Source organism: Rhinopithecus roxellana, chromosome 14, assembly GCF_007565055.1.
Source record: "Rhinopithecus roxellana isolate Shanxi Qingling chromosome 14, ASM756505v1, whole genome shotgun sequence".
In the NCBI taxonomy this organism is placed as follows: domain Eukaryota; kingdom Metazoa; phylum Chordata; class Mammalia; order Primates; family Cercopithecidae; genus Rhinopithecus; species Rhinopithecus roxellana.
Genome location: NC_044562.1, coordinates 119871508 through 120015686, shown reverse-complemented (window position 1 = coordinate 120015686; position 144179 = coordinate 119871508). Strand labels below are relative to the sequence as shown.

Sequence of the window (144179 nt, the reverse complement as noted above, 5' to 3'; positions counted from 1 at the left end):
CTGATAGCATACTGTTTTGAATACTGTAGCTTTTGTTCAAAACAGCATACTGTTTTGAATACTAGTAAGTTTTCAAATTGGGAAGTATGTGTCCTCCAACATTGTTCTGTTTTATCAAGAATGCCTTGAATATTCAGGGTCTGCTAAAATTCTATATGTATTTTAGGATGAATATTTATATTTTTGCAGAAAATAACCATGGGATTTTGACAAAAATATATTGAATCTTTAGATCAATTTGCAGAGTATTGTCATTTTAACAACATTACATTTTCCAATTCATGAACACATGTATGGATAAATAAATGTAAATACTTTGTCTTTACATTTATTAGAACTTCAATTTCTTTCACGAATGTTGTGTAGTTTAGTATATAGCCTTTCTCATCTGTGTTTTACTCCTAAGCATTTTACTCTTTTTTGATGATATGTAAGTGGAATTTCTTTTTGGATTGTTCATTGCTAGTGTTTAGAAATACTACTATTTGTGTGTTCATTTTGTATCCTACAACATTGCTGAATTCATTATTTAGTGCTAACAGTTTTTGTGGATTCCTTAGGGTTTTCTATATATAAGGTCATATGATCTGTGAACAGAGATAACTTCTTTTCCAATTTGGGTATATTCAGGCACAGTGGCTCATGCTTGTAGCCCCAGCACTTTGGGAGGCTGAGGTGGGAGCCCAGGAGTTTGAGACCAGCCTGAGCAATATGGCAAAATCCTATCTCAATAAAAAATACAAAAATTAGCCAGGTGTGGTGGCACATGCTTGTAGTCTTAGCTACTCAGGAGGCTGAGGTGGGAGAATCACCTGAGCCCAGGAGGCTGAGGCCACGGTGGGCTGTGATCATGTCACTGCACCCTAGCCTGGGTGACAGAGTGAGACCTGTCTCACACACAAAAAAAGTTGGGTGTCTTTTATTTCTCTTTCTTGCCTAATTTCTCCAGCCACAACTTTTAGTACTATGTTGAATAGAGGTGGCAAAAGTGGGCATCATTGTCTTTTACGTGATCTTAGGGGGAAAGATTTTAGTCTTACACCACTGAGTATGATGTGGATTTTTCACATACAATCTTTATCATGCAGGGAATATTCCCTTCTATTCCTAGTTTATTGAGTGTTTTTATCATGAAAGGGTATTGAATTTAATCAATTTTTAAAAATCAACTGAGATAATCTTTTATTTATTATTATTATTATTATTATTATTTTTTTTTTTTTTTTTTTTTTTTTTTTTTTTTTTGTGAGACGGAGTCTGGCTCTGTCACCCAGGCTGGAGTGCGGTGGCCGGATCTCAGCTCACTGCAAGCTCCGCCTCCCAGGTTCACGCCATTCTCCTGCCTCCGCCTCCCAAGTAGCTGGGACTACAGGCGCCCGCCTCGTCGCCCAGCTAGTTTTTTGTATTCTTTAGTAGAGACGGGGTTTCACCGTATTAACCAGGATGGTCTCAATCTCCTGACCTTGTGATCCGCCCGTCTCGGCCTCCCAAAGTGCTGGGATTACAGGCTTGAGCCACCGCGCCCGGCCTATTTATTATTATTATTTTTTAGATGAAGTCTCACTCTCTCACGCAGGCTGGAGTGCAGTGGCACGGTCTTGGCTCACTGCAACCTCCACCTCCCAGGTTCAAGCGATTCTCCTGCCTCAGCCTCCTGAGTAGCTGGGATTACAGGTGTCCGCCACCACACCTGGCTAATTTTTGTATTTTTACTAGAGGCGGGGTTTCGCCATGTTGGTCAAGCTGGTCTTGAATTCTGGACCTCAAGTGATCCACCAACCTCAGCCTCCCAAAGTGCTGGGATTACAGGCATGAGACACTGCACCTGGCTGAATCTAGTATTTTTCCTTCATTCTATTAATATGGCGTGGTATTTTTTCTATGTTGAACTACCCTTGTTCTGGGGATCAATTCCACTTGTTCATGGTGTATAATCAATTTAATATACTGCTGGATTTGGTTCGGTAGTATTTTGTTGAGAATTTTTGCTTCTTCATAAGGAAGGTTAGCCTCCAGTTTTCTTATAAGATCTTTGTACCCTAAAAGATACAAAGCTTTGGTATCAGAGTAATGCTGGCCTCATAGAATGAGTTCAGAAGTGTTGTTCCTTCTTGGATTTTCTGGATGAGTTTGAGAAACAGTGGTACATTAATCTCTAAATATTCAGTAGAGTTCACCAGTAAAGCTATCAGGTCCTGGGATTTTCTTTATTGGGAGTTTTTTGATTATTGTTTCAATCTCCTTACTTGTTATGGGTGTAGTCAGATTTTCTAGTCCTTTTTGTCCCAGTTTTGTTAGTTTGTATGTTTACAGACATTTGTTCTTGGCTGGGTCCAGTGGCTGACGCCTATAATTCCAGCACTTTGGGAGGCAGAGACCAGCGGATCACTTGAGGTTAGGAGTTTGAAACCAGCCTGGCCAACATAGCTAAATCCCATCTCTACCAAAAATACAAAACAAAAAACAAAAGGCCGGGCGCGGTGGCTCAAGCCTGTAATCCCAGCACTTTGGGAGGCCGAGACGGGCGGATCACGAGGTCAGGAGATCGAGACCATCCTGGCTAATACAGTGAAACCCTGTCTCTACTTAAAAATACAAAAAACTAGCCGGGCGACGAGGTGGGCGCCTGTAGTCCCAGCTACTTGGGAGGCTGAGGCAGGAGAATGGCGTAAACCCGGGAGGCAGAGCTTGCAGTGAGCTGAGATCCGGCCACTGCACTCCAGCCTGGGTGGCAGAGCAAGACTCCGTCTCAAAAAAAAAAAAAAAAAAAAAAAAAAAACCTAGCCTGGCATGGTGGCACGTGCCTGTAGTCCCAGCTACTTGGGAGGCCGAGGTGGGAGGATTGCTTGAACCTGGGAGGCAGAGGTTGCAGTGACAAAGGATCATGCCATTGGCACTCCAGCCTGGGCAACAGGTGCTATCTGGGGAGAAGCTTTCAGGAGAGCAGTCTTTTGAAGCTTCTTAATTTCATTCTTGATCACTCTGTTCCTCATTTTATTTGCCTTCATGACTAAAATGATCAGCATCTATCATTTTGGCTTCCCCTTCTCTGGCTTCACTCTTCTTGGCCCATTGTGTGGCTGTCCATTTTGTATTGGTGGTTGCCTTCTGCCAGGCTTGTTGGCCATGCCTCTGGAGCAGGCACTGTGTGGGAACTTGAGGATAAAGTCAGTGAGCTGCATGCATTTGAACAGCATGGCCTGTCTCCTTACCTGAGTGCAAGCTCCACCAACCAAAGCCCTGTTCTCATCAACAACATCTATCATCGCAACCAGCTTTTCGGCACGAGGTCCAGAGAGGTAAGCCACTTGGCCAACCTCCACACAGTGCCTGGACACCACGTTGGTGGCGCCCAATGAGACGCTAAATCTTCTGATAGAAGGGTAAGGAGCTGCCACCACTGCCAAGAGGGCCAAACCTGAAGCAGGTGCCTGTGCCGCTTCCTCAGGGTACACCAGACCAGCCAGCATTTACAGATCCAATTTTTTTTTGGAGGAGGTCACCACTGCCCACCCTGGTACCAGTCAGATGTTCCAAGAGTGCAGGCAGCCATCCCTACAGCTGAGGTGGCACTGAGGAAGGGGGATGGTGGTGGGTCACATACGCCACTAACTCACCAATCAGCAGTCTCTTCCTCCAGGAAGTGCTTCCCTGGTGGTTTTAAGTGTTTGAACAGGGTCCAGAGCACCAGAATAGTTGCTTCCAGTTGATCTTGCCAGATCAATGGGTGACTCAGTGCCGTGACCACCCGCTAGATCTCTTTCACCCTATCTACTTTCATTTGACGTGCAATTCTGGTAAATTTTTTTTTTTTTTTTTTTTTTTTTTTTTTTTTTTTTTTTTTTGAGACGGAGTCTCGCTCTGTCGCCCAGGCTGGAGTGCAGTGGCCGGATCTCAGCTCACTGCAAGCTCCGCCTCCCGGGTTTACGCCATTCTCCTGCCTCAGCCTCCCGAGTAGCTGGGACTACAGGCGCCGCCACCTCGCCCGGCTAGGTTTTTGTATTTTTTAGTAGAGACAGGGTTTCACCGTGTTAGCCAGGATGGTCTCAATCTCCTGACCTTGTGATCCGCCCGTCTCGGCCTCCCAAAGTGCTGGGATTACAGGCTTGAGCCACTGCGCCCAGCCAATTCTGGTAAATTGCTTTTTAAAGTCCAATGTGAAAATCTTAGCCTCTTATTTAGAGTGTTTAAGAAAATTAACTTGTAATTACTGATGTTTTTTAGTTTTGAGTTTGATGGCTACTATTTAGTCACTTGTCTCCTCTGTACTGATTCTTCTGTCCTTCCATTCCTGTCTTCAATTGGGTTGATCACGTTTTATGTTTCAGGGGAATTTTTTAATTAAAATAACTTTTTTTTTTTTCATTTTTAACTTTTTTTGTAGAGATGGAGTCTCCTATGTTGCCCAGGGTGGTCTCTAACTCCCGGGCTTAAGTGATTCTCCCACCTCGGCCTCTGAAAGTGCTAGAATTACAGACGAGAGCCAGTGCATCCAGCCTTAAATTTTCTCTTTCTTTTTTTTTTTTTTTTTTGAGACAGAGTCTCGCTGGAGTGCAGTGGTATGATCTTGGCTCACTGTAACCTGTGCCTCCCGGGTTCAAGTGATTCTCCTGCCTCAGCCTCCCAAGTAGCTGGGATTACAGGCACCCGTCATCACATCCGGCTAGCTTTTGTATTTTTAGTAGAGACAGGGGGCGGGGATTCACCATGTTGGCCAGGCTGGTCCCGAACTCCTGACCTCAGGTGATCTGCCCACCTTGGCCTTCCAAAGTGCTGGGATTACAGGCATGTGCCACTGCGTCCGCCAGCCCTAATTTTTAAAAAGTTTTCAGCATTCCATTGTACCTCTTCTTTTGCTTTTTGGCTGTAACACTTTGCGTTTTTTTGATGGCTGTGCTAGAGAAAGTGATATGCTGCCTTAGCTTTCCAGTTTCTCCTGCCCTGTCCTCATAAGAAATCACAGTAGATTTAAGAACCTTACAACTTTCAGCCTTTGTGTGATTGTCATATATTTTACTCTACGTGCTATACACCCCACAATATACCAATGTTATTTCTGTTTTAAGCAATCAATGGTCTTGTAAAGAACTCAAGTCAAGAAAATAATAGTGTATTTACCCACATATTTACTATTCCCAGTGCTTCTCCTTCCTCCCTGGGGGTTTGAATTTATATTTGGCATCATTTCCCCTTTTTCTTTTTTGAGATGAAGTCTCACTCTTGTCGCCCAGGCTGGAGTGCAGTGGTGCAATCTCAGCTCACTGCAACCTCTGCCTCCCAGGTTCAAGTGATTCTCCTGCCTCAGCCTCCCGAGTAGCTGAGACTACAGGTGCCCATCACCATGGCTGGCTTTTTTTTTTTTTTTTTTTTTTTGTATTTTTAGTAGAGACGGGGTTTCACCGTGTTAGCCAGGATTGTCTCCATCTCTTGACCTCGTGATCCGCCCGCCTCAGCCTCCCAAAGTGCTGGGATTACAGGCATGAGCCACTGTGCTCGGCCCCTGTTTTTTGTTTTTTTCCAGCACAGGAAGATAATACGTATTATATTTTAATTAGAAACACAGCAGATAGCAAGTTCACAAGGTATGAATTTTTCTTTTCTTAAATCAGGCTTCAACCACAATAAAAAATGTCTGCATATATATATTTTGGTCACTATTATACTCTTCAAGGGCACAAAAGCCAGCAGCATAAAGAAACATGAATGACCAAGAATTTCTGATGTGCCAAAAACAAAGATCACTGCATTCAACTCATTTATTTTGTTAATATTATTCTTTTATTTATTTATTTAGAGACTGAGTCTTGCTCTGTTGCCCAGGCTGGAGTGCAGTGGTGCAATCTCAGTTCATTGCAATCTCCACCTCCTGGGTTCAAGCGATTCTCCTGCCTCAGCCTCCTGAGTAGGTGGGACTACAGGCATGTGCCACCACGCCTGACTAATTTTTTGTATTTTTTAGTAGAGATGGGGTTTCACTGTGTTAGCCAGGATGGTCTCAATCTCCTGACCTTGTGATTCACCCACCTCAGCCTCCCAAAGTACTGGGATTACAGGTGTGAGCCACTGCGCCCAGTCAATTGTATACTTTTTTTTTTTTGAGACGGAGTCTCGCTGTGTCGTCCAGGCTGGAGTGCAGTGGCTGGATCTCAGCTCACTGCAAGCTCCGTCTCCCGGGTTCCCGCCATTCTCCTGCCTCAGCCTCCTGAGTAGCTGGGACTACAGGCGCCACCACCTCGCCCAGCTAGTTTTTTGTATTTTTTAGTAGAGACGGGGTTTCACTGTGTTAGCCAGGATGGTCTTGATCTCCTGACCTCGTGATCCGCCCGTCTCGGCCTCCCAAAGTGCTGGGATTACAGGCTTGAGCCACCACGCCCGGCCAATTGTATACTTTTAATCTACACTCTATTCCACTCAATTTGAACCCCACGTAAGTCTTTAAAATTATTTACAGATGGCTGTAACTAAAACAATGACAAAATTTACTACTTGTATACATAAGACTGATAATAAAGCCTTTAACTAAGAGTTGCATATTTTGTATGCACTTTTAACTTGCTAGAAGCAACTCTTAAAATTACATCCATAATTCTGTCAGAAAGCACTAAGTGCTTTTCATTTTGCTTTTTTTGTTTGTTTGTTTTTGTTTTTGAGACAGAGTCTTGCTCTGTTGCCCCAGCTGGAGTGCAGTGGCGAGATCTCAGCTCACTGCTAGCTCCGCCTCCCAGGTTCACGCCATTTTCCTGCCTCAGCCTCCCAAGTAGCCGGGACTGCAGGCGCCCACCACTATACCCCGCTAATTTTTTTGTATTTTTCAGTACAGACGGGGTTTCACCGTGTTAGCCAGTATGGTCTGGATTTCCTGACCTCGTGATCCACCTGTCTCAGCCTCCCAAAGTGCTGGGATTACAGCATGTTGCTTACAAATTGCATGCTTGAGGGCGGAGCAAGATGGCCGAATAGGAACAGCTCCAGTCTCCAACTCCCAGCGCGAGCGACACAGAAGACCGGTGATTTCTGCATTTTCAACTGAGGTACTGGGGTCATCTCACTAGGGAGTGCCGGACAATCGGTGCTGGTCAGCTGCTGCAGCCTGACCAGCGAGAGCTGAAGCAGGGCGAGGCATCACCTCACCTGGAAGCGCAAGGGGGAAGGGGATCCGTTTTCCTAGCCAGGGGAACTGAGACACACAACACCTGGAAAATCGGGTGACTCCCACCCCAATACTGCGCTGTAAGCATACAGGCACACCAGGAGAATATATCCCACGCCTGGCCGGGAGGGTCCCACACCCACGGAGCCTCCCTCACTGCTAACACAGCAGTCTGCCGCGATCTATTCGCAAGGCAGCAGCGAGGCTGGGGGAGGGGCGCCCGCCATTGCTGAGACTTAAGTAGGTAAACAAAGCTGCTGGGAAGCTCGAACTGGGTGGAGCTCACGGCAGCTCAAGGAAGCCTGCCTGTCTCTGTCTCCACCTCTGGGGACAGCGCACAGCTGAAGACCAACAGGGGAAGTAGCGGGAGCCGGTGCAGACGCGAACGACTCTGTCTGACAGCTTTGGGGAGAGCCGTGGATCTCCCAACGCGGAGGTTGAGATCTGAGAACGGACAGACTGCCTGCTCAGGTGTGTCCCTGACCCCTGAGTAGCCTAGCTGGGAGAAATCCCCCACTAGGGGCAGTCTGACACCCCACACCTCACAGGGTGGAGTACACCCCTGAGAGGAAACTTCCAAAGGAAGAATCAGACAGGTACACTCGCTGTTCAGCAATATTCTATCTTCGGCAACCTCTGCTGCTGATACCCAGGCAAACAGGGTCTGGAGTAGACCTCAAGCAATCTCCAACAGACCAACAGACAGTCCTTCTGACTGTCAGAAGGAAAACTATCAAACAGGAAGGACACCTATACCAAAACCCCATCAGTACGTCACCACCATCAAAGACCAGAGACAGATAAAACCACAAAGATGGGGAAGAAGCAGGGCAGAAAAGCTGGAAATTCAAAAAATAAGAGCGCATCTCCCCCTGCAAAGGAGCGCAGCCCATCGCCAGCAACGGATCAAAGCTGGTCAGAGAATGACTTGGACGAGAGGAGAGAAGAAGGCTTCAGTCCATCAAACTTATCAGAGCTAAAGGAGGAATTACGTACCCAGCGCAAAGAAACTAAAAATCTTGAAAAAAGAGTGGAAGAATTGACAGCTAGACTAATTAATGCAGAGAAGATCATAAACGAAATGACAGAGATGAAAACCATGACACGAGAAATACGTGACAAATGCACAAGCTTCAGTAACCGACTCGATCAACTGGAAGAAAGAGTATCAGCGATTGAGGATCAAATGAATGAAATGAAGCGAGAAGAGAAACCAAAAGAAAAAAGAAGAAAAAGAAATGAGCAAAGCCTGCAAGAAGTATGGGATTACGTAAAAAGACCAAATCTACGTCTGATTGGGGTGCCTGAAAGTGAGGGGGAAAATGGAACCAAGTTGGAAAACACTCTTCAGGATATCATCCAGGAGAACTTCCCCAACCTAGTAGGGCAGGCCAACATTCAAATTCAGGAAATACAGAGAACGCCACAAAGATACTCCTCCAGAAGAGCAACTCCAAGACACATAATTGCCAGATTCACCAAAGTTGAAATGAAGGAAAAAATCTTAAGGGCAGCCAGAGAGAAAGGTCGGGTTACCCACAAAGGGAAGCCCATCAGACTAACAGCAGATCTCTCGGCAGAAACTCTACAAGCCAGAAGAGAGTGGGGGCCAATATTCAACAATCTTAAAGAAAAGAATTTTAAACCCAGAATTTCATATCCAGCCAAATTAAGTTTCATAAGTGAAGGAGAAATAAAATCCTTTACAGATAAGCAAATGCTTAGAGATTTTGTCACCACCAGGCCTGCCTTACAAGAGACCCTGAAGGAAGCCCTAAACATGGAAAGGAACAACCGGTACCAGCCATCGCAAAAACATGCCAAAATGTAAAGACCATCGAGGCTAGGAAGAAACTGCATCAACTAACGAGCAAAATAACCAGTTAATATCATAATGGCAGGATCAAGTTCACACATAACAATATTAACCTTAAATGTTAATGGACAAAATGCTCCAATTAAAAGACACAGACTGGCAAACTGGATAAAGAGTCAAGACCCATCAGTCTGCTGTATTCAGGAGACCCATCTCACATGCAGAGACATACATAGGCTCAAAATAAAGGGATGGAGGAAGATCTACCAAGCAAATGGAGAACAAAAAAAAGCAGGGGTTGCAATCCTTGTCTCTGATAAAACAGACTTTAAACCATCAAAGATCAAAAGAGACAAAGAAGGCCATTACATAATGGTAAAGGGATCAATCCAACAGGAAGAGCTAACTCTCCTGAATATATATGCACCCAATACAGGAGCACCCAGATTCATAAAGCAAGTCCTTAGAGACTTACAAAGAGACTTAGACTCCCATACAATAATAATGGGAGACTTCAATACTCCACTGTCAACATTAGACAGATCAACGAGACAGAAAGTTAACAAGGATATCCAGGAATTGAACTCATCTCTGCACCAAGCGGACCTAATAGACATCTATAGAACTCTCCACCCCAAATCAACAGAATATACATTCTTCTCAGCACCACATCGCACTTATTCCAAAATTGACCACATAATTGGAAGTAAAGCACTCCTCAGCAAATGTAAAAGAACAGAAATTATAACAAACTGTCTCTCAGACCACAGTGCAATCAAACTAGAACTCAGGACTAAGAAACTCAATCAAAACCACTCAACTACATGGAAACTGAACAACCTGCTCCTGAATGACTACTGGGTACATAACGAAATGAAAACGGAAATAAAGATGTTCTTTGAAACCAATGAGAACAAAGATACAACATACCAGAATCTCTGGGACACATTTAAAGCACTGTGTAGAGGGAAATTTATAGCACTAAATGCCCACAAGAGAAAGCAGGAAAGATCTAAAATGGACACTCTAACATCACAATTAAAAGAACTAGAGAGGCAAGAGCAAACACATTCAAAAGCTAGCAGAAGGCAAGAAATAACTAAGATAAGAGCCGAACTGAAGGAGATAGAGACACTAAAAACCCTCCAAAAAATCAATGAATCCAGGAGTTGGTTTTTTGAAAAGATCAACAAAATTGACAGACCGCTAGCAAGGCTAATAAAGAAGAAAAGAGAGAGGAATCAAATAGATGCAATAAAAAATGATAAAGGGGATATCACCACTGACCCCACAGAAATACAAACTACCATCAGAGAATACTATAAACGCCTCTACGCAAATCAACTAGAAAATCTAGAAGAAATGGATAATTTCCTGGACACTTACACTCTCCCAAGGCTAAACCAGGAAGAAGTTGAATCCCTGAATAGACCAATAGCAGGCTCTGAAATTGAGGCAACAATTAATAGCCTACCCACCAAAAAAAGTCCAGGACCAGATGGATTCACAGCTGAATTCTACCAGAGGTACAAGGAGGAGCTGGTACCATTCCTTCTGAAACTATTCCAATCAATAGAAAAAGAGGGAATCCTGCCTAACTCATTTTATGAGGCCAACATCATCCTGATACCAAAGCCTGGCAGAGACACAACAAAAAAAGAGAATTTTAGACCAATATCCCTGATGAACATTGATGCAAAAATCCTCAATAAAATACTGGCAAACCGGATTCAGCAGCACATCAAAAAGCTTATCCACCATGATCAAGTGGGCTTCATCCCTGGGATGCAAGGCTGGTTCAACATTCGCAAATCAATAAACGTAATCCAGCATATAAACAGAACCAAAGACAAGAACCACATGATTGTCTCAATAGATGCAGAAAAGGCTTTTGACAAAATTCAACAGCCCTTCATGCTAAAAACGCTCAAGAAATTCGGTATTGATGGAACGTACCTCAAAATAATAAGAGCTATTTATGACAAACCCACAGCTAATATCATACTGAATGGGCAAAAACTGGAAAAATTCCCTTTGAAAACTGGCACAAGACAGGGATGCCCTCTCTCACCACTCCTATTCAACATAGTGTTGGAAGTTCTGGCTAGGGCAATCAGGCAAGAGAAAGAAATCAAGGGTATCCAGTTAGGAAAAGAAGAAGTCAAATTGTCCCTGTTTGCAGATGACATGATTGTATATTTAGAAAACCCCATCGTCTCAGCCCAAAATCTCCTTAAGCTGATAAGCAACTTCAGCAAAGTCTCAGGATACAAAATTAATGTGCAAAAATCACAAGCATTCTTATACACCAGTAACAGACAAGCAGAGAGCCAAATCAGGAATGAACTTCCATTCACAATTGCTTCAAAGAGAATAAAATACCTAGGAATCCAGCTTACAAGGGATGTCAAGGACCTCTTCAAGGAGAACTACAAACCACTGCTCAGTGAAATAAAAGAGGACACAAACAAATGGAAGAACATACCATGCTCATGGATAGGAAGAATCAATATCGTGAAAATGGCCATACTCCCCAAGGTTATTTATAGATTCAATGCCATCCCCATCAAGCTACCAATGAGTTTCTTCACAGAATTGGAAAAAACTGCTTTAAAGTTCATATGGAACCAAAAAAGAGCCCGCATTGCCAAGACAATCCTAAGTCAAAAGGACAAAGCTGGCGTCACGCTACCTGACTTCAAACTATACTACAAGGCTACAGTAACCAAAACAGCATGGTACTGGTACCAAAACAGAGATATAGACCAATGGAACAGAACAGAGTCCTCAGAAATAATACCGCACATCTACAGCCATCTGATCTTTGACAAACCTGAGAGAAACAAGAAATGGGGAAAGGATTCCCTGTTTAATAAATGGTGCTGGGAAAATTGGCTAGCCATAAGTAGAAAGCTGAAACTGGATCCTTTCCTTACCCCTTATACGAAGATTAATTCAAGATGGATTAGAGACTTAAATGTTAGACCTAATACCATAAAAACCCTAGAAGAAAATCTAGGTAGTACCATTCAGGACATAGGCATGGGCAAGGACTTCATGTCTAAAACACCAAAAGCAACGGCAGCAAAAGCAAAAATTGACAAATGGGATCTAATTAAACTAAAGAGCTTTTGCACAGCAAAAGAAACTACCATCAGAGTGAACAGGCAACCTACAGAATGGGAGAAAATTTTTGCAACCTACTCATCTGACAAAGGGCTAATATCCAGAATCTACAAAGAACTCAAACAAATATATGAGAAAAAAACAAACAACCCCATCAAAAAGTGGGGAAAGGATATGAACAGACATTTCTCAAAAGAAGATATTCATACAGCCAACAGACACATGAAAAAATGCTCATCATCACTCGCCATCAGAGAAATGCAAATCAAAACCACAATGAGATACCATCTCACACCAGTTAGAATGGCAATCATTAAGAAGTCAGGAAACAACAGGTGTTGGAGAGGATGTGGAGAAATAGGAACACTTTTACACTGTTGGTGGGATTGTAAACTAGTTCAACCATTATGGAAAACAGTATGGCAATTCCTCAAGGATCTAGAACTAGATGTACCATATGACCCAGCCATCCCACTACTGGGTATATACCCAAAGGATTATAAATTATTCTACTACAAAGACACATGTACACGTATGTTTATTGCGGCACTATTCACAATAGCAAAGACTTGGAATCAACCCAAATGTCCATCTGTGACAGACTGGATTAAGAAAATGTGGCACATATACACCATGGAATACTATGCAGCCATAAAAAAGGATGAGTTTGCGTCCTTTGTAGGGACATGGATGCAGCTGGAAACCATCATTCTCAGCAAACTATCACAAGAAGAGAAAACCAAACACTGCATGTTCTCACTCATAGGTGGGAACTGAACAATGAGATCACTTGGACTCGGGAAGGGGAACATCACACACTGGGGCCTATCATGGGGAGGGGGGAGGGGGGAGGAGGGAGGGATTGCATTGGGGAGTTATACATGATATAAATGATGAATTGATGGGTGCTGACGAGTTGATGGGTGCAGCACACCAACATGGCATAAGTATACATATGTAACAAACCTGCACGTTATGCACATGTACCCTAGAACTTAAAGTATAATAAAAAAAAAAAAAAAAAAAAAAAAAAAAACAAATTGCATGCTTGTCATCTAGCACACTAATACATAACTATTACTCTATTTTTTGAAAGGATACACTAATTCTTAAGTTAATGGCTTTAGCCCAACATTTTTAGTCAGTTAAAGAACAATAGCAATGGCAAAAACGTTGACAATACAGTTCATGGTCTGGTTCTCCCATCTTATGGTACAGGTTCCATCAGATGTGGTATTCCAAAAACCGGAGCTGGCTGCTGGAAAGCCAGGTGTGCTCTTCTAGACCACTGCACAGGTCACAATATATTTATAAGCTTTTCCCAACTTAACCAGATGTGTTAAGGATTGTTCCACTATGCTTGGTTGATATTGTTGTGATTATAATCTTCACCAGCTGAAACGCCATCGACACACTCTTCGACAACATTGTGGGCTTCCTTAGCATTGAAGCCAACCTCAGGGTAGGGAGAACGGGTCAGGCGGGGTGGAACCCAGGCCCACTGGAGAGGACCAGGGCTTGGAGGACACTGAACCCCAACTCTTGGGACCACCCCCGCTGGGAGCCTTTCATTTTATTTTTTTTAGCACTTTTTTGTAGTACTTGCCTCCTACAATGAACTCTGTCAGCATTCAGCTACTCTAAAATGTTTTTATTTCAACTTTTTTTTTTTTTTGAGACGGAGTCTCCCTCGGTCACCCAGGCTGCAGTGCAATGGCATGATCTTGGCTCATTGCAACCTCTGCCTCCCGGGTTCAAGCGATTCTCCTGCCTCAGCCTCCAGAGTAGCTGAGATTACAGGTTCCTGCCACCACACCCGGCTAATTTTTGTACTTTTGGTAGAGACGGGGTTTCACAATGTTGGCCAGGCTGGTCTCAAACTCCTGACCTCAGGTGATCCATCCACCTTGGCCTCCCAAAGTGCCGGGATTACAGATGTGAGCCACCGCGCCGGGCCCCGAGTTCATTTTTGAGGAATATTTTCCCTGCATGTAGGACGTTAGCTCTTCTTTCAGCCTTCTATGATGTTGCTCCCCCGTTCCTGATGGAAAGTCAGCTGTCATTTTCACTGTTGTTCCCCTACACATCAGGTGGTTTTTTTTCCCCCGGCTACTGCTTTTTCATGATTTTATCTTTAGTTTTCAGCATTTGACTATGATGCACCTAGGTGTGGTCTTCTTTACATTCATCCTGCTTTTAAGGGGAGGGACTGGTGATTCCGATGAGGCCAGATGCAGATCAAGAGAGAAACGGTAAATTTGACATGTCGCACTCAGTTCCCCGGGGAGAAACAGCCCTCCACGCAGGGCCGCTCAGGGGAAGCAACCAGTGGTTATGGGGCACAGGGACCAGGGGAATGTGGGCAAGACCCCTGATAGTGGTTTCCCAGGAAGAGCAGGCAAGGCAGGGGCAGCAGACTGAGACTGACTGGGATAATCTCAGCAGGCGCTGGGCCACAGGGACTGTTGCAGGTTGCCTGGTACCGCCCTGGGGTGTCAGGGTGCTGGCATGGAGCTTGAGCTGAAGAAGGGAGGTAGTTCAGGGCATAAACTTGATTGGCTGCTCTAGAGGACTGACTGGCCTCTAGCCAAGACCTCAAAGCTAGGGCCTCAGAACTGGGTCAAAATCACATTTTTAAAAAACAGCATTTTGGCCACTATTTCTCCGTATTTTTTTTTTCTGCCACATTTTCTCTCCTCTCCTGGGATTTAGTTACGCATCTGTTATACTGTCTCACAGTTTATTGAGTCTCTGCTCACTTATTCTTTTTTCAATCTCTTTTCCTCTTTTTCAATTTAGATACTTTCTATTAACCTGCCTTCAAGTTCACTGACTTTTCTTCTGCAAATGGGGAAATGAGGAGATGCTGATCAAAGAGCACAAACTCTCAGTTTAAAGGTAAGTTCTGCGGGGACTGGGCGTGGTGGTTCGTGCCTGTAATCCTAGCACTCTGGGAGGTCAAGGTGGGCAGATTGCCTGAGGTCAGGAGTTTCAGATCAGCCTGACCAACATGGTGAATCTCTACTAAAAATACAAAAATTAGCCAGGTGCAGTGGCAGGTGCCTGTAATCCCAGCTACTTGGAAGGCTGAGGCAGGAGAATTGCTTGAACCCAGGAAGCAGAGGTTGCAGTGAGGCCAGATTGCAATATTGCACTTAAGCCTGAGCAATAGGCCAGGCGTGGGGGCTCACGCCTCTAACCCTAGCACTTTGGGAGACTGAGGTGGGCAGATCACGAGGTCAGCAGTTTGAGACCAGCCTGAACAACATGGTGAAACCCCGTCTCTACTAAAAACACAAAAATTAGCCGGGCATGGTGGCGCACGCCCATAATCCCAGCTACTCAGCAGGCTGAGGCAGGAGAATTGCTTGAATCTGGGAGGCAGAGGTTGCAGTGAGCCAAGATCACACCACTGCACTCCAGCCTGGGCAACAGAGCGAGACTCCATCTCAAAAAAAAAAAAAAGAAAAGAAAAATATCAGTTCTGGGGAATCTAATGTGCAGCACAGGTGAGGATGGGGTCCTAACTCAGTGGTGATAATCACACAATGCACATGTGTAGCAAATCATCACACTGTACATCTTGAATATACACAATCTTTGTCAATATATATATACACATATACACACACACACAAACTCAGGACATATCAAAAGTAAAGACAATAAAAAAAGCATCCACTTATGTCTAAGAAAAATGTTTATAATTATTTTAACATTTTTATTGAATGGTTTCAACACCTTGATTTATGGGTGGTTTGATTTTGTTGTTTTTTTGAGACAGGGTCTCCCTCTGTCACCCAGGCTAGAGTGCAATGACAGCTCACTGCAGCCTCAACCTCCCAGGCTCAAATGATCTTCCCACCTCAGCCTTCTGAGTAGCTAGGACTACAGGCACACACCACCATGCCTGCCTAATTTTTTGTATTTTTTGTAGAGATGGGGGTTTCACCATGTTGCCCAGGCTGGTCTCGAACTCCTGGGCTCCAGTGATCCATCCACCTCGGCTTCCCAAAGTCCTGGGGTCACAGATGTGTGCCACCGCACCCAGCCTGATTTCTTTTCTTGATTACATGTCATATATTACCACTTCCTCTCATGCCTACTGACGTAGTTATACACTGGACATTCTGAATAATATACTGTCAGGCCTCCAAGCCAAGCCAAGCCATCGCATCCCCTGTGACTTGCACGTATACGCCCAGATGGCCCGAAGTAACTGAAGAATCACAAAAGAAGTGAAAACGGCCGGTCCTTGCCTTAAGCGATATTCTCTTGTGAAATTCCTTTTCCTGGCTCTTCCTGGCTCAAAAAGCTCCCCCACTGAGCACCTTGTGACCCCCACTCCTGCCCGCCAGAGAACAACCCCCCTTTGACGGTAATTTTCCTTTACCTCCCCAAATCCTATAAAACAGTCCCACCCTTATCTCCCTTCGCTCTCTTTTCGGACTCAGCCCGCCTGCACCAGGTGAATAAACAGCCATGTTGCTCACACAAAGCCTGTTTGGTGGTCTCTTCACACGGACGCGCATGACATATACTATGGAGACTCCAGATTCAGTTTTTTTTCCACAAAACTGTTTTGGTTTAGTAGAGTTCTGTTAAGCCTTCATTTTAGGCTTTATGAAGGTAGGTCTATTTTAGTTTTGCTCTCAGTCCTAGACCCTAGATTTGAGTTCTGTGATGTGGCCCTAATCCTAAGGTCTACAACCTGGGTTTTCAATGGAAAGTCTGAAATAGTTACCAAATTCCTCTAATTTGATGAAACATGAATTCTAAACTTCTTCTCCCCAGCACATCTTCTGAAATCTCTGCTCAGCTTTTCCAGCCTTCCAAGTGTTGCTTTCCGTTTGGAATTCTACCCTGTTTACGTACAATACAGGAACCCGCCAAGAACTTGACGAGACTATACAAGGCAAAGTTGGGGGCTTCTGCAGTTTCCTCCTTTCTGGGATGTGCAGCTGTTAAGAATGTTCTGAAGTGACTTGGCTCCTGGGCCTAGTGAGACTGCCACCTTCTGCTTCATTCCCTGTGAACCACATGAGGAACAGCGCCTTAGATGTGGCTCTGACCCAATGTGCTTCCCTTCTTCTGATGGCTGGTCCCCTCCCTCTTGCCTGTATCTCGGCAGGCTCCAGTGCATTTCAATAGTGTGTGTAATGATCAGGCGTAGGCTGGTCTGATACAAGCTGCTGTGTCCTTCCTGGAAGTCAGACTGTAATCAGATGTTTAAATGTTAAAATAAACTCCAACTTCCTTTTCTTTATCTCGATGATAGATATGCTAGTGCTTTCACTTTGTGAAAATCTATCAAGGTGTACGTTTATGTACTTTTCAACATGTGCTACAGACCTCAATACAAAGTTTACTACAAGAAAAAACCCATTTCATGCCAGCATCCAGTTTAAACCCCTCAGGGGCCTTCTTGTGCCCCCAGGATCAAACCCATTCCCCTATCCTGGCCGTGAGCAGGCTTCCACGCAACTCCCTCGATGACACTAGCTCAAGCTCCTCCTCTCTGCCCACCCCTCGCCCACAGGGATTGCCCTACTTAGTCCTCAGGCTAACCTAAGCACCACCTCCTTGTAGCAGGTTTTCCTGACCAGCAAGTCCCTGCTCCTGCACCTTAGGGCCCTCTCTTGTGCCCTCACAGGCACGAGGCGCCCCTCCCCACCCTCCCCATCATCACACAGAGATTACATCCTCAGTGCATATCCACCCTGGAGTAGGAGCTCAGAGAACTGGCAAAACGCAAAGTCCATGCCACCCGCCTAAGGAACTCTGCGGGCCCAGGGGTCTCATGACACCTTCTTGCCTTGAGGTTCCCCCTCCCAACCCACCTGTTATGCCTGCCTGCCGAGTTCTGCCTGGGGCAGCTCCCAGAGGTTGAGGACCTGGAGGAGACCTGGGTGCTATCCTCAGAATCCAAAGAACTGGCTGCCACCCGAAGCCAGCCCCAGCAGCAGACAAGACTCAGGTAAAGCCCTCGTTCGTCCACCGGGTTTGCAGCTTCCGCTAGATGAACGGGCCAGACTCTGCAGTCTATCAATCTGCCCTCCCTAAACACAAAAGCCGGATGACTGCGCAGGATTAGAGAAGAGAGGAAAAGTTTATTGTGTTGAGCAGACCTTATTTTCATTTACAGTACCACGGAGTTCATTCTCAGTTCCCTTCAAGTGCAGAGATTCTGCAGCCATTTAAAAGCCCAATGCTGTTCCCAAGCAAGGGGCAGCACCTGATAACAATGTTGCATTTAATGGAGCAGGATTACAGTAAATTTGGATATTCATAAAGAAGAAAGTACATAGTTTCCTTAAAAATTCTAACGGTTTCCCACCTTTATTTTGTTATTACCATGAATAACTGGTCGGCTGGAAAACATGGTACTTGATAATCTTTTGGTGTCAACCTTAGGTGAATGTGTTTTGCTTTTTGTTGTTGTTGTTAGGAGTTGTTATGCCCATTTCTCTGGAAATCTCAAAGGTGACAAGTAAGGCAAGGCGTACAGTACACTCCTGTCCCACTGCAACCTTCCACGGCCGGCCTCTGCACTGCTGAGTATCTGGGAAAGACTCAGGAGAGGACCATTTGCTTGCAAATCCTCGAACCCCTGGCCTCGGGTGATCCGCCCGCCTAGGCCTCCCAAGGTGCTAGGATTACAGGCGTGAGCCACCATGCCCGGCGCTTGCGAATACTGACCATGGAGTTTAACCTTCATGGGCTCCTTCTAGGAAGCAGGTGGCTGCTTGCCGCACGCAGACTTTGTAGTTTGTTTTTATAAATTGTCACTGATCAATGACAGCCTGAGGAAAGGGACCCTCTACTCAATTCATAGACTTCCTGCTACTACTGCCTCTCAGAAGTGTCATTTCTGTATACAGAGAAATGAAAGACCGAAGACTGAATGAGAAATCTGTATCCTCCAGGCATTTCAGGTATATACCCTGAACTATCAATAACCACTGAACTTCATGATGTCTCATTTGCTTGAATTCAATCAGGTAATCACCAAAATCCTGATTAAGATCTTTCCCTCACTACCTCAAGGCAGAGAAAACATGAATTTAAAAAAGTTATCTTACCAAACTACACACGACAAGCTATATTTGATTAACTGCAATCATCCCACAAAAATGTGCGCATAAAATCAAGTACTTAAAAAACTAATTATTAAAATTACACAACAATGGGCCAGGCGCAGTGGCTCACGCCTGTAATCCCAGCACTTTGGGAGGTCAATGCGGGTGGATCACTTGAGGTCAGGAGTTTGAGACCACCCTGGTCAACACGGCAACACCTTGTCTCTATTGAAAATACAAAAATTAAACAGGCAGGTGGCAGGCACCTGTAACCCCAGCTACTCAGGAGGCTGAGTCAGGAGAATCGCTTGATCCCGGGAGGCAGAGGCTGCAGTGAGTTGAGATCATGCCACTGCACTCCAGCTTGGGCAATAGAGCGAGACTCCATCTCAAAAAAAAAAAAAAAAGGCAAAAATTAGCCAGGCGTGGTGGCGCACACCTGTAATCCCAGCTACACTTGGGAGGTTGAGGCAGAAGGATCACTTGAACCCAGGAGGCAGAGGATGCAGTGAGCCGAGATCACACCATTGTACTCCAGCCTGGGCAACAGGAGCAAATCTCTGTCTCGGGGGAAAAAAAAAACACACTCAACAATGGAATACAAATATTTAAATAACTGCACATAATATACCCTCCATTTTTGTTACCAAGAGAAAGCTTCCATCAGGTGGCTTTACCAATACACCTCCACTCCCACGGAGCGCAGTACCACAGCACTAATATTCTGTTCCGAAAAAGAGACTAGAATGCCCTTGTAACTCTTTTTCTTTTTTCCCTTGTAACTCTTGAGTTATTTCTTTTAATCATTCAGGCCAAATTGGGTACGGCAATTTTAGAAAAGGATCGCTTTCAAGTATCTGAATATACTTCCGGAGGGTGGGGGAGGAAGCGAGTCATTTTACACTTGTCACTATCAGGGTGGGGTCTGACTGTCCAGGTCACGGGGTCACTAGAGTAGGTTTCCTGGCTAAAGGAAACTCTGGGAATTCTTTCCTCTCTACCACGTGGGCCAGTATCTTCCCCCCGTCCCTAGCTCTTGGCCCTCTACTCAGGGACTTGGTCCCCACAATCAGATGAAAACTCATTCAGGCAGAGCCTTGACAAGGTTCAGAACACGAGGGCTTGGCCGGACATAGTGGCTCACGCCTGTAATCCCAGCACTTTGGGAGGCCAAGGTGGGCAGATCACCTGAGGTCAGGAGTTCGAGATCAGCCTGGCCAACCAACATGGTAAAACCCGTCTCTACTAAAAATACAAAAATTAACCGGGCATGGTGGCAGGCGCCTGTAATCCCAGCTACTCGGGAGGCTGAGGCTGGAGAATTGTTTGAACTTGGGAGGCAGAGGTTGCAGTGAGCCAAGATCGCACCACTGCACCCCAGTCTGGGTGACAGAATGAGACTCTTTCAAAAAAACAAACAAACAAACAAAACCCATGAGGGCTTAAGGACAGCAGAGCAAATCAAACTCCATTTATGGAAACTGTTGTGTTTTTTTTTTTTTAATTTAATTTTTTTTTTTTACACGGAGTCTCGCTCTATCACCAGGCTGGAGCACACTGGCGCGATCTTGGCTCACTGCAACCTCTGCCTCCTGGGTTCAAGTGATTCTCCTGCCTCAGCCTCCCAAATAGCTAGGACTACAGGCATGCGCCACCATGCCCAGCTAATTTTTGTATTTTTAGTAGAGACAGGGTTTCACCATGTTAGCCAGGATGGTCTCAATCTCTTGACCTCGCAATCTGCCCGCCTCAGCTTCCCAAAGTGCTGGGATTACAAGTTTAAGCCACCGTGCCTGGCCGGAATCTGTTTCTTAACATACATCATGCATGTAATCTGTGCTCTCCCAAGAGGCATTCACCCAAGTAGACAGGCAAGCATCTATGTGTTCAATTTGAAATGCAACTATGACAGATGTACAACTTTATCGCTCTTACAGAAACTAACATGCCATCCATTACTCCATGTGGGAAACATTCAGTAAACTTCTAAAACCAAACACAGGACTCTGGCATATCCCCACACCCCGAGCAGCAGTCTGTGACAGGCTTTGATCTCAATCTAATGCCACTGTTCACAGAACATAAAAACAGGCTCATGGTGCTGCATGTCACTCTGACATATCACAGTATTTCATATTACTCTGTCACTTATTCAGAAACAAAAGTCTCCACTATGGCATGATTGAGAGAGAAAATAATTCATTATATATAAATAATAGCTAAGAACAACATACTGTGAACAGTTTCCAGACTTTGAACATTCAACACAATCAATTCTTACTTCTCGGGAAAAAAATCTCTTACCTATCTTTTCCGTTACAGTATGCCTTCTTGGAGACAATATTTTAGTGGTAACATCATTTTCTGGGGCATTCAGTTAATTTTGGAAGATGATTATGCCACATGAACCAAAAAAGAAACTGGCAGGAGGAGGAGGGTCCTGGACCATTCTGGAAGTAAGCTGGGTCTTGCATTATTCGGAGTCAACTATTCAGCTGACTTTTGTCAGGGTGGTGACAGAGAGGAGGCAATGAGTGACACCAGGACATACACAGCACACAGAGAACATGGTCTACTCTTTGTCTTCCTTGCGTAGAATAAACACAAGAGGCTTGGTAGAAAGACACAGGAAAAGGTGCCATGGGGGCCAGCATCTGGAAAACATATACCTCAGCGATTTGAGTCTTTCCCGTTCAACCTCCTGGACGATAAACCGGGAAAAGGCACCCTTCTGCCCACAGTTGTGGACAGCAGCAGTCACCTCTCTGAATGCTTCATTCAATGTGAAGATGCAGCTTGAACAAAAGTATTTTTTTGTTTGTTTTCGGAGTCTTGCTCTGTCACCCAGACTGGAGTGCAGTGGTGCGATCTCAGCTCACTGCAACCTCTGCCTCCCAGGTTCAAGCGATTCTCCTGTCTCTGCCTCCTGAGTAGCTAGGAATACAGGCATGAGCCAGCACACCCGGCTAATTTTTGTATTTTTAGTAGAGATGGGGTTTCACCATATTGGCCAGGCTGGTCTTGAACTCCTGACCTCGTGATCCACCCGCCTCGGCCTCCCAAAGTGCTGGGATTACAGGCATGAGCCACCGCGCCCGGACAAACAAAAGTTTTTTAATCTCACTGATTCCATCTCTCAGCTGCTCTGACCAGAGGGGCAGGGCGGGAAAAGTCATGCCACAGACTCTGCCCACAGCAGCCATTCTGAGGTGCCTTTTCAGTCCCTTATCCTCTTTCGAGCTCTCCTCTCCTTAATTTTTTTTTGTTTTGTTTTCATTGTACCCATTAATCCCCTCCTCAATTTTTTATTGAATTATAAAAGTAAAGTCAAAAGGCCCTTCGGGATGACTGGGAGGCTTCCTAGGCTAACTTTTGTATTTGAAAATGGAAAAAATAAATTACTTGATATTTGTGATAAAACTTAAGATTTTAAAAAAAGTCTGCACATCAATATATTACCAGGCTTAGAAGGGTGAGGGCACAGCTATCCATCTGCACCCTCTCCTATTTTTTAAAAACAGGCAAAATAGGCCGGGCGCGGTGGCTCAAGCCTGTAATCCCAGCACTTTGGGAGGCCGAGACGGGCGGATCATGAGGTCAGGAGATTGAGACCATCCTGGCTAACACGGTGAAACCCCGTCTCTACTAAAAAATACAAAAAAAAAAAAAACTAGCCGGGCGACCTGGCGGGCGCCTGTAGTCCCAGCTACTCGGAGGCTGAGGCAGGAGAATGGCATAAACCTGGGATGCGGAGCTTGCAGTGAGCTGAGAACCGGCCACTGCACTCCAGCCCGGGCAACAGAGCGAGACTCCGTCTCAAAAAAAAAAAAAAACAGGCAAAATATGCAAGAAAAGGCTGGTGCACATTGGAAGACAGAGCGTGCCTGTCTATGCCAGTACTGCTGTGCCCTGCAGCCTGGCAGATGGAGTCAGATGCCGGGGCCTCACGCCCACTCAGGCCAATAACATACCCAAGACTCGACAGCGCATTCACCAGCACAGGCTGCCCCAAGGGGTAACACGGGCTGTGGAAGTGAAGACACACAAAGCAGGGACTAAAGGCAAATGGGGCTTCATGACGCAGAGACATGAAGACAGAACTGCTATGGGCGCCAAAGGTAACCTGCAGTGCTCAAATAAAAGGAAAATAGGACAGAAAGCCACACGTTCCACAAGCAGAATCATTCCTGGTCTTAGAACTGAGGGCATTTGTAGAGGAAAGTCCAAGGCAATGTCCCCTGGGTCTGAGAGAAAATCCTGCGCAGGACAGGGCAGACAATGCGATGCTCGTCTTGAGGGAGCCTGACCCTGATCCTGACGGGCTGGATACAAGGGAGGTTGAGCATGGCTGTATCCAGTAAGGAAACTGGTAACAGTTTCTTTCCACTAGAAAGTGGAAAGAAAAAGCAAAGACTTTCACAGATATAAAATGTGTTTTCCAAACAATTTCCTAGAAAGTTCTCTGTGGTTGGGTGGGGAATAAGTGTAACATTTTCATTTCAAATGAGCCATGGCGCTACTAATGGATTAAAAAAGAGGATGGCCAGTTCTAGTCTTCCTTCCCTTCCCATAACCCCCGGAACGTTCCTACTCCTGATATTTTCCCTACCCTCACTGCAACCCACCGCCATCCCGGCCCAAAATTAATTTGCCCAGCCACTGCACCAAACCAGCCTTGACACACAGTTGTCGGTTGGATTTCAGTTAAACAATGCACCTAATGCGTGGGAAGAGAAAGTGGGGAGGGCACAAGGAGCATGTTGGCATAAACCTGGAGATGTGTGGACCTTGGACAGAGCTTCTGCCGGCCAGACCCTGGGGAGGATGGGCATCTGCAGTGCAGCGCAGGCTGCAGGTAAACTGAGGTAAGGAAGAACATGGCGGCTTTAGCTGGCCCTGGTTGCTGAGACACCGCAGCATGTGTGTGCTCTCGGGTGTGGGCACCAAAAAACCCATTTTCTTCCAGTTGCTGCTGCCATTCCACCCTCTGGCTAGAAGAATGCTCTTTACAGAGTCCAGAAGATCAGCCACTTGGTCTTCCTCTGAGGTACAATTCCAATACAGCTTCAATCCCAAAGATCCAGCGGCCACCAGAGTGCAGAAGTCAGAATCAAATGCTCAGAATCAAAAGGTGCGGCCCAGCCAGTACATCAGCAGTTGTATAGACAGATCAGAAAAAACTAATATTTAGTATAAAAACTGTTTTTCAAAGGGGGTAATTTCCTGTCCTTCTCCAGAGATCATAATTCTTCGCGTTTCTGAGGACCTAAGGAAAAAGAGAACCACAGAAAAGAAAACAGATGATCTTCAAATTACAAACACCACTGAGTGGGCATTTTTCATCGCCGGAACCTATTCTTTGTACCTCCACCTCCATCTTATCTCACTTATTACATCTTTGGGATTTGTGTTTTTGTACTGTATTTTGAAAGCAAAAACTAAATTAAGGATTTTTTAAAAATGGAAACTATCTGTAAACCCCACTCCAACTGAATTGTTTTTACAAATACAATATTTACTTTCAGTAAATATGCATGCATTTTTTTAGCTGGGATTTTTCTTTTATCATTTAATACCATCTAAACATTTTCTGTGTATCAGTGTAGCTCATTCTTGGATGTTTAAACTGTTTTTAATGCTTTTGGTTTATAAGTAATAGTAAAATAAATTTTTTTCATGTATACAACTTGATTATTTCTTTAAGATATATTCTCAAGAGAGTAATTACTGAGGGTATATAACGCTTTGAAGGCTTCTAATGGCAGGTGTACTGCTTTTCAACAAGGGCGATTTGAATGCACAAAGCTTCATCAAGGTAGATCCATAACAGTTTCGTCACCATCTCCCAAACAAATGGCATTATCACTATCTCTGTTTTCTTCCACGTCGCAGATACTAGTGACAGAGCGCTTTAATTTGATTAGTTTCCACAAATTCATTTATTATTTGTGCTTCCTCTTACTTGAACAGTGTGTCCACATTCTTTGCCCATTTATCTATGGAAATTCTCAGGGTTTTACTGATGAATCTGAATTAATTATTGTTATGGTTCCTATATAACCTTCCAGCTGTGATATTTAATATCACAGTACAGTCTGAGGGATATACAGGCAAATCACTCAAGATCCATGTTCTGGATTTTTTTATTGTGAGACAGGGTCTTGCTCGGTCACAGGTTCTCTGCTATGTAGGCTGGAGTGCAGTCGCTCACTGCAACCCTGACCTCGCAGGCTCAAGCAATCTTCCCACCTCAGCCTCCTGAGAGACTAGGATTATAGGCATGAGCCACTGCGCCCAGCACTTTTTTAGAATTCGTCTAAAGCAGAATAAATCTTAAAAATCCAGAGCCCATCTACATATCAAAACACCACTATGGACTTCACAAATATGTACAATTATTATGTGACAATTTAAAAGTAAATACGTTTAAAATTTTTCTTAAATCTAGAGCCCAGCTTATTAATATTGTAAAAGTCACTTTCGTATTCTAATGATTTTTTCAAGTAGCTATTATTCAAGACACACACAACAGGGAAAACATTAAAGACTTAACGCTAAACTAAATATAAGCATTCCATCTCCATCCCAACACGCTTGTTTTAAAGAATACTTTTTCGGCCAGGCGCAGTAGCTCACGTCTGTAATCCCAGCACTTTGGGAGGCTGAGGCGGGTGGATCACTTGAGTCAGGAGTTCAAGACCAGCCTGGGTAACATGATGAAACCCTGTCTCTACTAAAAATACAAAAAATAAAAAATAAATAAAAAGTTAGCTGGGCATGGTGGTGCATGCCTATAATTCCAGCTACTTGGGAGGCTGAGGCATGAGAAGTGCGTGAACCTGGGAGGTGGAGGTCGCAGTGAGCCAAGATCATGCCACTGCACTCCAGCCTGGGCAACAGAGTGAGACTCTGTCTTTAAAAAAAAGAATAGTTTTTTCAAATACATATTTGTCTTGATCTAAATTTATTCATTCACTAGTACACTGACAGATTTAAAGAAAAAAACAAGGAATCTGACAAGAACTCCGCAAAAGGTTTGGTTTATGTATCACAAAACTCATGAACTTAAATAACTATAATCATAATTAAAATTCCTTTCTCCTCCTTTTCATTTTTTTCAGAAAAATGAAAAAAAAAAAGATAGCAATTGCATTAATAAATACTGTTTAGAAGACCAACATAAAAGGAAAATGAAAAATATACACTGGTCGATGTCAGAATGGAAGAATTAATAGATTTTTCTCTTCCTTTTATCCATTATTCTATTGTCTTTACAACAAACAAATCATAAATGGAAAGAAGTACTGTCCTAAAGCCAACGGTCTGTGTTTACCTTCTCGGCTGGGTTCTTCTGTCTTCTCTTTGTACAGCGTTCCCGTTTCCTTCTCCTTCTGAAAGCGGAGCTGGAGCTGTTTGATCTCTTGGTCGTAGTCCTGCCACTCTGGGACAATTCGCACGGCTGCTTCCAGTTTGGGCTCTTTGGTCATTGGATTATTACACTGTGAAAACCAAAAGAACACACTTCAGCTGAGTTGAAGAAAGGCCAATCACAGAGAATTCAAAGGTTCTTGGGTTACAAGTCCTAACTAGACAAAAAAACAATAGTTAAGGAACCAAATGATACACTACCAGAAGCAATATGGTAGTGCGCTATGTAAAGCTGTATTTACATCTGCAAAGAATGTGTGAGTGGCTACTGAAAGGCAGAAAAAGTAAAAGTCCATTTGGAAAAATTACAAGGCGCAGAGATCAACTGGAAGCCAAGGAGCGGCTTGGCAGATTGAGAGCTGTGGGAACGGTCCCATTAAGTGCTCAGGGCTTTGGTTGCCTAACGTAAGCGGGGAAATAAAACCACTGAAGTATTCTATAAGGTAAGAATATTCTGTAAGAATAGCCCTGAAAAACCAAGTACTTATACTTACTATACAACAAACTATACTTATTCTATAAGATAAGAATGTTTATAAGAATATTCTTGGCCGGGCGCGATGGCTCACGCCTATAATCCCAGCACTTTGGGAGGCCGAGACGGGCGGATCACGAGGTCAGGAGATCGAGACCATCCTGACTAACGCAGAGAAACCCCGTCTCTACTAAAAAATACAAAAAACTAGCCAGGCGAGGTGCCGGGCGCTTGTAGTCCCAGCTACCCGGGAGGCTGAGGCAGGAGAATGGCGGGAACCTGGGAGGCGGAGCTTGCAGTGAGCTGAGATCCGGCCACTGCACTCCAGCCTGGGCGACAGAGCGAGACTCCATCTCAAAAAAAAAAAAAAAAAAAAAGAATATTCTCTAAGATAATTATAGCCCTGACAAACTATACAATTACAGAGAAAGTCTAAATAAGAATCTAGGAAATTCTGAAATTTAAGAATCTAGATAAAAATCATTAATCGTGATTCGCTCATACATCCACTGGATGAACATGCAGAAGCACTGCACACAGCTTACCAAATCAATGGTTTTTGCCCTTTTCTTAGAGGCGTCATCACACCACGTTTCACACCAAAGCCATTCTTGAGGGAGGGATTTAATTGGCACCTGATGAATCATGTTATTGGGCAGATCCTGTTTGGTTAAAAATAAAAATAAAACACATGTATCTAAAGTTCTGGTGGTACTTATTTATTTATTTATTTATTTATTTATTTATTTATTTATTTATTGAGAGATGGGGTCTCACTCTGTTCCCCAGGTTGGAGTGCAGTAGTACGATCTCAGCTCACTGCAACCTCTACCTCCCAGATTCAAGAGATTTTTGTTTCTCAGCCTCCTGAGTAGCTGGGATTACATAGGCCCGCCACCACACCTGGCCAATTTTTGTATTTTTACTAGAGACGGGGTTTTGCCATGCGGCCCAGGTTGCTCTCAAACTGCTGAGCTTAGGCGATCCGCCCACCTTAGCCTCACAAAGTTCTGAGATTATAGGCGTGAGCCACTGTGCCCAGCTAGCTCATGGGGAGCTTAAATGCACAGAACATCAGTGATGTGTACACCTGCTCGTTATGGATCACATGCCAATCACAAATGTTTAAAATGGAAAAGGTCCTTACCAATGCCTTAGAGAAATTATTCAAAACTACAAATTTTAGAGGATCCATAAAACATCTGCCCATAATAAGCAACTGAAAAGCTCTAGCTTAAAACTTACAAATAGCCTGCACCTAACCCTCCCTTCATTAGGGCAATCCTAAGAAAAATACTCCTACTGACTTCTGAACATCAACTAAATAGAGTGATGGTTCACAAATTTTACAGGCTTCTGTCAAGGAAGTTCTGAATCTACCTTGTCTATTGAGACTTGCTCCCAAATAGATGACATATTTTCTAGCCAATTCTATTCTAACCTTTTTCTGAGGAGGCCTTCTGACTTTGCCACAATAAAATGTTCCATTGTCCTAAGACTTACATGGAACAAGGAAATGTACAGAAATGATTGACTGCGATATTTGTAAAGAATGTTCCACGATGGTACAAAAATAAATAGATACTTCTCTATGAAACCCTGTCAACAAACTAAAATTTAAAAATACCTGCTGAAGTGGGTAGATCGCTTGAGCCCAGGAGTCCCAAGACTGGCCAGGGCAACATGGCAAAACCTCATCTCTACAAAAACTTAGCCAGGCCTGGTGGTGCAAGCCTGTCGTCCCAGCTACTCAGGAGGCTGAGGTGGGAGGATCGCCTTTGCCTGGGAGTTCGAGGCTGCAGTGAGCCATGATCGCATCACTGCACTCCAGCCTGGGTGACAGAGTGAGACCTTGTCTTAAAAAAAAAGAAAGCTGGATTAAGGTATCAAATACTCTTCTTGATTTATCTTAATTTCACTTAAAGTCTTACACACTGTTGACCCTGTGGCACTGCTATAGAAAGCCGAATCAAGAACACGGTGTGAGTTCCGACCCTGTACTCTGCTTGAAAAAGAGCAGAGCTCTACTTTCAGCACTGGTGGACTTAGGTAAATGAGACCAGCTCACCTCCTGAGGAAAACTAGAATAGCTGAATGAATTACAAAAAGCACACACCTTCTGAAGGCACCAGAGAACTACAAGACAGTAATTACTGGTCCGGGGGAGAATAATGGCCAGAAAAGATAACTCTGGAATCAGGTTTTTCCCCCAGGATCTATGCTGCTTGGTGAGGCTTTCTGAGGCTTTCGACAGCTACTCAGGCCTGAGGTAACAAAGATTTGTATGTAAGATCCGTGGTGGTTGAGGGGAGTTCTAGCGAAACCCTTCGCTTTGGATTGGCATAGCAAAAGAACATACACTCGGATTTAGAGTGAGCCAGAAAAGGCCCGAGAAGAACGCAGTTCAAATTCCAATCATCAGAATCTTTAAAACGGATGAAAATACTCCTGGATAGCCAGTGCCAAGTTTCTGACAAAAAATACGACAAAAATAAACAAACAGGCTGGGCGTAGTGGCTTACGTCTGTAATCCCAGCACTTTGGGAGGCCGAGACGGGTGAATCACCTGAGGTCAGGAGTTCAAGACCAGCCTGGCCAACATGGTGAAACCCTGTCTCAACTAAAAATATAAAAAAATTAGCGGGGCGTGGTGGTGGGCACCTGTAATCCCAGCTACTTTGGGAGGCTGAGGTTGCAGTGAGCCGAGACTGTGCCACTGCACTCCAGCCTGGGCAACGGGAACAAAGCTCCATCTCAAAAAAAAAAAAAAAAAAAAAAAAAAAAAAAAAAAAAAAGGGAGAGAGAAACAAAAACTGTTGGGTGATACCATTTTTGAACTCAAATTATTCCCCAAAATAATTCTGCAAAAACAACGCCTGACACACTACAGAAGACAAACAGATATGTGATAGACAGTATGAACAAAAGAATAACAGAAATAATACAACAGAATCAGATCCACAGTAGCTCCATAAATTAGAAGATACCAGGTATCACACAAATTTTAAAGTAAGTAGAGCTGGGCACTGTGGCTTATGCCTGTAATCCCAGCACTTTGGGAGGCTGAAGCGGGTGGATCACAAGGTCAGGAGATTGAGACCAGCCTGGCCAACATGGTGAAACCCCGTCTCTACTAAAAATACAAAAATTAGCCAGGCGTGGTGGTACGCGCCTGTAATCCTAGTTACTCAGGAGGCTGAGGCAGGAGAATCGCTTGAACTCGGGAGGTGGAGGCTGCAGTGAGTGCCACCCAGAGCATGCCACTGCACTCTAGCCTGGGACAGAGTGAGATTCTGTCTCAAAAAAAAAAAAAAAAAAAATCTTTTACTATTCCACGGTGATAGAAGAGAAGAAAACGAACAAATTAAACTCGTGTTTACAGATACATGCTTCCACAGTAAATCTATAAAGAAAAGCAAATGATTACCATAAAAGTCGTGATGCTAGACACTTTTGTTAGGGAGGAAGGGTGGCTTCTGGGATGCTGATAATGCTCTAGTTCTTGAACTAGGTTGTGGTATCTGGGTATTTGCGTCACAATAATTCCTAGATGTTTGTGAATATGTGTGCATGTTTTTTGTATACTTTTCTTTATGGATGTTACATACCACGACAAAGGTTTAAAAAAATTTAAGTAGACTTAAGCAAAACAAAATGCTTAAAATATGTCAAATATGTATCCAAAACCCTTAAACTACAATCTCACCTCTGAAAAATGCTTAACATGAACAAACAGTAATTTAGCTAGCCTTGAAACACATCATGGTTTCTGACATAGAAAAAGGGGAAGTTGTGATACTATACTGTGATTCTCTACTACGAATCCTGAGCTATTTAGTTCCTACAGCAGAAAAACAAACTGACCCGAGCTGGTAGAAAAACAAATCTATGAGATTAGTTTGAGTACAAAATGCAAAGATATGCTAATGGTTCAGAAAGGCAGCATTCTCCTTCCATCTCTCTCCCCAGCCAGCATCAGATCTATGACACTTTTCATGCTGATACGTCTTCTCTTGAGGGCAGATAAAAATCTCTCTCTCAAACACACACGCACACACACACCATGAAGAAACCAGACACCATCTTGAGAGGAGAGAATTGAAGACACAAATTTCATTTTCTGATACAACTCTGTATACCCGCCACTCACAGTTAACCATAAAAAATGGACACTTACTTGATCAAGATTTGAAAGGCTGTTAGGGTCCTGACTCAGACCTTGGTACTGTCCCCTGAGTCTGTCACCAGCAGCTATTTTCCTAAACTTCTTCAGATCCACAACATATAGTGCACTGAACAAAGAAGACCCGCTTGTTACAACCAACCATGGATTACGACAGGAAAACTAAACCCAATGAGTAATGGAACAGGCCACTAGCCAAATATTCTGGCTTTTCTTTGAAAAGGTATGCTGCAGCCCTACAGTGGAGTTAAAGTGTGCTACTTTAAGATCTCTAAGAAAGTCACTGCAAAATCTATACTGTGCCATGCTTTTGTTACTGTTCCGTATTTGCCATCCAAAAGAAATAATCTCAGACAAAAGATTTCTAGCAAATGCGGCAGTAATAAAAGCCATAGTAACTGGTAACTATTATTCAATGATATCCTGATGATGTCTTCAACGTTACATAGGGGAAAAAAATCCCAGAGTGTTACAGTCCTTACAGTTCTTTTGGACCAGGACTGTAAAGAATGAAGCCGCCATCACTACACCCCAGCAGTGATGCATGAGCCGCTTTCTACAGGCTCCTCTTCCCTGCACAATCACACTTCAAATCACACTTCTCGCAGAGAAGAAAATGGAGTGCTCATTAGAAATGTAAAAACGCACACACCGTTCAACCTAAAAGGTCTACTTCTAGGAATTTATCCCACAAACATATCTGAGATATGAAAAATAATTTATTTAGATTATTCACTGCAACATTGTAGGTCACAGGAAAAAACTATAAATAACACTCATGCACTGGAATAATATGCAGCTATGAAAAGGAATCAGGTCTCTTTCTATTCACTGAGAAGATGTATATGACATTAAGTTAAAAAAAAAAGCCAAGTTACAAAATGTATAAATAGGTAGCATATTTTGTGTGAAAAAAGAATACACATTCACAGCTGTTTCTGTAAGAAATATGAAAATGTGGAAAGACAGACAGTCAAAAGTTGGGAGGTTATCTGTTGTGAGAACAGGAACTGAGTAGGAAAGAGAGAGACAGGATTAGGAAGTTTTTTTTACACTGTGTATTTTATTTTATTTTATTTTTATTTTTTTGAGATGGAGTCTCTCTCCGTCACCCAGGCTAGAGTACAGTGGCATGATCTCAGCTCACTGCAACCTCCGCCTCCTGGGTTCAAGCAATTCTCCTGCCTTAGCCTCCCGAGTAGCTGGAATTACAGGCACCCATCACCACGCCCAGCTAATTTTTGTATTTTTAGTGGAGACGGGGTTTTGCCCTGTTGGCTAGGCTGGTCTTGAACTCCTGACCTCAGGTGACCTGCCTGCCTAGACATCCCAAAGTGCTGGGATTATAGGCATGAGCCACTGCGCCCAGCCACTGTGTATTTTTTATAATTTTTATTTTCCAACCATACCAATGTATTTATTATCTATTCACAATTTTAACCACACAAAATCAATTTTACGAAAACCCCATCATAGTGTTAGGAGTGCTTCTTTTCAGTACCTGATATGATACTTTCGCCCAGCTAAATGACTGGCCCAGTACCCTGACTTCCAGAACCTGTAGCCATCCATTTCTCTTCGGCTGTCACAGAAGGGAGTGTAACCATAAGGAGCACCATCCAAACTGAAATCTCTCAACTCTTTCAGATCTGTTCGGACAATCTGGAGGATATCGAAAGTCATTCATTAAGCAACCATGCAGACAGCTCTAATGCCGTTTCCTTAAGATTGAGTGGCTCGCTTACGGCAGCATGGAAGGCTGCTCAGTGGTTAGTGGCACAGGCACTACTGGTAGATGTACTTTGATTCCTCCACTTGTTAGTAGGTTGACTCACTAACATGTAAGACACTTAGCAAGGTGTGCGGGAGTAGGAATAAAACAAATTTCAATTGCTTAGGCTTTCTGTGCCTCAGTTTCTTCATCTATAAAATGGAGATAATGACAGTATCTATGTCACGGGGTTGTTGGGAGGATTATGTAAGTTAACACATGGATGGACAGATGTAGAATAATGCCTTGCCCATCTTGAGTACTCAACAAGGATTAAATGCGGCTATGTTAGAATCAGGAAGGCACACTTCAGGCTGAGCCAGTGGAAGAGAATTCCAAAGAGGTGAGTGAAGTCTCCGTCCCAGTGACTTTCACACACATTACATCCTTCCACTCAGGTGGCTGACTCAGGTTTCCACCCGCTTGGGCTGAGGTGGAAGGCTGTGGGCAGAAATATATTTATGCTGTTTGAGTTTGTATGCTCTAAAATCACATGTTCCCTTTCATTAAGTCAAACCCTGACAGCTGGAAGAATATCTGGAGGTTCCCTATTGCCAAAGCCATGCATCCACTTAAGCTTCATCTATTACCCGTGACAATAACTCCTACCTTTTGGGCAGATAATTAGAGATGATGGCAAGCACTGCTAAACGTTAATTTTCTAATTTTTAGTTTTCATGTTAAATGAATTAAGTCAGATACAAAATTGCACACATGATGTTATCACAATGATGTTAAAAAGAGAAAAAGATGTAAATAAGCTAAATGTTTAAAAAGTGATCACATCTGTGTGATACATATTTCCATATTTTCTTTTTTTTTTTTTGAGACGGAGTCTCGCTCTGTCGCCCAGGCTGGAGTGCAGTGGCTGGATCTCAGCTCACTGCAAGCTCCGCCTCCCGGGTTCACGCCATTCTCCTGCCTCAGCCTCCCGAGTAGCTGGGACTACAGGCGCCCGCCACCTCGCCCGGCTAGTTTTTTCTATTTTTTAGTAGAGACGGGGTTTCACCATGTTCGCCAGGATGGTCTCGATCTCCTGACCTCGTGATCCGCCCGTCTCGGCCTCCCAAAGTGCTGGGATTACAGGCTTGAGCCACCGCGCCCGGCCATATTTCCATATTTTCTAAATGTAAAATAAGCATGTCCTTTTCCATAATTGGAAAAAAATAGCATTTAAAAACAAGCAATTTGTTGCTTTAATACAAATTGTCAAAACTTGGCCTTTAAGGGCCTACCTGATCAGCATCCACAAACAGGAACTTGTCAACAACTAGTGGGAAAAGTACATCCAGGAAGAGGATCTTGTAACCCCAGATGATACGCTGTTTTTCAGTCTGTTGATGAAGCCACCGGGGCCATTTGTACTGAACAAGCTCGTACTGAAAATTGTATTCATTTGCCATGTAAGGTATAAACTCCTGTTTTTAGACATGGGAACAACAAATAATCATTTCTTCTGATTAAGAAAACTGCTTTCATAATGTAAGCCAACCACCATGATATGAGACAAATAAAACACATTTACCAAAACAGTGGTCTTACAAAGACTGGCCCTGACCCACTCATGACTATAGAGAAGAACAGATATAAACCTTTGTGAAATCCCCATTTCTTTATGACTTCTGGTCACCACATGAAATGAGAGAATGTTCAAGAGAAGGATTTTAGATGTACATCCCTCTGTGTGTGTTTTTACCGCACATGAACTTTAAGTCCATTTGTCTGAACTTGATTTCAGTAAGGCATTTACTGAGCTTGATGACAAGCCTTCCTCAAGGCCAGATCTAACCTGGGGAATAACACTGCAAAGCCAGAACTCTGGACAAATATGTTGCCCTTTATGAATAAGTCTTTCAGATTCTAAGTACAAGCACCTTTAGGGGGCCAGCAGGAAAGTGCTTATCAAGGAGAATGGTTATTGAATATATTAAAAGTCATTTAGTAAATTCTACAGGAAAAAAAAGGATGTAAATAAATCAACTTAGATGACAAATACTGGTTGATATAAATAATGCAGAAAGCATTCCAAGGACGTGTTTTGTTTTGCACAGAGGAAGCATTACTTCCATACATCATCTGGGAGTGGTTCATGCTAACACCAGTCACGCTCCTCAATGTAAACCACTGCTATGCTTTCTAACTGAAAGCAAGCATGCAGGCTTCAGAGGAAGGAAACGTCATCTCATAAGACACTGCTCCTAATAACAACAAAACATTCTCCTACTATATTATCCAAGTTTTTAAACACAATTTAACTGTTTCCCTCAAACAGACCAATCTGGAAGAATAACCAAAATGGCAATACGCAACCAAATTAGGGTATCTTAGTAAATGGAAAATTTGCTAAAGTATACAGATAAAACAAAAGTCATGAAAAATATACAGTAAATATCTCCTTAATAAGAATGTTTTCCCTTCCTCTGTGAAACAAACCTTAAATGTGGGGGACAAGTAATTCTTCAAGAACCAGAATTTCACGGGAGTCTTGGTATTCTTCAGCACGGATAGCATCATTATGCTGCCAAACAAAAGCAGTAAATTAATAATAGTTTTCCCATGGGATTTAACCTCCACATGATGTAGAGTCAATCACGAGACACCTAAATGCTCTTTATGGCAGAGCTAAGTAATGGCTCAATCAGGCAGAGGGAGACGCTCAGTGATGGAAAATGAAAAATTGTACTTACTCCAGCTTATGAAGTTATCACTGAAAAGAAGGGGCATTCCTCACCTACAAAACTACACTTAACTGACAGAGGCAAATGTTTTAATTCTGTTACACCTCTAAATAAACTGCTTCATGAACTGATATATTAGTTATGGTCCAGATGAACCCTGGAGATGGGGGTAACTGACATCACTCTCCAAAACCGCTGTCACACGACAGCAGCATCTGGAGCTGAGGGAAGAAGGTGTAACCACAGCGCCTCCTGCAGTCTACACAGAGGTCCTGCTTCAGAGAGGAAGGCTACCAGCTCCCGCCTCCTTACTCAGAAAACAAAATCACATTTATGAACCGAGGAATTTAATCAAATTCAGTTGTTATTAGTGTCACTATTTTAGGTAGGCTATTATTTCTTGGAAATAAGAGGGCTAAAAATAAGAAAAATGACATTTTGATTTTCTATACTAGATGTGTAGTGAAAAATTGAGTGAATAGAGCTCTGGCAATGAGAAAAGTGACTCTCAGGTCTTCCTGACACTGTAACAAGGCACTCCCGAGTGCCTCTGGTCACCACTACATCAGTCAGCCCTGGCCTGTGGCCTCTTCTGGCTCTAGCTGTGTGACCTTAGACAAGTCCCTTCACACTTGAGGCCTCAACCTGTTTGCATATGAAATAGAAGTGTTCATATGTAAGAACTAAGGTCTCTCCTGGCTCTAAAATCCTGTGAATCTTCAGACGGCAGCGAAGTACCATGGTTCTGTTCTCATTCTATTCTCTATGTCAACCTCCTAATCTCTGGGTTAAGCAATGTTTGGCAGGCAGTAAACAGCACAGTCTATGAAGGTGTACAGTGATGTTAAAAGGCTACAGCCTTGTAATATCCAGAGGTACTCACTACAGAGCTCAACTTCACAGAGATGAAGGGATCGAAACAAATCCAATTATAAATGGCAAGCCAGTCACAATGCTCAGAGTGCTTCAAAAACACAGAAGTATAATGAGCAGAATCCCATAAAACCTTTCCTCTCTAAAAAAGAACACTGACAAATTCATTCATATATAATGAAATCATCAACAAGACTGACCGAAGAAATCTTTCGTAGAGATGACCAGATGCCACGGAGAAAATATTAATTATGTCATCTTTCTCTTGCTTCACTTCCTCAGTCTTCTGTCCTCCTGTAAAGCCCCTATAACAATAAGAGTAAAACAAGACCACTTGAAATACTGGTAGAGACACACAGCCTCTTAAAGTAAGAGGAAAGAGATGGCGCTTCCCATCCTTCCCTAGCAGGTGAGCTGCAGCAGGAGTGGTTATGAAGCTTCCCTCACATCCTGGAGAGAGCACGAGACTGACAAAACCAACCTATGGGAAAACAAAAAGAATGTTCACTCCCTGACAGTGTTGCTTTAGGAAGAGACTGAACACAGGCTGCACCAGAATGCAACGTACACAACGGGAAGTAAACTGAGCAGAGAGCGGTCAAATTTCCAAAGAGCAGGCACAGGTAATGAGAGTCACAAAGTATGGAGCAGAAGTAACTTCCCCATTAGGAGACAAGAACCTCTTTTGGATTAATCAAGTGAAAATACTCATCTATGCCAAATATAAGTGTGAGATGTAGCTGCACGAAGTAGAATGTGAAAGGCCCAGACGGGATCCCAAGATGCAAAAAGGAGGGATGGACGGTGCTTATATCTCAGTTTTTCCTTAAAAACATAACTCTTTATAATGTCAATTTACCATTTGAAGGAATCCCAAAATCCAGATTCATTCTCATTCGTTCCATCACTCAGCAAGTCTTCGTTCACCATATCTGCCTTCTTCTGAACCTGCAATCAAACATGATAAACCTTACTCCCAGTATGTCTCATAGGCATAAAATGCCTCTCACTGGATGTACACTGTGAGCCTGTCATCAATAGGGAATTACCAATCAATTCTCTCACAAACAGGCACAACCCCACCCAGAGTCTAGAAGGATTCAACAGAAGTATCTCCATCAGGACATTCACATCATAGCCTTATGTGAGGAGACAGCAACCACTTTTAATTAGACGAACCCCATTTTCAGCTTGCAACATAGGCAAAGAGCCGCAACTCAACTGTGCAGTGAAATCAGAAGCACGATTCAATGAGCCAACAGCTAGTTCCAGGGAAGAGTGTGGCTGCGGGGGCTCTAGCTGTTGGGCGGGAGGTATTTCATGTTATGACCAGTTTTCAGGATTCACTAGCACAAACAGCGGTTTCTTCTTGGCAGCACAGTGACCATTTTTCTGCTCGACTATGCATGGCCTATTCTAGGTTTCACTGTGTGTAATGATCATTTATTCCAGAATACACTGTACTTGAATTTAAGGTACTAAAAGCTTCAACATTCAGAGAACAGAAAGTAGAAGTCAAAAGAAATTAAATAGGACTATCATTTTATTATTGAAAATTTTCATTGCCATTTCTCCCAATATTCTGAGAAGAGAATCATCAACAATACTATGAATTGTGGCTACACAAACAACATAGCATCTATGAGAATATTTTATAGAAAATGGGACATGTTCTGCACACTGAGATTACCCAAAAGGTACAATCTTCCAGTTGAGGAAAGCCACAAACTCACACTTACCAAGACATTTTACCTTAAAGCAGTATCCCTATAATTGCCATAGCAAATTCCAGAGAGACTCTTGGGCTGGTTCCAAGATACATATTTTTACATGACAGCTGTCCAGTAACAGAATGTCACTACTTTTACCAAACTCACCTTCACTTTAATAATTTTGCTTTTGAAGTTGTTGAGGACGATAACCACATCATCAGCATCAGGCGGAGAATCGGTGCCATCATGGCTTTGCGAGAAAAAAAAGATCAATATCACAAGGTACAATTCTCAAAAGGCAGCAAATGCTCTCAGAGCATCTGAGTCCATCATCCTTCTCATAAAGGAGTTTTCCAGATCCAACTATCTTCTTGCTCCTTAAGCTCCCTCAAGCTGCACAGAAGCACGTGTTGAAATCTCTCTTTATATAAGGTGCATGCCCAAACCTCCTTCGTGAGTCCTCTTTCAAATTACCCATCACTCAGTGAGAGGAACCGATGTGTGGTAACCACATGGTGAGTACTAAACAACCGCCTGTGTTCAGAAGCTCTGAGCCAAGCACAGTGTCTTTGGTAAAGAAGTGCAGGGGGAACAGGACCCCTGAACCATTACTGGAACCACACTGCTTCCGCTCTTTTTTTTTTTTTTTTTTTTTTTTTGAGACAGAGTGTTGCTCTATCACCCTGGAGTGCAAGTGGAGCAACTTCAGCTCAATGCAACCTCCACCTCCCGGGTTCAAGTGATTGTCCTGCTTCAGCCTTCAGGTAGCTGAGTTTACAGGCGCCCACCACCACATCTGGCTAATTTTTGTATTCTAGTAGAGACAGAGTTTCACCATATTGGCTAGGCTGGTCTCAAACTCCTGACCTCAAGTGATCCACCCTCCTTGGCCTCCCAAAGTGTTGGGATTACAGGCATGAGCCATCACGCCCAGCCACTACTCTTTAACTGGAACAGTGTTGTAAAGAAAATCTGCTTGCTATTTCTGCCTGGAGGCAACAATCAGTCAACAACAGGCCCTGTACTCAACTCAGTGTCTATATGCTATAAGAACAACTCTATTTGCAGGCAGACAGGAGCAGAGGAAAAAAATTAAATTTATATTTTCCCTATTAATCAACGGCAATGCCTAAAATTTCCAGTCACCAAATTTCAAGGTGCAGAAAGTGATCATTACAACATGAACTCACTGCATTTGCTGTCAGCTAGCAGAGAGTAGGCTTCTCAGACAAAGGAAGATTCTGCTGGGGGAGCCCTGAACAGCTAGGAAGAGGGGGCACCACGCTCCTGGGAAGGGGAGGGCTGGCAAGGGCCACGGCATCCAAAAGGGAAGGAGTTTGGAAGTGCATCCAAAATTTTGTAAAACCTTATCTGAAGAAAATGTTATTTGGAAAAAAAACCTTCTACTGTTTACAATGGTATTAGTATAACACAGAATTCTTCTCTTTCCTAGGTAAGAACCAGGCACTAATCCACTGTTTCATGTGTGTCACTATGGAGCTAATTAAGGCAAGTATATACTACAGCGTGCTTCAAATGTGCCCTAATGAAAATCATCACCTAAACAAACTGGCAGGAAGTCTTTTCACACAGCTTAAAACTAATTTAAATTGTGTTAAGCAGAATTTGTATCAAACTTTTTTAAAGGCAACATAATTATTTTTAAACTAATAAATATGTGCAGTACACCTTAAGGTAAAAGCTGGCCACAGAGGGAATGCTCTTACTATACCACCAGACCAAGGAAGACCACACTAACAGCACAAAGTTTCCATGTACTGTGCATTTGCAAATCACTCAGGGTCAACACATACACTCCCTGGGCAGAAAAGTTTGGCTGTTCTTTCTTTCTTTTCTCCTTTCTTCAAGTTTCTCATCTGCCTATCTATGAGCTGCATCACAGCGACAGAATGATTAGATTCTGGGACATTGTTAGCACAAAGGAATAATTAAAGAATAAAGCCTGACTATACTCATTAGCATCTATACCTCTTATTATCTAATTCTACTCTAACAATTCTTCTATATTTAATTTCCTGGGAAAACCACTGTTTCATCCCACATACAACTGCAAATTAAATTCAGGTTGCCTGACTGCCAGGGTAGTATTCATTTAGAGCTAATGCTCATTTCTAAATGTTCTGGGAAAATGTACCTGCATCACTTACTCCTACCTGTAAATTCTATAAATATCTTCAGAGCGTCCCTTCCTAAGTCTGAGGATCCAAGCTCCTGGGTTGGCTTTCAGCTGAAAGTAGCCCTAGGACAAGAAGAAAAGTCCAATGTTAGCTCTCTTCAAAACACCAACATGCTATTTCTGAGGAACAGTTACTTCTATCTCTGAAATATCAATCAACTATAATGTGAATAACACAGTAAACAAACCAATGCAACTCTTAAAAAACCAAAACTACACATTAAAAACTCTAGCACAGGCCAGGTGCAGTGGCTCACGCCTGTAATGCCAGCACTTCAGGAGGCCACGGCAGGTGGATCACTTGAGGTCAGCAGTTCGAGACCAGCCTGGCTAACATGGTGAAACCCCATCTCTACTAAAAAAGTACAAAAATTAGCCGGGCGTGGTGGTGGGTGCCTATAATCCCAGCTACTCAGGAGGCTGGGGCAGGAGAATCACTTGAACCTGGGAGGCAGGGGTTGCAGTGCGCCGAGATCACACCACGGAACTCCAGCCTAGGCAGGAGTCTCAAAAACAACAACAAAAATCTAGTACAATAAAGGCCAGTCACACCAAGAAATCGTCTGCTCTTTAGCTGTGTTTCAGGGAAGAATCAACGTGTGATGCATGAATTTAAATGTCGCACTTCCAAAGAAAAGAAAAAGGCTGTCAGCTCATGAGCTATTTTCAGGAGCCAATTCAGTTATAGTATTCCAGCATGGTTTTTCTTTTGACATGTAATTCCAACCTACAAATTTAGCTGAACTAATGATTTCTATATTGACCAAATTCATTAATTTTGATCTCACTCTACGGTTAAGAATGCTAACTGCTCCATCATAAATTACAGGGCCCAAATTAACGTAACTACAATATCACCATCTGATGAATAGATTATTTACCAGATTGGCCATAACAATGGTGTCCACGATGACCGGGTTGGCTGAAGTTCCTAAGGTAAACTGCAGTCCCCGTGGGGGCTGGCCTGTGGTGATGTCGTAGCAATGACCTTCCAGTAACAGGTACTCCAGCTCATACTCAGCAGCCACTATACTGTCCACCTGCAAGCCAAAATCCAATCACTTGAATGCACTCAGAGACAACATGAATAAATCTGAAATGCATTATGCAAAGTAAAGGAAGCAGACAAAAAGGACTTATATAATATATGATCATATTTTAAGAAATTCAAGAAAAGACAAAACTATAATGACAGAAAGCAGATCAGTTGTTGCCTGAAACCAGGCGAGAGGAGGCTAATGTCTCCAAAGGGGTATAAAAGAACTTTTGGGGTAACGGAAATGTTCTGCATCTTGGCTATGGTGGTAGTTAATGACTGTATACAATGATAAAAACTGAGTTGGAAAGAGAAAGGAGGAAAAAAATAAGGAAGTTACTCTAAAAATATGAATGAGGATAAGACACTAAACATTGAAAAAAATTAAAGACCTACATGCAAAGACATCCTATAGTCATGTATCAGTAGAAAAACTTGCACGCAACATGCATAGCAGCGTTATTGACAACAGCCAAAAAGTAAAAACAACCCAAACGTCCATTCGTGAAAGGATAAATAAAATGTGATACGTCCATAAATGAAATATTATCTAGCAAGTTAAAAAGAATGAAGCATCGATACATACTACAACATGGATGAATCTTGAAAACAATCTGTTACGTGAGGGCAGCCAGCTACAGAAGACCACATTTGATTCTATTTAGACAAAATGTCGGAAGAGGCAAATCCATAGAGACAGAAAGTAGACTAGCAGTTGCCAGGGGCTGGGGAAATGGAGAGTGACTGCTAATGAGTATGGGGCCTTTGCTGGGGATGCTAAAAACATTTTAAAATTACATAGTGGTGATGGCTGCACAACTCTGTGAAGATACTAAAACCTCTCAACTGTACACGTTAATGAGGACAATTTTATGGTATATGAGTTCCATGTGAATAAAGCTGTTGTTTTAAAAAATATACCTGAACACTGATGTCTCAGAGGCCCACCTAGACTAGGATTCAATCTGCTGTATTACACATGATTAGGTATTTGGAAGCAATGATAGTCTTACCTCTTCTAAATAAATATTATCAAGATCATATGGTGTTCTGACAGATTCTACCATCCAGCTCTCAGGTGTGTTCAAATTCAGAGTGAACAGTGGAGACTGAGGCATATCCAAAAATTTTGCTATTGGACCCTTAGCAAAATTACTGTCTGAAGTGAAAGAAATCTCTGGTTCTAAGACATAACGGTAAAAGCTGAAATTGAAAAGGAAAGTGTTAGATATTTTTCTATGTGACAACGGTACTTGAGCGTACAAGCCCTTACACAGGTAAACAACTGGTTAAAACAAATTAGATTTGGAGGAGTACCCTTCCAGATTGGGAAAAGTGTTTCCAAAACCATCTTTGACCTAATGATGCCTCCTGTGGTTGCTACAGATGCAAGAAAAGGCAAACAAGGACAGCACTGAGGAGGAGGCCACTCTTTCACACAGATGGCTGTCAGGGTCACAATTAGGTCCTGGGCATTTTCCTCCCTTCAGGGAGGATTCATTTTTCTCTTTAAAACCAATTCCTAAAAGCTGATTGGACTCTCAGGCTAGTCCTGAAAACACTAATAATTTACACGTTTCCCCTATACAAGAATAATGGTGGAAGCTGGGAACCCTTTGGTTACTTGCAAATGCTATTTCAATCCACCTAGAAGCTAACCTATAAAACACAGCACACTGGCAAGTTAGAAATTTCCCACAGCCACAACATTAACTGCTTTTTGTATCACTTTTTTCATAAATGACCATTCCAAAACTCATGACAACATATAGCTAAGCAAGCTTCCTCTAACAAGCATATTCCAACTTGAAATGAATACTCTTCTTCTTTTTTTTTTGAGACAGAGTCTCGCTCTGTCGCCCAGGCTGGAGTGCAGTGGCGCAATTTCGGCTCACTGCAACCTCCGCCTCCTGGGTTCATGCCATTCTCCTGGCTCAGCCTCCCGAGTAACCGGGACTACAGGTGCCCGCCACCACGCTCGGCTAATTTTTTGTATTTTTAGTAGACACAGGGTTTCACCGTGTTAGCCAGGATGGTCTTGATCTCCTGACCTCATGATCCGCCCATCTTGGCCTCCCAAAGTGCTGGGATCACAGGCGTGAGGCACTGCGCCCGGCCAATATTCTTCTTTTAAGATGAAAAGCACAAATGGGGCCAGGCGTGATGGCTCATACTTGTAAACCCAGCACTTTGGGAAGTGAGGCAGATGGATCACCTGAGGTCAAGAGTTCGAGACCAGCCTGCTCAACATGGTGAAACCCTGTCTCTACTAACAATACAAAAATTAGCTGGCCGTTGTAGTGTGCACCTGTAATCCCAGCTAGTAAGGAGGCTGAAGCAGGAGAATCGCTTGAACCCGGGAGGCAGAGGCTGCAGTGAGCCAAGATCATGCCACTGCACTCCAGTCTGGGTGACAGAGCGAGACTTCATCTCAGGAAAAATAAACAAAACAAAACAAAGAAAAGGCACAAATGCAAGCAGCCTGGATTAATGCCACCTAAATGCTACAAACACACTATGTTCCTAGAACTTCTGATTACAGTGAAATCTGGCAAAACTGAACATTTAGTAAATGACCATTTCAAACATGATGTCCACCTATAAATCCATCTGATCCTCCAACATGCAATATCAGACCTTGTATTCAGTACCATTCTTCAACTGTTTTCTTACATAGCATGTTTTACCTTTTTAAAGGCATGTCGGAAAGTTTGGATTGGCAGTTCATAAATACTCTCAGATTCATGTTTATCAGCTGAGCCAAAACCTAGAAGGAAAACCAGATGACAAAATACTTAGGATTTGTTTCTTCAGAAATTTATTATTTGACACATATTAATATCTTAAGAAAAGATATAAAGATAACAGCCATAGAGTCTGTACTGGAGAAACTTCTGGAAAACACAACTCTACTGCACAATCTACATCACACATACATAGGACGTAGCCAAAAATAATGGGAAGTAGGCTGCTGCAGCTCACTGCTCCTCACACAAAGGCAGTTCCTGCGGGGAAGCAGCAGGCAGATCATGGAAAAACTACAGGTCTCAGAGTCACCACTGACATGACAAACGATGAAAAAACAGAGATACCAATACTCACAAAAAAGGTTAGGGATTTATTCGGCAACGAATGTTGGACTGACTGTTTCTTTGTCAAAGCTCTTTTAAATGTCCTAAAATTGTAACACACTATACATGTCTAAAACACATGCCAAAATAAAGAATCCATGGTAGTTATAAAAAAGGAAAAATGAAAAAGCATATTTATTTTACCTCTCTGCCATTATAAATTAAAATACAGCACAACTTAATTCCAGGATGTTTTACTCTAAATGAGGATGTTAATCACTTTTTTAAATTACATGAGGCAGCCACCCACACTTGCACCAACGTTCCAGGGCTGTGAAGCTGTTTCAGAGCCACTGTCAATCTTTGTGAAGACTGCTCGCCCTAGAACCCCATCGAGCATTGTCCAGTGCCTGCTGAAGATAACTCAAGGAAAACGAAGCTCTCTGTGAATTTCAGAGCACATGACAACTTCAAAAAAAGGTGATGGGCACTGCCTGCACAGCGTTCCTACCAAGAGCAAGGGAGCAAGTCTCTGTGCTTCTCTGGTGACAGGGTCAACGACAGCCACGACATCAAAGTACGTCTCCCCTTCCTTCGGCCTCAGTTTAATTGCACTGAAAGATCAAAAGGATAAAACATTAACCTGGAGGACACAGGAAACAAAAGCTTTTTTTGTACAATACAACCTTCAACCTTCTTAGCATTTCAAAGAACTTTAGGTCTAGAAAGACTAGACTATGATAATGGCCAACTATATGATTCTGTCTATCCCAAAGATTGCAAAACCTTAATAATGGATCTGAAATGGATGGAAAGGTCCATGGAAAGAGAGGAAAAACAGCTTGAAATTTTATTTAACCAAAAACTGAGAAAAGCTACTGAAGTTAGCTGTGATAGTCATTAAACATTATGCCAATTTTTACTTCTTGGCAAGAAGAGTACGAAGAGAAAAGGAATAAATCAATTTTTAAAAAATAATAAAAGAGCATTCCAGAAAACCTGCAAAGCAAAGAAAAAGGAAAAATATAATCACAAAATATTCACTGTCTCAGCCCACTTAGCTGCATCTCTATGTAAGCCTTTCTAGATGCCTGTATAAACATTAGTTGTAGATACAGATTAGCAATTTCAAAACAGTTTCCTTCCATCTCCCACTACTGTAGCATAAAGATTTCCACATGCTATTACACAACAAGCACCCTGAATGAGAAATAATATGCTATTTACCAAACAAAGCTGTCAGAGTTTACTCCAGCTTTTCTTTACTGCTGGACATACAGATGGCTTCCAACCTGTAAACAATTTGTACGACCAACTTTCTCCACATTTGGAAATTTCTTTAGAGTCAAGGAAGTGCTAGACGTGAGGTGATGGAGTCAAAGGATACAAATACTTTTGTGGCTAATAAGTACCGTCAAGCACATTTCCTGAAGAACTAAACAAATTTACAAGGCCAAAAAATAAATTTCACCATATCCTTTGTCAGCATTAAGTTATAGATATTTTGTCTGTTCTTTTCCTTATTTACTTTTTGAGAGACAAGGTCTCACTCTGTGGCCCAGGCTAGAGTGCAGTGGTGTGATCATGGTTCACTGAAGCCTCTAACGTCTGGGTTCAAATGATCCTCTCAACTTAGTCTCCTAAGTAGCTAGGACTACAGGCACATGCCACCATGCCGGGCTAATTTATAATTTTTTGTAGAGATGGGAGTCTCACTATATTGACCAGACTAGTCTCAAACTCCTGGCCTCAAGTGATCCTCCTGCCTTGGCTTCTCAAAGCGCTGACATAAGCCACCACACCTGGTCCTTGTCTTTTTGTTTTGTTTTGTTTTTAAAGACAGAGTCTCACTCATTCAGCCAGGCTGGGAGTACAGTGGCATGACCTCAGTTCACTGCAACCTCCACCTCCCAGGCTCAAGCAATTCACGTGCCCCAGCCACCAAAGCAGCTGGGATTACAGGCACATGCCACCATGCCCAGCTAATTTGCGTATTGTTAATAGACACGGTGTTTTGCCATGTTTGCCAGGCTGGTCTAGAACTCCTGGCCTCAAGTGATCTGCCTGCCTTGGCCTCCCAAAGCACTAGGATTACAGGCGTGAGTCATCATGCCCAGCCCCCTTGTCTGCTCTTAACTGAACGGTAACTTCCTGTTGCATGGACTCCCTGTGAAGTCACACTGACTTTGGTGACTTAAAAGGAGCAGGGACCTCTAATGAACATTTAAAAGGACTCAACTTGAAAGGATTGAAAATTATACCCCATTTTTGAAAACCGTTAACCGTTTAAACCATTATAGTTTGTTTGCTCTGAACAATACTATAATGTGGCTACCATACTAACCACTACTTTTATTTTTTTACCAAACAACATTTACCTAAGTGGAATGAATACAAAAGAATACCACAAAAAAGCATAACCAAGAAAACTGGAAACAATTTACATGCTGATGAAGGTTATTTCACATCTTAACTACTTTGGAAATAACCATCAGAAGAGCTTCGTGACCGTGTTGAGGTAGGTGCTTTCAATCTCTGGTATTATTAACAATTTCAGATTAAATCCACTGCCGGTGATTATTCTCCCAATACAACAAAACTTCTGTTACTCTAACACAACTGTTCTCACCGTGTGGCTCCAGAGCAGCGGCATCAGCTTCCCCTGGGCATTGGTGAGCAGCAAGACAGGATCCAACCCAGATTTACTGAATCAGAAACTCTGGGGACGGGTCCAGCAATCTGCATTTTAACAAGCTCTCTAAGTAAAAGCCACATTTTGAGAGCCACTGCCCTAATATAATTTGCACCTCTCTGCTATTCTAGAATTCTAGAAGGAAAAGCTCATTAGAAAATAGCATTCTACAAAGGCTCACAAGGGAACCAGAGCGTCTCAAACAGGACTCTACACAAGAGGGTAACCTCAAGTCATGCCGGCCCACACCAGGTTTGGGGTAGAGTTTCACACATGTTCACATTCTGAGCCAGCAGTGTTCTAGGTGATCAGCAACAGGCACACCAGAAACGGAACCTGTGAGCTCCTTTACTCACCCCACATCTCTAGAACAAGAAAAAGGGACTAGAAAAAAAGCAAGGAAAGAGGAGTATTTGTGTGGAAATGGAAACAATATGAACAACATCATGTTTAAGTGTATTCACTATATTGGTCAAAGACCAGAATAAAACTAAAAGTGACAAAGACAGGAACGAGATTTGGAGATTACACACATTTGCCTAGGGTGCGTAGAGTCAGTGTCGAAGAACACTGTGCTCACTAGCATTAATGCACATGGGAATCCCCCAGGAGCAACCTGTTAAAACGCAGAGACGCTCATTCCTCAGGACTGGTGTGGGTCCAAAGCCTGTATTTCCAACAGGCTCCCAGACAATGTCTTGCTGCTGCTCCATGGACCACACTTTGAGGGCGAGAATATACATAACTGATGGTTCAGATCTTTCTACTTCTAGCATAAATGAGAAACTTCTGAGTTAAATGTAATAAACATTAATTTAAGTGACACAACCCCCAATAAGAGGAATTTCTCTAATAGTAATTATAATTTGTCTCATAATAGAATTTACAATTAAGGTATTTTAATTATACAAAACATGGAGACCCATGGAGAAGATTTCTATAAAGGGAAGAGGTCTTGGCTCAGGACTCGCTACCTCTGACAAGAAGGGTAAACAAGACGGCAGGTTGATAAGGAAAGGTTTCCTCCCGCTGGTGACTAATGAGTCACTACCTGAGAGTTCACAAAATCTTGAGAAAATGGGTGCAATATGGGTGCTAATGGCCAAATTCCACAAGGATTATCCAGGAGCCACAAGAATCTTCACCCACTGCTGACATAAAAAATTAGGACACACAACTACTGCAAACAGAGGGTCTCCATTCCAGCCTACAATCATCAAATGATCTGACCACACAAACCTCATCCCCACAAGGACTGGTCACAAGAAAACACAGGTCCACTAAACCAAAGTCCAATCCATGCCAGACTAATCAGGTCAGAATCACAGACGAGTAGGACACAGGCCTCTGTAGCTAAAGCCTCCCTGGGGATTCCAAGGCACAATCAGTGTACATGTATATACCTGCCAGCTACGGCAAAGGCTACAATACATTGCTGTGCAGGGCCCTCTCCTAGAAACAATTAAATCTAATCATGAAGAAGCAACTCAGACTGTGAGACATTCCATAAGACAACTGTCCTGGACTCTTAAAAAAGGTCATCGTAAAAGACAAAGGACTAGAAAAAAAAATGGCAGAGAACTCTTCCAGATTAAAGGAGACCAAAGAGACACAACTCTGTAATATGTAATCTGGACCAAAACAAATACAAAAAAACAGTTGTAGACGGTCATTACAAAGATACTGGAGACATGTGAATAGAAATTGTTTTTTAATATTACTATATCAAAGTTGCACTGTGGAGAAGTCCTAGCACTCAGGGTACACATGCGGAAAACATCAGACATGTTATGTCAGGATGTCTGCAATGTATTTCCAAATGGCACAGGAAAAAGTATGACCATGTGTGTATGCAAACATATAAATAAACTAACGCAGTCACTGTAAGTACTACACAAACACACACATGCAGACACACACACACACCAGGCACACGTGCAGATGACGGAGATAAAGCAAATGGGACACACTAACAACTGGTGAATCTAACTGAAGGACATTTGGATGCTCATTATATTAGTCTTTCAACTATTTCTAGGTTTAAAACTTTTCAAAACAAAAAAGTGAAGAACAAAAAGGCAAACTCCCTCATTATGCTAAAGCTTATTCAAAACAAAAGTGTCCAGCCAAGCACCTTGGCTCACGCCTATAATCCCAGCACCTTGGGAGGCTGAGGCAGGTGAATCACTTGAGCCTAGGAGTTTGAGACCAGCCTGGGCACCACAGTGAGATCCCATCTCTATAAAAACTACAAAAATTAGACAGGCATGGTGGCAAACACCTGTGGTCCATTCTACACAGGAGGTTGAGGTAGGAAGATCACTTGAGCACAGAAGGCGGAGGGTACAGTCAGCTGAGATCACGCTACTGCATCCTAGCGCAGAAGACAGAATGAAACCCTATTTTTTACTAAAAAAAAGTTTTCAATAAAAGATGAACGAGACAAGTACTTTAATAATCTGTTTATTTTACTATTATTATTATTTTGAGATGGAGTCTTGCTCTGTCTCCCAGGCACGATCTCTGCTCACTGCAACCTCCACCTCCTGGGTTCAAGCGATTCTCTTGTCTCAGTCTCCCGTGTAGCTGGGATTACAGGCACCTGCCACCATGACTGGCTAATTTTTGTATTTTTGTAGAGATGGGGTTTCACCGTGTTGGCCAGGCTGGTCTCAAACTCCTGACCTCAGGTGATGTGCCGGCCTCAGTCTCCCAAAGTGCTGGGATTACAGGCGTGAGCCTCCACGCCCAGCCAATGTTTATTTTTTTGTGAGACAGGGTCTCACTCTGTTGTTCAGGCTGGAAGAGCAGTGATGCGATCATGGCTTACTGCAGCCTCTACCTCCAGAGTAGCTGGGACAACATGCTCATGCCACCACACCCAGTTAATGTTTTAAAGTTTTTTTGTAGAGACAGGTCTCCCTTTGTTCGCTGGTCTCGAGCTTCTGGGCTCAAGCAATCCTCTCATGTTAGCCTCTCAAAGTGCTAGAATTACAAGCATGAGCTAACCTGACCTGCCTTTGTTTATTCTTGAATTTAAGAAAAGTACAACTGCTCTGTTTAATAAATGCAGTCTGTTTTCTACTACAAGGGTGCACTAAGAGTTATTTCAGATTTAGTTAGAAATAAATGTCAGTTTTCATGCAACTGAGATTTGCATATGAATTTTATCTATGAACACAAATATATGTATTATAAACTGCACACCAAACAAATGTTCGATTCCTATAAGAACTTACATATAAATCTTATATGGTAAAATGAAGGAGCTGAGGTAAAGGCAAATGTAAGAGTTTAATATTCAAGAACATGCACAAATTCAACATTAATTCTATACCTGTGTCTGTCTTCAAAAAACTGGTACTCGATTCTTGCATCTCCTTTGGGTTGTGCTGACAGGAGAGCATCCACCTTCATTACCAAGTCACTTGCCCTGAAAGAAGGGGTCAGAGAAATCTTAGCATCTTTTTAACTGAAAGTTTTCCAATTATTGCCAAACATATCATCAGCCCAAATACTGAATGCTAACAAGATGGTTTGAACCAGGTATAAAGTCTGTACTGACAGGACTAAGAAAGAGTGATTAGTTGTATAACCTTGGAGAAGTTACTCATTTTCCCACACGTGAAACGGAGACAGCACCCACTCTGCATGACTCCAGTAAAACTGCATAAAACTCTGTAATGCACCTAGCTGAGGCCCTGGCCTATTACAGGCTGTCAATATTATTTACATTCTCCCTTGTCCTTTTAAAACTATTACTTTTTATGACTATTAGAGTAATAGTTCACTGGAAAATAAACACAAAGGCAAAAACTGAAATTACACATAATATCAAGAAATAAGCTCCGATATTTTGGCTTATAATTCTATAGTTTTAAAAACATATAAACAAATTATACTCTAACCGACAGCCTGCTTTTTCACTTAAAATATATTACAAAAATCCTTTCCTTGGTTAATAAATACAGTGGGATTTCAATATTTTTGCTTGTTTGTTTTAGTCAGGGTCTCACTCTAGTTGCCCAGGGCTCAATCTCAGCGTCCTCGAGCTTCCAGGCTCAGGTGATTCTCCCACCTCAGCCTCCCGAGTGGCTGGGACTACAGGCGTGCACCACCAGGCCCAGCTAATTTTAATGTATTTTTAGTACAGACAGGGTTTTGTCATGTTTCCCAGGCTGGTCTTGAACTCCTGGGATCATGCAATCTGCCTGCCTCGACCCAAAGTGCTGGGATTACAGGCGTGAGCCACCGTGCCCAGCCTATTTCAATATATTTATGACTGCATAATGTTATATTTATGGACACAAAATAATCTAAATATTCAACCAACCAACTATTGAACAGCTATGTTATTTCTAATTTCACTATTATAATTAACACTGCAGTAAACCACTATTGTCCCTGCCCCTTCTAAAATTGATTTCCAACTGAAAAAGATCTTGAACTAAACCTGAAAAAAAAAAAAACTCCAACTTGCTGAACCAAAGACTAAATCCTGAATAAGAATTTTAAAAGAGCACTTGTGAAATGTATTTGAACTATAATTAAGCCCATACATTTTCTTTGAACCGAGCAAATACATCAAATTAACTATTTTGGTTCAACTTCTCAATATAGATGCCAAATATATATCATACAGGCCATTCTCTTCCTGTGATGGGTCAACATGGTTACAAAACATGTCAAGGGGCACTTGGTTACGTGGACTGGGGTGAGCAGGCCAACAAGAAACTCCCTGAAGGCTGATGAAGTACAATGATCAAAGTGTACACAGCTAAGCTTCAGGGCAGCCTTGGGGATGCAGGTTGGGTCATGAATGAAAGCTGTGGCTGTCACAGGGAAGGGGGCCACTCCAAGGTGGAGCAGCTCTGGCACTAATGAAAACCCGATGCAGACAAGGTAATTTGGGGAAGCCTAAGAGTTTTAGCATTCGTCTTTTGGCCCCATGACTACCTGATTTCCCTAAATTCACCCAGGAAAGATAGAGAGCCATCTCTCGTTGGCAAAAGGCAAGTCTTCTAGGCACAGTCTGGCAATTATATCACCCAAAAAGACTCCAAGGAGCTCCCTGCAATGGTCCAACAGCACGCCACACCAAGCCTATGCCTGTGACATGGCTGCTTCGAGTCACGAGTACCTCCTGGCCTACATCAAGGGAAGCGTTTCACAGGTCGGGACAAAGGGCATCACTCAGGAGTCACTGAGGTAAGAGGGATCTTCCTTATTTGTAGCCCCAGTACTGGCCAAAATGAGAAAAGATTTCTTCCCAGGTCATACAAGACATGGCAACAGCTGACTCTGATAGCTATCCAAGTCAACACTTCTCTAAAACATGCTCTTGAACTCTGTAGTATGAGGATGTAAGAAAAAAACTCAGCAGCACTGTTTGTTTTTTTTTTTTTTTTTTGAGACAGAGTCTCACTCTGTACCCAGGCTGGAGTGCAGTGGTGCAATCTCGGCTTCACTGCAACCTCCCGAGCAGAACTTTTAAATTTTATATCCTCCAACTATGCATCAAAGAACACATCTCCACAGAACGGGAGAAAATGTTTACAAATCATGTATGTGGTAAGAAAGTGACATCCAGAACGTATAAAGAACCGCTACATTTCAACAACGAAAAACAATGCAATTAAAAATGGGCAAAGGACTTGAATAGACATTTTCCCAAAGATATATAAATGGCCAATCTGCACATGACAAGATGCTCAACATCACCAATCATTAGGGAAATGTGAATCAAACCACAAGGAGACAGCACTTCATAACCACGAGGATGGCTATTATAAAAAGCAAACAAACAAACCCCTCCCCACACCAGAAAATTACAAGTGTTGTGAGGATGTGGAGAAACCGGAACCCTTGAGCATTGTCAATGGGAATGTAAAATGGTACAGCCACTGTGGGAAAGGTATTGTGGTTCCTCAAAAAATTAAACATAGAAATAGATCTTCCGACTACCCAGTTATTTGATATTTAACACAGAAACAACGTATGTATAACAATGGACTCCAGGGTTCATCCAAACAATTTATTTTCTTCCATTAAGAGAAATAACACACTAAAATAATCAGCTTATAATAATACTGAAAGAATTAAAATTAAAAAACCAAAAACAACCAATTCATCACACCTTTGAAGATATGAGAGAAACAACTCAATATTCTGCACTGGTAAATAAAAGAAAGATTTAAACTGCCTTTCCTTTCCTGAACACAATAAAACTGAAGGGTAACCAAATAGACAATGAGGAAAAGTATGACTTTACATAAGTATTCCAGGTAATAAATAAACTAGCCTCTTTACTTCTGCATATATTTGAAATTTTCCACAACCCAAAATCATAAAAATAAAAACAAAGAGAACTAATTCAGTTCTTTAAAGAGTACCCTACAAAATAAATTATCTCATTTCAACAGAAGCATACATTAAAACTGGAATTGAAGAGTACCGTCAGATTTTAAAACTGGAAATAAAACACCTTGGGATATGTAGTATGAGTAACAACATACAATCCTAACTGATCAATGAGGAAAGTCCAATTATATAACCCCTGTAATTCCTCCTATGGCAAAACTTACACATCTTCTTCTACCCGAAGCTGTTGAATATGAGATTTTATTTTCTGTCCTGAGGTTTTTAAGATGATATTTTCGAGGAGGTGGAAATCGTCTTGATTAAAGAGCTCACTATCCTCCAGTGGCCCAATGATCTGTGAAGGAGAGAAGAGCAGGCGCTCAGAGCTGGAAGACTGCCTGCACTCAGCAAGCTGGTAAGGAACCCTGTGGCGTCCTCAGGCTATCTCATACACCAGATCACCCTAAAGACCTGAGACAGGTACATGTCTAGATAAAATCAGTGAAATAATAGAAAGTGAAGCCTAAAACAAATACTTGTAGTTATTTACTTATCAATTCCTCAAGGACACAGTGTAAACCTGTGTGCATCACAGTATGTTACAGTAAGCAAACTCCAAAGTAAAATAAAATTGTAACGTAGTTTTCATTAATTCTCCCTGCATAAAAACAACAAAGGCTACTTTATGTGTCAAAGGCCGTACTGACTGACTTTCTGAGAGCCACCACACTCTCACCGCCTCACACAATCACAGGACACAAATCGACAGCAGGAAGGCTCTATCATACGGGGATATTTGTCTGTGTCAAAAAGCACAGCTCCTTGGAAATAGGAGGCAGAAACATCAACGGCACTTCATAAACCCCAATCACCTTTGAAAAAAGAGTGGCTCTGTTTGAAGAGTTTACTAGCTTCAGAGGAGAATGCTGCAAAGACTGTTCACGGATCTAATGTGAAGTCAAGCTTGACAAATCCTCACCCTTCCATTGCTGATCACTGCCCTCTGTCCTTTCTTCAGCTTCAGAACATCCCTGCAGTACACGGCATGAGACAAAATGAAATCCATTTTGGAAGACTCAAAGACCTCTTTAAAAAGACTGAAATCCATTCCCTAGGAAAGTAATCATTATTAAGGAAAAATAGTCGTTATTAAGCAAATCATATAAACAAATAAACACAGTGAATAAACCATAAAATTTTCTTTCCCTGGGTAGTGATAACTAATTTTCATAATTAAGATGTGTCAATTCTCCAGTCTCCCTGCCATCTCCCTACTACTTAGAGTAACTGCTATTTCCTTATCTTTTCCTGTGATTTGTTCGACTGGCAGACTATTCATCATTCCTTCACTCTGCATTTTCAAATCTTGCTAATTTCTAGTGACAGCCTCTTTTCCTAACTGAAACATCAAATAGTGTATACTCATCATTCTGTAAAAAATTTAAAAACTACAAAACTGTGTCAAAAAATAAGTAACAAAATATAAATGAATAAACACAGGCTTATTCTGGAAACACACCAAGAACATATAAGCCTTGAACCCATAACTGGCTCATAAGTTGCTCTATAAATAAGCCATATTGTCTCCCTTAAAAACTGTGCGTAACAAATGGCCCCATACTTAAAACTCACAAAAACTCAAATCACGCACCGCACAAAAGCTAGGCAAGGTTAAAAGTAATAAAGGGAATGTGACGGAATTATTTCTTGGAAATATTCTTCCAAATTAAAAAAGAATTCCCTGAGACTCAGGACTAAAATGACAAATCACGATCATGAATAGACCACGGAAGCTGTAGTGGGTGAGCTTCCGTGGCAGACAGAATGGGGCAGCCTCATGAGAGGCTCGGAGCCTTACCCCAACAGAGAACTCTGCAATGTCAGCTCCTGCAGCCAGGGCCTCTGCAGCCCCCTCCTTGGCCATTTTGGTGATGAAGTTCTTAGCAGCGTTGGAAGTCTGAGTTTGGAGAGCTGCCCAGATCGCTCTGGAGATCTGAGTGTTCTCGTAGCTTATCTCTTTGGCAGGATTATTGATCATGCTTATTCTAACATTGTTACTGGATTTCTGTTCACAAAATGGGAAATGGGAGTCATATTGTAGATATTTTTGAACTTAAAAAGCAGCATTAACATCGGTCATGTTCAATAAGTAGCAAATAATATCTCTCTTAAAAGTCTCAGGCCGGGCGCAGTGGCTCATGCCTGTAATCCCAGCACTTTGAGAGGCCGAAGCAGGCGGATCACGAGGTCAGGAGTTCAAGACCAGCCTGGCCAATAGAGTGAAACCCCGTCTCTACTAAAAATATAAAAAATTAGCTGGGCGTGGTGGCAGGAGCCTGTAATTCCAGCTACTCGGGAGGCTGTGGCAAGAGAATCGCTTGAACCCGGGACGTGGAGGTTGCAGTGAGCTGAGATCGCGCCACTGCACTCCAGCCTGGGTGACAAAGCAAGACTCCATCTCAAAAAAAAAAAAAAAAAAAAAAAAACAGTCTCGCCCAGGCACAGTGGCTCATGCCTGTAATCCCAGCACTTTGGGAGGCCGAGGCAGGCAGATCACGAGGTCAGGAGATCAAGACCATCCTGGCTAACACGGTGAAACCCTGTCTCCACTAAAAAAAAATACAAAAATATTAGCCAGGCGTGGTGGTGGACGCCTGTACTCCCAGCTACTCAGGAGGCTGAGGCAGGAGAATGGCATGAACCTGGGAGGTGGAGCTTGCAGTGAGCCGAGATCACGCCACCGCATTCCAGCCTGGGCGAGAGCGAGACTCCATCTCAAAAGAAAAAAAAAAAAAGAAAGAAAGTCTCAAGTAGTTCTCTGCATTCAGAATAAAATTAAAATGCCATCATCAAGCACTCAAAACCTTACATGAAGTGGCCCCCAGACCACCTTTCCAACTTCATTTCTTACCACCCCTATAAATATAGCATAAATTACAGACCCTCAGAGTCCCATCTCTACCCAACACATTTTATATTCTTCTACCACACATGTTGTATTCTTCTAACATACTTGTGTTAGAAGTGTTTTCAGTGCTCTGCTCAAATCCTTCTTCATTCACATGGCCTTCCCACATTTTGGCTTTGTGTGTCCTGGGACACACAAAGCCAAAAAACGGCTTGTACCAATAATATAATAGAAATTTACATTTGGATGTACCAAAAGACATACAAGAATATTCGTCGCAGCAGTCTTAGAATAGCACCAAGCTAAAAACCCAGCTGTCCTTCAAGTAACTTCAACAAACAAAACTTTGTGGTACAGCCATACGATATAATACTACAGAATGAAAAAGGATTATATACACCTACCTGTAACAACATGAATAAATCTCACAAAAGATTGGGCAAAGAAGACAAACACAAATGAAACTGCGTAAGATTCCATTTTACTAAACTAAACGATAGGCAAACCTATTCGCTAACATGAGAAAAGGGAAAGAGGGGTAGTGTCTGGGCACAAGTGTGGGAGGGCTTTCAGGAATTTGAGAATTCTCTATTTTTTGACCTGAGTGGTGGTCACAAGAGTGTGTTCTCTTTGTGACACTGTGTATCCTATGATTTGAGCACTTCTTGTGAATCTACATTTTACTTCAATTAAAATAGTTATTAAAAAATGCAACTCTCCTTCCCCATTCTCCTACCTTACCACCATGTGAAGATTTACACATTTGTGTTAGAGTGCCTTTCACATATAACTATTGCCCTTTGCTAGAACTGCCCTGATCTAACTTCGAATTGACCACAGCATTTGGTTCACTCCTTGATCAATAAAGGCACTGGGCACATGAGTGAAACTGAAACCACCTGGCTAGTTCCTTATTTCAGTAAGCCTTCCCAGGTACGGGGTGGAAAGGGGACCATGAGGAGGGTTGGGAGGTATGGATGGAGATGCAAACTGAAACAGCTCAGGAAAAATAATTTTGCCATCTCATCCTCTAAGTGACACTCTCCAGAACAATCAGCTGCTTCCCAACCACCTGCCATCGCCACTCACTCAAGCCCAGCTACTCACGGCAGCGTATCTTTTCAGAACATCTATGTGTGTATCCCTCAATGCATCTGGATCTACTTCTACTAAACACACACACTACCATTCCTGTGTGCTACTACCCCACGTCCAGACCTCTGTCGTGGTGAGGACCCCATCTCCCCGATACAGTAGACAACACAACTGTTGGAGCAACTCTGCGCCAAGAACACGAACAGGCATGTGATAAAACTTGTCTATGACGAGGATTTCACTATTTATTTTTTTCTCTGTAAGAATCTACCCCGTTCAACAAAGCCTGGATACTGTAGTCTTAGATCTCTTTTCTTGAGAGCTGGCAGAGCTCTATAGATACAATGCTCTGTTCCCTCGAGCATTAAGAAAGCAGGACTCCCAACTCCCACTGAACAATCCGAGCCGCACAGTGACGCCCATGAGGACAACTACAGCCACAAACAAAAACATAAAATGAAGTCACAGATACTTGCCTGATGTTTGATGGCATCATACAGTAACTGCCGTCCAGAAGGGCTATCAAAATCCCCAACAATCCAAAAGGTGACTGGCCGGATAAAAGAATCATCTGTAGAAAAACAAAAACAGCTAATTGAGTTGGAGGAGAAAAGCACATTCTGTGTTTCAACATTCTGAAAATGAAATTGACCAAATAATTTGTGAGAATCATGCAAAAAGAAGAAAATGACAAGCTTAATAAAGATAGAAGAAAAAGTGGTAAACCTTTACTATAATGAAAGCAGGGAATCTTCCCACAGAGTTTAGTTACAGACTAGGAACATGCACTGATTAATTCTACTGTGGTCTGGGCATCTGTTAGCATGTAAAATGAAAAACAGCCTTTGAACATGTGGGTAACATATTGTCATTTTTAATCATATTAATTTGTTATTTTCTGAAAATAATTCTTCACACATGTTTATACAGACTGTATCTACATTGGCCAGGTGCAGTGACTCATGCCTGTAATCCTAGTACTTCGGGAGGCCGAGGCGGGTGGATCACTTGAGGTCAGGAGTTCAAAACCAGCCTGGCCAACATGGTGAAACCCCGTCCCTACTAAAAGTACAAAAAATTTAGCTGGGCGTGGTGGCGGGCGCCCGTAATCCCAGCTACTTGGAAGGCTGAGGCAGGGGAATCACTTGAAATCACCTGAACCCAGAAGGCGGAGCTTGCAGTGAGCCGAGATCACGGTACTGCACTCCAGCCTGGGTGATGGAACAAGACTCCGTCTCAAAAAAAAACAAAAAAATGATCTACATTGATATAGCTTCCTGTTACCCACAGATTCCAGAAACAGTACAATTAAGTGTTGATAAATTCTAAATTACAATGGTCGCAGAAACCAAAGAAGAAAATTAAGAAATAGAACATTTTGAAGTTTTAAGTTACCATAGATTTCCTTGGAAGACATTCCTGGACAAAGGTAAGAGAAGAGAGTAGAAAAAAAGAAAGTATCATTTCTGTAATGAATGCCTACTGTAACAGTCAAAAGTCTAAACAATGGCTAACATGGTCTATGGTTCTTCCTGCTGCTTAGTCCTGTCGGCATCATGGTGCTGTCCCAGTACCCTAAGAAACAGTTTCTTTAAAGAACCAAATGGAGTAATTGCTTGTACTTTACATATAGGTGGGAAACCAGAACTTCTCTTGGGGAGAAACCACAGCGGGGATTTAAACAGGCGGTAAACATAGCTGCCTTAAAAGACAGCCAGTGCTTTTTTGAAGCACTGACCCGAAAGGGACAGAATCTGTCCGCCACTAACGGGGCGTCATTTTACACAATCTTAGCCTAAATAAATACCTCTACCCAAAATCAGCTTCAAAGATTATACAAGGCTTTCTAAAACCAACTTCATCTTATAAACCCCAAAATAATATTTACCCTGTACTGTCATTTTTAATCTAATAACCCACTTTGATATCACAAATGTTTTTCCATTTGAACTACCAAATATTTTTCCTTTTGACTAAAGTCAAAAGGCAAAACAGGTAATACGAAATTTATGAAGACATTTGAAGTTTTAAACAAACGTATATTTTCAACAAATATACAAAGAATTAAATTTTAAATAGCTGTTTTCTGGACTCAAAGCATTATAAGAAATAATAAGAAAAATTATGAAGTCTCTCCCTTTTTTCTCTTGATTTGCACACTAAGATGAATATGCAAATACTTTCAAAAAAATGTTGAATGCAAGATAATAAGCCTCAAATGGATTACCTTTCTTTGTCAGATAGTTCATACTATTGGCTACAGCAGCAGTCTTGCCTGGGGAATCCAAGATAGTAAATCTAGCATAATCATCCACAAAGAAGTTATCTGGGAGAAAAAATGAAATATGTATATATTAGTTCCAGTCCAATCTATTCTTAATATTCAACTGATAACCTGACTTGATCATCATATAAGATTTATAGAAATGTGTGAGTGAAGTATATTAAGTTCCATGTTTACTGAACAACTTCACAACATGGCCCTTATCCCTATTGAAGTTGCACATCAAAGACACAAGGCTGATGAAAACATACATATCTCACACAGCTTTCATATAAGTACGTGTCAGTTTAATGGTTGAAATTCATCCTATTCCCATTCCTGTCACTTGTCAACTGGCGAACAGTCTCAAAGAGATCCCCTTAACTCATTTCTCCCTTCCCTAGTCCAACCAGTAGAGTAAGCTCTTCCTGCTCCTATGGAGGAAGCAGGGGTTAAAGAGAAAATACATAAGAAAACTGATTTTTATATTTCAGGTCTAACAAAATATCACCTTTTAGACCCTTAACAGAAATAAAAGGTCATTTCCACTCTTTTTAGATAGGTCCCTTCTCCAATGAGTGTCACAGGGCAATCCTCATCATTCATTTCCCCTCAGATTATTATTCCTAGAATTGCAGTTTCAACAAGTCATTCTCTTGCTCTAAACCACCCAGTAATTTCTTACAGGCTACAAAATGGTCTCCAGCCTAGTAGTGTAAACCCTCTAACAATCTCCCCAGTCTTAAACATTATTGCACCCTATACAAACATCAGCCTTCTCATCAGTCTGTCACACACACCCTGCCTGCCTACCCACCCATCTATTCATCTGTGCACACGCTCATCCATCTACACTGTTACTGGACAATGCACACTGAACACCTACTATCCATAGCATACTATTCAGGAAAACAGTAGAAAGTAAGTCACACACGGTCCATGATATCATGTGGGGGAAGGGAGAGAACACCATGCAAGTAAAAATTAGTATCCTACTAAAAAGGTTCTACACCAAAAGCCAAAGAAACCTGGGTGATGGTGCCACCACCACCAGGTCAGGAGGATGCCAGTGCCTCCTAATTGATGTGTGCACTGGGTTCAGCTGACAGGTGGCATCTTTGCCACTGTGGACTAGCACTGTTTCATAGCTCATTGCTGCAACACTCAATGGAAAAGGAAATTCTAAAAGAAAACCACTATTATGTTCCTTATTCATGTGTATTCCAGAGGCAACCCTTCAAGTTTAAGGGTTGTCTTCAACTTGAATAAACATGATGAAAACAACAAACAGGACAAAGAGCCACAACACGCTCACCTTGCTCTACTGAAACTTCAGGAAAGACAGGAAAACCCAGCTGTGAAGAAAAAGCTCACTTTCTGGGTAGTTTCTTTCTCAAATGTAAGCCTACATTTACACTTTTTCCTCAGTGTGTGTGCGCTTATGTATAGAGGTGTGTATGGGTATGTGTGTGTGTGTGTGTGTGTATATATATATATGTATTTTTCCTCTACCTAAAAGAAACTTTCAGTTTCAAGTATATTAGAGATAGTGCATTAAGTTAACAACCATAAATAGATTGATATGTTCATTATACTCAACTATAACAACAAATAGCTGGTTATGACTTCATTATACACATCTTTCCTTCCCCAGTGAGATTTCATGGGCTAGTGATGACAGTTCCATCTTATTTCCAGGTGTTTGCTGAAGAGGCCTCAGAGTCTCCAGGAAGGCACAAGGAACAAATTGCACCTGGGCTTAACATATTTGGCCCTTATAAGGTATTCTAGCAGAAAACACCCAAGTGTCCACCAACTGAGGAACAGATACACGTGGACTATCCATAAAGCAGGCTATAAAAAGGAATGAAATGCTGACGTACACAACAACATGCATAAGCCTTAACAACATGTTAAAGAAGCCAGGCACAAAAGGCTTCCAATTACATGAAATGTCTAGAATAGGCAAATCCATAGAGACAGAAAGTAGATTAGCTGCTGCCAGGGGATAGGGGAAGGGAGGAACAGAGAGTGACTACTAATAGGTATATGGAATTCTGGGGAATTTTGGGGGATGATGATAATGATGTAAAATTAGACAGCGGTGATGACTGCACAAACTTCGTGGGGTTTTTTTTCATTAAAAAACCATTGAATTGTATACTTTAAAAGGTTGAGCTCTACGGCATACACATTATATCTTGATGAAGCTGCTAAAGTCCTTCCTAAGTTCTCACAGTGAAATTTAGTGAGATATTTGTTGACTGATTCTAGAATAAGGATGAAGAAAGAGAACTCTTTATGACTAGGGGAGCCAACAATCCAGGTCCATTCTCATCATCTATTGTCTGTACAGCTGGCATTTAAATGGCACTAAATATGTTTCAAAGTTCACAGAGTTTTACCCAGGAAGATGTTTTCTTCTTTAGGAGGAAACGCTTGTGAATTTAGAAGCTCATACTATGAACTAAAGGTGCAAAGAGTTTACACATAAAATTTTTTCACCATCTTGGGCTATCCTCTGAACACTGCAGAAGATAATCGGAATATTAAAATCTGAAAAATGTAAAGACTCTGAAGCACAAGTCAAAAAAAGTGTAAGGTTGTTCCTGAAATGCTCCTTACTACTCGCTGTTAAATCCAGGTAGTCTCGTTCAGCTGTCAAAATCCTAGAATTGATTCGTGGAACAACATTTGGCTGATTCATGATATACTCTACCACGTCTTGATCAGGGGGCACTTCACCCTGCAAGAAAAAAAAAATAGGAGGTTGAGGGGGGAGTGTAAAGCAAATTTTAGCAATAATAATTCATTAGGAACTAAAAAATTATTAACTTTATAAACTGCTTCCTCCTGCTAATAATAGTTAAGACAGAAGTTAGTATGTTATTGGTCCCTGTCACTGCCAAGCATACCTGGGCACATCACCTACAGCATCTCTACCTCTATCAACAACGTGAGGCAGATATTGTTGTTGACATTCATTGCAAAGATGAGGAAGCTAAGGCACAGAAAGGTTAAATAACTTACTCAAACCCACAAAGCCAATGCAAAGTGATTATGAAATGCAAACCCAGGCTGGGAGTGGTAGCTCACTCCTGTAATCCCAGCACTTTGGGAAGCTGAGGCAGGCAGATCACTTGAGGTCATGAGTTCAAGACCAGCCTGGCCAACATGGTGAAACCCCATCTTTACTAAAAATACAAAAGTAGCCGGGCGTGGTGGCAGGTGCCTGTAATCCCAACGACTCGGGAAGCTGAGGCAGGAGAATCACTTGAACTTGGGAGGCAGAGGTTGCAGTGAGCCAAGATCACGCCACTGCACTGGGCTACAGAGCGAAACTCTGTCTCAAGAAAAAAAAAAGCAAGCCAAAGGTCTTCTCTCAAGCAGTTAATATACTTTGTAATAAAAATCACTCCCATCTTTGTTCAATCTCAGCCATCCAAGTAACCCTACATCTCCAGAGTCAGAATTACAATGAGAGGATGAGAAATCATTTGTTATTCATTTTTCCCTTTTGCACAGCTCATATTACAGAAATAGTTACACTTCTTGAGGGTGATCTCAGAGCCATGTGTCAACAACTATGCAAATATGCAGATTTATCAAACTTAAAATATTTAACATACAAGTACACTTTAAAGCCATTTTCTTTTTTTTCCTTTGAGACAAGGTCTTGCTCTGTCACCCAGGCTGGAGTGCAGCAGTATAATCAGAACCACAGCTCACTGCAGCCTCAACCTCCAGGGTTCAAGGGATCCTTCCACCTTAACCTCCCAAATAGCTGGGACTACAGGCATGTGCCACCAAGCCCAGGTAACTTTTGCATTTTTGTACAGATGGGGTTTCACCACATTGCCCACGCTAGTCTCAAACTCCTGGGCTCAAGAGATCCTCTCTTACCGTGCCCCACCTAAAGTCATTTTCAAGATAAAGATGTGAATCAAATATACACAGTTAAGTCTAAATAATTCTAATTAGACATTGTTTGTAGCTATTTAATAAGGAGCATATGAACCAACCATACAAATCAAAAGACAAAGGTATTAGATGGCTCACTGTCCATGTTGGCCCATGTACACAACTTTGGTCAATATTATAAATCGACTTGACTCCAATTAGAAGCCTATCTAGTTCAAGGAGGGGAATTTGCCAAAGTCTACAAAAATTTTAAATGTAGGGGGGCAGGGCCTGGGGAAGGCGTGGCAGGAGCCAAGTCTGGCTGTGAAGGTACTGCTGAAACAGCCCAAGAAAGAGGCCAAAGAGATGGGCGAGGAAGGTAAGACTTTCAAGCAGAAACAAAAAGAGGAGCAGAAGAAACAAAAAGAGGAGCTAAAATCGAAGTCCATGGGGAAGGGTCCCCTGGCCGCAGGTGAAATTAAGAAATCTGGGCCGCGTGTAGTGGCTTATGCCTGTAATCCCAGCACTTTGGGAGGCTGAGGCGGGTGGATCACCTGAGGTCAGGAGTTCAAGACCAGCCTAGCCAACATGGCAAAACCCCGTCTCTACTAAAAATACAAAAGTTAGCCAGGCGTGGTGGCGGGCGCCTATAATCCCAGCTACTCAGGAGGCTGAGGCAGGAGAATCGCCTGAATCTGGGATAGAGAAGTTGCAGTAAGCCAAGATAACACCACTGTACTCCAGCCTGGGTGACAAAGCGAGGCTCCGTCTCAAAAAAAGAAAAGAAAAAAAAAACTGGCAACAAGTAAGCTGTGCCTTGTGCCTGAGGAGATGGTGACCCTTGATTAAATTCATTCCTATTTAAACATCTGTATTCCCTGCCATAGCACCTTTTGCCATCTATAGCCGGAATGAAGTGTTTTGAAGCCTGTTGTACATATAAGAATAAACATTTGTTAAAAAAAAGTTATTAAATAATCGTAAATGTAATACCTTCTAACCAGCTCTCGTATACACACACACACACACATGCATGCACACACACATGCACACACACACAGACACAGGGTAGTTGTCTTGAGGAAGAAATGAGTAGTACCAGGACTGGAGTGTATAGCTAAAAGTTTCTCTTCATTTACATCTCTCTGTTTTGAATTTCATACCATTGGCATAGCATATCTCTTAATTCTTTTTAAAGGAATAAGGTCATGCTCTGTCGCACAGGCTAGAGTGCAGTGGCATGATTATAGCCCACTACAGCTTCAATCCTCAAGCAACCTTCCTGCCTTAGCCTCCTGAAGTAGCTCAGACTACAGGTACACGCCACAATGCCTGGCCCCAGCTAATCCTCTAGCCTTGGCCTCTCACAAGTGTTGTATTACAGGCGTCAGCCACCACAGGCTGGTAACACATCTTTCTGTAGTGTATTTAGTTCAAATTTTCTAGGACTTGGTATTTTTCAAGACAATGTACAAAGGTATATACATATTAGAATATTCACTGTAGCACTGTTTGTACCTAGAGAATATGTAGAAGTAATGTCCAATACTAGGGAATGAAGTAAATGTTTATTTTATTTTATTTATATATTTTTTGAGATAGTTTCGTTCTTGTCACCCAGGCTGGAGTGCAATGTCACAATCTTGGCTCACTGAAACCTCGGCCTCCTGGGTTCAAGCGATTCTCCTGCCTCAGCCTCCCGAATAGCTGGGATTACAGGCATGCACCACCACGCCCAGCTATTTATTTTTTATAATGGAATACTAGCCAGGCACAGTGGCTCACACCTATAATCCCAGCATTTTGGGAGTCCGAGGCAGACAAATTGCTTGAGCCCAAGAGTTGGAGACCAGCCTGGGCAACCTGGCAAAACCCCAACTCTCCAAAACATACAAAAATTAGCTGCGTGTGGTGGCACACACCTATGGTCCCAGCTAGTTGGGAGTCTGAGGCAGGAGGATTGCTTGAGCCCAGAAGTTCAAGGCTGCAGTGGGCTATGATCGGACACCCTACACTCCAGCCTGGGTGACAGAGAGACCCTGTCTCAAAGAAAGTTTTGGTAAGGAAAGTGACCTTTGTGACAATTTATTTGCCTCACTATGTACATCTCCCCAGCTGCACAAAGCCTTGAAAATCAATGGCCACAAAATAAAACAACTAGGACACTAGATAATTCTCAGGGTTTCTCTTTACTTGGGCTGAACCAGACCTCACTCAGTGCCAACAGCCTTTTCCCTGGGGGTATCTGTCAAACACAACTGGACAATGGTTTAACATCTCAGCTGTCTGAGGTGGCAGATAACACATGGGCTAACATGAAGCTAGTCAAAAAACAAAGAAAAAAAAGGCTGGGGAATGGGATGTCCATGAGGGGCTTGAAAAGCTCTGACAGGCCAGGCACGGTGGCTCACGCCTGTAATCCCAGCACTTTGGAAGGCCGAGGCAGGTGGATCATGAGGTTAGGAGATCGAGACCATCCTGGCTAACAGGGTGAAACCCCGTCTCTACTAAGAATGCAAAAAATTGGCTGGGTGAGGTGGCGGGCGCCTGTAGTCCCAGCTACTCGGGAGGCTGAGGCAGGAGAATGGCGTGAACCCAGGAGGCAGAGCTTGCAGTGAGCCGAGATCGCACCACTGCACTCCAGTCTGGGCAACAGAGCGAGACTCTGTCTCAAAAAAAAAAAAAAAAAAAAAAGAAAAGAAAAGCTCTGACAAACTTCTTGGAATCTGAAAGACCATAAGCATCATGCCCAGGGGTATGTGAATGACCAGGAAAAATCTTAGAAGGCCTTGAACCCTTGCCTCTAACCTTGGGGCTCTGTGCAAGCAAAAATAGAAGACTAAGGCAGAGTTGCCAACTGCCTGACTGAGTGTGGAAAGTGTGCCCCAATGCAACACAGAGACCCTTGGGAAAACTGGGAGATTTTGGAATTCATGCATCAAAGGAAATCTCTGTTCATTCATCAGCTGACCAGTAAGTTAAACAAGCTGAAACTTCAGAAGCCACACATGAAAAAGAATACAGATGTTAAGGAATTGGTTCAGGGCCGAGCACGGCGGCACATGCCTGTAATCACAGCACTTTGGAAGGCTGAGGTGAGTGGACCGCTTGAAGCCAGGAGTTCGAGACCCATGTTCTGAAATTAGAGCCTGGCCAATGTGGTGAAACCCCGTCTCTACTAAAAATACAAAAATTAGTTGAGCGTGGTGGTGTGCTCCTGTAATCCCAGCTACTCGGGAGGCTGAGGCACAAGAATCACTTGAACCCAGGAGGCGAAGGTTGCAGTGAGCCAAGATGGCACCACTACACTCCAGCCTGGGCAATAGAGCGAAACTCTGTCTCAAAAAAAGGAAAGAAAATAAAAGAAAGAATTGGTTCAGGAAAGTCACTAAACAAATAACAGTCACAACAACAACAAAGAACAACACAAACAAACCCTGGTATAGTGAAGAAGTGTCACATTATACTATTTCAAATTCCTAGTTATCAAAAGCAAAATTATTAAATATGCAGAAATTGTGGCTCATGCCTGTAATCCCAGCACTGTGGGCAGCCAAGGCAGAAAGATCGCTTGAGCCCCGGAGTTCGAGACCTGAGACCTGCCTGGGCAACACAGCAAGATCTCGTCTCCACAAAAAGATACAAAAATGAGCCACGTATGGTGGCATGCAGCTGTAGTCCCAGCTACTTGGGAGGCTGAGGTGGGAAGATCATTTAAGTCCAGGAGTTGGAGGCCACAGTGAGCTAAGACCATGTCACTGTACTCCAACCTGGGTGACAGAGCAAGACCCGGTATCAAAAAAAAAAAAAAAAAAAAAAAGACACGCAGAAAGAAAAAGGTATGCTGCATATTCAGGAAGAGAAGGAGCCAAGATATACTATTCTTATTATTATGTAAGTAAAATGTATAATGTATATTCTTACATTATGTTCATATATTATTCTGAGTAAGTCCAAACATTGGACTTAATTAGACAAAGAATTTAAATAAATGATTTCAAATATATTCAAGAACTAAAAGAAACGAAGTCTACCAAAGTAAAGTTTAAGACCTACATCTCACGAAATAATATCTATAAACCTAAGGAAATTATCAAAAAGAACCAAAGAGAAATCTGGATTTACACTAACTGAAATGAAGCATTCACTAGAGAGGCTCAATAGCAGATTTTAGTTGACAGAAGAAAGAATAAGTGAATTTGAAGATAAGCTGAGATTATCCAGTCTGAGGGACATAAAGAAAGAGATCTATGGGACATGAGAGAGTACCAACATACGCATATTTCCAGAATGAGAGGAGGGAAGAGAAAAGGACAGTGTGTGGTAAATAATCTGGCTGGCCCTAGTTCCTGGGATGTAAACTGTAAATCTAGTGATTCATGGTGAGCCCCTCAGATCACACATGATGGCTTCTACTACGGGGTGATGCACAGTGGGGCCCAAGAGACTGTGCTAATGCAATGACTCAGATTGGGGGCTGGTAACACCACAAAGACCAACCATGATTAGAGAGTTGGGGTTCTGAGCAACAAGCTATCTGTCCAATAATATCCTGTTCTCTGCAAATTTGATTTGGATAAAATGTCCAGAACACACAAATTCATGAAGCAGAAAGTAGGTCTGTGTTTGCCAATGGCAGGGTGGCGGGGAGTAGGACAAAAAGGGCAAAATGGAGAGGAGTCATTGCTACTGGATATGGGGTTTCTTCTGGGGGTGATGATAATGTTCTGAAATTAGAGGTGGTAGTTACATAACTGTGGATAGAGAATAAAAACTACTGAATTGTACCCTTTAAAAGGCTGACTTTTATGCTGTCTGAATTATATCTCAAGAACTATATATATTAATATTTATACATAAATGAAAAATAAGACTGAGTCTCTCCAAAGTCAAAATTTCCTACAAACAGAATGAACATTTCTTAGCACTGCTTGCAATTTTTAAAATAAACATTTAATCCTGAAATCAGTAATACTAGTTATTTAAATTACCATATACAGAAGATTTATGAATATTTTCATCATAGCAGGACTTGCCAAGAGTTTGCAAACCAATTACTAGTGACATATAGAAAATAGTTTTTTTGTTTTTTTGTTTTTTTTTAATAGGACAGGGTCTCACTTTGTCACCCAGGCTGGGATACAGTGGGGCAATCACAGCTCACTGCAACCTCAAACTCCTGGGCTCAAGCGATCCTCCCACTTCAGCTTCCTAAGTAGCTAGGTCTACAGGTGCACACCACCAAGCCCGGCTAATTTTTTCATTTATTTTTTAGAAATGGGGTCTTGCCATATTGCCCAGGTTGGTCTCAGACTTCCTACCCTCAAACCATCCTCTCACCTCAGCCTCCCAAATAGTGACACTAAGAATTTTACTGCCTACTATAGAGGCAACAAAAAATGTAAGCTAACTGTTCTCTCTAAAAATCCCACCTTGAAACGTGACTCACCAAGTACACTGCTCTTTGGAAGAAGGTGGTGGTCTCCAGGATTTTATGCATTGTGATGGTTTCTAACTCATCAGGGTCTAGCTGTTCCCTTTCAAAGGGCATTCCATTGAACAGCACAACGGGCAGGGGTCCAACCCCAGTCTGCTCATAGTAGCCTCTTGCTTCCTGAAACAGAAGGAACAAGAAAAACAGCAGATTTTTGCCTTTTGTGAGACAAATGGAACAGAGCATATTTTTCTTACATGACTGTTCTAACAACAATCAACAGAAACATTGTAAAGAAAAAAATAACTCAAGATATTTATTTTTAAAACAATGAAAAATGACATCACAGTTAATATCCTACTATGTAAATCTGAGATTGAATTACTGAGTTCGAGTTTTTACAAAACAACAAAAGCTTGCAGATTATGAAGTGAGAGAGAGAGAGAGTGTGTGTGTGTGTCTGTGTGTGTGTCTGTGTGTAGCACAGGCTACCAAAACTGAACTACATATACTATGGTCAGCACTATACAACAGAACTTTCTGCAATGATGGAATATTCTATCTGTGCTTGTCTGTGCTGTCCAATGCAGTGGCCACTACTAACTACATGTAACTACTGAGCACCTGAAACCTGCCAACTATGACCAAGTAACTAAATCTTTAATTTTAGTTAATTTCCATTTAAAAATCTACATGTGACCATGGGCTGCCAAAATGAAGTACACAGGTTTTGACTACCATAAATTATAAGCGCTCTATGCAAAAAGCCTGAGGTAAATATTTGCACCCAATTCTAAATAAGGGTCCATATCACTAACAAAGAAATTGCACCTGCAGAAAACAAAACAAGGTTTGTGGGGAAACAGTGCTCAACAATTGCTCTAAGACACAATACGCCCAATCTTTTCCTTTCTCCAGGACAAAAGAGGTTCACTGGCCAGAAAATACTGGAGCAACAAAACGGCAAATGTATCCAAGACGGACATTTTTCCTGACTGTCAACACAGGTGCTCATCCCTCAGACTAACTTTCCAGAGCAAAAACTGTATTACCACCCAAGGTGTAAAGTGGGCCACTTTACAAATGTCTATCGCACACCTTGTAATTGCCATTTTCTGAAAATAGCAGAATTTAATTATTTATAACCATTTTAGATAGCACCAACAGAAAAGTACTCCCACCGGGTAACTAATCTGAGTCATCGGTAACAGACTGCTTATTTTCTCATCAGACTAGTGCAATAACAGATAACGGCACAGAAACTGACAGCCTAAAACATGCACAGCCAAAAAAGCCTTCTAGGTTGGTTTCAGCCATTTCTCTACATCATAGTTTAAATGTTTTAAATATACACCCCTAAAACTCTTACCATGTTAATTCTGTTCTTTGATATCTCAACTATTTCATAGATATCCATTAAAACTCAATTTTAATCTAACTTTAGTTTTGAAAATCATCCCCGTCAACCAATTAAAACAAGACCAGAAAACTTGCATTATAATTCCAAGTGACAATAAGATAAATAACATTGGTTTTCTCTGCAAACGATAACTGAGTGGAAGTCAGGAGTGAGAGGGAGGTGTTTGCTATGTAGCTTCCTTTTTCACCACTCAGAAATAGTTTACAAGACCAAATAACAGAATGCAGCACAATTACCAAACAGCCAAACTGAAAATTCATATGGACAAATTTTCTATCAACAGCTAACTAAAAATATTAAATAATGATAAATAATTAACAAACATTAATTTTTGGTAGTTATATACTGAGCCACTCACAAGCAACTGAGATTAGTAAGGACTCAAAGATAATATTCTAAAGGTAAAGTGTTTGCATGTGCAGGCTAGAACTTTTCCTAATGTCATTATCTTAGCGGCTTTGAAAGATATAAATATACACCTATCACTATATTCTCACCTGTTTAAAATTTCAACTTTAATTGCATTGCCTACTTTTTAAAATAATTACTTCTTTCAGACACAGAAGATATCATAGCTTCACTGTAACAAAAGGAACAGATTTACAAGTGCAGTAACATTTATTAGAAGCAGTCATTTTTCCTAAAATTAACCATTTCAAAAGAATCCATTCCATTGGATTTTTTGTATAGGGGTAAAGCTCTTGTAATTTAAAAAAAAAACAAATCTCATTAGTCATTAGATTGTTAGGACTTCTGCAATACTCTCCACATCCCTGCCTTGAGAGTGCTTCTATTCAAACAGCTAGACAATTAAATGGATGACATATAAATAATATGACCTGTTTGCATACAGAAGAGGCTCTAATCAGTACAGATGGCCACGTCTAGGAAACTAAGGAGCATAGTGTGTGATACTCTCATTCAATTTTTCAACACAATCAAGATTTCAACACATGTAAAGATATAAAAATACCCCTTTCTCTAGTCTGTCCACTCTATTCAATATTTTTCAAGTCAATACTTTTGATAGAGTAATCATTCACAATAAAAAGCTACTGGTACTTTTTCTTCAACAGGGTAAGAGAAAATGAGACTTAAACAGTTTCCAAACATGAAATATAAAAAAATTCCACAAAGTCCCTCAAAACTTTCATATTCTCAAAGTGGCCTTTTTCTTTTACTTCACTTAAATTCTTTTTCTACAGAGTACTATTATTGCTGTTTGTGTCTATCCGGGAGAAAAACAGTTACTACGTACCCACAGCAATATTATTTTATTTAAAAACCCAGAAAAGATAAGTGACTGGACAGAAGTCTACAATAAAATAATGGTAATCGGTTGGGCATGGTGGCTCATGCCTGTAATCCCAGCACTTTGGGAGGTTGAGGCAAGCGGATCACCTGAGGTCAGGAGTTCAAGACCAGCCTGCCCAACATGGTGAAACCCCATCTCTACTAAAAGTACAAAAATTAGCCAGGTACGATGGTGAGCGCCTGTAATCCCAGCTACTCAGGAGGCTGAAGCAGGAGAATGGCTTAAACCCGGGAGGCAGAGGCTGCAGTGAGCCAAGATGACGCCACTGCACTCCAGCCTGGGAGACAAAAGCGAGACTCCATTTCAAAAAGTAAAAATAAAAAAAAAATAATAATAATAATAGTAACCCTTCTCAGGCTATACTGAGTAGATGTCACTTCCAGCTTCAATTCCAAGCTTGACTGGATATACCTTAAAGTGAGCAGATACAATACTAAAGCGCAGAATCAAAAACAGAAAAGAGAAAGAAGAGAGGCAGACTGGCATGCTCAAAGACCTTCTAGCTCCTGGCATGAGTTTACCTTTGTAAAAGAGCTGGTACACAGCTAGTATTTTAATTCGCCTTGTATTCAACGTCAGCTTACACACACAATAAATATGTGTTCCTCTATAAACTTGAATTCACAGAGCAGGCAGCTGTTGCTATACCTAGGAAGCCTTCCACAATCACCTTGTCCCAAACTAGCAGAGCTGCCCATCCAGCTTAGCTGCCATCTAGCTCAGCGGCCACTGAGCCTCCACATACAATGTGTAAACACTCAGAACCTCACCATCACCAAAACCACACTGCTGTCACGTGTTGTCTCCCCCAACGAGGCTGTGTGAACTGCCCAAGTTCATACCACATCTTGTTCAACTTTCTAGTATTAGGACTGGCACGATTACTCAATACTACCGTTTTAAAACTGAAACTCTGTTATTTATTCTAAAGTAATTCAGAAATTTCTCTAGTTGTTAAATTCTTGTGTTTTGATCTTGCTAAAGATTATTTTGTTCTCTCCCTTTAAAACCTGAATCAACTTACAGGAGCAGATCTCTCAACCAATCCCAATTAACTAATTTATCTGATTAACAAATACCAGCCATTAAAGTATGCTGAACACTTACATTGGTGAGCTACTCTCTAGAACGCCCACATACTTTTTTATTTTTATTTTATTTATTGTTTATTTTTTAGTAGAGACGGGGTTTCACCACGTTGGCCAGGCTGGTCTCAAACTCCCACCTTAGCCTCTCAAAGTGATGGGATTACAGGCATAAGCCACCACACCTGGCCTATATTTCGTTTTTTTGATCTGTGATTTTGTTTTTAATTATCTTAAGCCTTATGATCACACATAATTTTTAACTGTTTATCTCCTCTACTTAAAACTTTCCAATGAGGTGGCAGAAGTACCATTAACAAGCACACATACACAGTAGTTTCAGGGTTTTACGTGTTTTTGAATAGTTGTTTGAAGACAATCCTAAAGTATAAACCAGTCTAACTTAGTAAGTAACTCAAAAGTTTAATTTGCTACTGTTTTTGTCACACTGACCTTTAAAAACATCTGACCTTAAAGATCATCTCTAAAATGTGAGAGGTGTCCAATATTCTTTCTGTGGTATTTCACATAAACCACACTAAAATGCCTCTCAACAAGTAAAAGGCAGCATTTGAGATACAGGGAATAGGATGCCCACATCCTTTTGCTCCTCCCAGTTGAGCTATCTGCTTACCAAGGATTAGCTGTGTTTATTCCCAAACCAACTATTCCTGTTAGTGAAATGATTTAATAGTATGTAAACCAATAAAATATGAGTACAAAAAGAAGGTTACTCTTCCCACTAAAACGAACTGAATGACTAGAAAACTCATAAAGATGACAGGCTAAAACCAAATGATGTTGAACTGGGTGTCTGTCAAACAACCAGAATAAAGACTTGGGAGGGAGATTATAAAACTCTACAAGGATTCTGTATCAGATGAAACAGGACTCATAAACAATTCATGCTGAATATCATTTATAAACGGATGATAGCTCAGATCTTAAAACAGGAATCACAGGCTGTTTTTCATTTGGGGAAAAAAAAAAATCCTCCCTTAAAAAAGGAGAAAAAACACTGAAACACTAGTAAATAAATGCATTTTGATATGTTTAAAATCAGAATGTTACAGAAATGTATTAATGTATTAATTATTGTATTAATGTACATTAATGTATTAATTCTTTTCATTAATACATTTTCAACAATTTGTGCTTTCAATAGGTAAAGACCCTTGACTGTGTCTAAAGTCTCAAAAGAAAAAAAATTAAGTTAAAAAATTTTAAACTTTCTTATTATATCCTTATTACTTTTATTTTTTTTTTTTTTGAGGCGGAGTCTCGCTCTGTCGCCCAGGCTGGAGTGCAGTGGCTGGATCTCAGCTCACTGCAAGCCCCGCCTCCCGGGTTTACGCTATTCTCCCGCCTTAGCCTCCCGAGTAGCTGGGACTACAGGCGCCCACCACCTCGCCCGGCTCGTTTTTTGTATTTTTTAGTAGAGACGGGGTTTCACTGTGTTAGCCAGGATGGTCTCGATCTCCTGACCTCGTGATCCACCCGTCTCGGCCTCCCAAAGTGCTGGGATTACAGGCTTGAGCCACCGCGCCCGGCCATTATATCCTTATTACTACAACACTTTGCCATTCTGTTACATTTCTTAATATACTTCCATCCTTAGCCTAAATAACGAAATAAAGCCAACATGATATATATTAAGCTGTACATCATATCCTGGCTCTATACATCCAGTAGATGTTATACAGAGCAAACTTCATGGAAGTACTATCATTCATTATGAAAAAAAATTGTTTTTCAATTTAATAGTTAGTAAGCAAGTTAAAAATCAGTCATATCTTCACAAGACTGAAATAACTTTTTCAAACACTGAAAAAGTGATCTGTTTTCTAAACTTTCAAATGCTAAGTACTAAAACACTTTAACCATTATCACCATTATTAACCAAAGCCCCCAAACAGGGGGTTAAAGACAATACAGTGTTGCAATCAAATAAGAAACACAAAAGAAATTTTTTACCTTCCGATTCTGATCATAAGCAGAATCAATCCCCAAAATGCTATTCACTTTTACATATGGATATTTCTTCTCCAGGACACTGACCACATGTTCAACTTCCACTTTTTCTCCAGTCCTCACCTTGTTATAGATCTGAAGGAAGAAAAAACAGTTAGTTAACTACACTTTTAAGTTCAAATTTCAAAGTGTTTATTCCACATTTTTCTGAATTTCGAGGAAAATATGATTTCTTTTTTTTTTTTTTGAGAGGAAATTTTGCTCTGTCACCCAGGTTGGAGTGCAATGGCACAGTCTTGGCTCACTGCACCTCCGCCTTCCGGATTTGTGTGATTCTCCTGTCTCAGCCTCCAGAGTAGCTGGGATTACAGATGCCTGCCACCACGCCCAGCTAATTTTTTGTATTTTTAGTAGAGACAGGTTTTACCATGTTGGCCAGGCTGGTCTTGAACTTCTGACCTCAGGTGATCTGCCCACCTCAACCTCCCAAGCTGGGATTACAGGCGTGAGTCACTGCGCCTGCCCGATTATTTTTCTTGAAAGGTCAAATTGGGACATGTTAGCAATTCTTCCTTTTCCATATACCTTATTAAGATGGCTTTCTAGGTTGGAATTTTTTTTTTTTTTTTTTTTTTTTTTGTGATGGAGTCTCACTCCGTCACCCAGGTTGGAGTGCAGTGGCACAATCTCAGCTCACTACAACCTCTGCCTCCCAGGTTCAAGCGATTCTCCTGCCTCAGCCTCCTGAGTAGCTGGGACTACAGGCACATGCCACCACGCCCGACTAATTTTTGTATTTTTTAGTAGAGATGGGGTTTCACCATACTGACCAGGCTGGTCTTGAACTCCTGACCTTGTGATCCACCCTCCTCAGCCTCCCAAAGTGCTGGGATTTTAGGCGTGAGCCACTGCGCCCAGCCAGAATCAGCTCAGTCATGTTAAGTCTCAAACGAAAAAATACGTTAAGAAAAATCTAAATAGGCCAGGCAGGCATAGTGGCTCACACCTGTAATCCCAGCACTTTGGGAGGGTGAGGAGGGTTGATCACTTGAGGTCAGGAGTTAGAGAACAGCTTGGCCAACATGTTGAAACCCTACTAAAAATACAAAAATTAGCCTGCCGTGGTAGTGCACACCTGTAATTCCAGCTACTCAGGAGGCTGCAGCAGGCGAATCCCTTAAACCCAGGAGGCAGAGATTGCTGTGGGCCAAGATCACACAACTGCACTCCAGCCTGGATGATGGAGAGAGACTGTCTCAAAAAAAAAAAAAGAAGAGAGAGAAATCTGAACACTTATAAGCAGTCCTTGAAATAAAAACTATGTCCATGATTTTAGGAGGGATGAGGAAAGGGAGAGGGGAGAGATGGAGAAATCGAAATTGACACGAATATTATTTATTTGATTTTTTTTTTTTTTTTTTTTTTTTTTGAGATGGAGTTTCATTCATCACCCAGGCTGGAGTGCAATGGCATGATCTTGGCTCACTGCAACCTCCGCCTCCCGGGTTCAAGAGACTCTCCAGCCTCAGCCTCCCAAGTAGCTGGGATTACAGGTGCCTGCCACCATATCTGGCTAATTTTTGTTTTGTTTTGTTTTGTTGTTTGAGACGGAGTCTCACTCCGTCGCCCAGGCTGGAGTGCAGTGGCGTTATCTCGGCTCACTGTAAGCTCCGCCTCCTGGGTTCATGCCATTCTCCTGCCTCAGCCTCCCCAGTAGCTGGGACTACAGGCACCAGCCACCACGCCCATTTAATTTTTTTTATTTTTAGTAGAGACAGGGTTTCACTGTGTTAAAGCCAGAATGGTCTGATCTCTTGATCTCCTGATCTTGTGATGCGCCCGCCTTGGCCTCCTAAAGTGCCGGGATTACAGGTGTGAGCCACCACGCCTGGCCCAATTTTTGTATTTTTAGTAGAGATGAGGTTTCTCCATGTTGGCCAGGCTGGTCTTGAACTCCTGGCCTCAAGTGATCCACCCACCTCGGCCTCCCAAAGTGCTGGAATTACAGGCACGAGCCACCATGCATGGCCAATTTTTGTATTTTTAGTAGAGATGGGGTTTCACCATGTTGACCAGGCTGGTCTCAAACTCCTGACCTCAGGTGATCTGTCTCCCCTGGCCTCCCAAAGTGCTGGGATTACAGGTGTGAGCCACTGCGCCCAGCCTGAATTGTTTTTACAGTGAGCAGTATTACTTCACTTCTGAAATAAAAAAACAGCAGCCAAGAACCAGTGGCTCACACCGAAAATCCCACCACTTTGGGACGCCAAGGCAGTAAGATTGCTTAAGCTCAGGAATTCGAGGCCAGCCTGGGAAACACAGTGAGACATCATCCCCAGCAAAAATTAAAAACGACAACAACAAAATTAGCTGGGTATGGTGATGCGTGCCCGTAGTCTCAGCTATTCCAGGAAGCTGAGGCGGCAGGATCACCTAGGGCCGGGAGTGAGCCCTGACTGCGCTGCCGTACTCCAGCCTGGCCAACAGTGAGATCCTGTCTCTACAACAACTTTTTAAATAAAATAAAATAAACAGCGGGTGGTGGGTGTAGCTGGTCCTGTTGTGCTGTGGCTCTGCACAGCCTGCAGTCTCAGGCCGCAGAACCCAAAAGACATGGAGCCCGGCTTCAGCGGTCATGCTGCCATTTAGGAGGGCTGGTTCCATGAGACCTGCAGCCTGAGGCCCAAGGAAGCCTTGTTCCTACAGATGGAGGAGCTGCTCCACTGCCAGCACTCACGCTTCCAGGATATCCTTGTTTACCACAGTAAGACCTACAGCAGTGTGCTGGTATTGGATGGCATCATCCCCTGCATGGACAGGGATAAGTTCTCTACTAGATGAGAATCAACCTGCCACTCTGCAACCACCCCTTCCCACAAAAGGTGCTGATCATCGGGGACAGAGACAGCATCCTGCACAAGGTGGTGAAGCACCCCTCTGTGGAGTCTGTGGTCCAATGACAGGCTGAAGAGGATGGCATTCAGGTCTCTTAAGAAATTCCTGCCGGGTATGGCCATTGGCTACTCTAGCGCTAAGCTGACCCTGCATATGGGTGGCAATTTTGATTTCATGAAACAGAACCAGGATGCCTTCAATATGATCACTGACTCCTGGGATCCACTGAAAGCCTCTTCAAGGAATCCTATTACCACTCATGAAGATGGCCCTCAACGAGGACAGCATTCTCTGCTGCCAGGGCGAGGACCAGTGGCTGCACCTGGACTTCATCAAGGAGACACGGTGGTTCTGCCAGTCACTCTTCCCCATGGTGGCACACGCCTACTGCACTGTCCCCACCTATCCCAGCAGCCAGACTGGCTTCATGCTCTGCAGCAAAAACCTGAGCACCAACTTCCAGAAGCCCAAGCAACAAGTGACACGGCAGCAGGTGGAGCAGGTGCAGCTGCTCAGACGTGTACAGTGCTACCTTCATACCGCCCCCATTTGTCTGTAAGTGACTGAATAATGTGAGCTGAGCCCAGGCACCACAGCGGATGCCACCCAGGACCTCAGATCTGAGAGCCTCCAGGGTGCCTGGGCCCCTTCAGCCCTAGGCCAGATCCCCTGCTGTCACCTGCCAACCAAGTGTTACAGGCCCCAGAATAATGCCCAGCCTTCCCTGCTGAGTGCTGGACTGTTTCTGTGTCTGTCTCTGTGTGGCATTCGGCCTCCAAGCCTATACCAGCTGCGTACAGTACCATCTCTCTGTCTTCTGCGGCCCCCTCAATCAAACACGTGTACTTATAACAAGAAAAAATAAATGAATGAATGAATAAATAAAAACTTTAAAAAGCAGAGTTAAAATACTTATTCTCTGGGCATGGTGGTGCACAGCCGGCCGTAATCCCACATATTTGAGACTGACATGGGAGGATCCCTTAAGTCCAGGAGTTTGAGACCGGCCTGAGCAACATAACAAGACCTGGTCTCAAAAAGTACATAAATAAATAAAATTTTAAGGTAGCCGTTGTGGAAGATATATTAAAACAAACAAAAGCAAACCGTAAGCACAGACAAAGTGAATAAAATAACAAAGTATAAAATACTTACTATTCTGAGTGACTTCTTTTGAACCTATTTCATTCTCCACAGCCCTGCTGCTAACTACCTTCCCCATTACTTCTCATGGAGATCACTGCAACAACTCATCAACTGGCATCCCTGCCACTTTGCTTTGCCCTTCCTCAGATCCATCTCTACACACTGCAGCAGACATGACTTTTAAATTCAGGATCCACCCCTGAGCTCTAGGTACTGCAGCTATCTTGCCTACAATGGCCACACATTGCTATTAAGAGTAAGTTGGATCTGAAAAAATTATTTGCCATTCTGAACAAAAACGTACTTGTGTCAGAGTCTGGAAGGCATGATAATCATCCACCTCTCGGGCAACATAATTATATGCTCTAAGAACAGCCACTCCAGCATCTTGCATCCCATCAATATCTTCAGAGTCATTAACCACAAAGATAAAACCAATTCTGGAGGAGAAGGGAAAAGAAGAAAAAGAAACATGTCAAATAATGCAAACGGTTAAAAAGAATGACATCCTTGTACCTTTCTCATACATTATAGCTAACAGAGGAAAACCCTTTGAGAGAAAAGCACAGTTCACAGCCCACTCTACTCTAACACGATTGGCAAAGGTATACATACACGACTTACAAAGTCTCTTTTTTTTTTTAGACAGAGTTTCACTCTTGTTGCCCAGGCTGGAGTGCAATGGTGCAATCTCAGCTCACTGCAACCTCCATCTCCCAGGTTCAAGCGATTCTCCTGCCTCAGCTTCCCAAGTAGCTGGGATTACAGGCCACTACTCCTGGCTAATTTTCTGTATTTTTAGTAGAGACGGGGTTTCACCATGTTGGCCAGGCTGGTGTCGAACTCCTAACCTCAGGTGATCCATCAGCCTCGGCCTCCCAAAGTGCTGGGATCACAGGCAGGAGCCACCACCTGGCCACTTACAAAGTATTAATAAAAAAGCAGGCTTTAAAATGTGGCTTAGGCCTTTCTACTGTTAAAGCAAGCCATTTCCACATCATGAAAAGATTGCTTTCACTGACATGAAGAGTGTTGCTATAGTTTTAAGGAATTTTTTTTTCTACTTTTAAACAAAAATTAGAAGAAATAAAAATTTTAACACTTTCAAAGTAAACAGAAAGGGGGGGGATTGTGACATTTAGCACATGCAGTACGAGAATTATTGGTAAAAGAAAAGTTGAAAAAGGTTTACAACTGTCCCACGACAAAAAGCAATAATCAAGGTTAAAGTTTATCAGATTTTAAATTTTAAAATAAAGGAATTAACCACAGACATACCATTATATATCTATAGATGGGCTGGCAAAAAAGACATTGCACTGACCTTACGGGGGCAAAGGCAGTTCAATGGACAAAGAATCATCTTTGCAATAAATGGTGCTGAACAACTGGACATGCACATGCAAAATAATCAGTCTAGACACAGACTTTGTATCTGTCACAAAAATTCAAAGTGGATCACAGGTCTAAATATAAAACACAAAAACTAAAATTCCTAGACGACAGCAGAGAAGAAAATTTAGGTGGTATCGAGCTTGGCAATGATCTTAGATCCAAAAGCACAATCCATGAAAGAGAACATTTGGTTAATGTGGACTTCACTAAAATTAAAAATGTCTGCCCTGTGAAAGGTATTATTAACAGAATGAAAGGACAAACCATAGAGTGGCAGAAAATCTTTGCAAAACCACCATCTGATAAAGGACAGGTAAACAAAATATGCAACTCTTCTTGTTTGTTTTTCAACAGGTCCTTGCTCTGTTGCCAAGGCCAGAGTGCAGTGGCACGATCAGCTCACTGCAGCCTCAAACCTCTGGGCTCAAACAATCCTCCACTTCAGCCTCCCAAGTAGCTGGGACTACAGGTGTGTGCCACCACACATGGCTACTCTTTCTTAAGTCTTTGTAGAGATGGAGGTCTTCCCATGTTGTCCACGGTGATCTCAAATTGTGGCCTCAAGCGATCCTCCCACTTTGGCCTCCCAAAGTCCTGGGATTATAGGCGTGAGCCATTGCACCCGACCTACAAAGAACTCTTAAAACTCAACAATAAGAAAACAACCAAAGTTTTAAAAATGGACAAAAGGGCAAGGGGGAAAAAAAAAAGGACAAAAGATCTGAACAGACACTTCACCAAACAAGATATACAGACAGATGATAAATAGAAGTAGATCCTGAACATCATATGTCATTAGGGAACGGCAAATTAAACTACAATGACATACCACCACACACCTATCAGAATGACCAAAATCCTAAATACTGTCAAAACCAAATGCTTGCAAGGCTGTGGAGCAACAGGATCTCTCATTCACTGCTGGTAGAAATGCAAAATGGTGCCGCTACTTTGGAACACAGTTCGTCAGTTTCTTACAAAACTAAACATGCTCTTAACACCATGCAGCAATCACGCTCCTCGGTATTTACCCAAAGAAGCTGAAGACATCTCCACACAAACACCTGCACCCCGATGTTTACAGCAGGTTTATTCATAACTGCCAAAACTTGTAGGCAACCAAGGTATCTTTCAATTAAGTGAATGGATAAATAAATGGGGGACATCCATATAATGACTATTATCCAGTGATAAAAAGAAATGAGCTATCAAGCCACGAGAAGACACAGAGGAAGAAGCTTAAATGCACATTGCTCAGTGAAAGACACCAATCTGAATAGGCTACATGCCGTATGATTGCAACCTAGAACGTTCTGGAAAACGCAAAACTATGAAGACAGTAAAACGACCAGTAGTTGCCAAAGATTCAGGGGAAGGGAGGAAGAGAGAAACAACTGAAGCACAGGAGATTTTTAGGACAGTGAAACTAATCTGTATTAAACTGTATTGTAATATGAATACTTGACATCATACATTTGTGTCATCAACACAAATAACAAATCTTAATGTAAACTACAGAGTTTAGTTAATAATAATGTATTAATATTTAGTAGTCAACTTGCAGGACTACATGAGCTCCTACAAAGAAGGAAAGAGGAGCCTGTATGCCCGGCTCTCTCCAGCTATTCACAATCTCTCAGGTGCCTAGGAGTTCAAGTGTCTTCTTCTCATCTGCCTTTGCAATCTGCAGACCACATGCCCTCTTCTCGTCCCTCAATTCAAGAAATACTGTATTAGTGCCAACTGTCTACCACGACCCAACTTCTTCTGTGTTCTTATATTCCTCTTTTAATCAAAACATAGCTCTGGTTGTGATCCAGTAATAGGTTCTTCCATCTAACCAGATGAATTCATGCTTTATATGAAAAATGTCAGGCCGGGCGCGGTGGCTCAAGCCTGTAATCCCAGCACTTTGGGAGGCTGAGACAGGCGGATCGCAAGGTCAGGAGATCGAGACCATCCTGGCTAACACGGTGAAACCCTGTCTCTACTAAAAAATACAAAAAACCAGCCGGGCGAGGTGGCAGGCGCCTGTGGTCCCAGCTGCTCGGGAGGCCGGAGCAGGAGAATGGCGTGAACCCGGGAGGCGGAGCTTGCAGTGAGCTGAGATCCAGCCACTGCACTCCAGCCTGGGCGACAGAGCGGGAGTCCGTCTCAGAAAAAAAGAAAAAGAAAAAGAAAAATGTCATCAAACTCAAAATATGCATTTCCAACTCTCAGAACCCTGTTTTCCTCAAAGCCTGTCTGAAATCCAACTTCTTCATAAAGCTTTGTGCTTCCCAAATATCTTGATGATTTTTTTGTTTTTCTGAAATTCTAACGCACTTATAACTAACCAGTAGGACATAACCTAGCGGTTGATCACATATCTCCCTGAGGGATTTGAAAGTATACAGAGGATCTTTTCCAAGAAGGTAGAATAAAGCAAATATATTTACAGCATTTAGCCCAGTAGTAATCATGGAACACATAGTAATGTTTATTGAATAAAGAGTTGTTTCCTTATTTTCACATTTTCTAAGAATTAACATTTCACCAACATGTAAAATTACCAGAATTATTCAGAATGTAGGTGAAAATACCTTAGCATTCATATGTAAAACCTTTAAAAAATAAAAAAATAAAAATAAAAATAACTATTCTTAAAAGGACAGTGGAAATCTAGTCATTCAGTACCCTGTTGGCAGGTTTGGCAACACAAGAGAAGTAACTGTTACTGTTTGCATCTACAAAAGGTTGTGTATATGTTTAGTCCTTGACAGGCTAACAAGTTACTGGCAATGCTCTGTACCTCTGCTGAAAGTGGAAATCGGTTCTGTGATGTGGACACTCACCTAGGAAAATTCCCTTCCATTGGGAAGCAAGCTGCAGCCAGAAACTACTTTTACATGGGCTATTTATTGATAATTCAATGGTGGTAAGCTTCTATTCATTGAGAAGCAAATTCTCAGTCCCAAAAGACACTGGCTTCATACTGACCAGAAGATAAAATTGCCATTAGTGATGTGCACTATTAATTATCCTACAACTTAGTAGCACCAGACTTGCATTTAAAAATGACAAATAAAACCTCAGCTAAATTAGATGTATCATCAAACCAATACCAGTGTTACCTTAGTGGGATATGATTGCTGAGGAACATCTCGGCTACGTTAATCAACTCTGATGTGGTCTCGTGTGCAGGATCAACTATGAAAACCTGTTGAAGAAAGGGAAAAGAACACATGAAATGACTTTTATTCGAGTATCTGCGGGCTGAGAAAAACGTCATGAATCACTGTACATGAAGTCAACCTTTTCCGAGCTACGGTTGAACCACATAAAAGATGAATTCTACATACAGCAGCTACCTCCTTCTAAGTTCAAAAAACGTGGTACTTAAGGGCTAGGTGATTTTCTCACGGACTTAGGCTGATAACCAGGGAACTGTACTGCAGAGTGCGGATGCCGGTTCTTCTACTACACCAAACAAAAACCAAGTTTAGCAACTCTCTCACCTTAAAAAATGGAGCCTGCCTTTTTGTATTTTCATTTCTAAGGATCTCTGAATTAAGAATTCACTTAGAACCTAATTCTTAGACCACAGTCACAGCTGTCAGGTAAGCACATAAACATGTATTATGTGCTAAGCAACTTAGACATATTCTCTCACTTAATAAAGTTCAGACATATGGTAAAACAGAACGAGATTTAAATTCTGACTACAAAGGAAAGAAGTGGTTTCAAGAGAGAGAAAAGTGGCCAGGCGTGATGGCTCACACCTGTAATGCCAGCGCTTTGGGAGGCCAAGGCAGGTGGATCACCTGAGTTCAGGAGTTTGAAACCAGCCCCGCCAATGTACTGAAACCCCGTCTCTACTAAAAATACAAAAATCAGCCAGGTAGGGTGGCATGTGCCTGTAATTCCTACTACTTGGGAGGTGAGGCAGGAGAATCGCTTGAACCCGGGGGGGGGCGGAGGTTGCAGTGAGCCGAGATCCTGCCACTGCACTCCAGCCTGGGCAACAGAGCGAGACTCTTTCTGGGGAAAAAAAAAGAGAAGAAGAAAGGTAGAGAGGGCAAGTTCTGAGGAGGCCAACCTTGGCACTAACCCTACCACTCTCTCTTTCCCAGCTATGTGAGGGAAGGGAAAGAAATGAGAGGGAAAAAGTGGGCCAATTAAGAACCCTCTTTCTCTCTCTCTAAAGCAGCGCAAGAAGGAATAACAAGTAGGAGTTGGCAAACAGCCTTATTTAAGAGAATAAATGAAACTGCTGAATTTTAGGGATTACGATATTAAAGAAAAACAGCAGCAATATGCACCTTCGTATGTAAAAAAAGAGCTATCTTAAAACTAATAAAACAGTATTGCTATGAACCTAAAACTGCTCTAAAAAATATAAAGTCTTAAAAGACAAACACATCACTGAATGGTGTGAAGAGTATGAAAACTTATTCAATCTGGAAAAGCTGATTAGAAAAAATAAAAATTAAAAACTAAAAAATGTTTTCAAATTAAAAACAAATTAAAAGACTAAAACAATAGTCTAAACCTTCATGTTAAAAATGAGCATTTCCCCACACTCTGAGGGGGGCTATAATGCTCCTGTTACGTCCCACAGCCCCACAAGTGGCCAGGACACTACAAAGCCCTCCTAGTGTGAACAGGGAGAGTATTTGGTGGAAGGTGGGGGAGGAAGCAGCTAGTAAAGGCGAGAAGTGACCATTTTACACGACAAAAAAAGAGGGACCAGGCCAAGGGAGAAACAGAATTCACAGGCAGACAATAAGAGCTACTTACCATATTATGTAAGTTTTTCCTGATCTGCCGAATAACACCAGGAAAGGTGGGTCGAAGCAACTCTTGTAAACTAGAAGGCCACGAATTATATCTGCTATCAACCTCCAGGTTGTTGACCCACTACAAAAAAATAACACAACAGGATGTATGCACATTAGTCACCAGCTAGTAAAATCTGCAATAATAACAATAAGACTTTGAATTATTTGAAGAAGAATCACATGAGACAAGACCATTTTCAAAGATAAAAAGATTGGGTGCAGTGGCTCACATCTGTAATCCTAGCACTTCGGAAGGACAAGACAGGAGGATCACTTGAGCCCAGGAGTTTGAGACCAGCCTGGGCAATATTATGAGACACCCATCTCTGCAAAAAAACATAAAAATTAGCCAGGTATGGTGGCTGCTGTCGTAGCCACTCAGGAGGCTGAGGCAGGAGGATCACCTGAGCCCAAGGGGTTCGAAGCTGCAGTGAGCCATAATCGTGCCACTGCACTCCAGCCTGAACAACAGAGCAAGACTCTATCTCAGAAAAACAAACAAAAAAGATAAAAAGATTGAGTGGAAAAATGAGTGACTAAAAGACAAGCCACAGAATAAAGACATTTGTAACCTACAAACCCAATAAAGGACTAGTGTCAAGAATGAATACATAAAAATAAGAGAAAGAAGCTATATATATATATACATATATGTGTGTGTGTGTATATATATATAGTTTTTTTTTTTGAGATGAAGTCTCTCTCTGTGGACCAGTTTGGAGTGCAGTGGAGCAATCTCGGCTCATTGCAACCTCCGCCTCCTAAGTTCAAGCGATTCTTGTGCCTCAGCCCCCCGAGTGGCTGGAATTACAGGCACCCACCACCACACCCGGCGAATTAAAAAAAAAAAAAAAGAATATGAATAAGAAATATACAGAGCAAACCCAAATGGGCAATAAACATAAGAAATGTGTGCACCCTCAACTGTAATCTAGGAACCATGAGCTAAGACCTCAATGAAATTTCATACCTGCTAGATAAAAAAAGTGAAAGTTTGTCAAGATCCAAGAATAGGAAAAGATACACAGCAAAGAGAACTCTCACGAAATGTTGGTGTGTGGACAATCACTTCAGAGAACTGGATCTAATAAAGTTGAAGACTATATTAGTACTAATTTTTCTAAAATAAATGCAGTACTGCTGGGTGCGGTGGCTCATGCCTATAATCCCAGCACTTTGGGAGGCCAAGGCGGCCAGATCACAAGATCAAGAGATCAAGACCATCCTGGCCAACATGGTGAAACCCCATCTCTACCAAAAATACAAAACTTAGCTGGGCATCGTCATGTGCGCCTGTAGTCCCAGCTACTTGGGAGGCTGAGGCAGGAGAATCGCTAGAACCTGGGAGGCGGAAGTTGCAGTGAGCTGAGATCACACCACTGCACTCCAGCCTGGCGACAGAGCGAGATTCCGTCTAAAATAACATAACATAACATAACATAACATAACATAACATAACATAACATAACAGCAGCACCACTAAGTAGTTCCAGGTATCTACCCCAAATAAATTCACATGTATACACAAAAAGAGAGGAAAAAAGAGCCTAATTAAAATAGTGTTTACAACAGCAAAAAATCAGAAACAACTTCATGTCCACAACGAGCAATGGTTCAGGAGGCTGAGACAGGAGGACCTCTCGAACACAGGAGTTTAAGGCTGCAGTGAGCTATGATTGCAGCCCTGCACTCCACCAGGGTTTTGTCATGTTGGCCAGGCAGGTCTCGAACTCCTGAGCTAAAGTGATCCGCCCGCCACGGCCTCCCAAAGTGCTGGGATTACTGGTGTGAGCCACCGCACCTGACTGGATTATCCAATTTTATTTTTATTTTATTTTATTTTTTTTTTTTTTTTGAGACAGAGTCTCACTGTCGCCCAGGCTAGAGTGCAGTGGCACGATCTCGGCTCACTGCAACCTCTGCCTCCTGGATTCAAGCAATTCTCTTGCCTCAGCCTCCCAAGTAGCTGGGATTACAGGCGTGTACCACCACGCCCGGCTAATTTTTGTATTCTTAGTGGAGACGGGGTTTCACCATGTTGGCCAGACTGGTCTCGAACTCCTCACCTCGAATGATCCACCCGTCTCAGCCTCCCAAAGTGCTGGGATTACAGGTGTGAGCCACTGTGCCTGGCCTCAAATTTTTAGAGTATTAAATAGGAGCCAGGCAAGGTGGTAGATGCCTATGGCTCCAGCTACTCAGGAAGCTGAAGCAAAAGGATTGCTTGACCCCAGGAATTTGAGTCCAGCCTGAGCAACATAGTGAGACTCGTCTCTAAAAAACAGAAGAAAGAAATTAAAACATATTTGCTAGAAAATAAAAGGATAAAATAAGGGACAAGGGAATGCACACCAACTTGAGAAAAGATAAGAACTTCAGGAAGGAGGGGGTGGCTGGTAAGGGACAAAGAAGAGCTTCAACTAAAACTGCCTTTTTTTTCCAAGAAAACAATTAAATCTGACACAAAATGATGCCATGTTAACATTTAGTAAGCATGATGATGGGTCGTATGGTTGTTAGTCCCTTTATGTTTGCATAAACATGTCATGTTAATGTTACTATCTTTTACTCTTTATAAGTACTTTTAACAGAAAAGCAAATGACACTAACAATGTCTTCATCAAAATAAGTTACATCACCAAGTATGAATTCAAGTAATGATTATCTACATTCTACGTTATTTCTCCTAAATAACATTTTTCTAAAATGAATGCAGTATAGAAACCAAGAAAAAATAAGAGCAGCTCTCCCCCCATATTATTTTTACCACAACTGCCCAAGATAGCACTATTCCCCACATCCTCTCTCTTTTTTTATTTGAGACGGAGTCTTGCTCTGTTGCACAGATTGGAGTGAAGTGGCATGATCTCAGCTGCCTGCAACTTCCACCTCCCGGGTTCAAGCGATTCTCCTGCCTCAGCCTCCCAAATAGCTGAGATTAGGAGGTGCACAATGCCACATCTGGCTAATTTTTTATTTTGAGTAGAGACAGGGTTTCACCATGTTGGTTGGTCAGACTGGTCTTGAACTCCTGACCTTAGGTGATCCACCTGCCTTGGCCTCCCAAAGTGCTGGGATTACAGGCACAAGCCACCATGCCCAACCCTATTCCCCACATCCTCTGACAGATGACGAGACAAAGGCTCAGAAAGATCATACGGCAGGCAAAAATCTATATAAATCCTTCAAATCTCAGATATCAAAATCCTACTAAAGAAAGTTCTTAGCTAAAAAGTGACATTTTCAATAGTAGCTTTAATTTGCAGATGTCACAGAATCACACCAGATCTGTATGCCATTGAGAAAATACAAACTAAACACTTTTCCCCGAGAGATGCTCAGCTGAATCCCAGGGGCATGCTCAAGTGAAAAAAATCACTGTCTTGGCTGGGCGTGTGGGTTCATGCCTATAATCCCAGCACTTTGGGAGGCAGAGGTGAATGGATTACCTGAGGTCAGGAGTTCAAGACCAGGCTGACCAACACTGTGAAACCCCCTCTACTAAAAATACAAGAATTAGGCGAGGTGGCAGGCGCCTGTAATCCCAAGCTACTCGGGAGGCTGAGGCAGGACAACTGCTTTAACCCGGGAGGTAGAGCTTGCAGTGAGCCAAGATCGCACCACTGCACTCCAGCCTGGACAACAGAGTGAGACTCCGTCTCGGGGGGGGGAAAAATCACTGTCTTAACTACATTAGCAACAATGACTCAACTTTTTGAAGCATTTAAGGGCCTACTTTATTACATACACTAGGTCCCATAAGTGACAGTAAATCTTTCACACCAACAAAAGAGATGGTGGGGGGAACTTCACCCTCACAGGAGACAAATCAGAAAACCATAAAAAAGATTCCTGGTCAGAAAGTCCTTTGATCACCCTAACAAAATACTCACTGAAATAGCAGGACTCCGGATGTCTACTGCATAGTCTGCCTCAGAGGGCTGGATATTCAGCTTCAAAACATTATGCAGAGAAAGGCCTTCTATTCCCAATCTATGCAAACCCTCCATTACCCGAGCTTCATTCCTCAACACATCAAACAGACTGGGGGGAAAGATAAAAAGGCATTTACTAGGGAAAAAAAGCTTTTAAAAAAAATTCTCACCATAAAAATAAATGTCTCAGTTCAACCTCAATGCCAAATCAAATTAATTGAGAAATTTAAAAAGGAAATAAACACACAAATTGAGCATAAAATAACCCCAAACCTATACTTTTATACCACATGATTTTAAAACCAGTATATTAATCTTTCTGTATTCTTTCTTCACATGCATGTGAATTTACAATAATCTCAAAATAAAGATTAAAAAGAGATACTACATTACATATGCTTAATATATGTTTCAATGTCAGTACTAGTTCATACAGACAAACATGACCACAGAAAAAAGCCTGGAAGAATCCACACTCAACTTAGAGGTTTGCTGGGAGAGATAGAAAAGATAGAGATGAAGGGCCAGGAGCGGTGGCTCACGCCTGTAATCCCAGCACTCTGGGAGGCCAAGGCAGGTGGATCACAAGGTCAGTAGTTCGAGACTAGCCTGGCCAACATGGTGAAACCCCATCTCTACTAAAAATAGAGAAAAAATAGCTGGGCATGGTGGCAGGCGCCTATAATCCCAGCAATTTGGGAGGCCAAGGCGGGCAGATCACAAAGTCAGTAGTTCAAGACCAGCCTGGCCAACATGGTGAAATCCCATCTCTACTAAAAATACAAAAAAAAGCCAGGCATGGTGACAGGTGCCTGTAATCCCAGCTACTCAGGAGGCTGAGGCAGGAGAATTGCTTGAACCTGGGAGGCAGAGGTTGCAGTGAGCTGAGATCGTGACACTGGACTCCAGCCTGGGGAACAGAGCAACATTCCGTCTCCAAAAAAAAAAAAAAAGATAGGAAGGAGAAATAAGATGTGATTTTAAAAAAAACCAAATGAATAAAGTCTGAATTCTACCTGGCTGTCTGCTACCCACCCCAAAATCATGAAGACAATCAAAAGCAATTTAATACTGAACCACATTTTACCAAAAAGTGGTATTCAAATATATGTAGACAGAACACCTTCTGAGACACAAGAGACAGTTTTTTTTGTTTTGTTTTGTTTTTTGGTTTTTGAGATGGAGTCTCACTCTGTTGCCCAGGCTGGAGTGCACGGGTGCAATCTCGGCTTACTGCAACCTCCACCTCCCAGGTTCAAGTGATACTCCTGCGTCAGCCTCCCAAGTAGTTGGCACTACAGGCACGCACTACTAGGCATGGCTAATTTTTGTATTTTTAGCAGAGATGGGGTTTCACCATGTTTGCCAGGCTGGTCTCGAACTCCTGACCTCAAGTGCTCTGCCGGCCTCAGCCTCCCAAAGTGCTGGGACTATAGGCATGAGCCACCGTGCGCAGCCCAGAGGCAGTATTTTTAATAAATCTACTTCACACTGTTCCAAAAGTCAAAGAACCTGTTCTTTTCTATGTTCCCATGGTTAAGTGGAAAAGTATAGTTTCTAAAAGGACAGCCTCAGAAAACACTCAGGCCCTGAACATACACTGTAACACAAGATGGAGACATGTCATCCTGCCCACCCATCAGAGCATGTGCCTACTACCTACATCCACCCAGTGGGCCCTGGTAAGCCATCAGGCTTTGCATCATGCCATATCAACAACGAACGGCGATATGAACATGTTACAAGGTGCTACACATTACAAAAACTTTTCAGAGAATGAAAAATTATTATCCATACCTGAATATATCCTGTGTATCTAAATCAATGTGAAGTCCGTTGATGAAGAGGGCTGAATCTCCAGGTTGTAATCCTAAAGTTCCCTTGAAATACTGAAAAATTTTAATAATTATTAGGGAGCTGTGAGAGAATGTTTAAAAAATTTTCAGTGTTTCTGGGCTTCGCTACCTGTACAAATCTTGGCATCCTAAAGCAGGGCTAAGATTTGCTTCAAGATGCTGCTGGGATTCAAGGGCAAGCAAGACAGGGGATACCACAGTGTATACACATTTCAAAACATGCTGTACACCACAAAAATACGCATGTTTTACTTCTCAATTTTAAAAAGAGGAGAAAAAAAAATAAGGAGATCATGGAAAGGTGTGTCAATCGAGAACTGGAATTTCTTCCAAGGGAGAGAGGAATTCATATCTACTCACTCCCCGGCTACGTGCACAGCACCCTCAGATGATAACAAAAGGCTGACCCAGGCCAGGCACAGTGGCTCACACCTGTAATCCCAGCACTTTGGGAGGCCAAGGCGGGTGGATCACTTGAGGCCAGGAGTTGCAGGAGACCAGCCTGGACAATGTGGCAAAACCCCGTCTCTACTAAAAATACAAAAATTAACCGGCTATGGTGGCCTGCACCTGTAGTCCCAGCTGCTTGGGAGGCTGAGGCACAAGAATCGCTTGAACCCAGGAGGTAGAGGCTGCAGTGAGCTGAGATAGCACCATTGCACTCTAGCTTGAATGACAGAGCAAGACGCTGTCTCCAAAAAAAAAACAAACAAACAAGACTGACCCTGAGCTGGTGAATACAGTCATATCTATTTCTAGGTCTGGACACTGGTAATATAGATGGGTTCATTTTGGGAAAGTTCATCAAACAAATGACTGAGAATTTGTGTGCTTCTTTCTTTGTGTTTCATATAAAATACATACATTTTGGGCCGGGCACAGTGGCTCATGCCTGTAATCCCAGCACTTCCGGAGGCCGAGATGGGTGGATTACCTGAGGTCAGGAGTCTGAGACCAGCCTGACCAACATGGTGAAAGCCCATCTCTACTAAAATTACAAACAATTAGCTGGGCGTGGTGGCAGAAACCTGCAATTCCAGCTATTCAGGAGGCCGAGGTAGGAGAATTGCTTGTATCAGGGAGACAGAGGTTGCCATGAGCCAAGATCATGCCACTGCATTCAGCCTGGGCGACAGAGCAAGATTCCATTTCAAAAAAAAAAAAAAAATTTTGGCCAGGCATGGTGGCTCATGCCTGTAATTCCACCTCTTTGGGAGGCCAAGGCGAGTGGATCACAAGGTCAGGAGATCAAGATCATCCTGGCCAACATGGTGAAACCCCATCTCTACTAAAAATACAAAAAAATTAGCTGGGTGTGGTGGCACACACCTGTAGTCCCAGCTACTCGGGAGGCTGAGGCAAGAGAATCACTTGAACCCGGGAGGTGGAGATTGCAGTGCACCAAGATCATGCCACTGCACTCTACCCTAGGCAACAGAGCAAGATCCCATCTCAAAAACAAAAGTATATATTTACGCTTTAATAAAATGTTTTACTCAAAAAAAAATTAAGACTCCATGAAACAGCAATATAGAATAATTTTGTCTTCCTTAGGGGGAAAAAGGCCCTAAATTTAAGATAATATTTGATGTTTTAATTTTGGAAATTAAAAAGTAAATATAAACTCCCAATAAGGTTTTTCAATTTAGTAAACATTTGAGAAGCATTTATTTATCCCTCAGATGTACTTAATTCACTAATATCTCAGACATGAAGATCAAGGAAATCTGGGGTAAAGATAGTGAATTGAACGTAAGAACTTTTTTCCCTCCTGAAACTCTACTGAAATGTCAGTAGAGCGACTTTTTCAGTTATAAATCCACAAAGACAAAGAGAACAGGAAAGAAAAAGGCCATCAAATTTTGGAAGCTGGAAGAGAGGTGGGTGAGGAGTCACTGTCCCAGCAGCCCTGAGAAAGCTGAATGCTAGACAAACAACAGGCAAGGTCAACAGGAAACCTGTGTCACCCCGCGGAACTCACCAAAGGCTCAGGAACTGGCAGCACACAGGACATGTACAAGGGGTGATTCTCAGCTAAGTTCTGAGATAAAGCCCTTTAAGACAAAACCCCCCAGTCCCCCAAGTGATTTCCCACAGCCAGCTGACTACAGTCGGTGCTACCCTCTACTCTAGCAAAATGAAGGCTCATGCCCTGGAAAAGAACAAAACAGAACATCTGTGGACAACGGCAAATCAAGCACAAGAAGGACAGGGACCCCCACACACAAAATGGGGAAGAGAAGGCAAGTCACCAAATACTCTTCCCTACTGTGCTTCTACAGCTCTAGCAAACAGATTTCACCCTCTAGACAGAAGACTAACGGATCCTTTTCTGGAGACTGACAAGGACTGACCAACCCAAAAGAAAAGGAACAAAGATACTGTCATTGGGGTTCCCTAGGAAATGGTCACAACAGAACACCTTACAGTCACAAAGCCAATCATTAGGACTTCCAACCAGGTCCTTAGTGCCTCACTCTGAGTGTGACTGCCAGACACCTAAGGAAGGCCTCCACCACTAAAGAGACCAAAACCCAAAAACGTAGCTTAAGAGGAAACAGACTTTGCAGACAGAAAACACAAGCACCACTGTCTTCAGAGATACACAGGAACACCATAAAAAGAACAACAAAAACACCTGAAAATTAAATATTTGACAACTAAAGGAAAAAAGACACACACAGGTTGAAAACTCTTACCAGAAAGTTTTGTTTTTTTTTTTTTTAAAGAGAAAAGAGGCCGGGTGTGGTGGCTCACGCCTGTAATCCCAGCACTTTGGGAGGCCGAGATGGGAGGATCACCAAGTCAGGAGATCAAGATCATCCTGGCCAACACGGTGAAACCCCTTCTCTACTAAAAATACAAAAAAATTAGCCAGGCGTGGTGGCGGGTGCCTGTAGTCCCAGCTACTTGGGAGGCTGAGGCAGGAGAATGGCGTAAACCCAGAAGGCGGAGCTTGCAGTGAGCCAAGATCGCGCCACTGCACTCCAGCCTGGGCGACAGAGCGAGACTCTGTCTCCAAAAAAAAAAAAAGAAAGAAAAGAATAGGAAAGAAAAGACTTTTAAAGTTAAAAGGCCAAACTAGTCAAAGAGGTGCAACATTTAAAAACTAAATATTTCTAGGAAAAGAGGAGAGAGAAACCAGAGAGAAGAAACACAAAAAAGAATTCAAGAAAGTTTCCCAAAGCTAAAGGCAATGATTTGTCCAGATTTTAAGCGCCCATGAACCATCCAACAGTAGAGATTTTTTTTAAAAAGACATATAATTAAGAAATTTCAGATAACTAGAGTCAAAGAAAAGATCCTTGAGAGATCTCATACAAAGGCTTCAGACTTCTCAACAGCCACAATGGAAACTAAAATTCCAAGAGGCGAAGTCTTGTTTCGAATTTCGAAATGACTTCCAACCTAGAATTGTATAACCTGCCAATATTGTATAATGAGCTATCAATAAAAACAAGTAGAAAGTTGATTTCTCAGAATTTCAAATTTGCCTCCCAGGCAACTTTTCTCACAAAGAATGATGAGCTGTACCAAAATAAGGAAATAAACCAAAAACAAAGAAGATGTGGAATCAAGCAACAGCGGATCCAACAAAGGAGGTTAAAGGAAGGTCCCAGGATGACCAGCACACACCGGGCATAAAGAGCAACCAGTCCATGTCAGACCACGTCAAAACTAGACAAAATCACAACACCCAATGGTGGGAAGACAGACAGACAGGAACAGTGCCAATATGGAACAGTGGTGGGACACTGAGGGGGAGAAGTGAAAGGAAGTTAAACCTCATTGTTTAAATAGGAGGCCAATATATAACGCCCGAACATGAAAAATAAAGTACCGATGTAAGCTAGAAATCTGGAGAGAAATATCAGAAGAATCAGCCAAATGTTGAAAGTGTATGTCTTCAGGAATGGGGTGAGACATGTTAGGGGTGCGGCTTTTCTAAACAACATGGTAGCACCATTTCATGCTTTCAGTTATATGCATACTGAACTTTGATTAAAAACTAAAAATACAAAGATCACAGAAATGAAAAAATCACAATCTTAGATAAAAGAAGATTGACACTGTTAAACGCTGCTGATACAACTCAGATTTCTTTATCTTTGAAGACAGAATACAAAACAGGTCGGTATTTTCTATCGGTGAATACCTTCTGATTCTCTTCCACTTCGGTTCTAAGTGCTGAGCTCACAGCTGTTTTTGTTATTGCTCTAAGGAAATAAAAACATTATGAGTGCTTGGCTTAATATTTGATATAAAGTCTTCAATTTCCGTATTTTAAAATATGAAACACATTATTCAACAGATTAGAAAAAATTAGATGGGAAAAACCTTAAATTTTTATAATTGATAAATACAGTTCTCCTTTCTCAGATGTGTATATTTTTTGCAAGATACAAAATCAAAGAAATGTAGCAGCCATAGCATTATAAAACAGGTACAGTTGCTTCCAAGTTCTTAAACATATGCACCCCATTTCTATATATGATCTCTACTACTCTCAGGCTAAAAGGATAATGTCCAATACACCAAGGCAGCAGACTGCTCTTCCCACTTAAGCACTTATGGTGGAGGTGGAATCATTCATGTATACCTTCAAGTAGCAGCTGGACTAAATGAGAATTCACTACATGATGTCTAAGTCCCAAATAAACAAACTTAGTTACAAAATATCTCACATCAGAAGTCAAAACACTTTATTCAGTGACTCAAGAAAACGACTGGGAACCATTCAAGTCAATAGTTTCTAAAGATTTGGCTTTTAAAACAATTATGCCTTGCATTTATGAGACGTGCAGCAATATTACAGAATTGAAGGCAATTCCAGAAAATGTACAAACAAAATCTTTTTTTTCTTTTTAGATGGGAGTTTCGCTCTTGTTGCTCAGGCTGGAGTGCAATGGCATGATCTTGGCTCACTGCAACCTTCACCTTTGGGTTCAAGCGATTCTCCCGCACCAGCCTCCCAAGTAACTGGGATTACAGGCCCCTGCCGCCACACCCAGCTAATTTTTTGTATTTTTAGTAGAAAAGGGGTTTCGTCATGTTGGCCAGGCTGGTCTGGAACTCCTGACCTCAAGTGATCCACCCACCTCGGCCTCCCAAAGTGCTGGGATTACAGGTGTGAGCCACCATGCCTGGTCCACCTCCCCCTTTTGGGTACCAGACAAGGTGGGTGGATCACCTGATGTCAGGAGTTCCAGACCAGCCTGACCAACAGGGCAAAACGCTGTCTCTACTAAAAATACAAAAATTAGCCAGGCCTTGGCCTCCCAAAGTGCTGGGATTACAGACATGAGCCACCAAGCCCGACTCAAACAAAATCTTATTCTGTCACTAATGAACTAGTCACTTAGCCTCTATGGCTCAGTGTCTTCAAGATTCAATAAGATGACATATATAAAACCTTTCGTGAAGAAAACCACTACGGTCTGGGACAGACTCTAGATTAGTTAGTTACATGAGCAAGACCCATCCAATCCTGAAAGGCAGGTATTTTTATTCCCATTCCACTGCTGAGGAAACTGAGGTAAAGAGAGGTTGTTTATTTGCAAAGATCACACAACTAATAAGTAGAAGTGCCAGGAACATAACCTAAATCTGTCACTTCAACCACACGATCCATGCATGGTCTTGCCATCTTCAAGACACAGAGCACCATCTGCAGTAGTAGTGGTGGTGGTCATAAAGAATCTTAATTTTCGCTGGGTGCGGTGGCTCATGCTTGTAATCCAGGCACTTTGGGAGGCTGAGGTGGGCACATCACTTGAGGTCAGGGGTTCGAGACCAGCCTGGCCAACACAGTGAAACCCTGTCTCTACTAAAGCTACAAAAAATTAGCCGGGCATAGTGGCACACGTCTGTAGTCCCAGCTACTTGGGAGGCTGAGGCAGGAGAATCGCTTGAACCTAGGAGACGGAGGTTGTGGTGAGCCGAGATCGCACCACTGTATTTCAACCTGGGCAACAAGAGCGAGACTCCGTCTCAAAAAAAATCTTAATTTTCTAAGTATTTTCATATTTTTATTACCTCATTTGGCAAGTGAACATGACGATAACTGGGTATGATGTTAAGGAGTAGAGCATTATTCTATATTACCTGGCTTTGGTAGGAAAATTCTGACTAAGATCCTTCATAACAACCAGAGCCAACTCAACAGGAGAAGCCAAGATTCGAGCAGCAGTCTGGAAACTGAGATCTGCAATGATGTCAAATATAATTAAAAGTGGATTAATCTAATGCAATGAGAAGCAGAAAACAAAATCCAAATTTACTTCCCACTCTTTTCTTGGTAATTAAGAATGTCTTAGAATGCAACCATTCCAGAGAGTGCCCAGGATTTAATTTCAGGTTGTATTCACTTCAAAGATCCCTGGAGTGTTCAGCTGAGCCGTTTCTGATAAATCTGCAGAAAACACTAGGACACACACTAATGCATGTAGCAGAGACTAAGTCAGGCCCAAGTCCTTTTCCCTTTTCTAAATTTACAATACATCACAAAATACAGCATGAAGACTTTTAGCAAATGATATTGTGAAAAAAACTTGAAAAACAGTTCTTTGGAACAGAGAAAAACACACACATCCTGCCACAATGACATGTCTTTAACACTCTATAAACAGTTGAAGAAATGTATACACATATAGGAACTTAAAGACTATGACCTGTTTCTCGTATTTCAAGTTTATGTATGGTCACACAGAAAGACTTGCCACTTGTTTATATACATTACTTCCACCTAGTGTTATCTGTTTACAAAAGGACTTCCTTTCTTCCCTGATTAATTGTAACCAACCATTCTTATCTTTAAAATCAGAGGCACCCTCAGAATCACATACTACATACAATTAAACCCAAATTTTGCATTTTTTAAAGCCATGAAACTTAGCCAAAAAGTTGGCCAATGACCTCTCCCCGTTTTCATTACCTTGCAACTGCCAAACTTTTAAAGGTGCCATTTCATTGGTGCTCTCCACAAGATGCTTTCTGAGTTCTTTCAACTGTCCCTCCAGGTCGGGGTGCAGATCTCTAAAAGAAACATAAAAATCAGTCCTTTTCATTATTTTTTCTTTCCCAGAGCACAAGAAGAAGTAAACCAACTTTATCTTCATGGTTTTCCTCTCCCAACCCTAGGAAATTTTCTACAATATAGGGGAAAAAAATGAAGTATAATTATTCCTCTTTAAAAAAAATAGAAAATTAGAAGTTAGTTTAAAACTCATAAAATTTACAGAAAAATTGCTACAATAGCGATTCCCTGTGAGGTAGATAAGGAGACTGAGAGTGGTTAACAAAGGAGACTTTTCAGGCCAGGTGTGATGGCTCACGCCTGATATCCCAGTCACTGAGGAGGCCAAGGCAGGAGGATCACTTGAGCCAAGGAGTTCCAGGTCAGCCTGTGCAACACAGCAAGACCTTGTCTCGGAAAGGAAAGGAAAGGAAAGGAAAGGAAAAAGGAAAGGAAAAAGGAAAGGAAAGGAAAGGAAAGAAAAGAAAGAAAGGAACAAAGGAGACTTCAGCTATACCTGCAGTGTTTATGGATCTGTTTTATTTTTTGTTTTCTTTTGTTCTTAAAGTAAAAGAAGGCTTATACAGGAACAAAAAGAAAGCTTAATAAATAGTTCTATAGGACAGAAAAGCAAGTATGGTAACAGCAATCTATTCTGGGTTTTAAGTATGTGGGAATAAATTCTTCTCTATGCTTTTGTGAATCATTTTAATTTCTCAAAGTAAAACTGAGGGGGAAAAAAACTGCTTCCAGTCCCAAAATGAGTTTCCTTTAGCCTACATGCTCATAAATCTCTCAGTCACATGAATACAATTTAGGCTAACCATAGTTTCTGAGTTTTATCTTTAAATATAGCATATTCCACTACAGTAAAGGAGAGGTGATCTGGGGCAGAGATATAACATTTACATCAGACAGACAGATGGCTAGTACATTACTTTTTTCTTTTAAATGCTATAAACTCAAAATTTCTTAATACAACATACAGAAATTAGAATTCCCTCAGACGGTTCACTGTCCAACCAATCCACTTCCTGTCAGTTACTACAGCCTGAGCATCCCAAATCTAAAATTCTGAAATCCAAAATGCTCCAAAATCCAAAACTCATTAAATGTCAACGTGACATCAAAGGAAATGTTCATAGGAGCATTTCAGGTTTCCGATTTTCAGACTTAGGCGTGCCCAACTACTAAGCATAAAGGAAATATTTCAAAATTGAAATCTGAAACTCTTCTAGTTTAAACATTTCAGAAAAGACACTCAACCTATATAAACTCTTAAATACCAAAAATGAGGCCAGGCACAGTGGCTCACACCTGTAATCCTAGCACTTTGGGAGGCCAAGGTGGGCAGATCCCTTGAGTCCAGGAGTTCAAGACCAGCCTGGGCAACATGGCAAAACCCCATCTCTACCACAAATACAAAAACTGAAGTGAGAGGATCACCTGAGCCTGGGGAGGTGGAGGCTGCAGCAGGCCATGATGGCACCACTGCACTCCAGCCTTGGTGACAGGGAGAGCCTGTCTCAAACAAACAAACAAAAAAAAACGGCCTAATTACTTTGGATAGCTAAATAACTCTTCTGTATGTCCAAAAGGTAAAACAGCCTCAATATTCTTGATAATACCTTTGTGCTGTGAATGCTTAAATCATAATGCTACCCAAAAAATAAACATAAACAACATAAATGTGAAAAAAAGATTCTGAAGCTGGGAGTGGTAGCTCACACCTGTAATTCAAATACTTTGGGAAGCCAAGGCAGGACAATCACTTGAACCCAAAGTTCAAGACCAACCTGGGCAACATAGCAAGACTCTATCTCTACAAAATATTTAAAAATTAGCCAGGCATGGTGGCACACACCTGTAGTCCCAGCTATTCGAGAGGGTGAGGTGGGAAGATCCCTTGAGCCCAGGAAGTCAAGGCTGCAGTGAGCCGTGATTGTGCCACCGCTCTCCAACCTGGATGACAGAGCAAAGCCCTGTCTCAAAAATGTTTTTTAAAAAAAGAATTCTGAAAGCCTGAGTCAAATAAAAATAGAATATGATTACATTCTAATGAGGCCAAAACTGATGTTAAACAAGAAATGTATATATATGCAGGACGAACTCAACATGTAATTCAATGTAAACTAAGATACATCTTCTAAATTGTTAATCTGGTTATTTCACTTGGCCAAATCTCAGAGCTGAAGTATATAAAACTGAGCCTAGCATATACTATTTCTATTTGATCACTTTCTCTCTCTTTCCCTCTCTCTCTCTCACACACACACACACACACACACACACAAAATGTCCTAATACAAAATTTCCAGATAAAGCAGAATTCAGGGCTCTAAACAATTATCAAGTCACGAGGGAAATAACTTCAACTTTTAGAATAACAGCTAAGAAGACTTTCCAGGCCGGGCGCGGTGGCTCACGCCTGTAATCCCAGCACTTTGGGAGGCCGAGGCGGGTGGATCACGAGGTCAGGAGATCAAGACCATCCTGACCAACACAGTGAAACCCCGTCTCTACTAAAAAAAATACAAAAAATTAGCCAGGCGTGGTGGCGGGCGCCTGTAGTCCCAGCTACTTGGGAGGCTGAGGCAAGAGAATGGCGTGAACCTGGGAGGCGGAGCTTGCAGTGAGCTGAGATCCGGCCACTGCACTCCAGCCTGGGCGACAGAGCGAGACTCCGTCTCAAAAAAAAAAAGAATAACAGCTAAGAAGACTTTCCAGCTATAAAACACTATGATACTTACATTAATTGGTTATGATGATGCTTTCATTAAATGATTACGTAATTACGGAATTTTAAAAAATACCATTTCCTTTCACATAAAGCAAATTCTAATAAAATGTGTTTTTCTGAACTGGGCGCCATGGCTCACGCCTGTAATCCCAGTACTCTGGGAGAGTGAGGCGGGCAGATCACTTGAGGCCAGGAGCTCAAGACCAGCCTGGCCAACATGGTGAAATCCTGTCTCTACTAAAAATACAAAAGTTAGCCAGGCATGGTGGTGGGTGCCTGTAATCCTAGCTACTCAGGGGGCTGAGGCAGGAGAGTCACTTGTACCCAGGAGGTGGAGGTTGCAGTGAACTGAAATTGTGCCATTTCACTCCAGGCTGGGCAACAGAGCAAGACTTGGTCTCAAAATAAATAAATAAATAAAAATAATAATAATAGTAAAATGTTTTCTCCATTGAGCATGTATAAAATTTACTGTATCTATTTTGTATTTCTGCTCAGACTATGTTTGAAAAAAACTTTTAAATACATTTTTTTCCTGGGAAAATATTAAGTGAAACAATTCAATTTCTCCTCTTATGGCAATCAAAAAATGGTATGTAACTTAATGCTATCAACTGAGAGGTAAGAAAAATGCGCTTAAACTGTGGGCAGGTAGCCAAAGTATCAATTAAGAATCATGTGCTTCAAGCTAGGCGCAGTGGCTCATGCCTATAATCCCAGCACTTTGGGAGGCTGAGGCGGGTGGATCACTTGAGGCCAGGAGTTTGAGATCAGCCTAGCCAACGTGGTGAAACCCTATCTCTGCTAAAAATACAAAAATTAGCCAGGTGTGGTGGTGCACGCCTGTAAGCCCAGCTACTCGGGAGGCTGAGGCAGAAGAATCACTTGAACCTGGAAAGTGGAGGTTGCAGTGAGTCGAGATCACGCCACTGCACTCCAACCTGAGCAACACAACGAGACTCTGACTCCAAAATAAAAAAAAAGAATAATGTGCTTCAGAATAATGTGAAATCATAAACTGTACTATAAACTAAGTGGTTGACTCTCCACACAGGATTGCATATATAAAGTACTGTTAGGAGATGGGTAACTCAGACAGTAATCAACAAGATGATGCTTAAAATGCAAGAAAGCCTGGAGGCTTAAGGAAAATGAGGGCGTTTCCCAAAATACACAGAACATACATACCTTAATTTTCCAAAGAGGAATCCCTGAACCTCATCAATAGGATCATTTTCACCAATCACTGTGGTGTTTACCTCAGTTCCTACGAAAGAACAGAAAATACATATTATTAATAATTGCTCACATTTGAAGCAAAAATGTTACTAGTCTCATAAACATCATAAAATTGAATAATGTGAAAAAAATCAGAAACCCCTGACATTATACCACTTAAAATGTTGACTATCACAATTACCCTTTGGCAATGGTTCTTTAAACAAACAGAATAAATGCATTTTAATATCTCCTGTGTTCCTGGATAAAGAATGCATTTTTCCCTTAAACTTTGGAAGATTTTATATGCTAAAATCTTCAAAATTAATAGATTTAAACATTATGGACAACTATGAAATTAACAGTTTTAAACACTATGAACAAAGAATCTTTCAATATGAAAATTCTGAAGAATTTATAATTAGTCAACTTAATCCTAAACACAATTATTGAAGAAAACAGAAGGATGAGGTAGTAGTTTATTTTCCATCTGCTTTACTACCTAGATTTTTTATCTTTAAAATGAGCTTAAAAGAAAGAAATGAAAAAACAGCATTTAAAACTTGTAGATAAAATAATAAATTCAAAACCCTAGAGTATTATTACAACAGAAAGTATCCACAGTAAACTGTTACATGTACAGAACTAATAAACAACATAAAATTGTTTGCTAAATATAGTATACTTGAAGATCTCATGTTGGAGTCACAAATAAATGGCTATTTGTAAACCCCATATAACATCAACAACAATAGCTACTACTTGCTGAACGTTTTTGGGCAAACGACTGTGCCAGGTTCTTTCTTGGTGTGTTTTTTTTTTTTTTTTTTCAGTACATGAAAAAATTCTTTACTTACACACCTTATTTACTCCTCCCCAATACTGGAAGAGACATGTATCATTACCTGCATTTTACACAAGAGAAAACTGGGACCTAGAGAATTTGCTTCAAGGTCACCCACTCAGATGTAACAGAACCAGGATGTAAACACAGGTTCAGCATACGCCTAAACTTTTCATAAGGAAACAAACTCCCCTTTAACTCATATTTGAAGAAAGCACATGGGTCCCATTTTTACCAATTCACCTTTCACCTGAGTATCATCCTTGGCCTTGTACTCAGTGCTCTTAATGGCCAATTCCACACCATAGCCAGAGAGGTAAACAGGCTCCTTCCTGGGATTCTGCAAGGAAAGCAAGAATCCCACCATTACCACCTAGCTCTTTCTATGTCACAGTTTACACAGCATGACCATGTTAATGTTGCATCTACTAGCCTTTACCTAGGATTATGCACTCAAAATATCTTTAAATTGTTTTTTAAGGATATTAGCTATATAGCTAAGAAACTTCACTAAATAAATTTTTTTAGTCCAAAATCTACCAAAAAATCAAGAGTAATAAAAGCACTTATCTACCATTAAAATATTGATTATACGTTTTAAAAATCCATTCAGAGTCTGTATCTCTCTCCTTATAAAACCCTAGGCTCCCTTACATGTTGTAGGCTGCGACAACTGTGGGAATGGAATTCAAGGTAGATGCAAAACCAGACGAATGGGCAGCTGAAAAGTGCTAAGGTCCCAACCACAAGACATGGAGAAAGAACAAAAGAAGTTCCAGAACCTACAGAGCAGGGTTGAAAGGTGGTGAGGTCTCAATCCCAGAGATGTTTCTGAGGCCCATGGGAGTATGCTTTTTATTAAATTTAATGCCTTTGAGCGGAGCTTGGACTGACCAGATGTCACAGACTCACCAGCATCCTGACTGAAGATGGCCCTTCAGACATTAACATCTACCCTAACAGCAATAGAGGGGGCAGAGGGAGAGTCAAAAACTGGACTTCGATAAAACTTTCTGCTTGTAATTTTCATTTACAATTTTATAAAAATAATATAATTATAAATAATTATTAAAAACATTAAAATATTAAAAATGTTGAATTAAAAAGTATTTAAAACAATTATTAAAATATTAAAAATAATTATGAAAATAATAATAATAATAATAAAATGTGACTCACGCCTGTAATCCCAGCACTTTGGGAGGCTGAGGTGGTCAGATCACCTGAGGTCAGGAGTTCGAGACCATCCTGGCCAACACGGTGAAACCCCGTCTCTACTAAAAATACAAAAAATTAGCTGGCATGGTGTCATGTGCCTGTAATGACAGCTACTGGGAGGCTGAAGCAGGAGAGTCGAACTCAGGAGGGAGAGGTTGCAGCGAGCTGAAATTGTGCCACTGCACTCCAGCCTGGGTGACAAGAGCGAGACTTCCTCTCAAAAATAAATGATTCAATCAATAAAATTTTTATTTTTTTGCCATGAACTTAGTACTGAGCTTATTATGACACAGAAACTTTAAAGGGCTAACAACCTTTACATATAAATATTTTAAATGACTAAATATTACACAGAGTCTTAAAAGCTTAATATTATATCAAGTCTACCTATGAATCGCCTGTTTAGAAAATCCTCCTGCTTCCACCAAATAAAAAGGTGGCAAAGAGAAAACAAAAGAAAAAAGATTGGAAAAGAAACTGAATTCAACAATCAATTCCATAGTATAATGACCATATTAGAGTTAGAAAAGATTATTTACATGGTTCACTTTGAAATAAAACGTAAACTTTATCAAGCCATTTGTTTAGCATGTTTTCTATTTCTTCAGAAAGTGAAGCAAAGCACATCTTATGTGCAAATAACAGACTCAATGAAACTACTGGATTTCTCAAAAAAGGGGTTCAAATAACTAGATTATTTTATAAAGAGGGAGATTATTATCTTATGTTCTAAGGTCATGCTGGGCAAATTACATTCAAAACAGGTCTAAAATAAATCAATACTTACAAATATATAATGTCTGAATACATAACTGATTTTGCCTGCATTGCTTTTTGATATAAGTTGGCGGTGAAAATTAGAAAATTCCTCAGAGCCAATCTCAGAGTAGAAAATCACCACTGGGCTTTCAGGATTAGATGAGGGATATCTGTGATCTCCTTTGAACAATAAAGGTTTGGGTCTGAAAATAAATAATAAAAGCTTAAAACTTTAAAAATAATTGTGAAACACTAAAAATGTCACAAAATATAAAGTACAGCTATGAAAATTTAAATAAAGATTATAAGCATCTTAACATGAAGGGCAGCATGATCTTAAATACTTTTCACTTACTAAGATTACTATCAGGTATGAGTCTTGTTTATTCATGATTAAAAATAACAAAAGTACATTATACAAAATACTAACTATAAAATGTAAACACTGGCCAGGTCCAGTGCGTGATGCCTGTAATCATAACTAAGAAGCGACTGGGCAACATGGCAAAACCTTGACTCTATAATAAATAACGAAAATTAGCTGGGTATGGTGGCGTTCACCTGTAGTCCCAGCTACCCGGGAGGCTAAGGTGAGAGGATCACCTGAGCCCCAGAGGTTGAGGCTGCAATAGTCCATGATCATGCCACTGGACTCCAGCCTGGGTGACAGAGCGGGACCCTATCTCAAAAAAAAAAAAAAAGAATAAAATAAACCTCAATTAATAATAGCTACCAATTCCTAAAAGGGGAGGAAAAGGGCCAAAAAAGGACACATATTCAAATGACCACTAAATCTTGAGTATGTATGTATGTGGTGTGTGTGTGTGTGTGTATGTGTGTGTATAAAACATAATATAATATTTCTGTTTGTTTGTTTTTTTGGAGATGGAGTTTCATTCCTGTTGCCCAGGTTGGAGTACAATGACATGGTCTCGGCTCACTGCAACTTCTGCCTCCTGGGTTCAAGTGATTCTCCTGCCTCAGCTTCCTCAGTAGCTGAGATTACAGGCATCTACCACCACACCCAGCTAATTTTTGTATTTTTAGTAGAGATGGCATTTCGCCATGTTGGCCAAGCTGGTCTCAAACTCCTGACCTCAGGTGATCCACCTGCCTCGGCCTCCCAAAGTGCTGGAATTACAGGCATAAGCCACCACGCCTGGTCAATATAATATGTTATATACTATCTTATATTTTAAGAAGTCCTCAGTCTGTCGCTCAGGTTGGACTGCAGTCGCGTGATCTCTCTGCCCACTGCAGCCTAGACCTCCAGGGCTCAAGGAGGGACTACAGGTGCATAACACCATGCCAGCCAAATTTTGTATCTTTTGTAGACATGAGGTTTTGTCATGTTGCCCAGGCTGGTCTCGAACTCCTGGCTCAAGCAATCTAACCACCTCTGCCTCCCAAAGTTCTGGGATTATAGGCGTGAGCAACCACGGCTGGCCAAGTATTTTTTTCTACCATATAAATAAAATATGATTACCTTTTCATTTAAAAATGTAAGTATAAATAATGCAAAAAGCAGAGGCTAACATTAAGCATATTACTTGCCAATTATATTAAGTCTACCTCCTCTACTATTTTTACTACTATGATCTTCCTAATGGACGTTTTTGTTTCTGTTTTTATTTTGGAGTCAGGGTCTCACTCTGTTGCCCAGGCTAGTGTGCAGTGGCATGAACACAGCTCACTGCAGTCTCTACCTCCCAGGCTAAAGTGATCCTCCCACACAACCCAGTAGCTGGGACCAAAGGCGTGTGCCCAGTTACTGCCACCATGCCCACCTACTTTTTGGATAAACAGCATCTCACTTTGTTGCACAGGTTGGTCTGGAATTCCTGGGGTCAAGCAATCCTCCTGCCTCAGCCTCCCAAAGTGCTAGGACTATAGGCTTGTGCCTCTAATGGACTTAACATTTCAGTTTTCCTCATAAATTTTAAAACTTCTCCCCAAAAAGCTTATCTAAGGATGGCATCAAGATATTAACAGATCTTAATGCAGACTTTATGACCTACCAATCTCTATTGTAATAAACTCTATAACTCAGCAGAAAGTAAAGACACGAACAAGGATGTTCCACATAACCTTATTGTAACGGGGGTAAAAAAAAAAAAGAGAATGACTTAAAAATCCATCAGAAAGAGATAAATTATCAATTATGGGACAGTCTTACATAGGTTATGCATGTGTTAAAAATAATGAGATACACCCACTCATACTAAATGGAAAGATGCCTTTTATAAAAATAAAACTACTTACATGTATAAATTTAAAACTGTAGAAAAAAGTCTGAAGGTATATATGCCAAACCATTAAAAGTAGTTACCACCTCTCAGAGAGGAGACACTATTATTCTTTTCTTTATAAAGGTGTGCGTTATTGTTGTAGCAAATTAAATAAAGTTTTTTAGAAGAATTACAAAGCCGTCAATGTTGTTTTCCCCGAGAGAGGACGACTGTATCACATGCAGCCATTTCTGAATGTCCATGCCTTGGCCCTGAGATGGCTGGAGTGCACGCTGTGTTTTCTGGTTAGCACTCTGAGTAAGAACCACTAATGACGTTTCGTGGGCAGAGGATGGGTGCTGGGCAGACAATCTCACTAAAGAAAACCTGCACTACCTAACTGCCATTAGCAGTACTGGCAGGGCAGGCCAACCCCATGGAGAGCTCACTGTTCTGTTCATGCACAGCATTAGAGGAGGTACAGACGGCTTGCTGCCCTAGCCAGGCAGCAAAATGATACACAGTCGAGTGGTCTACCACAGGAAACCCACCTTTGGGCAAAAAAGCTGGTACATTGGTTACCAAATTAATATTCAAATCAAGCCTGCAATTATCTTTCAAATATCCTCCTTTGTCTGAAACTAATAATATCCTGAGAGATATTATCATTAATGTCATTATTTCAGGCACTGGCTTTAACACACACAGTATTCCTTACTAAGCTAATGACAAAGCCTATGTCATTGCTCAGATGCAGTCATTACTAAAGAATAACAGTTAATACTAAATACTTGTATTATCTCCATTTTGAAATGAGATTAATTTGCCACATTTCACAAAACGATTTTAAGTGACAGAGCTAAGATTCAAATCTAGTCAGTCTGGTTCCAGAAGCCATACTCTAAACCATTACACCTAATGATACAAAACAGATGAGAAAATCAGAAGGCAGATGACATACAGAAGCAGCACTGGAAATGCGTGATATGAAAACAAAGGAACACGCAATCTACCTTTCAGAGGCTGTCAGTAGAAGAGTCTCCAGGGTATCAGATTCACAAGTCGTCTTTCCATGCACGGAAAAAAACGAATTACATCCTTCCGGTGGAGGTTCATCAGCTGCTATCTGTCACAGAAGACGCACACTTTTTAAAGTTCTAACCAAGGATGAGATAAAGACATGTATAATCAAAATAGGTGATTAAATTATGACAAGACAACATTGGTGAAAGTGGCTGAGTGTGGTAGCTTGTGCCTGTAATCCCAGCACTTTGGGAGGCCAGAGTGGGAGGATCACTTAAGCCCAAACCTGGGCAGTTAAGCCTGCCACTGAAGCCTGGGCAGCATAGTGAGACCCCATCTCTACAAAAAATAAAAGAGATAAAAAATTAGTTAGTGACAGTGGCATACGCCTGTAGTCCCAGCTACTGTGCAGCATAGTGAGGCCCTATCTTTACAAAAAATAAAATAAATAAAAAATTAGTTAGTCACAGTGGCATACGCCTGTAGTCCCAGCTACTGAGGAGGCTGAGGTAGGAGGATTGCTTGAGCCTGAAAGGCTGAGGCTGCAGTGAGCCATCATCACTGAACTGCACTGCAGTCTGGGCCACAGAACAAGACCCTGTCTCAAAAAAACAAAATCAATAAAGGCAAAAACAGGCCAGCCACAGTGGCTCATGCCTGTAATCCCAGCAATTTGGGGGGCGGAGGCAGGGTGGATCACCTGTGGTCAGGAGTTCGACACCAGCCTAGCCAACATGGTGAAACCCTGTCTCTACTAAAAATACAAAAATCAGCTGGGTGTGGTAGCAGGCTACCCCATCTGAGCTAGGAGAATCACTTAAACCCAGGAGGTGGAGGTTGCAGTGAGCTGTGATTGCACCACTGCACTCCAGCCTGGGCGACAGCACAAGACTCTGTCCCAAAATAAAGAAAAATGAAAAAAAAAATCACTTTATATTATGACGATGTATCCTTGGGCAATACAACAATACAGTAACACAGCAAATGACTGCAACAGAAGTTAACAGGGTGGTTGGTTTCAGAGGGCGGAAGGTGGCCATAGTCAGGACACAGTACATGGAGGGCTTTCCATGGTGCCAGATCAAGTCCTCCTTCTTGACTTGGGTGAAAATTACAAGGATGTTCACATTATAATAAACCATTACTATATATTTTTTGAGAGTGGTTTTTCTATGTTTTATTTTATAGTAAAAAATAATTTTAAAATTAACTTTGCTTTTATATCAAATATCTAGTTGGTGAAGACACCTTTGACTGTCTCTTCTTAAGTCTCTCTTTAACTTGAGGTTCCTCTGTCCCTCTTTTTCTTTTCAATTACGATAGAAATTTCCATAATTTATTTATTGAAGAAACTAGATTACTACAACAATTCCTGTATTCTTGATTTTCCTGACTGCATCCCTGTGGTGATGCTAAACATTTCTTGCCTCCTGTATTTTCTGTGAACTGCTTTTAGAACTACAGGCTGTGATTAGATGCTGGCTCATTGGTTTAACAAGATTACATCTCCCAGGCTGCATTGCATAAATAAAATATTGCTGTCTCTCTTCTTTTTTTTTTTTTTTTTTTGATACGGAGTCTTGCTCTGTCGCCTGGGCTGGAGTGCAGTGGCCGGATCTCAGCTCACTGCAAGCTCCGCCTCCCGGGTTTACGCCATTCTCCTGCCTCAGCCTCTCGAGTAGCTGGGACTACAGGCGCCCACGACCTCGCCCGGCTAGCTTTTTTGTATTTTTCAGTAGAGACGGGGTTTCACCGTGTTAGCCAGGATGGTCTCGAACTCCTGACCTCGTGATCCGCCCGTCTCGGCCTCCCAAAGTGCTGGGATTACAGGCTTGAGCCACCACGCCCGGCCTGCTGTCTCTTTTCTATACAGATATTCTTTTTCTTATTTTTTTTAAATCTGCGGGTTGAAGACTTAACATCAATTTTGCTTATTATTTCTTTTTTTAAATCATAAATCCTAGAAAATTTCAGGCAAAAAAGTGATAGCTCTGTAATTCAATTCCAGGACAACTGCAGTCTATCCATTCATCATGACATACACTCTAAAATGCTGTTCTTTAAGAGCACGGGACCCACCTGCTGGAAGGCTTGGATCGTAGCTGAGTAGGAACGAAGAGACAGACAAAATTTCAACAAATTCTGCTGGAGAGGTGACAGAAACTGAAATGCAGCTTCCAGTATTGCATGATAATAGGAATAATCAGTACCTGTCAAGGAAGAACATTAACCAAAGTAATTGCATATGACTAGAGAAATCTAAAGAAGATAGTTCATGAAGCACACAGCTGTGTTACAAAGGTGTGTGATGGCAAGTTTTACCAGTATATTGTCTTGAACTCTCATCAAATGCTTAAAATTCCCTGGAATACACAATGCAGTTGGGCTCTTCCTCTCCTCTTCCCTTTCAAACTAGTCCCTCCCCTGGACCCTATTTTCCCACTTACCTGGATGACTGACAGCTACATACTTCCTCAGAAATAATTCAGCTGTGAAATCACCTACTCCAGGAAGTCTCCACAATCCCTACCCCGTGCTTCAGTGGACCAGTTAAATCTCTTCCTCAATCCCAGAACACTTCTCTGTTTACCTCTTTCACTTATCATATCATTTACTAAATTATTTATTCACTGTCTATCTATACCCCGCCTAGACTTCTGGTCCCCAGAGGCAGAGGCTATGACCTATTTATCCTTATATCCATGATGCCTAGCACATGGTAACTATTCCAAAAACTAAACAAAACTGAGCAGTGTGATGAGGAAGTTACAGTATTAAAGAACACTGATGACATTTTAAAGTTTGAAAAGAAGCCTTTAAACAAAAAGTTGGAGGCTGAGGCAGGAGAATGGCGTAAACCCGGAAGGCGGAGCTTGCAGTGAGCTTAGATCCGGCCACTGCACTCCAGTCCGGGCGACAGAGCGAGACTCTGCCTCAAAAAAAAAAAAAAAAAAAAAAAAAAACAAAAAGTTGGACCAAATTATTTTAAAGAAAAAAAAATCCAAATACTAATGTGAAGAAATCCCCAGGATAAATAAAAAGCAAGGACACAAAACAATGTACATAGTAACTTATTTTTTTAACCAGGAGAAAGAATGAGAAAGAAGAGTACATATGTATATATTTGCTGAAGGCTAAACAAATTAATTAAAATGTTATAAAAAGCAGGAAAGAAACAGAAGGAACAGGGTCAAGGAGGAAACAATTTTTTTTATATATATACAAATAATTTTTTACTGAAAAAATATCATCTTAAATGTCAAAGTTCAAATGTGATTATTTCAAATTTTTATAAATATGAATATAAAGGTTATTTGCATATAACCTTTTATAGAGCTTTGACTTCGGAATCACATGTTATCCATGCAAAAAACCTTAAATTTTGCATTTTAAAGGACAAGCACAGTGGCTTAGCTTGTAATCCCAAAACTTTAGGAGGCCGAGGCAGGAGGATTACTCGAGCCCAGGAGCTCAAAAGATCAGCCCTGGCAACACAGTGCATCTCTTTTTTAAAAAATAAAAATAGGCAGGGCATGGTGGCTCATGCTGTAATCCCAGCACTTTGGAAGGGGGAGGTGGGTGGATCACCTGAGGTCAGGAGTTCTAGACTAGCCTGGCCAACATGGTGAAACCCCATTTCTACTAAAAATACAAAAATCAGCCATGCAAGGTGGCAAGCGCCTGTAATCCCAGCTGAGGCATGAAAATCACTTGAATCCGGGAGGCAGAGGTTGCAGTGAGCCAAGATCACGCTACTGCACTCCAGCCTGAGCAAGAGGAGACTCTGTCTCAAAAAATAAAGAAAGAAAGAAAAGAAAATGTTCCATTTTAAAAAGAAAATACAAATATTAACATTTTATGAAGCAGAATATAAAAGGTTCTATACTGCAACAGCATCCTCTACGTAAAAAATAGATAAGAAATATCTCAAAATGATGCCAGAATGTTAATGGTGTCAATCTTGGGTGGCAGGACTATAAATAATATTTCAAACAAATAAAATGTTTAACACGCTTTTATGTTGTTCATAGAATTCATACTCCTATAGCTTTAATGAATATGTATTATCATTTTCACTTAAAAAATGTCATTTTAGGCCGGGCGCGGTGGCTCAAGCCTGTAATCCCAGCACTTTGGGAGGCCGAGACGGGCGGATCACGAGGTCAGGAGATCGAGACCATCCTGGCTAACATGGTGAAACCCCGTCTCTACTAAAAATACAAAAAACTAGCCGGGCGACCTGGCGGGCGCCTGTAGTCCCAGCTACTCGGGAGGCTGAGGCAGGAGAATGGCGTGAACCCGGGAGGCGGAGCTTGCAGTGAGCTGAGATCCGGCCACTGCACTCCAGCCTGGGCGACAGAGTGAGACTCCGTCTCAAAAAAAAAAAAAAAAAAAAAAAAAAAAAAAAAAAAAAAAAAAAAAAAAAAATGTCATTTTAAATGTCAAAGTTCAAATTTGATTATAAACCCACTTTGATAAATTTGTTCTATAAAATCTTAAAAGTATTTTTTGATAACTTAATTCTAGTTGCCTTGAAATTAGTAAAACTTACAGATGCTTGTTTAAAATATTTACATATCTATATTGCCAAAAAAAAAAAAAAGATTCAGGCTGGGCATGGTGGCCCACACCTGTAATCCCATCACTTTAGGAGGCCAAGGTGGGAGGCGGGGCGGGATGCCTTGAGGCCAGGAGTTTGAGACCAGCAAGTGCAACATAGCAAGACCCATCTTAACAAAATTTAAAAATTAGGCAGGCCTAGCTGCACGCACCTATAATACCAGCTACTAAGGAAGATGAAGCAGGAAGACTGCTTGAGCTCAGGAGTTAAAGATTATAGTGAGCTATGATCACACCACTGCACTCCAGCCTCCAGAGGCAGACTGTTTCTAAAATCAAAATAGGCCGGGCTTGGTGGCACACCTGTAATCGTAGCACTTTGGGAGGCTGAGGCAGGTGGACTGCCTGACGTCAGGAGTTTGAGACCAGCGTGGCCAACATGGCAAAACCCCATCTCTGCTAAAAATACAAAAATTAGCTGGGCGCAATGGTGGGTACTTGTAATCCCAGCTACTCAGGAGGCTGAGGCAGGAGAATGGCTTGAGCTCAAGAGGCAGAGATTGCAGTGAGTTGAGATCACGCCACTGCAGTCCAGCCTGGTGACAAAGCGAGACTGTCTCAAAAAAATAAATAAAATAAAATAAAAATAAATAAAATCTAGCTGGGTGCAGTCACTCATGCCTGTAATCCCAGCACTTTGGAATGCCAAGGCAGGAGGATTGCTTGAGTCTCAGGAGTTCGAGAACAGCCTGGGCAACACAGCGAGACCCTGTCTCTACAAAAAAAATTTTTTTAATTAGTCCAAATAAAAAATAATAATAAATAAAATAAAATAAAATAAATATTTGGATAGATCACACCGAGTGAAAAAAGTGAAATAAAAACAAAACAAAAAGATCCAGACAACTTTTAAAACATGTATTATTTTAATAAAAAATTAAAAAGTTAAAAAATCAATACAGGCCAGGTACAGTTGTTCATACCTGTAATCCCAGAACTTTAGGAGGCTGTGTTGGGAGGATCACTTGAGCCCGGAAGTTTGAGACCAGCCTGGGCAACACAGTGAGACAGACCTCATCTCCGTTGTATTTTTTTTTTTAATTAAATAATTTTAAAAGAAGAAAAAAAAACCAACCCATTAACATCAACAGCAGTCACACAATTTTGGAACATTTCCTCTTCTGTAAGAACCTGTATCTGGCCAGGTACAGTGGCTCATGCCTGTAATCCCAGCACTTCGGGAGGCTGAGGCGGGTGGATCACTTGAGGTCAAAAGTTCGAGACCAGCCTGGCCAACATGGGGAAACCCCGTCTCTACTAAAAATACAAAAATTAGCCAGGTGTAGTGGCGAATGCTTGTAATCCCTGCAACTTGGAAGGCTGAGCCAGGAGAAATTATTGAACCTGGGAGATGGAGGTTGCAATGAGCCCAGATCACACCACTGCACTCCAGTTTGGAAACAAAGCAAGACTTCTCTCTCAAAAAATAAAAATTAAAAAAAAATAATAACCTATATCTGTCAATGTAAATTAACATTCAAGGTTTTAACTACTCACATATCAGCATCTCCAACTATTAGTGTTTACACCCTATATAGCTTATACCAAGTTTAAAAAATGTGAAAGCACATCATAAAAACTGGAAATGAGGATTTACAGGATAATCATTAATTTGACACCTTAACACTCAAGTTGTGGGTGGCTGGCAGGCATAATGGAAAACATTCTGGATGATACTAACTTAATGACAATGAACTTAACAGATAATAGATCAGTTGTGTAATTAGTTCATAACAACAACAAAAAAAAAACAGTGAATCAGATTATATGGTTATTAATACTGAATGACTTAAAATGAAATGTACTTCCACAAAATATCCACATAGCACTTTAATAAAGGATCATGATAGAACAAAAACAAGAGGGGAAAAAAACAAAGGTACCACTTATAGCCAAAGTTATAAACTGCTTCAAAAATAATTATTTGTGTTGTGCTGGCTTTTCCTGACCACGATCGTAACTCCAATCATTAAAGACAGCAATGTTTTCCATTGACGGCCATGCCACACATACTATACAGAGACCATTTTTTCCTACTATATTCCCAGACACCAAAGTCAAAGAAGCATTTGCTTCAATTTTACCGTGATGATCTGATGATCCAATATTTTGACTGGCTTCTACAAAATTCCAAAATTTCTCTTGACTGTCTTCTGCTAAAAACTCACTGGGAGAAAAGATCAGAAATAAAACAACTTAATAAAATTTTCTAATATAAGCTATATGACTAAAGAGAGTAAAAATAAGTTTTGAAGTTTCCAAATGTCCATAGTTGGACTTTTAATCTATAATATATACTACTCCTTTATGTATAATATATGTTTTTAATGATAAACAAATCCTACCAGCATATTAGTTATTAATAACTTAGCCTATGAACTTTTTTACCTAATAGCTATTTCTTAAGAAATTTGGAATAATAAAAACATAAAAGGGAAGTCTCAATATAAAGAAAGCTTATGAAATCCCACTGACAAAAATACTATGAGTAGTGGAAGCAGAACTAGGAACTGATGATTCTAGTAGTAGTTCTGCTTACTTATTTTCTGAAAGGCCTTACAAAGAACAAAAAATATGTTTTGCCTAAAGTTCTCCCACAGTAAAATATGAACCACAGAAAAATTTCTGGGAGACTAAAGGCCGCATGTTGTAATCTTTTAACACCCCTAAATCCAAACTTAGTTTAAAATTAGCACTGATCCAACAAAATCAGATCCAAGAACTTAATGCCATCTTAATTTTTTTTTCAACTTTACACTACTAAAATAATGGCCAATCTAAATTTCCCTTCATTCAAGAGTCTAAAACCCCTAAAAGGAAATGCATGTAGTAATTGAATGATTCATGTCAACTGCTTATCTTCTCCTCTAAGCCATAATACTAATGCAGTAGCGATCTTTCACTGTCTTAAAGCATACTACAGATCTGGATCTCAGCTTACCTAGCCAAAGGAAGACTTTCCCATTACTTGTCAACATTGAGGTGTACAATCTCACTCTACTCCACAGCTAGACACAGAAATACGGGAAAAATAAGAAACATTTCCTGGTAATGCACAGCTTCTCTAAAACTAGGTTTCTGAAAATATCCATTATCATAATATGTTAAATTTCTTAATGCCTCCTTGAGAGTAGTATTTTTCTACGCTTTCTAGTAACTGACATAGACACCACACCAAGCTTAGCATAGCTTATAGTCTAAGAAAACAAGTACTAAGACAGATACACCAGGATGTGCAAATAAACACTAAATTAATTAATTAAAGGCACATTCACAAGATAAGCAGAGAGGGGTAAGGTGACACACTCACCAGTGTGGTGTGAACTAAGATTCAAACAGACTAAGACTCCCCCAGTAAAGGCCACACACAAATACATGGTTTTCATACAATTACAGGGAAGCTTCTTAAAACATACATTCTTTTCACCCCACTGCCTACATAAGTCTTACAAAGTCTAAACTTGGAACAGTCCTAATATTGCTTACCAGATCCACTGAAACAACCCAGGGGAGAGAAGAACAATACAAGATATTATTAAAGAAATGCTGCCTTTTTTTAAAGTATATTTTTGTTGCTTTTTGTTTCTTTAACTTCTTATATAACACTTATTCCACTGAGTATAAATTATGATTTTACAGGCCAGGCACGGTGGTTCACATCTGTAATCCCAGCACCTTGGGAGGCGGAGGTGGGTGGAACACCTGAGGTCAGGAGTTCGAGACCAGCCTGGCCAACATGGGTGAAACCCCATCTCCACTAAAAATACAAAAAATTAGATGAGGGTGGTGGCGGGCGCCTGTAATCCCAGCTACTCAGGAGGCTGAGACAGGAGAATCACTTGAACCCAGGAGGCGGAGACTGCAGTGAGCCGAGATCACGCCATTGCACTCCAACCTGTGCAACAAGAGTGAAACTCCCTCCCCCTCCCCCCAAAAATCATGATTTTACAAATTATATGATGTCTGGGATTTGCTTTAAAATATTCTAGTGCAGGAGGAGAGAAGGTGGTGGTGATGGTGGTTATTGTACTTAATTGTTAAAACAGGGTGACAGGTACAGAGAGAGTACATTATACCATTCTCTCCATATGTAAGTGTTTTGAAATGCCATAATCTAGGATAAGTTTTTAATCTACAACACAGAAAAAGCTACAAACAACCAGAATGAATGCCCACAAGACAGTACAAATAGGGAAGCAACTTGTTTTCTTAGATTTCCAAAGCTATTGTGGGAGATCAGCATTGGTCTTCCTTCTATGTAGAACTAGAAGGAGAGAAGAAACTAATATTTAAGGAGGGTCTATGATGTGACGGTCACTAAGCTTGGCATATTTACTTGTGTCCTCAAATTCACACAGCCCACCCTCAGATATAACCATTTTTCAAATAAATAAGCTGTAATTCAGAGATGCTACTAACTTGGTTACAGACATAGAGTTAGTCAATGGAAAAGCTGGAACATAAATTCATGTCTATTTAGTTTATACTTCTATCATGCTACATTCTTGGGTCATTACAAAATTTAGCACTCAATAAATGATTATTGGTTTTGATTTTAATAATACCTCCTTATGTAATATTTCTGTAGCTACAGCTGCAGAAAACACACTTAGTGTTTTACTTCAATTAAAGATAAGTATCACTTCACTGACAACCACAAAGCTACAACTCCTTCACAAACATCAGGTCCAATCTAAAAATACACAACAGGAATATTTTTAGTCCCTGAGGGATAGATGCAAGGAAGGCAAAAGATCTGTGGTGGCCGCATGCCATAAAGTATAGTAAAAGATTCTGACCCTTCATCCTTAACCAGATGGACAGAGTACCTTGATCCTTCATCAGGGTCTCCCACAGATACAAGAATGAAGAATGGTGGGCTCTGCTAGCTCTGGAGGTGAATACTAAGTGGATTCAAATAAGCATAGTTCATTTCTATGAGATGCCTACATGTCATATTACCTTGGCAAACTGTATACAAACAGCCACAGGAGAAGGAGCCTAAAAATAGTAAACCAAAATGGCAAATGTAGCTCTTACTTCACATGCCAAGGAAAAAAATTAATAAAAATAAAAATAAACCAAAATGGCAAATGTAGCTTACTTCACATGCCAAGGAAAAAAATTAATAAAAATAAAAATAAACCAAAATGGCAAATGTAGCTCTTACTTCACATGCCAAGGAAAAAAATTAATAAAAATAAAAATAAACCAAAATGGCAAATGTAGCTCTTACTTCACATGCCAAGGAAAAAAATTAATAAAAATAAAAATAAACCAAAATGGCAAATGTAGCTCTTACTTCACATGCCAAGGAAAAAAATTAATAAAAATAAAAATAAAACAAAATGGCAAATGACCAGGGATATCATGAAAGGGGGAAATGTTTGTGATAAGCAAGTTGATGAAGAAAACAGTATATACCCTGTTCACTTCACAGTGACCAAAGAAACCGAAAATATTGAGCAATTAGGACTGGCAAATTTAGCATTCTTTCTCAAAAGTCCATAGTTTTATGCCACAGGAATCTTCTAGTACAATGATCAAGAAGTACAAATATCAAGAAATTAGTGTAAATAAAAGTGAAAGTAACAAAATGTAATTCAGGGTAAGAATGTTAAACACAGGCCGGGCACGGTGGCTCACACCTGTAATCCCAGCACTTTGGGAGGCCAAGGCGGGCAGATCACCCGAGGTCAGGAGTTCGGACCAGCCTGGCCAACAAGGTAAAACACCCTTCTCTACTAAAAATGTAAAAATTAGCCAGGCGTGCTGGCACATGCCTATAATGCCAGCTACTCGGGAGGCTAAGGCAGGAGGATGAGAATGGGCTTGAACCTGGGAGGCAGAGGTTGCAGTGAGCCAAGATGGCACCACTGAACGCCAGCCTGGGCGACAAAATGAGACTCTGTCTCAAAAACAAAACGGGGTTGGGGGCAGGGATTGTAAATCTCAATGACAGATTTATACCAAACAAATCATCCAAAATAAGATTAGCAAAAGGAAAAGAAAAACTTTAGTTTTTAGGGTCCAGGCTCAGGCAGTCTAGCTCAGGCAGTCTCAAAATATCTTCAGTCGCTGTTTTTTTGTTTGTTATTTGCTTTATTGGGCTTTTTTTCCCCACAATAAGAACTCTAAAAAAAAAGCCACTTCACATTTACTACTATGCCGTATCTAATAAAGTTCAGACATTTGAGAAGCTGGACCCATTTACCAAGTTAGTTATCACTATGAAATATATACAGTGGTTTTGTCTTTGTTTTGCCACTTCTATGCTGAGAAAGAAAGGCAGAGAGAGGCGATGGAAGGAAGTCTATTTAGCAGAAAGTCTGCTAGGCTCCTGAGCTAGTCAAGACCGGCTGCTGCATGCCCCTTCCCACTGGTCCTTTTGGCAATATCAAATCAGGCTTTTTCCTTAAGAGGTGCAACCATTCATTCACACAATCAACATAGCAAAACTCTTCATCCACATTTTTCTAGGAATTAAGGGGAAAATGTTAGAATACAAAACTCTAGAGGCCAGGCATGGTGGCTCACACCTGTAATTCCACCACTTTGGGAGGCCAAGGCAGGTAGATCACTTGAGCCCAGGAGTTCAAGAACAGCCTGGCCAACACGGTGAAACTCCGTCTCTATAAAAAATACAAAAATAAGCTGGGGTGGTGGCTTACGCCTGTAGTCCCAGCTACTGGGGAGGCCTAGGTGGAAGGATGGCTTGAGCCCAGAAGGCAGAGGTTGCAGTAAGCTGAGATCATACCACTACACTAGCCTGAAAAACAGAGACAGACCTTGTCTCAAAAACTCTCACAAAAAAAAAAAAAATTCTAAATTGAAGATGAAGAACGCAGACCACAAGGCTGATCGAAGTGATGTGACAGTCCAAATTTCTAGCACGTTCAAACACTGAGACTTACCAAGTGCTTGCTGCTCAATCTACCCACACTTATCCTCTGGAAAGTCTCTGCTAGTTCTACCTCTAGATTACTTGAGATACAATCAAATAAGTTTCCATCCATAAGCATTTAAGCCCTACCTATACAGACAGATACCTCATTACATTTATTTACAAACACTAGCTAAAAAGCACACTTGGAATACAAAACTTCTCATGAAATTATTTACTATATTGTGTTTCACTAATTTTAAGACAACTGTTGTTTTATGAAAAATTCTACCCATTTTAATTGTAAGGTAATTTCTTTCTCTTTTTTTTTTTCTTTTGGACAGAGTCTTGCTCTGTTGCCCAGGCTGGAGTGCAATGGCGTGATCTTGGCTCACTGCAAGCTCCGCCTCCTGGGCTCAAGTGATCCTTTCACTCAGCCTCCCAAGTAGCTGGGACTACAGGCACGAACCACCACACTCAGCTATTTTTTTTTTTTTTTGGAGAGATGGGGTTTCCCCATGTTGCCCAGGCTGGTCTCAAACTTCGTGACTCAAGCAGTTCACCCACCTCAGCCTCCCAAAGTGCTGGGATTTACAGGCATGAGCCACTGTACCTAGCCACCGTTTTTATCATTTAAAAAGAAAGATTGAGCTGCATGGGCATAATCTCCTAATCTGATGCTCAGGCACGCGCCAGCACGCACAGCTAATTGTTGCCAGGCTAGTCTCAAACTCCTGACCTCAGGTGATCGACCCACCTCGTCCTCCCAAACTGTTGGGATTATAGGCGTGAGTCACTGCACCCAGCCTTCTTCCAGGTTCTTAAGGGAAATAAGTCCTCTTTCCCCCAAGTTGCTAAGCCCTCTTCTTTTCCTTTTATCAATCACCTCTTAAAACTTCCTTCAAATAAGGAGGAAATTTGAATACAACTGTCCAGGCACAGTGGCTCACATCTGTAATCCCAGCACTTCGGGAGGCCAAGGTGGGCAGATCACATGAGACTGAGGAGTTCAAGACCACCCCAGCCAACATGGTGAAACCCTGTCTCTACTAAAGATACAAAGAATAACAGGATGTGGTGGAGCATTTCTGTAAGCCCAGCTACTCAGGAGGCAGAGACATGAGAATCCCTTGAACCCAGGAGGCAGAGGTCGCAGTGAGCCAAGATCTCACCACTGCACTCCAGCCTGAGAAACAGAGTGAGACCTGTCTCCAAAAATAAATAAATAAATAAACACAACTCTCTCTTCCCTTGTTATGCTTTTTGGAAAGTAACATACTAACTTATCCAACACAGTTATTTGTCTAAAGTTCCTATATATCTCTATAAACCCACGTAGCTCTTGTCCTACTGAATGATGCTATGCCCTAACAGCCTTTGTACAGTACATACCACGGTGCACACTGAAAGAGGCTCTTCATAAATGCATTTGATGATAATCTCACTGCTTAAAAAGCTCCTGAATGTTCACTGTCAGAGCCTATATTTATACTCAAATACATGGAGGGGAAAAAAATGTTCTCTTACCTGGCTTCTAACAACAATGGAGTGGAAAACCATTTTGTTGTAAGAGAGGTTGTAATGGCTTTTGAGTCGGCCTTTACTGAGGAGAACAGCCACAGAACAGTGAGTACAATCAGAACTCCCATTTTATAGCAAACTCCTAAAAGGAAAAAAAGAAAAAAAGTTTTGCTACAAGGAAATTTTTTTTTTGAGACGGAGTCTCGCTCTGTCGCCCAGGCTGGAGTGCAGTGGTGCGATCTCGTCTCATGCAACCTCTGTCTCCCAGGTTCAAGCGATTCTCCTGCCTCAGCCTCCCAAGTAGCTGGGATTACAGGCACGCACCACCACACCCTGCTAATTTTTTGTATCTTTAGTAGAGACAGGGTTTCACCACGTCGGCCAGGCTGGTCTCAAACTCCTGACCTCGCGATCTGCTGGCCTGAGCCTCCCAAAGTGCTGGGATTACGGGCGTGAGCCACCACGCCCGGCCTGCTACAAGGTAATTTTAACCTCATACTTGGAGACACAAAATAACAATCCTAATACTTGGAGACACAAAATAACATAAGTTAGAGAAAAAGAAATGCTTCTGACATATAATAGCACTTAATGTCTAGCTAGTCCAACAGATATTTGCTGAGTGACTGATACGTAACTGAAGGCATTTAGGTTATTACATTCCTTCTTTCAAAGGCTCTGCTTCATTTCCCAAGGAATCTACACTATACAGGGGTATAAAAATCAGTTGGTGGCACACCAGCTTGCACACAACCATACTTTATAAAGCATGAAAACAAAACCGAGATAGATGAAAATATAAATGATGGATATTAAAGGTTGAACTGTGTCCCCCAAAAAAGATATGGAAATCCTATCCCCCAGTACCTCGTAATGTCAACTTATTTGTAAATACATTCTTTACAGAGGTCATCAGTTAAAACAAGATTATTAGGTGGGCACTAATCCAATGACTGATGTTATAAAGAGGAGAAATCTGGACAGAGAAAGACAGCACAGAGGGACAACTATGCAGAGACCCAGGGGACGACCAGGGGAAGACAGAAGCACACACTAAAATTATACTGTAAGCTAAGGAATGCCTGAAACTACCAGAAGCTGAAGAGTCAAAGACAGATTCTCCTAAGAAGATTTCAGCGGGAACGTGGTCCTGTGAAACTTTGATTAAGGATTTCTAGCCCTGTGAGACAGTAAATGTCTGTTGTTCTAAGGCACCCAGTTTGTGACACTTTGTTATGGTAGCCCTAGGAAACAAACATAACAGGTCTCAAATGTAAACTCAGACAGGTTCTGAAATAAAGAAATGTAAAATTTTAGTGGCTTGCCAAGCCAACTGTCCCCATCCACAAAATGAGGGATCTGGGGTCTCTGGCAAAGTGGATGGCCACAGAACGCAGGCCTCCTGACTCCCTCAGTAGCCGCTCCAAGCCTGTCAAGATCCTCACAGACAGCATCCGGACAATTTCAGAAAAAGGTGTCCAGCTGCAGATGTCTCTGATTTTCATCCCCAAAGTCCACCTAACAGAACCCTAATTAGACCTCCCATGAGCTACAGAAAAGTCAGTATCCAAGCTCTACCCATTTGAATGAGAGCTAAAAGGGGATGACTATGTGGGAAGCACTAACCTATCCTTGGCTTCCGGATGTTCGCTCTGCTAAGGCTCACTTCCGTCTCATCCCAGTTCCTTCGTACTGCTTATAAAATCTATCATTGAGGTAGGCCGTCCACATTGGGGACCAGTCAATACCTTCCTTTTATAAAAAGCATCATTTGTGTTAACATCCTGCTTCATATAACACACAATATCTCTGAAGAACGATGGGCAAAAGCAAAATAAACTACACCAAATAGAAAAGTGGCTTTTAGAAGCATTTTAAGTTTAGGCACTGCCAGCTTCTTTTGAAACAAAAAAAAAATTAATAAATCAGCCAGGCATGGTGGCATGCACCTATGGTCCCAGCTACTCGGGAGGCCGAGGTGGGAAGATAGCTTGGGCCCAGGAGGTCCATGCTGCATCTGGGCAACACAGCGGGACAGGAGGAGAGCGGGACAGGAGGAGAGCGGGACAGGAGGAGGAGGAAAAAAGAAAGGAGGAGGAGAAGGGGAAGAGGAACGGGAAGAGGAGTGGTCTCTGGTTTGAGTATGTCTTCATTTTATAGGCTCCCTTATCACTCTGACCCTAGGGGTCCTTAAATGTTGCTTATAAAGACAGTCTGAGATAATGGCCATCAGAATGTGTCATGTGGTGTTGCCTGATCATAGGCATTATACTTGCGGCATGATGAATAAACAGAAAACACTCTTTAACAAGTTCTAGGCTCAACTATCAACAACCATCTGTAGGAGGCTGAGCGGGGAGGACTGCCTGAGGCCAGGAGGTGGAGGCTGCAATGAGCAAGATCATGCCACTATACTCCAGCCTGGGCAACAGAGCAAGACTCTGTCTCACAAACAAAAAATAAAAATTAAAAAATTAAAACACTATCTCTTGCTTATTTATCTGCAGTAAAATATAGAGAATATTAATAAATATTACGAGCCAGGCATGGTGGCTCACACCTATAATCCCAGCATTTAGGGAGGTCAACCCAGGAGGATTGCTGGAGGTCAGTTCAAGACCAGCCTGAGCGACACGGATCCCATCTCTACAAAAAATTTGAAAATTACCAGGGCAGGGTAGCACACGCCTATGGTCCTAGTTACTTGGGAGGCTGAAATCAGAGGATTGCTTAAAGTTGCAATGAGCAGGGACAGCACCACTGCACTCCAGCTGGGCAGTGAGATCCTGTCTCAAAAAAAAAAAAAAACCCTTTACACTTTTTGGAAAACAGAAGAGGCATGAAAATTCTAAGTCATCACCAACTTTTTCTTCTCCTGTTTTTAAACTAAAATAATAGTATTTTTTAGTTAAAAAAAAAAAAAAAAACAGACTCTTAGAAAACAATATGCAGGCCCAGGAGGGTGGCTCACGCCTGTAATCCCAGCACTGTGGGAGGCCAAAACAGGTGGATCGCTTGAGCTCAGGAGTTCGAGACCAGCCTGAGAGACATAATGAGACCCTGTCTCTACTAAAAATACCAAAAAGTAGCCAGGCATGGTGGCTGCTTGAGCCTGGAGGGTGTGGAAGCTGTAGTTCGCCAAGAACGTGCCACTGCACTCCAGCCTGGGTGACAGCTGTCTCAAAAAAAAAAAAAAAATGCTATCTGCAAGTTTATACATGGCTATCTGAGATTCTATATATGAGATAGTAGCAAGGAAAAATATTACTAAGTATCCTTTTAAAGAAACAAATTAACTTCTCAAATTATTAAGCATAACACACATTTACTATGTATCTATTAGCAAAACCATTTCCTGTGAACCACATAAATCTAATTTCAGCTAGAAGTGGTTATTATACATCTGATATGAAAATGATCACATCAGGCCGGGTGTGGTGGTTCACACCTGTAATCCTAAGGGAGGAGATCACCCCTCATATTGTCTTATGCCCAATTTCTGCCTCCAAAGAAAGAAGTAAAAACTAAAATGCAGAAATGAAATCCACAAGCAGACAGCCCCGCACCACACCCTGGGCCTGGTAGTTAAAGATCGACCCCTGACCTAATCGGTTCTGTTATCTATAGATTACAGACATTCTATAGAAAAGCACTGTGAAAACCCCTGTCCTGTTCTCTTCTGTTCTTACTGGAGCATGCAGCCCCCAGTCACATACCACTTGCTTGTTCAATCGATCACGATCCTCTCACGCGGACCCCCTTAAAGTGGGACAGCAATTGCTCACTTGGGGAGCTCCGTTGTTGGAGATGTGAGTCTTGCCAAAGCTCCCGGCCAAATAAAACCCTTCCTTTTTTAACTCGGTGTCTGAGGGGTTTTGTCTGTGGCTTGTCCTGCTACAATCCTAGCACTTTGGGAGGCCAAGGAGGGTGGATCACCTGAGGTCAAGAATTCGAGGCCAGCCCGGCCTACATGGTGAAACCCCATCTTTACAAAAAATACAAAAAATTTGCTGGGCGTGGTGGCACGTGCCTGTAATCCCAGCTACTTGGGAGGCAGAGGCATGAGAATCACTTGAACCGCGGAGGCAGAGGTTGTAGTGAGCCGAGATCGACTCATTGCACTCCAGCCTGGAAGACAAGAGCGAAACTCCATCTCAAAAACAAAAAGAAAAAAGAAAATTATCACATTGTCTTGTATTGTTACAGGGAAACTTAAATTAAAAAAGAAAATGCTCAGAGACAGCTGCAGGAAAGTTCTAAAAGAATTTTCTTCATAGTTTAATATATTCCCCTGAAGTTCAATGTGCATTATAAATGTGCTATGCTACTATACGAGTATTATGCTCACTTCCTTTAATAAGCTTCATGTGGCCAGGAGTTCAAGATCAGACTGGGATGTAACAAGACCTCATCTCTACAAAAAAAAAAATAAGAACTTTTTAAAAATAAGCTTCAGCTAAGTTTATCAAAAGAAAGTCAAATGTTGCTAAATTCGACTGGCTTAAAAAAAAAAAGGCAAAGTGAAAGGCTACAATCATTCCAAGTTTTTTGGTGTTGTTAAATAGCTATTTAAAAGGTCTTCAAACGCTTGCAAGTCTAAGATTCTTGAAAGAAAGAGCGCACTTTACACTAAAATTGGCTGGCAAGTGCATCAGTGAATGTTTCCGAAACAGTTAGTGTGGCACAATAAGGCAAAAGACCCCAGGACTTCAAACGAACAAAATATGCTCCTTCTCAAATCTGGCAAGAAATGCAAAAAAACTGCAGATTCTGGCTAAGGAACAAAAACAGTTCACATCTCTAAGTTATTGGCGACGCCGCAGATCTCAATCTGGCAGGTCCCACACTAAAAGTGAAACCGGATCATCCAATTTCCAGCCAACAGATCACAGTATTAAACGAAAACAGCAACCAAGGCACATCAACCCGAATTCATTTTAGGAAAAATAGAAATCTATTTTAAAAAGCACGTCGTTCTGCAATCAGGGTCCAGCAAAGTGCTGGTTCTCAACTCACTGAGGATCAAGCTTGGTCTAAATTCACGGTAGGACACTTCCCCCACTTCCTTCTGCACTTGGGCACAAGGATCTAAAGCTCTTCAAAAAAGGTCCAAGATCTCCGAACAGAGCCAGCCGCCACCCCCGCGGAAGCGATACCTTGCCAAGACCACCATGAGGGCAACTCAGGGCGCTCGCGAATAGGGGAAGGGATGGGACACCAGAGGGGAAACTGAGTCACGGTAGAGGCGAAAGCTCAATGTGACGGGGGCACAGGGTCGCCTTGCGCCCCAAACCCTCTCTCCGTCCATGAGGCCTCCTCACGCCACCCCTGGGTACCTGTCACCAGCAGCGCAGCCGCGGCACACGCACCGCTCGCGTCTCCCTTGTCGCCTATGCCCGGGCCGTGGTTAGTCCGCCACAGGGCCAGGGACAACGCCAGGGCGGGGCGGGGCTGCAGCGGCGGTGCAGGCTGCGCCAGTGAGAACCCGACACGCGCCTTTCCCGCGGCTCGGCTCAACACCCAGCCTCGCAAAGCAATTGCCCGGCTGCCGGCCGCCCTCTTACTTCCGCTTCCTAAAGGCGAACGCTAGAGGACTTCCGGCTACCGAGTGGAGACCTAGCAGGCCAGAGCGTCGGGCGGTCGGCGTCGTATCTCCGAGGCGGGGCGTCCAGCGTCTCTCCGCACTTCCGCTCTCCAGGGTGGTGGGTCGGCTGCCGGTCTTCAAGGTCTTGGGAAGGTTCGTTGAGCCAACAGCTGAGACCAGAGAGCTTTAACAGTCGATGAAATCCAATGTGGACTCTGGGACTTACTCCGTTAAACGTTTGTTAAAAGCTTACTCCCTTTAGCCTTTCGGTGGCACAGTAAGGACAATTGTCTTAATATTTCTGAGCATCTTCGACTTAAAACCCTAAAATTTTGATAGCTACCTTCCAGGGGGCATGATGAAAGGAAGACTTTTTAAATTTTAGGAGCCGATTTAGCTTTGCTTATTCGTGCAGCTGCAGCTTAGTCTGCAGGGACTGCTTTGTCCTTTATTTATTTATTCATTTATTTTTAACTAATGTAAACCAGTTTAAAATTATTTTGTAATAGGTAGCATTTAACCCACCCAGAAATGAATTATCTCTTTGGAGGGTATGTGTTTAACTATATTAAGTCAAAGTGAATGAAAAGCCAAAAATACTTTTGTATTTTTTTGGAGTTGGAGTCTTGCTCTGCCTCCCAGGCTGGAATGCAGTGGCGCAATCTCGGCTCACTGCAACCTCCGCCCCCGGATTCAAGCGATTCTCCCGCCTCAGCCTCCCCAGTAGCTGAGATTACAGACGCGCGCCACCGCACCGGGCTAATTTTTGTATTTTTAGTAGAGACGGGGTTTCACCCTGTTAGCCAGGATGGTCTCGAACTCCTGACCTCAGGTGATCCACCCGCCTCGGCCTCCCCAGTGCTGAGATTTCAGGCATGAGCCACCACACCCGGCCCAAAATAATTTTAAGAAATAAACATGAGCCAAGATGATGATGAAGGGGAGGAAGGAGAGGAGGATGAAGGAGATGACTAATAGAACACTGATGGATTCCAGTCTTCCTTTTTTTTTTTTTTTTTACATTTTCTCCAGTCCCTGGGGGCAAGTTGCAGTCCCCGCCCCCACTTGTGCTCAGTCTCCCTGTTCTTGAGGTTTCTTTACACTATGGTTCTCAACTTATTTTGGGGGAAATACCTTGAGCAGAATACAATGGGAAAAGAGTCTCTACCCCTTTCTGTTTGAAATTCATTTTTATCCCTTCCTGTCTGAGCAAAAACTGTATGGAATCAACACCACCCAGCTCTGTGGAAAAAGAGAAAAACCTGCCCCCTTCGCTCTGCTGGAAGCTGGAGGGCTCTAGGCCCCTGTGTAGCAGAGCATTCCATTCTAGCTTTCTTCCTGCTGTCTCTGTATGTTGGGCTCGGAGAGTACACTGGGTCTCTATGTGAATATGGACAGTTAGCATTTACCAACATCTTTCTGTCTACTTTCCCTTGTTTAAAAAAAGAAAGAAAAAATTTTTAACAATGGGATTCTAGAAGTCAGCAAAGAATGGGTCTGAGATGTTTGATGGGTTAAGTGGACATTTTTACAACATGGCTTCTCCTTTGGCATGTTTAATTGTGATGTTTGACAGACATCCTTGCATAAGATGACACTTTTAAAATAAATTATCTCCTAATGATGACTTGAGCCCTGCCACTCAGTGGGAGAATCAGCAGAACCCCTAGGATCTTATTTGGAATTGACATTCTCGATTGTAATTTTGTTCCGGTTTATTTTTAAATTTTGTTTCACTGGACAGGAAAGCTCCTTCTCAGTTTTAAACGTTAAAAGTGTACAAGTTGCTTTGTTACAATAAAACTAAATGTGTACACACACAAAAAGAGAAAAAAATGAGCATTTTAAAATTTATTTCACAAGGGAGCTGTTGCGTTAGCTTTCCTTAGTGTGTTTTCTAGCCCTCTTTAAATCACATCAGCTAATGCTTCCATAAAAAGGAAATTGTTAATTCACCATTTTACAAAGTTGATTATATACTTTTTCTTGGCCTTATCTTGATCTTCTGCTATGTGATACATGAACAAAACCAAAGTTTGCTTAGTTTTAAAATACAACTAAGTGGTAGTGCAGAGCTTCTAAGAAAGTTGGATTTCACCTTTTCTAAACCTTTCTCTGAAAAGTGCTACCTTATTTGAACAAAAACAGATTTTAAAAAAACTTAAACTTTTTATTTAGAAATAATTATAAATTCACAAGAAGTTGCAAAGATAGTACACAGAGCTATTTTGTACCCTTAAGCCCATTCCCCCAATGATTACATTTCAAATATCTATGTTACAGTATCAAAACCAGAAACTGACTTGGTACATTGTGTGGGGGAGACAGGTAGTTTTGTATGTATCTGTACATTTGTGTAACTACTGCCAAAATGAAGACCCACAACTATTGCAGCACCACAAAGTTCTCCCTTGTGCTACCATTTTATGAAGTCAGAACTACTTTCCTACCCCCAAGACTCCTAGACGGTGGCAACCATCATTTTGATCACTAAATATAAAATTTTTCAATTCTACAATATTATATGAATAGAATCATCTAGTGTGTAGCTTATTTATTTATTTATTTTACTCAGTATAACCACCTGTGGAGCCATACAAGTTGTAGATATCAATAGTTTATTCCTTTTTATTACTGAGTAATATTCCATGGTACAAACAGATTCATTTTAGCATCACCTATTGAAGGACATTTGGGTTTTTTCCAGTTCTGGACTATTTCAAATAAAGCTCCTATTAACATTCATGTACAGATTTGTATTTTCATTTATGTATGTATGTATTTATTTATTTATTTAAAATTACAAAAATCAGCTGGGCATGATGGCGGTCGCCTGTAATCCCAGCTACTTAGGAGGCTGAGGCAAGAGAATTGCTTGCACCCAGGAGGCGTAGGTTGCAGTGAGTAGAGATTGCACCACTGCACTCCAGCCTGGGTGAGGACCAAGACGCCATCTCAAATAAAAAAATGTATTTATTTATTTAATAAATCAGGTCTTACCATGTTACCCAGGCTGGTCTCGAACTCTTGGGCTCAAGCAGTCCTCCCCGCTTGGTCTCCCAAAGTGCTGGAACTATAGCCATGAGCCACCACGCCCAGTCCTATGTACAGGTTTTTTACATAGACACAAGTTTTTTGTATGTTTTTGTTTTTGTTGGGATGGAGTGTTGCTCTGTCACCCAGGCTGGAGTGCAGTGGCGTGATCTGGCTCACTGCAACCTCCGCCTCTGGATTCAAGCGATTCTCCTGCTTCAGCCTCCTGAGTACCTGGGATTACAAGTGTGTGCCACCACACCCGGCTAATTTTTTTATTTTTAGTAGAGATGGAGTTTTGCCATGTTGGCTAGGCTGTTTTCGAACCCCTGACCTCAAGTGATCTGCCTGCCTCGGCCTCCCAAAATACAGGGATTACAGGCATGAGCCACCGTGCCTGGCCTAGACCTAAGTTTTTGTTTATCTGAGATGAATGACCAAGAGTGCAATTACTTGATCATATGGTAAATGTACATTTTGCTTGTAAGGAACTGCCAAACTGTTTTCTAGAATGGCTGTACCATTTTACATTCCCACCACCAGTGTATGAGAGATCCATTTTCTCTGCATTCTTACCCACAATTGGTACTGTCATTTTTTTAAATTTTTGTTATTTTGATAGGCATATAGTAATTCCTCATCATGGTTTCAATTTGCACTTCCCTAATGGCTGGTGATGATGAACATATTTTCACATGGTCATCTGCAATCTGTATATCCTTCGGTGGAATGCCTCGTCATGCCCTAGCTTATTCTCTAATTAAATTATTTGGTTTTCCACTATTGAGTTTTAAGGGTACTTTATATATTTTAGATACAGGTTATTTGTCAGATACGTTGTTTGGAAACATTTTCTCCCTGTGTATAGCTTGTTTTCTCATGCCTTTAACAGGATCTTTCTTAGAGCAAAAGTTTTTAATTTTGGTGAAGTGCAGTCTATCCATTTTTCTCTTATGGATCTTGCTTTTAGTGACATGTCTAAGAACTATTCATCAGAGCCAGGCGCAGTGGCTCACGCCTGGAATCCCAACACTTTGGGAGGCCGAGGCGGGTGGATCGCCTGATCTCAAAGGAGTTCCAGACCAGTCTGGCCAATGTAATGAAACCCCATCTCTACTAAAACTGCAAAAATGAACTGGGCATGGTGGCACCAGCCTGTAATCCCAGCTACTCAGGAGGTTAAGGCAGGAGAATCACTTGAACCCGGGAGGCAGAGGTTGCAGTGAGCTGAGATCATGCCACTGTATTCTAGCCTGGGTGACAGAGCAAGACTCCATCTCAAAAAAACAAACAAACAAAAACAAAGGACCTTTCCTGCCTTTTTGAAGTTCAGTCCTCAAACTTACTATCGCTCCTCCACCTTTTCTATTTTTTTCCATTTTATGTATATTGATAGTTTGCATCCCCCACTAGGTGTCACTCCATGAGGACAGGGACATCATTTAGTTCAGTGCTACATCCTTAGCCCCTAGGACATTGCTCAACCAATACTGGATGAACATTTCTGTCTGCACCTCCCTCCTCTATCCATGAGGATACACTCAACTGAGCTGGCCGGCTGTTCTGTTCACATCCAGGTGGCTGATGGGCAAAGGACACACCTTGGAATCAGTAAATGCCCCTTGAGCTGCTGGAGAGACAGCATAGAATCCTCCAGGTTTCTAAGCTCCCACCCAAACCTCATGTTGAACTGTAATTCCCAGTACTGGAGATGGGGCCTTGTGGGAGGTGTATGGGTCTGGGGTGGGGGCAGATCCTTCAAGGCTTGGTGCTATCTTCGTGATACTGAGTGCGTTCTCTCAAAATCTGGTCATTTAAAAGTGGGTGGCACCTTATCCCCCACCTTACTTGCTCCTGCTTTCACCATGTGACATGCCTGTTCCCCCTTCACCTTCTGTCATGATTGTAAGCTTCCTGAGGCCTCCCTAGAAGCCAAGCAGATACCTGCATCATGGTTCCTGTAGAGCCAACAGAACTGTGAGCCAGTTACACCTGTTTTCTTTTTAAATTACCCAGTCCCAGTTATTTCTTTATAGCAATGCAAGAGTGGCCTAATGCAATAGCCAAATAAATTGATTGTGGAAAGCAAAGTTGGCGTTTAATGTTTGATTTCCAGATGGAAAAGGAGTGCAACTCAATGAGAGTTATAGTGATGAGGCTGGGTGCGGTGGCTCATGCCTGTAATTCCAGCACTTTGGGAGGCCAAGGTGGGCAGATCACCTGAGGTCAGGAGTTCAAGACCAGCCTGGCCAACATGGTGAAACCTCATCTCTACTAAAAATACCAAAATAATGACCTGGGCGTGGTGGTGGGCACCTGTGATCCCAGCTACTTGGGAGACTGAGGCAGGAGAATGGCTTGAACCCAGGAGGCAGAGGTTGCCGTGAGTCGAAATTGCACCAATGCACTCCAGCCTGGGTAGCAGAGTGAGACTCCATCTTAAAATAAATAAATAAATAAATAAATAAATAAATAAAGCAAGCAAGCAATTGGATTTTTTTTTTTTTTTTTTTCTTGAGATGGAGTTTCGCTCTGTTGCCCAGGCTGGAGTGCAGTATGGCGATCTTGGCTCACTGCAAGCTCCGCCTCCCGGGTTCACACCCTTCTCCTGCCTCAGCCTCCCGAGTAGCCGGGACTACAGTTGCCCATCGCCATGTCCGGCTAATTTTTTGTATATTTGGTAGAGATGGGGTTTCACCGTGTTAGCCAGGATGGTCTCAATCTCCTGACCTTGTGATCTGCCTGCCTCGACCTCCCAAAGTGCTGGGATTACAGGCATGAGCCACCACGACCGGCCACAATTGGAATTTAAATTTACAACAATCCATTGTCCTCCTCAAAATCATTTTTTTGCACAGAACTAATAGGTAAATTAAGTGGGGAATCACTAATTCCACATCTTTGTGTTCTTTAATGGTGATATTAATCTCTGAAATTTCCCAAGGGATGCTGGATTGCTTTTGAAGGGGTGTGGGGGCAATTTCAGGGCTTCCACTTGGCACCTACCATAATAGCAGCCTTCCTTCCATGGGTCAGAGAGCCATTGTGAGGATTTTACCAGTTATTGAGTATAGAAAAAAAATAGAGAGTGGGTTTGCAGAACACTAGACTTACTGTGGGATGAACTTAGACAATAACTCCATTTATCATGACTCCAAAAGTTGCCACTTTGACTAGTGTGGAGACACTAGTACTTCATCTTGGACGCTAATCTCCCATGTTGACTTCTGATTAACCCGCGTCCTGGGAATGCCTCCAGGATTTCCACTTTATTTACTGTCTTTAGTGTAAGAGCATGTCAACCTTGATGTTATCAAATTATAGGCCATGACTCATGTACTCTCCTTGGAGGGTTGCCTTCAACTGTCCTTTACTTTTTTTTTTTTGAGATGGAGTCTCGCTCTGTCACCCAGGCTGGAGTGCAGTGGTACAATCTCGGCTCACGGCAACCTCCGCCCCCCGGGTTCAAGTGATTCTCCTGCCTCAGCCTCCCGAGTAGCTGGGACTACAGGCATGTGACACCGTACCCAGCTAATTTTGTATTTTTAGTAGAGATGGGGTTTCTCCATGTTGGTCAGGCTGGTCTCGAACACCCTACCTCCGGTAATCCACCCGCCTCAGCCTCCCAAAGTGCTGGGATTATAGGCTTGAGCCACTGCACCCAGCCAACCAGTTGATTTTTTTTTTTAAGAGATGGGGGGGGGTCTCATTATGTTGCCCAGGCTGGTCTTGAACTCCTGGGCTCAAGCAGTCATCCCACCTTGGCCTCCCAAAATACTAGAATTACCTGTGTGAGTCAATATGCACAGTGCTACAGCCCTTTCAGGAAACAATTAGAATTCAAAGTCTTACCGTTTCGGAGGTCAGGAGTTTAAAATGGGTTGACCAGCTGCATTCTTTTTGGAGGCTCTAGGGGAGAGTCTGTTTTCTTGCCTTTTCCAGCCTCTAGAGGTTGTCCACATCACTTGGATCGTGGCCCCACATACTCCAATCTCTCCTTTGTTGTCGCAGGTCCTTCTCTCTCTCTGAGCTTCCCGACTCCCTCTCTTAAGGACCTTTGCCATCACGTTGGTTCCACATGGATAATCCAGGATAATGCCCCCATCTAAGATCCTCACCTTAATGACATCTGCTGCCAAGCCACGTATTCCCAGTTTCCACTCCAGGGATTAGGAAGTGAACTACATTTTGGGGGGTTATTATTCAGCCCACCACACAAAAGTTCCTCAGGACACACCATCAGTTAAGAGACAGCATCCAGCAATCCCTGACAGTTCTGGGTATTCTCCTTTCTACAATGCACAATCTCTATGGTAAAAGGCCACAGATCCCCCGTGGAAAGGCAAGGAAGAAGAGGTCATGTGTCTGTGTGGCCACGCTGCAGGGTCATCCTCCCCGGGGCTTTTCCTCCCCTTTATTTCAAGAAGCGCTAAGTCTATAAACTGGCTCAGGTGTGAGAATTGGATGAGAGATAATGACCCTACAATCAGGTCTGGGGACTCCATAATTATAACATTTGTACTTATTCGGCCAGGTGCGGTGGCTCATGCCTGTAATTTAAGCCCTCTGGGAGGTCAAGCTGGGTGAATTGCTTGAGCTCAAGAGTTAGAGACCAGGCCTGAGCAACATGGCAAAACCCTGTCTCTACTGAAAAAAATAGAAAAATTAGCTCAGAGTGGTGACACATGCCTGTAGTCCCAGCTGCTCTGGAGGCCGAGGCAGGAGGATGGCTTGAGGCCCGGGAGACAGAGGTTCCAAGATCATGCTACTGCACTCCAGCCTGGGTGACAGAGCGAGACCCTGTATTGGTGGGGGGTCGGGGTGGGGGAAGAATATTTGTACTTCAAGTAAGGCCAGGCACGGTGGCTCATACCTGTGATCCCAGCACTATGGGAGGCTGAGGCAGTAGGGTCACCTGAGGTCAGGAGTTCGAGACCAGCCTGGCCAACACGGTGAAACCCCATCTCTACTAAAAATACAAAAGTTAGCCAGACATGGTGGTATGCACATGTAATCCCAGATACTCGGGAGGCTGAGACTGGAGAATCACTTGAACTCAGGAGGCAGAGGTTACAGTGAGCCGAGATCACGCCACTGCACTCCAGAGAGAGAAAGACTCCGTCTCAAAAGAAAAAAAAAAAAAAGAAAGCAAGACTTTAGTGCAGTTCCCGTATGTTTTATGCCTGGGGATATCACAATCAGTGAGACATCGGGGAGAATATCTTGAGTAAAGCCATTCTGATTATTGTCCATCCATACTTACTGTCCACTATGATAATGATGACCCTATTTTTTTTTTTTTTCTTTTTTTGGCTAGTCAAGAGATGCAGGGGGAGTAGAGAAGGAACAAAGAAATCTGTAACTGGTTGTGATCAATTGGTTGTAAACACCACTGCACTTGGACCAGCAAGATGACCCTATTTCTAATGGTGCTTGGCGTGTACTTGGCCTCTGACACTTTGGAAACTAACTAGCAGCAGTCAAAACCACAGTTGCCTTTTTTGTTTCATGTGTCTGTGTTTTTGAGACAGGGTCTTGCCCTATCACCCAGACTGGAATGCAGTGATCATAGCTCACTGCAGCCTCAAACTCTTGGGCTCAAGTGATCCTCCCATCTCAGCCTCCCACGTAGATGGGACTATAGGCATGTGCCACCATGTCAAGCTAATTTTTTTTTTTTTGGTGAGGGGGGAGACAAAGTTTTGCTATGCTGCTCAGGCTGGTCTTGATCTCCTGGGCTCAAGCCATCCACCTAACTCGGCCTCTCAAAGTGCTGAGATTACAGGCATGAGCCACTGCTCCTGGCCAGAGCTCCTTCTTTACACTGTCAGGTACCAGGACTCTGCCTTTTGGAGTGATTTCAACCAAGTCATCAATAGTAATGTGCTCCAGTCCTTTCTCTTTAACTACTTTTACAATTCCAGCCACATTCAATTAATTTAGCTCTCAGCAACTCTTTGAGGTGTTTTCTTTCTGCAGTTTCTATTGACTTTTGGTTAATTTCTGCTCTTAGCTGCACATCTTTTTTTTTTTTTTTGGAAATGGAGTCTTGCTCTGTTGCCCAAGCTGGAGTGCAATGGCACAATCTCGGCTCACTGCAACCTCCACCTCCCAGGTTCAAGCGATTCTCCTGTCTCAGCCTCCCAAGGACCTGGGATTACAGGCATACACAACCACGCTGGGCTAATTATTTGTATTTTTAGTAGAGATGAGAGTTCACCATGTTGGCCAGGCTGGTTTCAAACTCTTGACCTCAAGTGAACTGCCCACCTTGTCCTCTGAAAGTGCTAGGAGTACAGGTGTGAGCCACTGCTCCAGCTCATCTGCACATCTTTATCTTGCTAACCATACTCTTTGGCGGCCTGGACTTAGACCTTCACTCTGGTCACATGCGATTTATTTATTTATTTATTTATTTATTTATTTATTTATTTTGAGACAGAGGCTTGCTCTGTCACCCAGGCTGGAGTGCAATGGCGTGATCTTTGCTCACTGCAACCTCTGCCTCCTGGGTTCAAGCGATTCTCCTGACTCAGCCTCCCGAGTAGCTGAGACTACAGACGTGTGCCACCATGCCCAGCTAACTTTTTGTATTTTTAGTAGAGACGGGATTTCCCCGTGTTAGCCAGGATGGTCTTGATCTACTGACCTCGTGATCTGCCCACCTTGGCCTTCCAAAGTGCTGGGATTACAGGCATGAGCCACCACGCCCAGCCTTATTTTTATTTTTATTTTTTTCTTTTTGAAAAGGAGTCTTGCTCTGTCTCCCAGGCTGGAATGCAGTGGCTCGATTTTGACTCACTGCATTCCTCTGCCTCCCAGCTTCAAGAGATTCTCCCACCTCAGCCTCCCGAGTAGCTGGGATTACAGGTGCCTGCCACCACACCCAGCTAATTTTTGTATTTTTAGTAGCCGGTTTCACCATATTGGTTGGCCAGGCTGGTCTCCAACTCTTGATCTCAGGTGATCCACCTGCCTCAGCCTCCCAAAGTGCTGGGATTACAGGTGTGAGCCACCACACCCGGCTTATCTGCACATCTTTATCTTGCTAACCATGGTCTTTGGCTGCATGGACTTAGACCCTCATTCTAGTTACATGCTTTTAAAGTATTGTTGGAAACGTGCAGAACAGCATATATAATGTGCTACTGTTTCTATAACAAAAGGGGACCATATATATACACAGATTTGCTTGTAAACATGTCGGCAACCTTGGGAATGGCACACTAGAGCTAGTAAGTTTGGTTTCCTCCAGAGAGAAGTGAGCAAGCAAGAGACAGAAGTGGGAAGACTTTGCCATGTACATACATTTATAATGTGTGAATGCAAGGCCTGTTTTTCGTTTGTTTGTTTTGTTTTGAAACAGAGTCTCACTCTGTCACCCAGGCTAGAGTGCAGTGGTGCAATCTCGGCTCACCACAACCTCTGCCTCCCTGGTTCAAGAGAATCTCCAGCCTCAGCCCCCCGAGTAGCTGGGACCATAGGCACAAGCCACTGTGTCTAGCTAATTTTTTAATTTTTTTTTTTTTTTTTTTTTTTTTTTTAGTAGAGATCGGGTTTCACCATGTTGGCCAGGCTGGTCTTCAACTCCTCACCTCAGGCAATCCTTGGCCTCCCAAAGTTTGCTGGGATTACAGGTGTAAGCCATCACGCCTGACCTTTTTTTTTCTTTTCTTTTCTTTTCTTTCTTTTTTTTTTTTTTTTGAAGCAGAGTCTCGCTCTGTCACCTAGGCTGGAGTGCAGTGGCATGATCTTGGCTCACTACAACCTCTGCCTCCTGGGTTCAAGCGATTCTCCTTACTTAGCCTCCCGAGTAGCTGGAATTACAGGCGTGCGCCACCATGCCCAACTAATTTTTGTATTTTTAGTAGAGGTGAGGTTTCACCACGTTGGCCAGGTTGGTCTCAAACTTCTGACCTCAAGTGATCCCCCCACCTCGGCCTCCCAAAGTGCAGGGATTACAGGCATGAGCCACTGCACTCAGCTGCAAGGCCTGTTGAAAAAGAATAAAATATGAAACATAAAATAAAGGGATTACTGGGTTTTTTGTTCCTGGGAAGCCTGGAATCTGAATGGCCTCTTAATTAGAATCAGGAGTAGGCCCCACCGAACCATTAAAAGAGAGGCTCAGTGGCTGGCCCTTGGGAACAGCTGGAGGCAACAGCCTGGCACTGGGTGCCTGCCTGCCCCTACTGATCCACCTGCTGAGAAGCCACCTGCGGGGATAACTGAATAATAAAGGATCCAGTTTCTCTGGGGACCCTAGAGCTCATTGTAGCAAGTCAGTGTTGGAGAAAATTATCCTTCTTAGGGAATACTTACTAAAGTATTTTATAGTGAAGCAACTATGCCTGAACATATATCCAGTTCAGGGGAAAAAAGTGAGTGTATACAAATGTATACAATTATATACATGTATAGGGGGATGACTGAAGGCACAAGAAACGCAGATGTCCAAAATGTTACAAATGGTTGAATCGGCCAGGCGTGGTGACTCACACCTGGAATCTCGGTACTCTGGGAGGCTGAGGCAGGAGCATCACTTGAAGCCAGGAGTTTGAGACCAGCCTGGGCAAAAAAAAAAGTGAGACCCCATCTCTACAAAAAACAAACAAACAGACAAATAATCAGGTGTGGTGGCATGCACCCTGTAATCCCGGCTACTTGGGAAGCTGAGACAGGAGGATCTTTTGAGCCCAGGAGTTTGAGGCTGCAGTGAGCCGTACCACTGCACTCCAGCCTAGCCTGGGTAACAGAAACTGTCTCAAAAGAAAAAGAAAAAAAAATGGGTGGAATATAGCTGTTCACTATACTTTTTTTCCATCTCTTCTGTGATGTTTGGAAATTTCAAAATAAGATGGAAAAAGAAAAATATATTTAAGTGCTTCAGACAGTAAACGTAAAGAACAAAGTCAAAACTAAACATAACGCAGAACACTGTTTCATCCTAGAAAGATGCCTAGATGAGATTGGATATGTACATTTGCCCATGTTGCTTTCTAGATATATCCACTGTACCTGTCTGTCAAACTCTGGATTTTTTTTTTTTTTTTGAGACAGTCTCGCTCTGTTGCCCAGACTGGAGTACAGTAGCGTGATCTCAGCTCACTGCAACCACCTCCCAGGTTCAAGTGATTCTCCTGCCTCAGCCTCCTGAGTAGCTGGGGTTACAGGCATGCACCACCACACCTGGCTAATTTTTGTACTTTTAGTTGAGACAAGGTTTCACCATGTTAGCCAGACTGGTCTCAAACTCCTGACCTCAGGTGATCCACTCACATCGGCCTCCCAAAGTGCTGGGATTACGGGAGTGAGTCACTGCGCCTGGCCAAACTTGGAGTCTCCATTAAGGGAGTGCTTGGGTACTGATGGTGAGGCCAGGCTCAGCCTAAGCAGTCACAGATGAATGTTGCCAGCGGCCAGAGAGAAAAAAGCAGACCAGGCGGCGTAAATCAAGTAGGACGTGCTTGCCCAAAGGATACCAAAGGACATCAGTGCATTTAGAGACACGGTCAGGACATGAGCCCCCTTTTCCAGGGCAGCTGGTGATGTAAGCTCCTGGACCCCCATTCTGTGACCGTGCGGAGCCTCCTTCTCTTCCTTGTTCTTGGAGAGCCCTCTAGAGGCCAGAGTGTGCCACTGACGCACGGGGAGTGCAGGAGCTGAGCTGCACAGGGTTCTCTCCGGTATGACCTCTCCTACAAATGGGGTTGGTTGGTTGGAGATTTAGGAGTGGTTCTTTCTCGCCACCTGAAGGCATCATTCTGGTCTTATGGGAGGGTGGAATTCCTCCAAATGTTGAGCAGGTGCCAGAGTGGGAATGCTAAGGAAAACCAAGGGAGTGGCGAACCTAATTACTGCGAACTGGCAGACGGGCTATGCAAGGATGCACTGTGGGAGGTGGATATGTTCCATATGGCCACTGACGGGGTTAAGTGAGCAATGGAAATGCGGACGTCTTCAATCTAGAAGGCCATGTGTGGCACTACAAATGCAGGTCATGAGCCAGGTGTCAAAATATGAAATGACATGATCTGGGAAGCCACAAAAGTAGGGCCAACACCCTCGGGAGACAGGAATAGGTCCACGGGACGTGGGACTGCAGGAATTCCCATTCTGTGCTGCTGATGCTATTTGCTGTTTTTCTTTTTCTTTCTTTCTTTTTTTTTTTTTTTTGTTTTTGTTTTTGAGATAGAGTCGCTCGGTGTCCCCCAAGCTGGAGTGCAGTGGCACAATCTCGGCTCACTGCAACCTCCGCCTCCTGGGTTCAAGCGATTCTCCTGCCTCAGCCTCCCTCTTGCCACCACGCCTGGCTAAATTTCTTGTGTATTTTTTTTTTTTTTTTTTTTTTTTTTTTTAGTAAAGACAGGGTTTCACCGTGTTGGCCAGGCCGGTTTCAAACTCCTGGCCTCAAGTGATCCACCCGCCTCGACCTCCCAAATTGCTAGGATTATAGGCATGAGCCACCGCTCCTGGCCTGATGCTGTTAGCTGTTTTTCTAAGGGTGATCGGCTTCTTGGGTGGCCTTGTGGCCTTGGGTGGCTAACATACCTTCTGTCTGGTGCATGGACGTCCTGAAGTCACAGCACTGTGGGTCATTGCCTGGGCCAGGTGCCAGAGCAGGACCGCTACCCTTGAGCTGCACTGCCAGAGCAGAGATGGAAAATGAAGAGGCAGCCTCAGGAAGATGTCAAATCAATGTTAGGACCAAAGAAATCCTCAGTTAAAAGAGACTAGTCGGAAGGAGAGTCCTGGTAGTTGCCAAAAGGATGGAAGTTGGAAGAAACAGATAAGACAAGAATCAAGGTGAAGTGCAGAGGAGGCAGGGCCTGAGTCTCTAAGAATAGAGCTGTAGAGGTGTCCTTAGCCTTTTATTTGCCACAGACCACCTTTGACAGTCTTAAGAAGCCCAATCATCCTTCTCAGAAAAACATCCTTGGCCCAGCGCAGTGGCTCACGCCTATAATCCCAGCACTTTGGGAGGCCGAGGCGGGCGGATCATGAAGTCAGGAGTTCGAGACCAGCCTGGCTAACATGGTGAAACCCCCTCTCTACAGCAGGGTGCCTGTGGTCCCAGCTACTCGCAAGGCTCAGGCAGGAGAATCGCTTGAACCCCAGAGGTGGAGGTTGCAGTGAGCCGAGATCGAGCCACTGCACTCCAGCCTGGGCAACAGAGCCAGACTCTGTCTCAATTTAAAAAAAGAAAGAAAGAAAGAAAGAAAAAGAAAGAAAGAAAAAATGTCCTTAAGTGTGTAAGATAAAATACATAGGGCCCCAAACGGAACAAATTATATACACACATGTTTATTATCAAAATGTATGAAAAACAAATCTGGGCCAGGCACGGTGGCTCGTGCCTGCAACCCCAGCACGTTGGGAGGCCGAGGCGGGAGGATCACCTGAGTCCAGGAGTTCAAGATCAGTTTGGGCAACATGGTGAGACCCTATCTCTACAAAAACATTTAAAACTTAGCTGGGCACAGTGGGTAATCCCAGCACTTTGAAAGGCCAAGGCGGGCGGATCACCTGAGGTCAGGAGTTCGAGACCAGCCTGACCAACAAGGTGAAACCCCGTCTCTACTAAAATATAAAAATTAGCCAGATGTGATGGTGCACACCTGTAGACCCAGCTACTTGGGAGGCTGAGGCAGGTGGATTGCTTGAGTCTGGGAGGTGGAGGTTGCAGTAAGCCAATATTGCCTCACTGCACTCCAGCCTGGGTGGCAGAGGGAGCCCCTGTCTCAAAGAGAGAAGAGAAGAGAAGAGAAAAGAAGGAAAAAGAAAAGAAAAGAAAAAAGAAAGGAAAGAAAGGAAAGGAAGGGAAAGGCAAGGCAAGGCAAATGTGTGCACAGTAATACCTATGCTTCTTTATCAACGTATTAAGGAGCAACCTCTATCATTAAATCTAATAACCAATATACCTTCAGTATAGTGATGATTGCAATTTGTATTTTGACATAGACTTTGTGCAATGTGATTTGAAAATACATGTAATTTCTATTGGTGACAAAATTACAGGTACTGCTAATATTACCAAAATCTGTTCTTGTATTTATAATAGAAGGAAATGGCAATTTTCAGAGACACTGATGAAAATTAATATGCACTTTTTTCCCATCCAAGTTCACGGACCCACTAGATCCTATCTTGACTCCTCCACTTTAGAACAGTGCTCTAGAGTCTTTTACCTACAGAATCCAAAGCCATAGAGGCCGTTTCTTTTTCTCAGTCCTCCCCTGGGAAATGTGGGACCAGCGTTTCTCTAAGTTTGCCTTGTGGAAGTTTCTACCTCAACTGTCTTGCTTCAAAGGGAGAGGCAAAAGCTTTCCTTCTAACTCAGTATTTTTCAAACATTTTGACCTACACCCCATAATAAGAAATACATCTTGGCTGGGCGCGGTGGCTCACATCTGTAATCCCAGCATTTTGGGAGGCCGAGGCAGGCAGATCACTTGGGTCAGGAGTTTGAGACCAGCCTGGCCAACATAGTGAAACCCCGTTTCTACTAAAAGTAAAAACATTAGCTGGGCATGGTGGCGGGTGCCTGTAGTCCCAGCTACTCGGGAGGGTGAGGCGGGAGAATGGCGTGAACCTGGTGGCGGAGGTTGCAGTGAGCCCAGATCATGCCATTCCTTGCACTCCAGCCTGCGTGACACAGTGAGACTCCATCTCAAAAAAAAAAAGAAGAAGAAAAAGAAAAAAAGAAATGCATCTTGTATTAACACCCAGTACACATACTCACAGCTGAAACTGCAATTTCAGAAAAGAATATTCTACTCCATACAGTGCATTAATTTGCTAGCGTTGTCATGACAAAATGCCACAGACTGGGGGGCTCAAACAACAGAATTTGTTTTCTCCTAGTTCTGCAGGCTAGAAGTTCACAATCAAGGTCTCAGCAGAGCTGGTTTCTTCTCTGGCCTCTCTCCTGTGGCAGCCACTTCCTCGCATGATCTTTCCTCCACGTAGTTGGATGCTCCTGAGGTTGCTCTGTGTCCAAACTTCCTCTTCCTATAAAGACACCGGTCAAACCGGGGAGGCGGAGGTTGCGGTGAGCCGAGATCGCTCCATTGCATTCCAGCCTGGGCAACCAGAGCAAAACTCCGTTTCAAAAAAAAAAAACAAGACACTGGTTAGATTCTATTAGGGCCTGCCCTAATGACCTCATTTTAACTTAATCACCTAAAAGCTCTGCCTCCAAATACGGTCACATTCTGTCGTCCTGGGGCTAGGACTTCAACATATGAATTTAGGGGAAACATTATCCTACCCATAATATACAGTAAGGAAAAACAATTATATTTACATAAACGTCTTCTTTGTTTTGTTTTGTTTTTTTTTTGAGACCGAGTCTCGCCCTGTTGCCCAGGCTGCTGTGCAGGGCATGATCTTGGCTCACTACAACCTCTGCTGCTTGGGTCCAAGCAATTCTCCTGCCTCAGACTCCTGAGTAGCTGGGATTACAGGTACCCACCACCATGCCTGGCTAATTTTTTGTGTTTTTAGTAGAGATGGGGTTTCACCAAGTTGGCCATGCTGGTCTCGAACTACTGACCTCAAGTGATCTGCCCACCTCAGCCTCCCAAAATGCTAGAATTGCAGGCATGAGACTCCATATCCAGCCACTTTCTTCCTTTTTTTTTTTTTTTGACAGAGTCTCGCTCTGTCACCCAGACTGGAGTGCAGTGGCATGACCTTGGCTCAGTGCAACCTCCACCTCCCACGTTTAAGCAATTCCCCTGCCTCAGCCTCCCAAGTAGCTGGTACTACAGGCATACGCTGCCACATCCATCTAATTTTTTATATTTTAGTAGAGACGAAGTTTCACCTTGTTGCCCAGGCTGGTCCTGAACTCTTGAGCTCAGGCAGTCTGCCCACCTCAGCCTCTCAAAGTGCTAGGATTACAGGCGTCGTCCAGGCTGGAGTGCAGTAGCGCTATCTCGACTCACTGCAAGCTCCACCTCCCGGGTTCACGCCATTCTCCTGCCTCAGCCTCCCAAGTGGCTGGGACTACAAGTGCCTGCCACCACACCCGGCTAATTTTTTTTGTATTTTTAGTAGAGACAGGGTTTCATCATATTAGCCAGGATGGTTTTGATCTCCTGACCTCATGATCTACCCGCCTTGGCCTCCCAAAGTGCTGGGATTACAGGCATGAGCCACCGTGCCTGGCTCACAACATTCTTTTTTTTTTTTTTTTTTTTTTGAGGTGGAGTCTCACTCTGTTGCCCAGGCTGGAGTGCAGTGGCGCGATCTTGGCTCACTGCAAGCTCTGCCTCCCAGCTTCACGCCATTCTCCTGCCTCAGCCTCCCGAGTAGCTGGGACTACAGGTGCCTGTTACCACGCCTGGCTAATTTTTTTGTATTTTTTAGTAGAGATGAGGTTTCACCGTGTTAGCCAGGATGGT

General features: G+C 42.2%; 1 protein-coding gene and 1 pseudogene across 2 annotated transcripts; one reads left to right on the top strand and one right to left on the bottom strand.

Annotated features, from left to right (window-relative positions):
• Positions 1 to 23846: 23846 nt before the first annotated feature.
• On the bottom strand, positions 23847 to 126715 carry UGGT1 (UDP-glucose glycoprotein glucosyltransferase 1). 2 transcript variants are annotated; one of them, XM_010363429.1, is made up of 41 exons: positions 126491 to 126715; positions 121161 to 121296; positions 114835 to 114917; positions 110210 to 110340; positions 108121 to 108233; positions 104908 to 105082; positions 103146 to 103242; positions 102029 to 102107; positions 98020 to 98120; positions 97191 to 97290; positions 95242 to 95302; positions 91027 to 91118; positions 89188 to 89338; positions 85254 to 85373; positions 83588 to 83673; positions 79384 to 79519; positions 75042 to 75173; positions 69263 to 69427; positions 62539 to 62659; positions 59878 to 59976; positions 59046 to 59069; positions 58127 to 58221; positions 55506 to 55712; positions 54627 to 54758; positions 53872 to 54002; positions 50625 to 50720; positions 45107 to 45209; positions 44212 to 44291; positions 42538 to 42727; positions 41370 to 41528; positions 40466 to 40551; positions 38457 to 38541; positions 37439 to 37527; positions 36780 to 36884; positions 35462 to 35546; positions 34264 to 34446; positions 32759 to 32919; positions 31252 to 31366; positions 27620 to 27736; positions 26505 to 26670; positions 23847 to 24437 (listed from the first exon to the last, which is right to left on the bottom strand). In XM_010363429.1, exons 2-41 carry the CDS (start codon positions 121280 to 121282, stop codon positions 24412 to 24414), a joined length of 4599 nt encoding a protein of 1532 aa, XP_010361731.1. In that variant the 5' UTR covers positions 121283 to 121296; positions 126491 to 126715; the 3' UTR covers positions 23847 to 24411. The 2 variants fall into 2 exon arrangements, with proteins under 2 accessions (XP_010361731.1, XP_030772263.1); XM_030916403.1 differs by lacking the exons at positions 121161 to 121296; positions 126491 to 126715 and adding an exon at positions 115692 to 115708.
• LOC104662438 lies at positions 77652 to 78514 on the top strand (annotated as a pseudogene).
• Positions 126716 to 144179: the final 17464 nt, after the last annotated feature.

Excerpts from the sequence above, each read along its gene's own strand:
- UGGT1 (XM_010363429.1), bottom strand. The coding sequence starts at position 121,282 with ATGGGAGTTCTGATTGTACTCACTGTTCTGTGGCTGTTCTCCTCAGTA. Across the intron at positions 95,303-97,190 it reads AATTTTCCTACCAAAGCCAG|AGCAATAACAAAAACAGCTG; the intron begins GTAATATAGAAT and ends TTATTTCCTTAG. Across the intron at positions 42,728-44,211 it reads TCCGACATGCCTTTAAAAAG|CTTTTACCGTTATGTCTTAG; the intron begins GTAAAACATGCT and ends TTTCAATTTCAG.